Consider the following 112,020-nt stretch of genomic DNA (forward strand, 5'->3'; position numbering starts at 1 on the left):
AGTAACAAAATCATTGCATGACGGGGTCATCACAAATCTTTGACTTTTCCTTCTTGGATCCATGGTAGTGAGAGTCTCGTTCAAATCGCAAAAATACGTTTGTGCTTGACAATGTAGAAAAAAAAGAGTCACAATACATTTGGACTGATTGCACTTATTTTCATTAAATTTCGATAAGCTACGTGTAAATAGGCCTGTATAAATAATAAAAATTAAAAATAAAATATTAACTCACTTAAAATAAAAATAATTACTTAATTTATCTTTATCTTATACCAACAAAATAAAATAATATTACACCTAAATAAATGAAAAATCAAAATTATTCATTCCTATTTTATTTCAATCAAAATAGACCGAAACTAATAAAATAAATCTCAAACAAAATTACTAATAAACTTTTAAAATTTAAGTTTATTCCAACAAAACTCTTCTATAAATTCAACTTTTCATCCTTTCTTCGACTTTCATTGTGCATCATTCCATAACAGGCATGCTTCTTTGATTCGAATTCTTCTTTTTCTTTATAACTCTCTTGTCTTTTACTTTGGTTGACCTATCTAATGTTTTGATTTTCTTCTTGTATACTCACTAAATCGGTTAGCTCTCACGTTTCATTTTTTTTTTCAATTGATTTGATCTCTTCATCCATAACTTTCTTCCATCTTTCATCAAACACAACTTCAAAATTTACATCTTTTACACCTGTTTCCAAACATGTTACATCAATGGAGTTATCCGAGCTTTTACTAGTCATATCTTGCTTCAAGCACCTTTTTTGCAAGATCATTAGGTTCACTTCATATAATCAATTTTTCTCTGCTTTTACCTGGACTTTTAGACGATCATGCTCATCCTTTAAATACAGTACATGGTCCTTCATAAAAACTGAATTACCTTTTTCAATTATTTGATCCATGCTTAAAATATTGCTCTTCAATTCAGGAAGATAGTAAACGCCCCTAATCTCTCCAACTCGTCCATCCTCCAGCATATGTCGGATTGTTCCACGCCCTTTCACGACCACCTTAGAGTAATCTCCGAAAGACACTCCACCTTGATGAGTTTATCAAAGAAGTTCTCATTTCCACACATATGATTGCTTGTTCCGGTATTTAGATACCATATCGAGTTGGTAGAAATCTCTTCAATATTTGATTTCAAACATGGTCCAACATTTGAGTTCTTCACCTTCAACTCTAAGATCTTTGACGACAATAGAATTCTCATCTCTTCATCTTTTTTTCGTAAAAAGGTTTCTCTCACTTTTCTTCTCAGCTTGACAAAATTTAGCAATGTGACCGGGCTTGCCACAATTGTAGCACTTCCTGCACTTGTTTGCACAGTGGTCATGTTTGCCATACTTAAAAGACTCTACTCTTGACCGATTTTCTCGATCTTTCCCTTGTCCTCGACCATACCAATTATGTTGACTGGTTTGTTCTTCATTGTCATCCTTAAAATTACCTCGACCACGTCCACCTCGTCCTCGGCCTCTTCGTCCTCGGCCTCCATGACCTCGACTCCAAGTAATCCGAGTTTCATTCGAGTCAAACTGTGTATGATGTGTTTGGTCGACAAATTCAACTCCAACATCCCAACACTTTCTCCTCTGTTTGTGGGCTTCTAATGACCCAACAAGTTTATCCACGGTGAATATTAACATGTCCTTCGATTCTTCGATGGCGCACACAAAACTTTCAAACTCTTTTGTGAGGGATCTCAAAATTTTCCCCACAACTTGGTTAGATGACATTTGTTCTCCATTCCTGCCAAGTTTGTTGGTCGCCTTCTCCACCCGAGTTATGTACTCGATTACTTGCTCTTTGGACCCCATCTTCAACTGTTCAAACTCTCTTATGAAATTTTGTATTTGGACTTTGTTTGACGTGGTTGTCACCTTTATACACAACCTTCAAAATTTCCCAGGCTTCTTTTGTAGATTTTGCATTAGCTATTTTCTCACCCCGATTCATCAATAACATTGTACAGAAAGTACAGAGCCAATTTGTCTTTCACCTGTGTCTTTTTTAATGCAGAAATCCAGGTCAGTGTCGGATGTTCATCCTTCGCAGGTTTACTGTACCCGTTCTTCATTATAGCCCATACATTTTGGAATCTAAGAAGAACTGACACACTCATTCTGTTGACTACCTTTGTCATCTTTCTCACAAAACACTCAACCACTCACTATTTTTCCTTGCGTTGTTTGACTCTTTCTCTCTCTTTTTTTCTCTCTTGGTACACTAAAAACATAATGCTCTCATACCACTTCATAGAAAAAGAAAAAAAAAAAAAATCACAGATACAAAGAATTAGACTCTACAATTCAATGTGGTTATTTTCATTAAATCAACAACCTTTAAATAGATGCAAATAGACGCTTGAGTACAAATAATAAAAACTAAAAACAAAATATTAACTTATTCAAAATAAAAATAACTACTTAATATATCTTTATCTTTATCTTATATCAATAAAATAAAATAATATTATACCTAAATAAATAAAAAAATCAAAACTATCTATCTCTATTTTATCTCGGTAAAAATCAAAATAAATATTAGGAGATCTAAACTAATAAAATAAAACTAAAACAAAAATACTAATATATAATATATATATATATATATATATATATATATATATATATATATATATTTCTCAAAATCGTGAATTATAAAAATACGTTTGTGCGTAATGTCGTGATCTAAACATTAAATAACTTACAGACCAGGACTTTATTATAACTTAGTTCAATTTTCACAAATAAGTGTATATTTCTTTTTGCTTTTCTTGGAGCATTCATCAGAAACCAATTCACTTAGCACATTAATTTTCTGATAACTTCATGAGAAGAAGTATAAGGTAATACGATTTTATGACAGACTTTTTTAAATTAAAATCATATTAAGGTGATACCAATTTAGTTTAGTCTCCTTTTTAAATTGAAATCATATGATTAAGATTATACGATTTTAATTTAAAATGCTTTTATTTAATCACTTTCACACTAACTTAAAACTGTTTTGAATAAAAATTGTGTCTTCTTAACACGATTTTGATACATTATTTTATACAATCAAATTTTATTCAATGTCTTACTTTATATATATATATATATATATATATATATATATATATATATATATATATATATATATAAATTATCATATGTTATAAAGGTTGAACTCCAATCATTATTTACATATAAAATTATGAATATAAAAAGCAATATATTATAAAGATTGAATTAATAATTTGTTTTGTAAATCGATATAAAAAGGTTTTTAAAAGTTATAAAAATGTAATTTTATGTTATTATTTAATAAAAGAATTATATATTTGTACATTTATAATTTTTTAAAATTTTATAAATGTTACCATAAAAGACAATTTTAATTTATTGGCATTATAAAAGAGAATTTATAATAATTTAGTTCATCTTATTAGTGTAATTATTGAATATTTTTCTGAGAAAAAAAAAACATTAAATATTTTTTTACAGTAACTATCAATCTTTTGTCAATTGATGATCTTATTCCTTCACTTAACATGAGAACAATGCCTTAAATTTGTTATAAGAAAAGAATGTTTTGATATCAAAAGACATTGATATATGGTAAACAATAAATATTAGATATATTTTTCTCAAAAGGTTTTTGCTTCCACTCTGAGAATATTCATTACTTCCAAAATTACAGTTTTCATTTAATTGATAGTAATTTATTTCAGCTTTAGTATCATATTAGTTGCTTAAAGGGTGTTATCTCATGGGTAATGTTCAACTTTTTTAAATTTTCCTTACATTATTCATTTGTCAAAATTCAAATATTACTTATGATGGTGTGGTGTCCTTTAGTTTGGTGGATGTTATTCAAATATGATGATGTGGGTTAGTTAATTCAAATATTATATATTAATGAAAACACTTGTTTTTAATGGTGCATGATTAATTTATATTAAAAAGATTATTAATTTAAATAAACAATAATTTAAGAAAGTAAAATATTAAAATAATTATTTTAATTTTAAAAAAAAGTTAAATGTAAATTGAGAATTATTTAAAGATAAAACAAGATAATTATTTTTAATTTAAAAAATAGTTATTTAAAAAATAAAAGTAAAAGAAAAATTATATACGTAAAAAAATTATATAATGATAGATGAAGTAATTTTATGAAAAAATTACTGTGCAGATATTTTTGTTAAAAGGTAATATGAACTGTGTTTTGAAATGAAAATTAACTCAGTTTAGGCTGTTTTAGTATATATTCTGCGAGTGTTTGTTTATTGACCTGCTCAACCATGGTTTTCTTAAGTTTTGATAATAAAATAAAAAATAATATTATTATATTAAATAATTAATAATTACATATAATATCATTATTCTTTTAAACTTTACTTTAAAATAGATTTTGAGTATAATTTAACTTTTCTTTAATATATATACCCTTTTTCTATTGAGAGTTATAATATTATATGTTTCAATCACATCAATTTAAACACATTTTTTATCTTTAAGTATCTATCCCGGAATCTAGTTAAACATATTTTAAAGAAAAAAATCATAATTTTTTAAATAAAATAATTGACAATAAGAAAGTTCTTCATATATTTATCACAAATTTTGAACTTAACAATGACATCTAGATATCTTCTAGCATTAAATAATGCTCCTTTGAATATATTACCGAACAAAGGAAACAACCCAAAATTGAGACCTGATAACGAGGACATAAGAGACCATAAGCAAGTTTTATCCACCCAATCACAAAGAATAGCATCGAAATAAAAAAAAAAATGATTGTATATACACTGTTGTATATACACTGTTCGGGAAGCAAATTCTCATTTATTTCAGATCACAGATGCGTCTGCAATTTTCATGGTGTGGAACATAAAACAAGGTTAACAGCTTAAACACCAATAAGAATACCGTTTCAATAAATTTATGGAATCAACCAAACAAAACTTGGCCCAGAAAATAGTTATCAATATGAAGGAGCAGGCAGAAAGGGAAATGGAGCAACAGAGGCATATGCTACAGGAGGACGTGATTCAGTCCAATATGGACGCTTGGCCTTGATATTCTGATTATCATTATTATCATCCAATTCTAATGCTTCCCTAGAAGGTGCAGATTTCACAAAACCCTTTGCATTGTCTTCTAAGAATTGTTCGCTATTGGAGCGACGGTGAATCAGAAGCCCAGTCATAAACACGGGGAGATAAAGGAGACTAGCGTGGAACATTCTCCTTGCTTTTTCTCTGGTACGGTCTCTATAGAATGAAAATGCTGCAGCGCCTATTGCAAGTGTAAGTACCGTGGACTCCAGACAAAACCATTCAGAAGTCACGCCCCCTGTTCAAGGTGCACAAACATGAGTGTCAACATTCTCCTTACGACAAAAAAATTTCATATTAAAGGGAAAGTGAAAACATTTTACTATTTCAATTGTCTTTTTAACTAAAATCTACCATAAATTATCATTGTATATCTTCATTCTAATAGATTCTTGACATAGGATTAAGGTTTTCAGCTTTTTGGCCAAGTCAGTGACACAGGCATCAAAAGTTATTTAACAGAACAGGACACTGAATATTTGTCTGTTTTTTCTGTCTGACCCCACGTCCACATACGAAAAAGGCTTAAAATGCTTAGATTGAAAGCTATATTCTTGATTGGCTTAAAATTATACTCTTTTTTTTTTTATTTTGTAAATTACAAAATATTCAATAATACATATAACTTTGTAAACTACAAAGCGCAGAACTTTATTTAAAGATTTCTTGAGAAGTTTTTTAGTACAAATTAGATTTACAAGGCATCCGTATCCTATCAAAGCATTCAATCAAACCAGAATTAAGATTAAAAATCTCCAAAAAAAAAACAAAATCAATCAAGTGTTTCTAGAGAAAGGAAACATTTAACTCACAATCATAAGCCAAGAACCCCAAAGGGATTAGATATATAGAGTTCCTTAAGGCCACCAATGCTGTTCTCCGCCCAGATGCATCGGCAAGAGAATACATCTTAAACCTAAACTTGCAACACAAAACGCACACATGACAATATGTAAAGAATAGTGTACATAGTTTAGAAATAAGTAACTGGGAGAGAAATATATTAAGAGTGTGGTTATTTCACCACCACATGCAGCAATCAATGTACCAAGGTCCATATTTAATGAGGCACAAAAAGCAGTAATTTGTAAGCTAAATGCTAATATAAATTTGGAAAAATTAACTTGTGATTCCCTATACTTTTTTTTAAAAACTGTCTTGGTCCTTGTACTTCAATTTGTGATTGGGTCCCCATAACTTCCGAAAAAAAGAAAAAGTTGTTGTCTTGAATCGGATTTGATATCAGAGTCATTCAGTTCTTTTTGTTTACATCAGCAAGAACTTTAGGTTGATATTAACTAGACAAACAATACGAACACCTACGACTTTAACAAATATATTATTGGGGGACACCAAAATAGTTGCATGAATCAAAATTCCACAAGAGCATACCCTCCAGCAGCATAGTCACTGCGACACATATAAGCTAGGGCCATAAAATGTGGTATCTGCCAAAAATACAAAGCAGCTGGAAGAATCATTGCATTTAGTGAAATGTCATTAGAAGCAGCAGCCCATCTGAAAATAAACAACAAAGAGGTGATGAAGGGCAGAAAATAAACCTGTACATGCCTATGCACATGGTGAATGAAGTGAGATAACACTAATAAAGAAACAATAACTGACTAATTCCAATTCCAAAAATTCGAAGCTCGTTTTCCAGTAGTTTGGTATTGAATTGCAACATATCACTCATCAACACCATTTGACTAACAATTTTCTATTCCTTCAAGCAAATAAGTAGAAGACAGCAAACACAGGGGGTTAAGCTTTACAATTAATCTGTGCTAATTAAACTAGTAATACTTCAACGAATAGAAAATCAATAAATTGATCAGATAAAATTCTTCTTTGGCAATGGAATTGAGTCTCGCCATATCAGTCTTGTGTGGAACACCTTAACTTCAAATGGATTTATTTTACACGAAGTAAAAAAAAAAAATAATAGTAACATATTCCTCGAGCATTGTGAAGTTCACAATACATAGGAAGGTATATAAACAGTACATAATTTACCCCAAAAGTGGTGGAATAGCGCCAACAACAGCTCCCACCCATGTATTTACATGATGAATCTGCTTCAAGGGAGTATACACAAATGCATACAGGACTAGGTTGGAAGCAGCGAGCCCAGCAGCTAACATATTAGTCTGGAATAACCTTGTCATAAATTTTCAATGTAAGTCCCTCCACTCAAAGCATATCAAACATTTGATAAGAAAGCCATTCATAGTTTTACAAGTTACACAAGAAAAGCATACAACGAACAATGTAAGCAAAGTTTGTTTCAAAACCTGTGTTGCTAGCAGAGCTGTACCCGCTAATCCAACAGAGGACGCCCAGCCAATTGCATGAGGCTTTGTGATTCGTCCTGAGGGTAGTGGCCTTCCACTCGTTCTCTTCATTTTAGCATCATTATTGATCTCAAACACCTAAAACAGACACAACTAATAATAGATCTTGTGTTGACAAAATATCTAAGAGACTGTAGAATATTCTCTTGTATTCTCCTACACTCTAAAACAGAAGTACTAAAAAACAGAAAACAAATTAATTACAATAGACAATTTAGATGAGGATAATCTCTTCTCTTCCAGGAACCAACCTGATTCAAAGAGTTAGCAGATGCAGCAACCATCATGGTACCCAAGCAAGTCCAAGAAAGTGCTGAAAAATCAACAGCACTACCGCTCCCCAAGACAAATCCAGTCCCAGATGTTGCAACCACAAGCATGCTAGAATTGAGTTAAAATGATTAGTTAGAAAGGTTGTTTGTTAAAAGAATAGAGTCATACCAGTGAGGATTTATTGTGATAATTTTACAGTTGTTTTCTTTTTAAAGAATGATAAATAGTCGAAAGGAACAAAACACATGGATTTGAAGTATTCATCAATAAAAGAGGAACTACAGAAATAGAGTGTCAATTGAATATATTGTTACAAACTTAATGATAGCAGATCCATTAACTAAAGGTTTACCACCCACGACATTCATTGGCCATGTTGAAAGAATGGATATAATGGATAAGTCCTTGTTAACAATTTAGTTTGGTGTATATACATCATGGTTGTAATGCTTAGTGTTTGACACTTGTGATTTCTATTAGAGATGTTTCTGTTTATTCTATCATTCACATTACCTGGTATACATTATTGTTTTATTTAGTGAAGTGACAAAATGTATCTTTGAAAGGAGATTAAAGATATTTATTACAGTTTCATTAAAGTTAAGTTAGATGATTTGTGATACATGGAAGGAATCTTGTTATTGGAAAACTTGCAACTGCTATGATCCAATCTTCTAGCTTAAGTCAATGAATGATAATGACTTGATAAGTTCAATGTATAGTGTACACTTAAAGTTTAATGTTAAATCTTCAAGTCATTACATGAACCAAGTGGGAGAATGTTAAATTATTTTAATCTAATATTGGTTCATGTAATTTATTGAATAACTTTAATGTGAAGTTTTTTAATGTGATTATTATTAGATTTATCAATGTATTAAAGTAATGGGAATTGTTGTAGAGTTATTAAAATCATTTCCCTCTCTTCTCACTTAAACCTCGCATCCATAGTACTAAGTCCAAGTATGATTACTTTCGTTATAGGGTTCTCATAGGTACTTAATCCCAGGAGAGTTATGTTTGGTTCGTGAGACTGGTTTTCCATGAGAATCCGACTTTTATGGAATATTGTTTCCCACTTACGTATACTAGTAGACTTAAGACCTCCAAAACCCCTACCTTGTTGGAACTAGACATCTTGAGCATAGAGTTTTACAAGAGTGGACATCTATAGGTCTATGATAGTTCAACAGGCCAAGAAAGAGTTAGGATATCTTAGAGGGAATTCTTGCACTTTCAAGACAAAAGTTGGCCCGATTTCCGGGAACTTCTATCGAGGGAGTTAAAAAGGGTGGCTACACCATTTCACACAACTCATCAGGTAACAAGCCTGATGTTATCTTGATTGGAACTCGTTCTGGGTTGGAAATTGCTGCTGCTGCTGGTAAAGTGAGGATCTCCAATACAGGGAACGAGGCTGATTCATATCCTCTACAAACAAAACGATTCCAGTTCACAAAATCTTCTTCTAATGTTCTTGGAGATTGAGATCGTAATTCTATATCCTAAATCTAAATAGTAATTTGTTTGCACAGATACATACAATTAAAAGAAAACAACGGGTGAGAACGCAAAGAAAGCATGAATAGGGGTTGAAGTGGTGGAAAAGAGACCTGAGACGAGCCTTGGAGAGCTCCCAATAGCACCTTCCATAGTGGCGGCTCAACGACGCAAAATCGGTGTTAGCTTTGGAAGAGATATGAATTGCAGTTGCAGAAGAAGTGATGAGATGCGGATTCGAAGAGGAAGATAAAGATGAAGATGAACGCGCATAATTAAGGTTGTGAGAATAAGAAGATTTGAGGAATTGGGAACACAAGGAGGATATAGAACTCCTCCTCAACATCATTGGTTGCACCAAATTGAAACCAAAACACCAGAAACACTCTCACACGTTCATAGCACAAGCATTTGTTTTTTCTAGCTTTAATAATTGGGCTCGCCCGGAAGTAACACAAATCAATAATTTGGGCTTCGTCATCATAATGGGCCAATGGGGCTTACTTAAGGCTTTAGACCCCATTTCTTCCTGCACCTCTATAATTTCAATACGTTCTCCCATCCATTTTTGTATTCCGATACAGTACAGAATTCAATGTTTTGTATTTTTGTTTGTATTTCAGAATATAAAAGTTTTTATTCTAAAATAAAAAATTAAAAATATATTATAAATTGTATATTTTAAAATATAAAATTTAGATTTTAAATTGTATAATCAAAATCCAAGAATTAAGGAAAGTGCAAGAAGAAAATTATGAAAATAAGAAAGAAAATATTGGCTTTAGAATAATTATATTTCTATTTAATATACAGATTATATTTAGTATAATTTAGAATAATTATATTTAATATACAAATTATAATACTTATTACATTGAATATTTAGCTTCCTTTTTAAAGGAAGAATATTTTTATGTTAAAAAAAATATTTTTTTCGATGTATATTTTAATAAATATGTGATTTTGAAATTGAATTAAAAAAATTATCAATATTTAAAATTATTATTCTTTTAATATAAAAACCGGTCATCATGATTTAAAATGTAATTTATGTGTTTAAAATATTTTTGTGTTAAAAAATTATGATTATATTATAATTTATATATGTTAAAATGTTATAATGGTTAATTATGTTATACTATCCACCACGTACAATTAATTTATTCCTACATATATATTAATAATATAAACTAAAATTATATAAACATTAAATTCGAATTCAGTAAAGTAAGTTAAAAACATGGTTAAAAATAAGTATGAGAAGACATGTATCTTGATTATTATTATTAATAATAATAATAATAATAATAATAATAAAGGTCTTCATCTGACGTTAAAATAAATGAGTTGCATCTTTTCTTTTACAGAATAAATTGATTAATTATTATTTTTCCGTTATCTTTGAAAAGTATATTTGCCACTCATAGGTGGTGAAGATTTGTGGTTCTCCTTATCTAAATATCTAAACAAAGAGGATAAACACACTCTGTTTTTCGTTTTTTTTCTAATTCCTTCAACATACCTATCATTCATTCAATATGTAAAATTTAATCAATCTAACGCTTAAATTCATTGGCTCAAAACTTTCACTTAGCTGTTAGACTAATTAATTTCATATTTTATACAAATTATTAAGTGGCATAATGATAAAATTTTGTATCCTTTTGGTGAATTTAATTTACTTTGAAAATTAAATAAATTTCAGAAATTAAAAAGAACTATACAAAATATCATGTAATTTTGAAAAATATAAATTTTATTAAGATAAATTCTAATGGGTTTAATTTATGTTAAGAAATCAATTTTTAAATGTAATTTAATTTTATAACTCTAATTTGTAACATCTTACATTATTTATTATTTATATATTATAGACTTACATTGTTTATATAATTTTCTCAAAATAAAATTGTTGTAATAATGTTTTGATATTTATAAAATGCTGTAACAATGTTTTAATGTTTATAATTGTTGATTTGATATATGATATATGGATCGGTTTTATGTCATCTTTGAAAAAGTTTTTTTTAGGAAATCCTCTCAAATGGAGGTAAAATAAATAATTCAATTTCCAAAAACTTCTTTCAAGTAGGTCAGTGTTAGAGTTTTAAAATGAGTTTATTCTATTACAAGACTTAATTAATTAACAATATTATTTATATACACGTATAAAATTATATATTTTATTATATTAATATTTTATGATTTTATTATGTTTAAATTAGTTTTATATCATATTTATTAATATGTTATTAAATAAAATATATAATATATAATTTAATATAATTATTGACTATAATCTATTTATTAATTTTTAAAAAATTATAGTATTTTGTGATAAAATCTCAATTCATAGAAAAAAAATAAAATATAATAAAAATGTGAGAATATTGAATTAGTAATAAAATTCACACTTTTTTTTATAATTACTAAGTTTATATATATATATATATATATATATATATATTATATATATATATATATATATATATAAAGAAAAATAAATAATTAGTATAATTTAAATATAAATTTAAGTCATATATTAAAAAGATAAACATATAATAAAATAGCCATGATTATTCATAAATTTATTATTTTAAAATTTTAAATTGAGATGTTTTATTTAATTTTGATTTAAATTTATAAATTTTTCATACAACAAAATTAAATAAAATTTTATATATTTTAACGTTCTGTATTTTCTATATAACCAAACGATAAAATTTATTTAAATCTCTTACCAAGTTTATGTTGTGTATATTTTTTTAACAAATTAAAATCATTTAGATTTATGATAGATTAAGATTTATGATTTCATGAGTTTTTGAATGAATTATCCTGTGAATTTTTCATGTGTCAAACCCAAAGCACGTAACGGACCAGTATATTAATAATGTTGGAAAATAATTTTAGATGCATGGACGCAGACATCAATTATTATGGAGAGGAAGAATAAGATGGGAATATACTGTTAAAAAAATTAGAAAAGATGGAATAAAGTATAATATGACAGTATAAATTGTTATCCTCGAAATTATGAAGAAAATATGAGAGGCAGAGAAGTGGGAAGAAGATAGCCAGAAGCATAGGCTAAGATTGTCCATAACATGTGGACCGCAAGAACAAGGACTCTATAGATCATCAACACTTTCTTCTTCTTCTTCTTCTTCTTCTCCTTCTTTTTCATCACTTCAACTACTACACTCAACAGCCACTCACCTAAGTGGCTCATTTTGACTTTCATTTTTCTTCCATTTTTGAACCTTAAAAGCTATGGCATCCTCATCCTCTCTGCATCTTTCTCAGGCCCTTTTGGCCCCTGCTGTCTACCTTCATGCCTCTTCTTCTGATCGTCTCTCACTCTCCTTCCCATCATTCTCTGGCCTTAAGTCTCATCCCCCATGCAAAGCAGCCACTTTCTCTGCAGCTTCACGTAGAAGGGGTGCTTCCACCACTCTTGTTCGAGCCACTGCTGTTGAGACACTGGACCAGACCACTGAGGTTTCTCTCGTCGAGAAATCCGTCAACACCATTCGCTTTCTGGCCATTGATGCAGTTGAGAAGGCCAACTCTGGCCACCCTGGTCTCCCCATGGGCTGTGCTCCAATGGGTCACATTCTCTACGATGAAGTCATGAGGTACAATCCTAAGAACCCCACTTGGTTCAACCGTGACCGTTTCATTCTGTCTGCTGGACATGGCTGCATGCTCCAATATGCTCTTCTTCACCTTGCAGGCTATGACAGTGTTCAGGTTGGTTCCTTCGTTTTCATTTCTTCACTAGTTTTTTTAGTCTGTTTGCTGTCCACAGTGAGTTGATTTTGTGACTGAGAATTTTGATCCTCCTGCAATCTGCATTTGTACATTGTGTTGCCGCACTCTGCTCTTGCAATTTAATTTAGATGAATGATCACATTTTATCATATATGCTAAGTTCGCGAACTTTTATGTTAGATATTAAAATGTCATATCTGATATGATTTTTTCATTGATTGATGATAATGTGAAAATCGTTGGACTCAGTGCAAGAAAATTGAAGTAATGATGTATGTTGTTATCTGTATCTAAACATAATGATGAATTGATCGGTGGAACAGTTTTGAGTACTTTGGAATTGGCATAGCATTTGTTGTTAACTCTTTAGGTAAGTTGTGAGGTGGTGTATGTATCTTAGTATTCCCAAGAATAAATGACTTTTGATGGAAAGATAATTTTAAAGCTTTTGAAGTTATGTGATCTTCAATGGCTGAATGTATTGTTTTTGGGTTACGCAATAGGAAGAAGACCTGAAGAATTTCCGACAATGGGAAAGCAGGACTCCCGGACATCCTGAGAACTTTGAGACACTTGGTGTTGAAGTGACCACAGGTTTGATGTTTCTTTAGTTTGTTATCATAGTGAGCCTTTTTTGCTGAGTTGTGTTGCTTATCCTCGTAATTTGCTTAGGTCCTCTGGGTCAGGGAATTGCCAATGCTGTTGGATTAGCACTGGCTGAGAAACACTTGGCAGCAAGATTTAACAAGCCTGACAATGAGATTGTTGACCATTACACGTGAGAAAACTACATCTTGTTCAGTGCACACCCTTCTCTCTACACTGTGATTTATGCACTTTGCAAGGCCTGTTGTGTTTCCAATGAGATTTGTTTTCACTTTATTTACTCTTGCAGGTATGTTATATTGGGTGATGGTTGTCAGATGGAGGGAATTTCGAATGAAGCATGTTCACTTGCTGGTCACTGGGGTCTAGGGAAGCTTATTGCATTTTATGATGACAACCACATTTCCATTGATGGTGACACTGAGATTGCATTCACTGAGAATGTTGATCAACGTTTTGAAGCACTTGGATGGCATGTGATTTGGGTGAAGAATGGAAATACAGGGTATGATGAAATCCGTGCAGCCATCAAGGAAGCAAAGGCTGTCAAAGACAAACCAACTTTGATTAAGGTTAGTTACATGACATGATTGAAGCAAAAGAAAAAAAAAAGCATTTTGATATGTTTTTCTTTGGGGTATTTTATCAGTTTTCTTCTCATCTGTGATTACTGTTTCACAGGTAACCACTACCATTGGATATGGTTCTCCAAACAAAGCTAACTCCTACAGTGTTCACGGAAGTGCATTAGGTGCTAAAGAAGTGGATGCTACAAGGAAGAATCTTGGATGGCCATACGAACCTTTCCATGTGCCAGAAGACGTTAAAAAGTGTGGATGAGGAGTTAGAGATGTGTTGTTTCCTTTTAGTATGATGAGATTTCAGATCTAGAATGTAACTTTCTTTACTTTTTTTTCCTTAGACATTGGAGTCGCCATGTCGCTGATGGTCCCAAACTTGAAGCTGAGTGGAATGCCAAGTTTGCTGAATATGAGAAGAAATACAGTGAGGAAGCTGCAGAGCTGAAGGCTATTTTCACTGGTGAATTACCAGCTGGTTGGGAGAAAGCACTTCCTGTGAGTAAACTAACAAACTTCTATTGCGGTATACACATCAGTATAGTTGCATTGCATGATGCTGGTGTCCTCATAACTAGGAAAAATCTGTTTTTTTCCATGATTTGTTAAATCATTACTCTTTCAAGCTGCATCTTCATTCATGCATAGCCTTCAAAGTGTTAACATAAAATAAAACTTGACTTGTATCAATTGTTTGTGATTACTGACAACCCTTCTGATTTGATTTCAACTTGCAGACATACACTCCTGAAAGCCCAGGTGATGCTACAAGAAATCTGTCTCAGCAAAATCTAAATGCACTTGTTAAGGTTCTTCCTGGTCTGATTGGTGGAAGTGCGGATCTGGCCTCTTCCAACATGACCTTGTTGAAATCATATGGAGACTTCCAAAAGGGTACTCCTGAAGAGCGAAATGTTAGATTCGGTGTTAGAGAACACGGAATGGGAGCAATCTGTAATGGCATTGCTCTCCATAGCCCGGGATTCATTCCATACTGTGCAACTTTCTTTGTCTTCACGGACTACATGAGAGCTGCCATAAGGATTTCTGCACTGAGTGAAGCTGGAGTGATTTACGTGATGACTCATGATTCCATTGGACTGGGAGAGGATGGACCAACTCATCAGCCAATAGAGCACTTGGCAAGTTTCAGGGCAATGCCAAATATCTTGATGCTTCGTCCAGCTGATGGCAATGAAACTGCTGGATCATACAAAGTTGCGGTGGTTAACAGGAAGAGACCCTCAATTCTTGCACTTTCAAGGCAAAAGTTGGCCCAACTTCCGGGAACTTCTATAGAGGGAGTTGAAAAGGGTGGCTACACCATTTCAGACAACTCATCAGGTAACAAGCCTGATGTTATCCTGATTGGAACTGGTTCTGAGTTGGAAATTGCTGCTGCTGCTGCTGAGGATCTAAGAAAGGAAGGGAAAGCTGTGAGAGTTGTTTCTTTTGTTAGCTGGGAACTTTTTGATGAGCAGTCAGAGGAATACAAGGAGAGTGTTCTTCCTGCTGCTGTAACAGCTAGAGTTAGCATTGAGGCAGGATCAACATTTGGATGGGGAAAGATTGTTGGAAGCAAAGGCAAGGCTATTGGCATTGATCGATTTGGAGCAAGTGCTCCTGCAGGAAAAATATACAAGGAGTTTGGACTCACCAAGGAAGCTGTTATTGCTGCTGCCAAAGAACTTTCCTAGATCTATTTCTTGAGTTTCTTTGATCTCATCTAAAACTTGTGGTTTTCACTGGTGGCTTTTGGTTACTTTTACATTATTTCTTTTTTCAGATGCCACTTTACCCACAGTAAGGAAGATTAGATTGCTCTTGCATGTCACTGTCTGTCCGAGGAGCCACTTACATTAAAGGATCAGTTGAATTAATGAACTTGTATGAATTTTTAACAACTATTTTGGCTTGTGAGTTTTGTCTGTCAAGTAGTTCAATAAGTGATCCTCACTCTAGCTCTTTCTCTATTTTTCTTTAAATCAAGAGAATCGGATTCAAGACATTTATAAATCTTGTCTCTTCAAACCAGATTTATGCAATGTTCTCAAAGCCAACTCGATTAACGATTCTATTAATGATCAAACTATTTCTTACTACTTCAACGGCTTGATCTAACATATGATTGTATATGTATATGCAAGATTATCAAATTCGATAATTTACCTCAACTCGTGAGAGTCAACTCAACTCGTAAATTCAATTCGTAAAAGTTTATTTCAGATAAAAAAAATATATATATAAATAATATCTTAAAATAAATAAGTTTACAAAATTATATAACTTTAAATAAATAAAATTTATAGTTATATTGTTTATAAATATAAATATTGTAAAACATAAATACTTGAATTATTATCATTAATTTTGATGCATTTCAATATATAACTTTCAAGCTCGCAGAATAGATCCAAACTTACAATTTTACACAATCCTATCAATTTCATAGTCGATTCTACCGAGTTTATGCAGAAAACGAGTTTATTTCCGAGTTAACTCGGAAGTCATGTCTCACAACGTACGAGTTTATGAGTTAACTTGATAATTTGATAACCATGTCGGATTAACATTTAATTTATGTTTAACATAGTTCTCTCTTCTTAATCCCTTTCTAAATATAAACTAAACATAGATTAACTGTGTCCAGTCACATATTTGATGAAACTCAAGCTAAATCTACGCATAAACACTCCTAATTTATTTTGTTTTAATACTAATGTGTAGGTTCCATTAACAAAACAAAAAAACTGGAGAAAGTTTATGTATGAATATCTTATCATATTTTGTTCCGATACCAAATCCATAACATCATTAAAGTAAATCATCGAAATACGAAAGGAATATTTAAAGTGTATTTAATCTTGATTCCTGAAATTATTAAATATAATAAGAACGTATTTGAATTCGCATATTTCTTTAAAAGCTGACAACCCTGTAAAAAAATACCAAGAAATTGGTCACGCAAAAGTGTAAAATCTAGAGAATAAAACATTTCTTTGACGAAATGTGGATTTATATAGAAATCATAGTGAACTGTGAGCAAACAATATCAATAAAACCGTATTTCATTAATGCTGCTTTGGTAACGTGAAAAAAAAATAGCCGAGGAAGTGGAAGAAAAAAAAGAAGAAAAACTTGTAGTAAAAGAAGAAAAAATAGATGAAAAATAAGTGAAAAAAAAATACCATTGAAGTTAATTAAAAACTGATACCTCAGGAGTTTTACAGTAACACTTCTCTTAACAATTTCTATTAATATAATTGTTGGTTTCATCTAACCCCATTCCACATAATCATACAATCTACTCTACTCAAATAATTCTAGTGACCTTATTCCAAACCATCTTAACAGAAGTTTTTCAATCTTTTCACCGATCAGTGCCACACTTGTATAGTTTTATCTCCTCCATTTATACCCACATTCTCCAAATGATGAAACTTAAACTTCTCCATTTGCAGTGTGCATGACAAGTATCAGTCACCAGGAATTTACATCAATTCAGTTGCATATCAGAAAAAGATACAAGAAAACAGATATAAAATTCTCTCCTTAAATTATTTATCTCATTCATACAGACCCCCAACAATGCAAAAAAACACGAAGAAAACATCAAGGAGGAATGCTACTGCGACATGACATTGATGAACATCACAAAGAGATATATGTAAATGATGCAGAAAGCTTTTGGTATGCCATAGGGTGAATGACTTGAGGTTTATGAGAGACCAGTGACTTTTCCAGTTGTTGTATCAATATCGATGTCATAGAAGCATGGCCTCGTTGGAAGCCCTGGCATTGTACTCATTGTTCCAACTAAAGGATAAATAAACCCAGCACCTATACTAGCTCTTACATCTCTTATGGGTAAGACAAACCCACTTGGAGCTCCTTTTGCTGCAGCATTGTCTGAGAAAGAATACTGAGTCTTAGCCATGCAGATTGGAAGACCAGAAAATCCTTGCTTGCTATACATCTCAATCTGCTTCTCAGCCTAGTTTGATAAAAAGAATGTCACACATTAAAAGGTAAAAAGAGAAGTCTTTTTCGTGAACAAATAAACAATTATAGGTACATGTAATAAGGATTAGGTAAGAACAAGAAGACTAAAACATAGTGGAGTTGTAGTTTGTGTAGTCCCTTGATGTGTAAGGTTTGTCGCCCCTGTCTTTAAGGTTGTTTCTTTTCCCCCAAACAAACTTGCACCAGGATAGAATTATGTCCATGGTTTCTATTTAGTGTTTTATTTGGTCATGCCTACTTCAACTTAGTTTCTATATCTAATATGTAAAGAGATGAGATCACCTGCTCAGAGTACTCAACGCCACTGGCTCCATATGACTTTGCTATTGCCTCTATTTTCTCTTTTATACTCAGATCCAATGGATACAGGAACTTCAATGGCTGTGTCACATTCTCACAAGCTTTTTGAACTGCAATGCCCAGGTCAACCTGAATCACGACAAGTCATACCTTAGCAAATAGAGGAAGGACACCATTACTGAATGATACCATGACTTGTATTATGTACCGTGACAAGCATGTATAGAAACTAAATTGTGCTGCTAATTGTATCCATGAAATGGTTCCATTTACTTTAAATCTGAAATCTAGGCATGGGGTGGATATAAGTATGTGCTGCCACAAGCACTACTTGGATATTTGATCCAACAAAAAGTTAAAAATCATGAGGGTAACAATGCTCAATTGTTTCAAAAGACCACGGAAGCAACTCAGAAAACAGTTCGTCTAGCAGGTGAAAAACTAAAGACAGCTCAAAGCTAAATTTTACATTAAAATATGCTACGCCACAAACAACTTAATCAAAAAGTGATCTATTGTTACTTTCATCTATATGCTCAAATGTAAGACAGAGGAAGTTGATGCACTTACAGCTCCTTTGCCACCATGTGCGTGATGGGAACAAATTACAGCATCATAAGCTCCAGCAGCTAAAGCAGCACTCCTAACTGCATTTAGCTCGGCTTCAGTGTCAGTTGAAAACTTGTTGATAGCAACAACAACATTTACACCGTAGGATTTTGTATTTGATATATGTCGTGCCATATTCACACAACCAGCCTCAACCAGGGCAACATTTTCAGTCAAATATGCATGATCAAGAGGTTTTCCAGCAACAACAGCTGGCCCTCCACCATGCATTTTTAGTGCCCTTACTGTTGCCACAATAATTGCACATTGAGGTGTCAAACCACTATAACGACACTTAATGTTCATAAACTTTTCGGCTCCAATATCAGCACCAAAACCAGCTTCAGTAACTACAAATCCACCCGGTCCAACCAACTTCAGTGCAATCTTATCAGCAACAATGGAAGAATTCCCATGAGCAATATTTGCAAATGGACCTGCATGAACAAGAACAGGAGTTCCTTCCAGGGTCTGCATAAGAGTAGGGTGGATGGCATCCTTCATTAAAACTGTCAAGGCACCTCCAACACCTAGATCATCAGCAGTGACAGGGTCACCACTCTTGCTATTTCCAATAACCATTTTCCCAAGTCGCTCTCTCATATCAGCTAAGGATGTTGTCAGTGCCAAAACAGCCATTATCTCACTAGCAACTGAAATATCAAATGCTGTTTCTCTTACCATTCCTTTCTCATCAGGTCCCTGCCCAATAGTAATTTTTCTCAAGAATCGGTCATTGATGTCCATCACTCTCCTCCACGTAATAGAATTCGGGTCAATATCAAGCCTTGCAAATTTATTTACTTCTTCTGGTGTAAGATCATCTGGATTGGTCTTTGAAATGCCAAGCTTCTTAAGACGCCTGAACATGACATCACTGAAGCTCCTTTTCCCTTCTTTGTTTGGAGGGCACAGTCGGTTAAAAAGAGCCTTATCCGACTGTGTTGACTCGTGGAAAATCCGTGTATCAATTGCAGCAGCTAGAAGATTGTTTGCTGCAGTTATTGCATGAATATCTCCTGTTAGATGGAGATTGAATTCATCCATGGGTATAACTTGGCTATAGCCACCACCAGCTGCACCTCCTTTAATGCCAAAAGTAGGTCCTTGTGATGGTTGACGAACGCAGGTGACTACCTAACAAAAGGAGATCAGATGTGATTACATATCCAGCATAACCTTGACATGCAATAAAACAATTATAGCTTTTTCCAATATTGTTATCTTGGACCCTCACAACCACTGAAGTTCTAAATGGTGAATGAACAATAAAGTTTTTGTACCAGTAGAAACAATAGTCCTACATAATTGAGGTCAAGAAAAGTTTAAATATTTTTTCTTCCTTGAAACTTTTCTTGACCTCGACTCCTAATTAATGTGAAACTTCCCGGAACAGTTTCGAATAAGCAAGGTTTCAGACCAGATACTCAAAGTAAAAATTAAAAAATAAAAAAAAACATCAATCTGATCCAAAGATTGTATTTGCAAGCATAACTTCTGGGAACAAAAGCAATAACATCGGAAGATATCCTAATGATAGAGTTAAGAGACTATAAAACATCCAGATTCAGATCGGTATAAAATCAATAGGTAGCATGGCACACTGTAAATAGAGAAAGAGAAAAAAGTTACCTTTTTATCAAGAAAAGCACCTAAAGCTTGACAGAGCCCCACTGTGGTAGTAGATTTCCCTTCCCCGAGAGGAGTTGGAGTAATGCCTCCGACCACAACATAATACCCATCTTGCGATCCTTGAAGCTCGTCAAGAACTGACAACAAAACCTGTGCATCCAAATCACTCTTCAGCCAAACTATAAGACTAAGATCATCACATCAATGCATTCAACGAAATTATCCACACAAAAAGAACTAAGGCATACACTGAAGACCTTTTCTAGTGTACCTGAAACTGAAATCTAACAGAAAAACATGATCGGACACATACCATCATAAAGAAACTAATTGAATCGTATTCCTGTCACTCAAATCTGAATGGTGAATTACCTTGGCCTTATATTTTCCGTAAAGATCATAGTGATTGGGACTGAGGTTGAGGTCTTTGGCAATCTCGGATATGTGAACAGGTTCAACAGAGTTAGCAATGTCTATGTCCGCAGGAACAGGGGACACAACCTCTAGCTTCCTCACTGTGGTTGAGGAACTCATGGTATTGAATTGAGTTTCAGTTTTGGGCAGAAACAAGGATTCAGAATCCGGAAACTAATGATGTTTGACTATGATAGAGAAAAACCAACGTTGATTTATTATGTATGTTTTTATTATTCCTTAAATCTTATCTCTCTCTCACACTCTGTTAGACTTATTTGTTTGTTTGGTTTTTATTCATTTGTTTGTTTGGTATTTATTCATTCTCTACCAGTCATTCTATGGAACAGACAAATAAGCGTTCTATACGAAAAATTCCCCACTTATTCACTCTCTGCGTACTCGTCAAAAAAATCCACCATACATGGTGTGTGATCGGGAAAAAATCAATTTAAATTAAAACTGAGTTAATAAAAATGGAGATTTAACTTTTTTTCTAAAAGATATTTTTACTTATTTCTCTCTAACTAAATAAAAAATATTATTTGTTTTCTTTGCTGTTTATTTTCTCTCTCACTCTCTTAATCTTCCCACTTGCAAAGTAGTAACAACTTTTTTTAGTTTTTGAAAAAGGATTTATAGAAAATAAAAAAAATTCTCAGATAATTATAAATTTCATATTGTACTTTTTTTCCATTGCACTCTACATTAAATCCATAGAGATATTTTAATTTTAATGCTTTCACAAGAGATCAAATTTAAACATATGTTCTTATGAAATCATCAAACTCTCTGTCACTAATTAACTGTCATTTCATTTCTACTGTCTTTATAAATATGTAAAATTAATTAAAAATAGCCGAGAAGTAAAGATATAATTAAAACATTATTAATCTAATTTAAAATTTGAACATAATAAATAAATAAATAACAGCTTTTTTAAAAGCAAGTATCTAAAAAAAATAAGTTATTTTCAAAATAACATTATTATAAAATATAATATGCAATATTGTATCATTATTTTAGTAAATAAACTTTTTTATTAGTAATCTTAACTCATTCATTAATATTATTGAACTATGCAGTGGTGTTGTTAACAAAAAATATTCACCAACAATTATATTTTTTAGGTTCAGTGAGAGCCGAAAACAGTATATTTTATATAAGTCCAATTTATTCTGACTATTCGTTTGTTTGTTTTTTTTTTTTTTTCTTATCAGCATTCTGACTGTTCGTGACATACTCATTAATTTTTTTAAAGTACTACAATAAATTTGAAAAAAGTTATAATCTACATATTAGTAATGAGTCATAATATTTAAGGTCTTTAAGAATTTATTACCTTAAGTGTACACTATTTGCATAAACATTTACAGATTTACTTGGGAGCTGAATAGGAACCTAAATAGCTAGTGTTGCTGGAAGTATTTGCTCGATGTTTACATAATATACGGGTCTTGCAACTCAATACAGTCCACACGAACATGACGATGGACATGGACATTTTTCTTACAGAACCATGTAAATTATAAGGTTGATAACCAAGCCGATGATGGTTAGAGTTCTGTAATGCATCCAGACCAAAAATAGAAGCAAAAAACCCTCAGCAACATGTTCTGTGCTAGAAGTTGATTAGCAATGCAGTCACTAGCTTTGTTAACTGGTGAAGAACATCCTAATCATTGCGCCAAAAAGCAGCACTAGCTGGCCTCAGTTTTGCTCAAATTTACGTCTGAAAGGGATGTAGTGCAGTGAACAACGGCAACAGAAGATTAGTATTGAAGACACCAGTGACTTTACAAAGAAGCATGACGCAGAAAGTTTACCTTCTAAGAGTTTGGAATTAGCCGTCCGTTATACATCTTATCAAGCAGTTTCCGTGCATCGGGCCTCCTCAGGAGACCTTTATTGTTTGGCAAACCGGTTCCTAAACAAACAGGGCAGACAAGCTTTCCTCGACCTGTAGTTTATACATCCTATGTTAATGATCAATCCTACAAGTGAACTCTGCTGATGGCAATACTAGAAAAACAGTGTTATGTTTGGATAAGGTAAAGAAAGGGCAGGGAAGAGATGAGAAAAATGACCCGACCAACCCTAGCTTGAAAGATTTTCTCGGAGGGTAAGGTCATTCCCTCTGCTTTAAATCAAACAACAGGATAATAGTTCCCTTATTTTGATTGTATCCAAATAGAGGTAACTTCCCCTCTTTCTATTCCCTCCCCTTCCTTGTCCTTTCCCTCCACTCAACAACTTCCATATATAGCATAAAAGCAATAAGTACAAAGTGTGCAGAAGAACATGAATAAAATTGTGAATACTTGAATAAGAATACAAAATTTTGTGATCTGGCAAAAGGAAAAAAAAAAAAACCATGTGCTTCACGAGTGCAGTAGAAAATGATAGAACTAGATCGGGATGCAAGATAGAGAAGTGAACAGACGAAGAAAAGGGACCGAAATAAAAAAAAAAAAATGGGTATTATTCTCTCACACAGTTCTGGTAACTTGTCCAAAAGAAGGAATTGCACTGATGCTCAAGATATTTGAGAGAGTAACCTCTCCTCACTCTCTAGGTGTTCAAACCTTTCTCAAATGATAAGATCTCCTTCTCTCCTTTACTTTGAATTTACAAGAGATAATGGTAAAGGTGAGAGGAGACAAACATGAGAAACAAATGATGTTGGTAAGATTCCAGCCGTAAGCTTACGAATATCATTTATTTTTTTACCTAAAAAGCTAACGTAACTAGAATCTCCCCTACTCCTAGCTTGTTAATAAACTCCAAAACAAAAAATGGTTTAAAATCTTTAAAAAAAAATGTGGGACCCGTCATTTAGGAATGGATTAAACAAAAAGCTCCAGACATTGTGCTAGCTTGATTACTAATGCAAAACCATAGATGATTTATAAAGGTCTCCAAACATAAAAACAAACCAGGTGGTACTCAATTATAAATTCAATAAAAATCACAATAGACGTTGGATATAATAAACTTCCAACAACAAACTTACAAATTTCATTAACTTCTGAAGTGATCGAGTTAGGCTCTCTAAACTCTCTACTAGCTTGTTACAAGCTTTGAACAAAACAATGATTAATAAAGGCTTGCAAACATGCAAAGCAAAGCAATGAAGAGATTTAAACAAAAAGTTATTTATAAAGGCTAGTAAACACACAAAAGAAAACAATATGGGAAAATGGGGTTAGAGAAGGGAATCTTTTCATTTTGGACACTAAGCTTACAAAAATAGCAAGGCAATATATTTCATGCAAATTAACAGTTGATGTTTGCAAACTTCCTATACAAATCTTAGGAATATGATCATCATATGTACTTTACGTGAGCTAATTAACATATCCAAACATTTTACTAGTTAATTAACATCTCCAAGATATTGCATGCAAATTAAAAGTTGATGTTTGCAAACTTCCTATTACAAATCTTAGGAATACAATCATCATGTGTATTTTGCATGAGCTAATTAACATCTCCAAACACTTTACTAGCTCGTTAAACAAATTATTTATACACACTAAGAAACAACACCAAGCAATGGGGGACTCGCTTATATATAGAACAAGAATAAAAAAGAGTTGTTAAGAGAGAGAGATCACAAATGAGTTTTGTGCACTTCCAATTCCAAGCTTACATATATCATTTGAATATCATGTTTGCAACTTAACATGTGCAGACATTTTGCTAGCTCAGATCAAACAGATGATTTATAAACAGTTGAAAACGTCAAGCCAAGCAAAGTGGTACTCAATTACATGTACAACATAAACTGAGAAAAGGATTAAGAGAGGGACATCTCATCTATCATTCTGGAAAAGCTTAGACATCAAGCTTAACTTGGTAAAGACTATAAGACGCAATGACATGCTTTAAAAAGCGATGATTCTTTTAAACTTCCAAGCCTACAATTATCATTTGTCTACTAGATGAGCAGCTAACATCTCTACACATTTTACTGGCTCAAATCAAAAGATCATCATCTGAGCATATCTAAAACCAAACAATGTGGGATACTCATATAAATACAAAATAAATAAGAAAAGGGATTGAGAAAGGGGAATCTTATCATTTTCCAAACTCACAACATTAGTAAAGGTGAGATATTATTACATTACATGCATGAAAAACAAATGATGTTTGTAAATCCAAGCGAACACCAGCACAAAATAAAAGATGATTTATAAAGACATGAAATTGTGTAAAACCAAGTAATGTGGGAGTTGTGAGAGAGGGATCTAATAATTCTGTAATGATTTGGGATCGAGCTTACAAAACAGGTTAGTAAAAGTGTGACATTATATCCATGAGGAACAAATGAATTCTATAAATTTCAAATTACAAGCTTCTGAATATAATTTGTACATGAGCAAGTTACAAACCAAGATATTTTTTCATGTACTTTCTTCCTGCAAGTCTGGGAGGAGTATGTTTAATCCTTAGAACAAAAATGTCCCTGAGAACAACGTGGTGCATATCATGCTTTTGGCTGTTGATCATGGTTCCAGGTCCGTTTATGGTTCATTATTTGGTTTTCGTTGACAACCATTCATAGGCAACACCCCTTATTTCTTTAGTTATCCCATCCCCTGCAAACTATCTCTCTAATAAAACTAAAAAATGGCTAACTAGTTACTGATAGGATTCCTAGCAGCAAATCATGTCAACAAAAGCAATTCTGAACACCAACTTCAAAAATGATTGGAGGTAAAACATGCCATTGATATCACCTCTAGAAGCTAATATAAATGGGGTCAAGTAGAAAATCAATTTCATACCATAACAATTTGGACACTCAGTAAATTCGTAAACATCTTTAGCTCGCTTCCTGTTTAGAGCTTTCCATTTTCCTGTACCACCACACATGTCACCTAAATGAAAAGGTAAACATCATATGTATTAAGAAACATCCACTGATCTCACGTTGATAAAATTGCAACATATACATCAGGAATAACATGGAAACAATCTTCAACAACAACTAATCACGTTCTATTTACGAACTTGTTTTAGTTAGCAATTATTTAACTGATATAATGCCTAGTTACCGAATTTTTGAAATGGGAAGCATAAAGATACACAGCCAAAGTCCTATAAAGATCAAATTGTCTCAGTATTTCTATTTGTTTATGGTCACGCGACTCATCCTCAGCATCTTCCAGAAACAATGTTCAACTCCACCAAGATATATAATTGCAGAAAATTTTATTTCTCTTATCAGCAGTGGGAACTACTAAATAAGCTTATAACATGGAGACATGCTATCATGGATTATGTCCTATTAGTAAATCCAGATAATGCAATCAAGAGGAATGAAACATAGAAAAAGCAATTTTATCACAACTTACAAAGCACAGCACCACTTCCCAAACAATTTCTGCACACAGGTTTTTCCATCATTCCATCCACAGCATTTGCCTTAGAAACAAAAATAGGTGCGGCATAATCACTGATCAACACTAGAGTTGAACACAAACCCGAAAGACAATGACGTCTGGAAACTGGTACTTGAAGTTCCTGCATGAGAGGAAGAACTTTCGATTGGCATGACTTATGAGATGATTCGAGGGAAACTAAGCTACCAAACTACACTTACAGCAAAGTCTTTGCACAACTTTGAGGTTTATGGCATTTCTATTGAAATAATGTTGCAACTTATGCAACATGCTCCATAAAATTTCGCAATTACCATGCGTTCATGATCACAGTCAATCTCCATGTGAAGCAAAATTCTTAACCACAATTAAGAATTAATCAAATTCAACTAAGCATTGTGCGGAGAATGGTTATGACCATGGTGGTGGCAGACATAGTATAATTTCTCCAGGCTCACTAATCAAATAATCATGGCTATGCTTCACTGATGGCTTAATATCTCATGTTGCATAAAGAGAAACTTATTACTCAAAGTTTCGACCCATAATGCAATGCAGACGTACAGAATATACGAGTAATTAGTTAGCAAGAGTTATTCTTATTACGATTCATCAGTTAGCCTCGAATAATAAAAACAAATCTGTTTGTTTCACCTTTGAGGAGTGGTCTGTGTGAGAAGCAGAGCTATCATCTTTATGGCTAAGGTTTGATTTAACCACATGAGCTTTTCCTGAAAACAACACAACTTCAATTGAGAATTCAAAGAACGAAAGAAAATTTCATTCAAAAACGCTAACTAACTTGATTTTGCAATCCCAAATTCGAATCAACACATATATAGAAGAAAAAACTGACTTCGGTATTGTGTTCGAGATGAGATTGAAAATGGAGGAAGGCATCGAGGAATAACAGACTCCATGAGGCACACACCTGCAACTGCAACTTCTTGCTAGAAATGGATTGATTGCTATGAAAGAAGACGAAGAGATAAAGATTTCGTTTGGCGCGAGTAGGGCAGAGAGGACCCAATTGATAGGTCAAAATATCCTCCACGTACTCCTCCATCTCAAATCTCTAATCTAAAATCATCATCGCGTTTTTAAGAACAATCTTAATTAATTAAGTTTAATACCAACTTCCTAAATTACCTATTTCATACTAGAAAACACACAAGGGTATATGTGTTTAGTTTTTCTAATGATAAAAATATATATAATTATTAAAATAAATATAAATATTTTTTATAATTTTATTATACACAGTTTTTATTTAATCCTGATCGATGAACATTTTAGAATCTGTAAACATGTGATATAATTAAATGAAATAAGTAAGTGTAAGAATGAGAAAAAGATACATGAATAAATAAATAAACAGTGGTGCATATAAATATGTGACGGATATTAAATAAATATTAATAATAAATAAATATAAGTAATAGGTGAATAATTTTAGTTACCAAATTATCCATTTAATGATGGATAGGTAATTATTGTTAGTATATTTATAAAGAATTAAATGATAAAAAAAATTACTAGTAAAACATATTAATTATAGGAAAATTATTTAGAATTTCATTTTTCTATTTATATTTTTTTATGTTTATATTTATATTTCATTTCTTAAGTTAAAATTCATTATCTTCGTCATCCTCATATTCACGGGTAATAGATATACTTATATTTATCTCCCATATTCATCTAAATATTACTTAAAAAATTTATAAAAATGAAAGTCACAAAAAATGGCATTATGTACACAAGGTTAAAACGATACACATACTATTGAAATAAATTACAATTAAATAAACATCAAATAAAAATATCAAATACATGACAATTGAATAAAAGTTAAATAATTATAAAGAACGATAAAAATATCAAATGTTCATTCTAAATAAGTTATGAATGTGGATTAAAAAAATAATGTAAATTTAAGGAAAAAAATGTATTACACGTAGAAATTCTCTAGCAAAATTGGAATGTCTTAAGACAATACTCATAAAAACAGCTTAGTCTATCATCCTAATCAATGTGATTATTATAAGAAAATTTTAAAATAAGATAGTGTGATGAAAAATAAAAACATATAAATACGTTATAATATCTACAATTTTACTTATTTAAATGTATAAAAAAACGACTAAATCTTTATATAAGGATTATAAAGTTTTGCATTGATCATAACTCTAAACTTTGAATTTAAATCCAAAGAAAATTTGAAAAAAAAATTGGATTCCGGATAAATCTCATCATGGCAAAACATTTCTTTAGCATTTCTTTTAGTTTGAATTAGATTAAAATGCAATAACCAAAAACTTCATATTGCAATAACAAAAATCTTTGCACTTCTGCTCTCCCTTTTGCAGAAATTTATAAGCCCTCCTCGATTGAGTTTTCTTTTGAACCCAAATAGTTTGTTTCAATCTCCATTCCTATAGGAAGCATTGAATTCATATCAAAACCTCTATCTGCAGCTTTATAATCATCTTCCAAGTCTTCTCCACTCGAATTGCCTTTGTTAGTCTCAACTTCATCCAACATGTCTGTGTCCTGTTTGGGCGGCCATTGTCGAAGTGGCACAGCATCAGTGATAACTGCATCCATTTTCAGTTTCTCCAAATAATCCTCCATTTCTTCCATGTACCTTTCTTTATCCTTCATAGCCATCTCTTGATAAATCTTTCGGACAAACAAAATATTGCATTAATACCAACTTTCAAGATGTTTTTATCTAGATGGTGATTCTTCTGACACTTGTTTTGTTTATCATAAATGAATATAAGAAGATTCACATTATTATTAGAAATGGGTTTTAAGCCTAACTCAACTCTAAGAATTCGTTACGATAGACTCTGATATCATATTAAAAGTGGATTTTAGGCCTAACTTAATTCTACAAAACCGATTTGTAAGATAAGGTTTGCACCTCACTTATATATTATAAATTGATCTTATATTTAATCGATGTGAAACTTCTATGAATATATACATGGTACACAAAAGATAATAATGTATATAGATATTGATATTATGATAAAATGTGTGATAAAATGTACAATCCTTTTATGCATTAATGTGTTGAACATATGTCATACCATCTTTTGGGATAGTTTTAACTTTGACCAGAGTTGAGCGATCATCCTAGGAATGTCTCCCTCCTTTCCATGATGAAGTGGCTTGAGTGTTGCATGCTGTTCAGCATAGAAGAAATTGTAGCCACTTCTGCTATGTTTTGGATGAACAAGAACTCTCTTTTTGGTGTCTGATTTCTTTCTTCGATGGGATGTTGGCAATGGAGTTTGCTGTGGTACTTCATAAAGTATACCTTTCAGTATCTCTGAACCCATTCTCACTGTTACTATGTACCCGCTTTCAAATTTCCCATCAATGACTCCGATCACTGAACATGCTGCCATTGCTGACACCAAAACATAATATATTAAACAACATTACTCATCAAATAATCATAACAATTAAATACACTCACTTAATCATAAGTTCTCTAAAATTCACACAAAAATAAATATACAAATTCTTGCCCTTCTGGTAAAGATAAAGCAGTTAAAAAGAAAGAACACCCGTATTTTCTACATTTTTATATATACATATATATATATATATATATATATATATATATATGTAAAATTGATTAAATGATTATATTAGTAGTAGTTAACTGACAATTAACATTAGTCAAAATATTTACAATATCTGACTGTGTGGTTGACTGCAAGTCATAATTGCGAGTACATTTTAATTAAATTTATTAAAAAATGTATAATTATTGTTAATTAAAATAGAGTAATAATTATGATTGAATAATTTAATAAGATATCATTTTCAAAGCAACCGGTCGTATGTTTAATTAAATCGTTTACAAGGTGACAAATCATATTTTTCAAATATTTAAATAAAAGGGATTTTTTTTTTCAAAAGTTGAATGTTATGATTACATTAATTCATATTATAATTAATAGTTAACTATCTATTTTTTTTGTCAAAGACACGTAATATAATAGTAAATAAATAAATAAGACGTTTATATTTGAATTTTGAACCCATAATTTAGTTGCTCAAACCATAATAAAAAAAAAAAAATACTAAGAAAGACTTTGACTTCAGTGCTCAAATGTTAGGATAAAAAAAAAAAAAGGTTGACCACCAGATTTTGGTGGATTTGAGTATAAGATGAGGATATATCTCCATAAACATTTTTAGTATCTCATCAATCACACTTAATAAGACACCATCATGTCTTTAATCTTATTATTTTAAAATGTTAAATTATTTCGTAAGAAAATTTCCAAATGTTTTTATATTGTATATTACTGTCAAATTTGACATCAATTATACTGACACTCTAAAATTTATAAATAATTTGACATCACATAAAAAATTATTAAAATAAAGAATATGAATATAAAACATGTGGGACACATTAAACTCGTGATGGAAATATAAATAAATTATACTTATTCATGAAAAAAAATCACTTTTATGGTTCCATATAAATAAAATTTAAATTAATTAATTTATCAATATAAAGATTTTTGTCACGAATAATATGAAAAATTTGATCTCCATGTGCTTAAAAAAATGAAAACCTTTACATTATTTCTTTAACAACCCAAATTTCTTTTAATATATATCTCAGTAATCATAAGTCATTGTGATAATAATAATAATGGGAGATGAATTGATTTATCTTACAATTCTTAAAACTAAACAATATTGTGCTTCAAACTACATTCAAAATAAATTATAAGTACTTCAAAACATAAAAATATTAACTTAAAATAGTTTTTTTTTTAAGTTAAAGAAATTTCCTAATATATTTCTATGTTAATATTTCAATTCCTTATTTCAGCTCATGTGCTCGTATCATTGTCAACTTTTATTTATGCTCTTATATATAATATATATATACAATCATTGCATAAGAAAAGAAACAAGATACACAATTGTAAAGGTAAGTTAATTTTTCAAAAACATTAACTCAATTTAAAAAATATCATATCTTATTAAAAAGGTTGTCCAAATAAAACTTTGAATAAAAGTAAAAATAAACTAACACATTTAAAAAAGTATGAAAATTAATATACCACAAATAGTAACTAATAAAAAAAATGAAAAATATCAAAGTATATTTGAGAGGAAAAAAAATTACATTATATTGCCTCATTTTTTTTTTCATATATCACAACTTAATTATCCACTCAACAAACAAACGTTTTCTTTAAATGCCAACATAAAAAAAAAAAAATAATAAAAAAAAACTCACCTAATGCATTTATAGAATTTTAATATGAAAACAATAATAACTTATAATAAAAATAATCTTTAATGAAACTCAATCCTTAACTTAATAATTCTTCTTTCTCCTATTTAAACTAATCCATTAGTCTAGTATTATAACTCATTCAACAGAATTTATATATTACTTATTTTAGAAAAGTATGTGATATATTTTTAGTCATAAAAGCTCTATATAACTTTTTTTATAGATTTTTGCCAAGGAAGAAGAAACATGGATGGATGGAGGTTTTAAAGATACATAGAAAGTGGACCAATTAATATTCCTTCTTTATAGTTTTCTTTTCTAATTTTAAATTCATCTCGTGGTTGAGCATGATTCTATTTTGGTGTGTAAAGTCTTATTTTCAAAAAGTAATATTTTTCTGGATTCTCAAATATAGAGGAAAAATGTATAATAATATGAATTTTAAAGTTTCACAAATTTTTAAGATTGAGAATAATTGGTCAATTTATATTTAATAAATAGGAAACCATTTAAATAGTATTTCTTTTATGGTTCCTAAATCAAATCGGAATTTTTTTAATAATAGATATAAAGTTGTTTAACTTCTTTTAAAGCTTATCTTACTATTTTTTTTTCATCATAAACTTGGTTTATTTCCCACACGAATCATATTTTTTTAATAATTTTTTTAGGTGATGTTAAACATGTGAAAAAAAATTACATTTTCATTAAATTGCATATATACTAGTTTAGTAATATATTTGTCAAAATTCATACGTCTACCCTCTTTAAAAGATGTTATTTTCTTTCACTATACTTTATTTTGTTGATTAAAACATTTTCATTTTTTCTTATTAATTTAGTTTATTTTTTTTTTCTTTAGAAGTTTATTTTAAAGGAAACAATTTCAAAAAATAAATAAATGAGTAATAACTATACTTTTAAAACGTGATCAAATATTTGAACCGAAAATCGAAATATTACTTAATAAAGTCAAATGATTCTGTTAATTTCATATTCAATTGATAAAGTGTAGCTATAATATAACAGTTATGCAATCGTGTATTAACACATGTACAGTAATAAACTATTTAACTTTTATTTTATTATTTTTATTGGATTAAATATGATTTTCTATATTAATAATCCATAAAATTAAACTTTGTTATTTTTTAAATACTAAAGATAAGATTTAAGGCAAATAAAATAGAAAATATTATGTGGTGAGCGTTTCACATTCTGCAAGTTGTTACAGATGCGGTTGAGGCCCATTTCATTCCCTTTCAACAATTCTATATATATAAAAAATTATAATTTCAAGAATATGAAGGGATTATTATTGTAATTATTATTATTTGAATACAAAATAAACCATTAACTTCACATGGAGTTAAATATATATAGGAATGTAAAATTGAGTGGGTAAAGACAGAATCACCCTTTGAGTATGTGGATGAATGCAGAAGTGACGAAGGGTAAAAGAGTGATTTGAGAAATGGGTATAAAATTGGTAGGGTTATTATTTTTTCTTCTTCACCATCGAATTCATTCATTCATTGGCACCTCGGAATCTATTTTATAATAACAGTGCCATTATTATTCTCTTTAAAAGAAAGCTTCTTCCTTGCTGTCATTTCATTTGCATGATGAGAAGATGATGATATCTTCTGTTATTGGTAGATTAACCCTCACATTTATAATATCATCAATATATTATTACTATTTTTATTTTCTCTTAGTCTTTTTTATATAAACAAAACCTGTAGTTTAACATTTCTTTTCTGCTTCTGGATTTGCATCTTGTCATATTCTTTTTAATGTAAGTCACGGTTATATATTCTCTTTATTTATTTTTTATTTGTTTTCAACTTCTTTAATGAAATATAATGCAAGAGAGTTGCACACTCACACAAAAGGTGCACACTTTATTGTGATGGATAATGGATAAATGATAATCTTTGCTTTAGGAATTTATATATATATTTTTTTATTAACCTCCATTAGAGGGTGGCGCAATGCAAGAAGGTCAAGAAATCCGATTTGAATTTTCGTTGGAAAATTGAAGTTTGTGATACTTTTTGGTATTGGAGGGATGAATTTGCTGGCATGACGACATCAACCCGAGAATTCCCTTTTATCCTGAAACAGTATCAAATTATAGAGAAAGATCAATTAAAGTAATGACTTGTTTTATGCATTGCGTATTTATGTATGGAAAAAATTGGTTTGTCAGGGTTATGTTTAGACAGAGATATAGATATATACATATTTACAGAGAGAGATATTGGGTAATTGCAATAGAATAGAATACCATCCTATTCTACCGATGTCAGGGTTCAGTTATAGGCTACATAGGTCTGTGAACAGTGCCTGGGGTTTGGGAGAGACTAGAAAGGGACTTTGTAGAGCGTCTTTATTACCAAAGTCTAAAAAGGTTTTTCTTGATTAGCCACTGTTGTTTCAAAGACCAGAGCCCTGAGCTTTGTTTGATGGGTTCTTGCTGTTACATCCTCGGTAATCTGAGGGAATTCATGGCTGTGTCACAGCTTTTCTGTACTATAATACCCTTTTCTTGGGCTTTGTATCCTCCTTCTCACTGCAAGTTATTTCACCACCACCCCTTCAGCCTGTTGTGTGTCCTCCTATCAGGGTTCGTGGCTTGTTTCAGTCCTGAACCTCCTGCTGCACGGTGATTTTATTGGCTTCTTTCTCTTTATTGTTCTAATTTTTTTATTTTTTATTTTTTTATTTTCATGGGACAATTTCTTTCTGCTTCTTCTTATCCTGTGAACTTGTCTGTTTCTTTTCACTTTTTTGTCTCCATTCTTTTTTCTTTGTTGTTGTCTGCATGTAAGCAAATTCATTTATCATTTATGTTTTTCCTTTTCGTATCTGTAAATGCTGCTGGGTGATTTTCAACGTACCAATGCTTTTGTTCCTTCTTTTTCTTATTCCCCTCACCCCCTTCCGCCGTGCTATCAAATATTAAACTTGCTGTGTTGTTGATGGTGGGGCAGGAAATTACTGAAGACTGAAATTACCAAGTAGTTAATGGCATCAACATCTGGCGTTGGTAACAGCTCAATACTCATCAAAGATGTAGCTTCGAACTTTCGTGCATATCCTCTTCCTCTAGCAAAATATGAGGAAGTTGTAGACAATTCCCAGCTTTTCATGTTTACCTTGGAGAAGCTTCACGCATCTATGGGTACCAAATACATGTAAGCTCCCTGGATATCATTTGGTTGTTACCTGTATATAAGTATTTTCTTTATTTGCTTTATAAGTGTTCTTACGTGCCAAAACTTTGAGGCCTCCATAACTGTAAGAGAGGGTGAGTTGGCTGGAAAATCTGCAGAGGTGAATTAGTAGAGCTTGTTCTTGGTTCTTTCTGAAGATTGGAATGCAAACTTGTCGTGCCATATTCCTGGCATCGTGATCTATAGTTATCTGTATTGATTTTGGGATTGATATATCTGATGATATTTTATGGTTCTACCTAAGAAATCTTAGCGGCATTTTTTGTTTTGTCAACGAGTTTATAATAATGATGGTGCTACAATGTCTGCAGCGGGGTCTCGGCATATAGTTTGTAGTTTCTGGAAGAATTTTGCCGTCCTAATTAATGTCTTTTAATTGCACAAGTTTGAAGATTCAGAAGGCCTGGGGCCCCTCCCTCAAATACCATTTTTAGTTACTTTTATTGCGTTTGAAATTTGTTGCAGGATTCCTACTGTTGGAGGAAGAGAACTAGATTTGCATCGCCTCTTTGTTGAAGTGACTTCCCGGGGAGGGATTGCAAAAGTAAGATGTGATTATAACTCCCTTTATGTTGCTTTGTTTTTCCATGTCTTACAATTGCCGTGCGTGTCTAATGTCCGTGACTGGTGAATTGGAACAAGACAAATTTTCTGGTAATAACTTTATAGGTAGGTAGCTATTGAATATGCACGAAAGCTGGCTGAAATGTTTCCGTTCTCAATGTGTCAGTGAATCTGGTGAACTTCCCTTTTCATTATATTGATGTTTATCAAGGAGTCTCAAGTTTCTTTAATGTTCAAGATCATTGTATTGCTCGTGTGAATAACGGTTTCTATGCTTTTGTAAATTTTGATTATAACCTAGTTCAATTTATCTTGTATTTAATATTTTTTCTGGAGTCTTCTCAGTTCAAGATTATGATAGAATAACGTCGTGAGAAGTTTTTGGGTATCTATTGTCCTCCATACTTCTATAGCTAATATTATGGTTTGAATGGAGAAAACGCTTGCATTTTTGTATGATATTCTAGCAGAAAACTGTGAATTATTTTCACCATTGTGGTTGTAGTGCTAAAATTTATAACCCGTTCATCTGTCTTGCAGATAATTAGAGAGAGGAAATGGAAAGACGTAACCTCAGTCTTCAATTTTCCATCAACAGCCACAAATGCTTCTTTTGTGTTGAGGAAGTACTATGCTTCACTGCTTTACCATTATGAACAAATCTACTATTTTAAATCCCGGGAATGGGACCCTACTGCTCCTGGTAATTTCATTTAAACCACATTGTTGGTTTGAACTAATGTTAAGGGTGGGTCCGTTCTAATGTAAAGTCTTCATTTCTCTTTGACAGATGTTTTGCAGAACCAATCAACCCTGGCAGTTCCTCCTCCAAAAATTCAGTTTCCACAGTCTTTGCCAGAAATTCAACCAGCCGTCTTTCAACAGTCAAATGTTAATGCTGCTAAATTGCCTGAAGGTCTTTACACTTTCTTTTCGTTTTCCCAAAACAATATTAACTGCTGATTACAGTTTACTAAGCAAAAGAAAAAAAGGTTTATCATGGTCATGGTAATTTTAGTCTTGTAGCACTTTTTAAGACTACACTTGGAATGATAGAAAATGGTGGACTGGAATAGAATGAGACGACACCGGTAGCCATTTTTGGATTGCCTAGAGCAAAGTAGAATGGAACTTAAGGGGATATTCCCTCAATTTGGGGATATGGGATAGACCAATTCTAATTCTCCCCATTTCGTCCAACTTTTAAACAATAGGAAGCAAAATTTACTACCTTTCATTGTCCACCATAAAATATCTAATTAATGGTATAGTAATTCTGTTCTTTTTACCCTCACTTTCCTCAACTAAGTACTCGATATCCAAACATGACCTTTTTTTTTTTTTTTCATGAAATAGTCATACTTGAGAGCAGGCTTAGAGTTGGTGTGAGCATGATTAAGTACCTAACGTTTTATATGCATGCCAGGTGCCACGACGTGGTTTACCAGAAGCAGGTCTAGTCTTTTATCTACCTTTTGAGATTTATGTTCCATGACATAAAGCATTGTATCAAATCACAATGCCCATTTTGTGCAAACTGGAAATTGTTTTCTATATATTTTGAAATTTTGTGGCATATTTTTATATATGAGTTTGCGTTATTTGGCTCACTTGTATTGATTAGCTATAATATTAATTTGTATGAAATATCATTTGCAAAAGGGAGATCTCTTATAAAAGTCTCAGGTTTACGGGAAGTTAACCACTTATTTTATTACTAACAGTTGAACTTGTCTTTTTGATTTGGCCATGGTATTAATTTGTACTAAAGTTCATCTGCAAAATTGTAATCTCTTGCAAACTAATGGTTACAAGAAGTTGACCAATTTTTATATTACTAAAAGACTTGAAGTTGCACTTGTTTTTTTTTTGTTTTTTGTATGGTTTTTTAATGATCATCAGCGACTCCATGTCTTTAACTAGACTGTTTGATTATTTGATTAGTAGTAGTAATGCTTATTCTCTTGTGGTCTTCAGCAATGACAACATCTTCGGCTGGATCTCCGGTCATTGGCGTCATTGACGGGAAATTTGAAAGTGGCTATCTAGTTACTGTCACGATTGGTTCAGAGAAACTCAAAGGAGTACTTTATCAAGCTCCACAGAATCCTATATTGCACGCATCCCATCATAGTGCCCCAGCTAATAATACCAACGCTTCTTCTTCAGTGGGTGTTCATCGTCGGAGACGCAGGAAGAAATCAGAAATAAAAAGAAGAGATCCTGCTCATCCAAAACCTAACAGAAGTGGGTACAATTTCTTCTTTGCTGAACAGCATGCAAGACTAAAGGCACTTCACCATGGAAAAGACAGAGAGATTAGTAGGATGATTGGTGAACTTTGGAACAAGTTAAAAGAATCAGAAAAGACGGTAAGTAATTTCTTTAATGTATCTTTTCATGCATGATATAAGCTCATCATGCATGCATCTTCCTTTTGTTTTTTTTTTTCTTGTGTATTGTGTAATGTTATATTAATGCACTGAGTTTAACTGTCCTAAAGGTTTATCAAGAGAAGGCCATGAAAGATAAAGAGAGGTACAGAGCAGAAATGGAGGATTATAGAGAGAAACTGAAGATGGGTCAAGTTATCAGTGACGCTGTGCCCCTTCAGCAACGACTTCCTGAAGCAGATGCAGACATGTTGGATGTTGACTTAAAAACGGATGAAGCTGAGGCAGATTCGCTTCAAACTCCAGAGGAGAGTAGTTCCGGTGGAAGTGATTATGAAGATTATAGTAAAACTGCAGAAAGAGGTTTTGATATGGATTCATTACCTGTAATAGGAATGGGTGCAGAAACAAGCTATTTGGGTTCGGAAGATAAGTCATCCAAAGGGGGTTTGTGAGCTTGTTTATGGGTGAGAGGGATTAGCAGGCACTGACTTTTAGCAGAGACTTTCTTACATTATAAAGTAGAAGCCGAGATATGATATGCAGTGGAGGTTTGAGTTAGGATTAAGTTGCAGTGATTAACTGTGAGTGAGTTTTGTCATTTTCATGTTTTAACTTCAAGTGGTTCATGTTGGCATCATGCTATATGCTATATTGCTAGTGTACATTTGGCATGTTGACATAGATCTTGTAGCTAATGATAGAATCCAGAAGTCCGCTCAGTCACTCTGTTATTAAATTGAGCCTGACCAATGAATAAAATGTTGCCTACTTAATTTTTACTTATTCTTTTGGTCACCGATTCTCTGGATGGAAAGCTTAGTTAGTTCTCGGATTATTGAACTTATTTAGTGGTTAAGATTTCAGAAAACATGCCTGGAAAGTTATATAATATGGTGCAAATTGCTCAAGTATGCCATTAGTTTCAGAGGAAAGATAGTTGCCCTCTTTTTGTACCTACTTTAGCAATAATTACACATTAAACAATCACCACTAAAACAATTGTTTCGTTCCATATCAGCCTTTTTTCTTCAACTAGTATGATAATTTGTAATTTTGTGTGATAATTTTTTTATTTTAAAGTATGTTAACAAGTGTAATTATATCTAAAAGATCGTCCACCATCTAATGTTTAAATAGAAGTGAATTATGGAGAAACATCTCACTGAATCATGTAGACTAGTCAGTTGGAAAATTAATATTTGTTATTTCAAATTTTTAATTAATTATCATAAATTAAAAAATTAAGGTAATGTGAAAAAAGCCTCATCAATTCATTCACCCTTTTATAAATCAAAATTGAAATTGAAATTCATATAAATGCATTAATTTTGAAGAAAAAAAAAGAGATTACATTGTCAACTAAGGAAAGATGATGTATGATAAATTCTTTTAAGTCTTATTAACTAAATAGTTATTTGTAAAATATCAAACACAACTACTTATATTCCTAAAAAAAGGTGATTTTAAGAAGTAAAATTAAAAATACTCCGACGAATAATCCCTTTCCCTCCTAAGATATCCTAAGATAGACAAAAAATCCTCAATATAATGAAAATTCTTTAATCTTCCTTAATATATAAAAATCTTACAGGAGAAATCTCCATCACTAATTTTTATGTACTCTTTTTCCTCTCCACATAACCCTATACCAATGGCTGAAATGCTTCAAGAAGAAGAATTATGAAAGAAATTCTCCTTGCAGTAGTTGTTAAAGTGTCAGAATGAAGATAAACCTTATTTATTGTAAAGGAGCACAGAAAAAGACAACATGCAAACGTCCAAATACATTAAACAATCTGAGAATTATTCCTTCTACAGATTCTTGGAAAGTATGGCGTCAACTACACCTTGAGCAATCGGATGGTAACCCTCACGGGCTTCTGAAAATACTGTTTTGGCAAATACTTTATCATCTTCTTTCCCACTCACAAGAGCAGTATAAAGTGGACGAAGATACTTCCCCCTCCCAACTTCTTTTAAGGTTTTCTCCACTTCATTGTAGTAAGTTTTGCATCCGCATGAAATAGCCCTTTTGAGAAATGCCACCTTTACCTCGTAATCTTTCGACTCAGCTAGTTTGTAGCGTGAGTCCAAGTCTACAAGCTGCATGATGACATGTATTATACAAAGAATTATGATGAATAACACAGATAACATATGGGAAATCAAGAATATGGTTGTTTTGAACAAACCACTATGTTCCATATTACAGAATAAGATGTTTATCCAAAGGATGTTACCAATAAAGTGAAGAAAAAGACCACTAGGAATCTGAGAAAACAGTATTAACCTGAGAAGCTTCAATCGGTTCCGGCAAGTTTTCCAAGTAGAGCTCCCACTCCTGACTATGCCAATCGGCGACTTCATCTTCCTTTGCCATCCTCCCATTTATGAACTCATTTGCCAGTGAAACAATCTGTTTATAAATAGTTGAATCAGGTTCATAAGCATCAGGAGGAATGCCAGTACCTTCCGTCCAGCGCACCAAGTCAATCTGGTTCTCTATGCCAGGTATGTTAGCTTTAAGGAAGTCAAGGAATGTTTCAGTATCAATTGATTGGAACTTGAAGGTAGCAATATATTTCTTCAGAAACTCATCGAATGCAGGTCTCCCAACCTGTCCCAACCACACCAAAATTAACCACAAAAAAGTCAGTTCCAACAAATTAGGTTAAGTTTAGCCCCAGAATGACAAACAGACCATGCACACATGTTACAACCAAACATGAGAAGAGAAAAAGAAACAGTTGCAAAGTATGAACATAGCTTAAAAATTAATACTTTTAGTTAATGCAGAATCTCTGCAAAACAAAAACAAATATCAGGAGGAATATGATGCAAAATGGGTATGTCACATCAGAACAAGAAAAAACAAATTCAGATACCTGTCGTTCAATGCGCCATAAGAACTGGAAACCTTTCTCATATGGAACCTGAGAATACACATCATCTGGGTCAATTCCTTCCTGATTATTTTTTAGCTTTGTAAATTCCAAGTTGTCCTCGAACCTCTCAACATCCCCGATCAAACCCCTCCAACCAATTCCAGTGTTCAATGCGGCTATTTGTTCTCCTTGTACAGCCTCCACAATCCTTCTCTCCGCATAAGTAGTGAAGCCCTGGAATCACAATCAGGTATTATGTCACCATCACAAATTCAACTTTGCTTAGAGAAACCACAAAACAATTATGTTTATGGATTAAAAATCCAACATCTAGCACCAGAACACTATTTGTTTCTCCGTGGCAACTTGCCAAATACGGAAACTAGAAACAGAAAAACATAATACTGTCTTTACACGATTTTTATTATTTTAGAAGGATGAACTCAACGAATTGCTCTCTAATTAGGCAGGACTTGAAAGCATAAGCACAACAACAAAAGTACTGATGTATAATTAACCCATTGTAGGATTGACTCTAATTAGAATGGATTCATGTTCTGATGTTGTTTACTCTAAAAACAATTTAGCAGTACATATATAAATTTTTTACCCACCTAGATTTGCTTTAATCAAAAGTCAATCCTGGACCCAGAAGAGCTATTCAATGTCTGAATGTCCACTTATATAATTACGTTTAGCCAATATGTCTGCTATTTTTTGGTGAACAAAAGTCAATTGGATCCACTAAACAAGCTGATATATTAGACATCTCAACACGATTTTTTCGATGACATGACATGAAACCAAAAACCCAGCAAAATACCTCGTTCAACCAGAAATGTTCGTTGTTCTTGTTGGTAATCAAATTCCCAGTCCAACTATGAGCAAGCTCATGAGCCACAACCTGCGCCCCGGTCGCATCCCCCTTAACAACAGTGGGCGTCAAGAACACCATCCTTGGATTCTCCATCCCCCCATAGGGAAAACTAGGCGGCAAAACCAACAAATCAAACCTCTCCCACTCGTACGGTCCGAACAGCCTCTCCCCTTCCCTGATCATCTCCTCCGTCCCGGCGAACTCCGCCGCCGCCGAGTCCAACACAGAGGCCACATCCTCCGCGTACACCCTCGTCCTGGGCCCCACCTCCCTATTCCCAAGCGCCCCGACAGCGAACGCGAAGAGGTAAGGCGGCACGGACTGCTCCATCTCGAACTCCTCCACCACCCTCCCTTCCGCGCACCATGGAGAGGGTGTAGCGACGTCCAAAGCGTCGTCTTTTTCGGGCGAACGACGCTGCACGTGGCGCGCCGCCATGACAGCGGAGAGCTCCGACGGGATGTTGAGGCGCGCGGAGTAGCGTATCCGGACGGCGGGGGTGTCCTGGCAGGGGAAGACGGAGCGGGCGTGGATGGCCTGGCATTGGGTGTAGACGAAAGGGTGGGACTTGGCGAAGGTTTGGGGTGGTAGGAGCCATTGGAGTGCGGAGGAGGAGGGGGAGGTGGAGTAGATGATGAGAAAAGAGGAGTGATCGGAGAGGGTGATGGAGAGCTTCGACCCTTTTATGGGGTCCGGCGAGGAGAGAGTGAAGGGGAGAGAGGCTCTGCTTGTGGGGTCGATGATGCCATGGATGGTGAGGGACCTCGTGTCCAGGGAGAATGGCCCCCGGTGTGGCCTTTCCAGAAGGAAGAGCCCGGAGGCGTGAATGATGGAGGTCGAGAAGTCCAGGTACAGACTCAGGGACACGTGCTTCGTCCGTGGCTGCGATGCCTCCGTGAACGAGTGAGGGTCAACCGCTGCCATTGCAGTAACTTCAAACTCTCTGTTTCTCTGTTTCTCTGTTTCTTAAAGTAAAAATAGAAGCACCAACAACAATTTCCTTCTGCTTTATTACCTGTATAAAGTAGCACCGAGAACAATTCGATTATGCTTTAAGCTTAATTAATTAATTAATTAAACTTTAACTGAAAGGGTTTTAAAGAAAGCGCCTGGTCAAGCCCAATGAAGAAGTGGGACTGGGCCTGGGCCGTGGTAGTAAAGAAGCGAGAGGGCCCATAGTTAATCCACACTGACTTGACCAACGAAATCGTGAAGTCCAAAAAAGGCCGTATAAATAATAGGAGTAAGTTAGGTGAAGTCTAAAAAATGAAAAAAATGAAAAATCTGTTCAATACATTTTTATACCAAATAATCTGATTTCATAATGCATTGTTTGAGTCCAATTTTCTAAATCAATGAATATCAAATGTTTCAACAACTAACAAACGTTAAGACCTCAGATGACAGTTATATATGCAAAGGAAATTTAAGTAAATTAGAATCCTACATTGTTGCGTGGACAGCTTTGGACAATGTCAACTGCTCAGATGCTCCCATAACCCATCTGATGCAAATATGAGAAACTGATCTTGAGGACACAATTTCTGTACCAGTATTGCTGGTTCAGCTTTAAGGATTTTTATATAACGAAGATGTAGAAAACATGCCTGGAAAGTTATATAATATGGTGCAAATTAATCTTCGAAAGATGTAATAACTCTCTTACCACTAACGTGATTTTGTTTCAGAGGAAAGATTGTTGCCCTCTTTTTGTACCTATTTTAGCAATAATCACACATTAAACAATCACCACTTAAACAGTTGTTTCATTCCATCTCAGCCTTTTTTTCTTCAACTAGTATGATAATATGCAATTCAATTTTGTGTTTTAAATTTTTATTTAAAAGTATGTTAACAAGTGTAATTATATCTAAAAGATCGTCCACTATCTATTGTTTAAATAGAAGTGAATTATGGAGAAACATCTCATTAAATTAAATCGTGTAGACTTGTCAGTTAGAAAATTAATATTTGTTATTTCAATTTTTTAATTAATTTTTATAAATTAAAAAAATTAAGGTAATGTCAAAAAAAGTCTAATCAATTCATTCGCTCTTTCATAATTAAAATTAAAATTAATATAAATGCATTAATTTTGAAGATAAAAAAGACAAAAAATCCTCAATATAATGAAAATTCTTAGTATATAAAAATCTTACAGGAGAAATCTCCATCACCAATTCTTATGTACTCTTTTTCCTCTCCACATAACCCTATACCAATGGCTGAAATGCTTCAAGAAGAATTATTATGAAAGAGATTCTCGTTGCAGTAGTTGTTAAAGAGATAAACCTCATTTATTGTAAAGGAGTACAGAAAAAGACAACATGCAAACGTCCAAATACTTATTGTAAAGGAGTACGGACACAGACAACATGCATACGTAAAAGTACAGACAAAGACAACATGCAAACGTCCAAATACATTAAACAATCCGATAATTATTCCTTCTACGGATTACCGGAAAGTATGCCCTCAATAACACCTTGAGCAATCGGATGGTAAGACTCACGGGCTTCTGAAAATACTTTATTGGCAAATTCTTTGTCATCTTCGCTCCCACTCACAAGAGCAGTATAAAGTGGTTGAATAAACTTAAGCCTCCCAACTTCTTTTAAGGTTTTCTCCACTTCATCGTAGTACGTTTTGATTCCGCATGAAATAGCCCATTTCAGAAATGCCGTCTTTACCTCGTAATCTTTCGACTCAGCTAGCTTGTAGCGTGAGTCCAATTCTACAAGCTGCATGATGACATGATGAATAACACAGATAACATATGTGAAAATCAAGAATATGGTTGTTTTGAATAAACCACTATGTTCCATATTACAGAAGCAAGTAGGAATCTGAGAAAACAGTATTAACCTGAGAAGCATCAACCGGTTCCGTGAAGCTTTCCAAGTAGAGCTCCCACTGCAGACCTTGCCAATCAGCAACTTCATCTTCCTTTGGAATCTTGCCATTTTTGAACTCATTTGCCAGTGAAACAATCTGTTTATAAATAGCTGAATCAGGTTCATAAGCATCAGGAGGAATGCCAGTACCTTCCGTCCAGCGCACCAAGTCAATCTGGTTCTCTATGCCAGGTATGTTAGCTTTAAGGAAGTCAAGGAATGTTTCAGTATCAATTGATTGGAACTTGAAGGTAGCAATATATTTCTTCAGAAACTCATCGAATGCAGGTCTCCCAACCTGTCGTTCAATGCGCCATAAGAACTGGAAACCTTTCTCGTATGGAATCTGAGAAAACACATCATCTGGGTCAATTCCTTCCTCATTATTTTTTAGCTTTGTAAATTCCAAGTTGTCCTTGAACCTCTCGACATCCTCAATCAAACCCTTCCAACCAATTCCATTGTACAATGCTGCTATTTCTTCTCCTTGTACAGCCTCCACAATCCTTCTCTCCGCATAAGTAGTGAAGCCCTGGTATGATTTCACCATCACATATTCAACTTTGTTCATACAAACCACAAAATTAATAATTATGTTTGTGAATTAAAGATTTTAATCAAAAGTCCTGCACCCATAATAGCTATTCAACGTCTGAATGTTCACTTATATTATTACGTTAGCCAATATGTCTGATGTTTTTGGGGAACACAAGTCAATTGGAGCCACTAAACAAGCTGATATTCTAGACATCTGTAACACGATTTTTCTAATTACATGTCATGAAACTAAACACCCAGCACAGTTAGAACTGGAGAAATCAAACTAAGCTATAACTAATTATATTATAATAAACTAAAAAAAACTAAACTAGTTAAAGATAATAATTTAACTGAAATATTTTAGAGTTCAATTTTAAAAAACTGAAGTTAATTAATAATTGTACTAAATTTGATATTCAACATAAGAACTTTTAAATAAAACATGTAATTATGTACTTTTATTTATTTAAATTTAAAAATTATGTCTCTAAAAAATACTTTTATTTTAGCATGATTTGAAATATTTTTTTATTTTGACACTTATCCCAATTTTATATAAAGACTATAAATATCTTTAAAAAAAAATTATTTATTTTAAAGAGAAAAAAGTCACCATAAAATTTTATATACACTTATATATATATATATATATATATATATATATATATATATATATATATAATAGTATTATATTTTATAATTGTTTTCTCATACAGACATTTTTATCTTTTTATTTTTACAAATATAATTAATTTTATTAATTTACAAAATAATTACCGGTTCTTGTAATATAATAAATATATAATCAATTTTAGTATAAATTCAATAATATTATTTTATTTTAATAATTATTATAGTTAACTTTTTAAAAACTTTAAGAAAACATTTATTTATCCTTATGTTATATAATATATATATATATATATATATATATATATATATATAATCTAAAAATAACTCTGTAGTAAAAGAATTTAAAATACAGTTCAGATATTGAAACAATTAACTAAACTCTTCATGAAAAGAATTTAGTTTTTTTAATCTTTCTGTTTTTATAGAAATAATTTAGTTTTTATAATACGAAATAGTATAGATTTTTCATACTTTAGTATAAGTTAATTATGGTCAGCCCTACCTCGTTTAACCAGAAATGTTCATTGTTCTTGTTGGTAATCAAATTTCCAGTCCAACTATGAGCAAGCTCATGAGCCACAACCTCAGCCCCAGACTCATTGCCCTTAATTACAGTGGGAGTCAAGAACACCATCCTTGGATTCTCCATCCCCCCATAGGGAAAACTAGGCGGCAAAACCAACAAATCAAACCTCTCCCACTCGTACGCTCCGAACAGACTCTCCCCTTCCCTCACCAAATCCTCCGTATTGGCGAACTCCGCCGCCGCCGAGTCCAACACCGAGGCCACATCCTCCGCGTACACAATCGTCCTGGGCCCCACCTCCCTATTTCCAAGCGCCCCGACAGCGAGCGCGAAGAGATAAGGTGGCACGGTTTGCTCCATCTCGAACTCCTCCACCACCCTCCCTTCCGCGAACCATGGAGACGGCGTAATGACGTCCAAAGCGTCGTCTTTTTTGGGCGAACGACGCTGGACGTGGCGCGCCGACATGACAGCGGAGAGCTCCGAAGGGATGTTGAGGAGCGCGGAGTAGCGTATCCGGACGGCCGGGGTGTCCTGGCAGGGGAAGACGGAGCGGGCGTGGATGGCCTGGCATTGGGTGTAGACGAAAGGGTGGGTCTTGGCGGAGGTTTGGGGTGGTTGGAGCCATTGGAGTGCGGTGGAGGAGGGGGAGGTGGAGTAGGTGATGAGAAAAGAGGAGTGATCGGAGAGGGTGACGGAGAGCTCCGACCCTTTTATGGGGTCCGGCGAGGAGAGAGTAAAGGGGAGAGAGGCTCTGCTTGTGGGGTCGATGACGCCATGGATGGTGAGGGACCTCGTGTCCAGGGAGAATGGCCCCCGGTGTGGCCTTTCCAGAAGGAGGAGCGCGGAGCCGTGAATGATGGAGGTCGAGAAGTCCAGGTACAGACTCAGGGACACGTGCTTCGTCCGTGGCTGCGATGCATCGGTGAACGAGTGAGGGTCAAGTGCTGCCATTGCAGTAACTTTAAACTCTCTGTTTCTCTGTTTCTTATCTTAGAGTAAATATGAAGCACCATAACCATATCCTTCTGCCTTCTTAAAGGAAAAATAGAAGCACATTATCCTCGTGCTTTATTACCTGTGTAAAGTAGCATCTACAACAATACGCTCGTGCTTACCTACCACAACTCAAGATTTTTTTTTCTTCTCACATCACAATGGTCCCATTTTTAAATTATGAAGATAGCTCGTGCTTTAAATTTATACAATTATTACGATTTTTGTTTAGCATGAGCAATGATGATCCTATTATTCATTTGGAAAATGATATTTTGATACCAATTTTTAATACTATTTTGATAGTGTACACGTGTCAAAATGTGGTTGGACGATTTTAAATTAAAAAAAAAAACTTTGGTTTTTTTCTTCTAAATATGTATTTGTCTCAGTTTTTTTTAATTTAAAATCGTCCAATCACGTTTTGACACGTGAGCAGTGTAAAAATAGTCTCAAAAATTGATGTCAAAATATCATTTTCCTATTATTTTTTCCTTTTTTTTGTCTTTTTGTACTTTACCTATCTTACTTCTATTATTCACATGGCCTTTTCTTTTCATATTGAAATGAAATAAGATGTTATTTATGCATTTAAAATTAATGTTGTTTTTACATGAAATTGAATAGAGAAAAACAAGAGCTTCAATAAGAAAAAAAAGATACCTTTAACCTTGAACAAGAGAAAAGATAGAGCTTGAACTCGACACATAGAGTATAGAGAGAATGTCAAATTATAAATAAAGGAAAAAACAAACTAAGAATTATTTTAGGTTCAGGAGAAAGAAAGGCAAGAGAGAGTAGAGTGGAGAAAACAGAGTAGATTGAGAATGATTTTAGGTTCAATAAAATAAAAATTAAATAATAAATTATTTATGAAATCGATTATGCAGAATCAATTTCCTTTAGTAAATAATCATTATTAACAAAAGTCAAAATTTGATTTCTTGATAACTAAATTCAGACCTCCCTTTTCATAAAACTCACTCAAAACAAAAATTATATTTCGATTTACTCAATTACAACCTACATTTCACAAAAATATAACAAAAATAAACATAGAATACCAATATACTTTTTCGTAAAAATGTTTAAAAACTAAAAGTCAGAATTCAATTTTTCGAATCGAATTCTAATCCACATTTTTAAAAATAAAATTGAAATATAAATCAGAATTGAGTTTCTTAAAAGTCGAATTCCAACTTAGACTTTTGCAAAAATTAATACATAATAAAATTAGAATTCAGTTTTTGATAAACCAAATTGTGAAAAAAAAAATGTGTAAATTTAAAGCACATTATCCTATCCTTGTAATTTAAAACATGACTTGTGCTATATAGGAAAAAAAAATAATGATATTTAGACAACATTTTTTTGACAACATTTAAACATTGATTAGGTGTCAATCTGTTATTAGTCAAAAATTACTTAATAATCAATAATAATAATCATAAACATTATTGTGAAGTAATTTTTGATTAATAACATATTGATACGTAATTAATGTTCAAATGTTGTTAAAACAATGTTGTCTAAATATCATTATCCGAAAAAGAAATCACAATTCGATTATGCTTTAAACTTAATTAATTATTTAACTTGAACTGAAAGGGTTTTAAAGAAAGCGGCTGGTCAAGCCCAATAAAGAAGTGGGCCTGGGCCTGAGACTGGGCCGTAGTAGTAAAGAAGCGAGAGGGCCCATAAGTAATCCACACTAACGTGATCAACGAAATCGTGAATATTTGCAATCGCGGACGCGCAGCACAGAAAGAGGGAAAAGAAGAAGAAAGGAAGGAAAGCAAGAGTTGGGTGTGGTAATTGGTTGAACGAAGAAGAGAAATGGACGACTACACGAGGGAAATGATGGACCTGAAGACACTGGTCACTCGCACTCTCGAGAAGAAAGGCGTTCTCGCCAGGATCCGTGTACGTAGATACATGCACACATTCACTCTCCTTCGCTTAGGGTTTCTTCTTTCTTATTTTCCACCGTCGAGATCCATTCAATTTTTCCGCAACGGGACTTAGGGTTTTTGTTGCATTTTTCTTTTTTGTCTCAGGCCGAGCTCAGAGCGAGTGTGTTCGAGGCCATCGAAGAGGAAGATCGTGTGATTGAGAAGGACCAAGGTCTACCTCCTGCATTGCTTGGTAGCTGCAACGATCGAGCTAAACAGCTTCACGCTTCTCCTCCAGGTTCCTTTCTTCCCGCCTTTTTCTCGATCCCTAACCCTACTTTCTTGCTCCTCTTTATGCATTGCAATCTTCTAAGATTCCTTCGCCGTGTTGTTACTTTACATGACCTGAATGTTTAACCAACATCCGTTACTTTACTAGTTGTTCCTCTGCTCTTAATACTACCGATCCGATTTGCCAATTTTGCGTGAAAATTGGCTTCCTATGGTTAGTTATATGTGGCCATAAATGAATTTTTAGGTTAACGTGCAATGAAAATGAATGCACCGCATTAGTAGCTATGTTTTGTTTAAGTTTGGTATTCGCTGTGCAGGTAGGCTCCTTACGGCCATGATATGTGAGTACCTTGACTGGGCGCAGCTCAATCACACACTAAAAGTTTACCTTCCGGAATGTAATTTGGTAATTAACTGTTTTTATTTTTCCATCTAGTTTGTGTTTTAATTTAATTTCCGTTATAAGGCTTTTGGCTGTTTGTTCTTATTTGCAGGAAAAAGATTTTTGGAAGACGGAGCTTAAGGAGTTTAGTACCAAAAATGGTTATGATCTCAACAGAAACAGAGATAGTCCTCTACTCTTGGATGTGCTTGAAGGATTTTTGAAGCTTGAGGTTTTTCAATCAGTTGCCCTCATTATTTTTTTTTTTCCATCCGCGCTTTCGTTTTGTGCTGATCTATCTAGAAAATGGTTCTTCTTCTAGATTGTGCTTAGAGGGATTTTGGGTCCTGAAATAGTATAGGAATCAAGGCCCGGTTAGATTGAACATTTGCAGGGAGCCTTTATTGGAAATATTTGGCTCTTTTCAAGCTAGCAGGCAGTTTCCATGTTTTATGCCTCGTTTTGTAGTACTTCTGCTGGGCTATCTCCAACCCTTGTTGCAATAGGAGCTATGTAGAAATGTTGCAGGGTCTTCTGGTTAGATTAATTTTGATTTTTCGAATTGTAAACTTTATATATTGAAATTTTTGTGAATTCAACGTTGTAGATTTGGAAAGGAGATTGTTCATTGCAGTTAAGGTTGAAGAGTAATGATACATAGGCTAAAGTCGTGATATTCCTTCCTAACTATTATTATTAATTATAGCTTGGAATTTCTTAGTATAGGTTGCATCAGTATAAAAGTAGCCTTGATTGAGTTATTACCCTTCTTCTATAATCTAATTTTCTGGGTGACTCTTAGATTGAGTTTTGCTGTGCTCGTGCAAATATGTGATTATGAGGACAAGTTAATGCGTTGAAAGAAAAAACATGGCAGATTTTTGCTTAAAATGGTGTAGGTAGTGTTGGCTACTTTATGTTGATGATGCATGATAGTATAGTGGGGAAATTGTCCTTTGTCATGTGCAGTGTTTGAAGTTAATGATACGAAACCCTTGGCATGATAGGCCATTTTTTGTGCATAGCACAGTTAATACATCATAGAATGCTGCAAATGTATACTGGTTTTTGATTAATGGTGTGGTGAATATGCTTCTGTAGAATTTATCCCAAGCAAGGGCTAGTGGTAGGAGATATACCGCTTCAGAAACCGAGTCTTTACCAAACTCGGAATCACGGAATTCCCGTAGGCATTCTTCCTCATCTGTTGCTGGTGGCTTACCTCCACTAGGAAGGTGCATAACTGACCTTATTTCTCTACAAGTTGGTCTTGTATTACTTTATTGTTTTACTTATTTATTTTTGTAGATGTTCTCAACTTCATTTCTGGTAGACATTTTTTTATAACTCACCTATTTGTTACAGGGCTGTTCCTTCATCCCAGGCATCATCTGGTGGGTATTTTCTGTAATTGACTTTTTTACCTTAAGTTATTTGCGTGCTTGAAATTTCCCTTAATTTACACTCTAGCATTCAGATAGAAGAGGTGGATCTTCCATGTCTGCCTATAGGAAGGATGAGTACAATTGGCGATATGACAGTGATGAACTTGCCGAGGACATAATTCAAACATCAGGTGCATTGGAAAATCTTCAATTAGACAGAAAAGCTCGGAATCTAACATCTTCTTGGCGGTTGGTCTTGATGCAACTTTGATTTTATTCATTTGTTACCAAGCACAAAGCATTTAATATTTTAGATTTTATCACCCTCTGAATGGTTTGTCTAGATATTAAGAAACATTAATGTTTTGTGATTGTCTTTTTTTGCAGACACGCTGGAGATGGAATCAATGAGGACGATGGCAGGGTTGATCACGCGTAGGGACAGACATTGCTTGCCTAATTGCAATCTGCTCCTGTATTTTATTGTGTATTCTTAGTTTTCTGCCTCTGATGATGATTGAATGAGCCTAATTTGGTGTAAGATCATTTAATTGTGATGTGCTTTAGTGTTTTTTATGAGCTATTTTTTCTCTAAAATTTCCCTTTTCGGCTTATATTTGAGAATTTTATTTAGTTTCCATGATTTGGGCTTAATGCTTTAAGGGCCATATATTTTCAGCATCTAGTAAAAAATATTTGCTGGAGCTAGATTCCAAGTCCATTGCTTCGGCGATACAAAAGTATGTCCCTCTTTTCTCTTTATTGAATACATGGACTTTGAATTTTATTTTTTCATGAGAAATGTGTCACTTTTTTCGTACCCGAAAATCTTAATCGTGAAAAAAGGAATAACTTTATTTTATTTAATTGGTGAAAGCATGGAAATGTTTTTTTTTTTTTTTCAAATTAAAGTTTAACGCGTTATATTTTTATTGCAATTTTAAACTTGTTATCATGTTAAATTATTCAATAAAAGTAAAGTAATATATTTTCGATTAAAAAGTTCTTTTAATTCGGGATATTTGATTGAAAGTCATTTTTAAAAACTATACATGAAAAATTACCTTTTAAAGTTTCACATAAGTTTTATCCTACTACCTTTATTAACCCTTCCCTAATGTTTAACTTTGATAGTGTCTGATCTGGTGCCTCTTGTGTAACTGTTAGCAGCTTATCTCACGAAATTTCTTAGTGGTAAGGTAACTCGATCACTAACCAAACACTCGACTGTAAGACTGTATTGCTTCAGTTTATATTAAAACTCAGAATATTGTATTACTTTAGTTTTGAACTATTGCTAATCCTCTAAAAGTTGCTCGTGAAAAGGACTTTTTATTTTACATACAAAAACCTAAAAGTATAACTTACCAGGAATTCGTACATTCTTCACACTTTATTCCAAAATGAACAATTCAACATAACGCAGTCATGTTCTGTGGCGATCTTACGTTACAGCGTGATGGCTCTAATTGTGTTCAGTAGGTAAAATTAGTTAATATGCTGGGAAGTAAGTTCAACAACCAATAACTAAGGGTTAATTAATTGTAAGTCTCTCTTTCAGTTTTTTCGAACAGGGCAGGCAAATGATGTTTAAATTTCTTGAAGTTTAATATTTTATTTTATATAAATTTCTCTTGATTTATATAACAATGTAATCAAGGTTGTTCAGAATTGTGTTTAAAAAGGAAATACAGAATATTATCTCATTAAATTTCTGGAATTTTCCGTAACTCATCATATTTATGATTTATTTGTGTATCCTGGTCATGCATATCCTATATAATTAATCATTCTAAATTAAATTATATAAACATAGATATCTGAATCCTCAGAAAAAAGAAATGCAACGCCATTATTATGCAATAGCAGAAACACGAACTACCGATATGCATTTTTGTTGTATTATTGTATTTTATTGAACTAAACAATCTAAATTTATAGGTGTGGCAACTTAATACTAAAAATTTATGAAATTTCAGCTTTATAATACAATATAAAAAGACTTGTTCCAAATTTTTTGAAACCTTTTTCAATTCAGTGATTAATCAAATGCTGATAATATTATTGAGTTTAGTAAATTCCACTTTAAACAAATTACCACAGACATCTGGCAAACTTAAAAAATAGTCTCGAAAAAAAAAACATACAAAAATTACAAATTCATACGATTGTATATAATTTTAGGACATTTTTTTTTTCAAATAAAAATAGGCTTGAAACTTATAAAAAATAAAGGATTAGAGACTTGTAAAAAAAAGGAGATACAACTGTATAAAATGAGAAAAAAAACAAAACTATTGCGGGAGAAAATTAGAAGAGAGTTTGAATTGGAGATCATAGTGTATTTTAATGACAAAAATGTAAACCAAAATAAATTATCAATTTTAAGTTTTCTTATACCGTAGATTCTTTTAGTTTTATATTATTTATGTTTTCTTACTATTTTAATTTTATTTTTATTATTACTATCCAAAAATTATTTTAACTAAAAGCTAAAAACAAAAATGAACATCGTGTTTATGTTGTATCATGATCAAGCTCTTTTAAAATAATTCCTTATATATATTATTATTGTTATTATTATATCGGTAAAAAATACATAATATCTGTGAAATTTATATGATACAATTACTTACTGTTCCAGATAACATAACTTGTTCCAAAGAGAAGAAGATAACTTATCAGATGCATGAATATATTTAGAAAGAAATTACAAAAATATTTGTTATAAGCAGTACCGAATATATTCTATAAATAGTGTTGTACTTTTTTAATAGAAGAACTTGACCCTGATGGAGGTATTGTGTTTAAGTCAAAGATATTTTCAAAAATAGAAAGTGTATTAGAGAGTGAGGGTCTGGGAAACGCTGGGTTCGTTAGATTGTCTGAAGAAATGGTTGCAATGTACTAAGTTAAGAAAATGAAAGAGAGGTGGAAAAGTTTGTTAGTTGGCGGTCAAAGTCTAAACCCCACCAAGGCAATAAAATTTAGAAAACAAAAACTGCCAACCAACCCCAAAAGCCAAAAGCCAAAGCCCTTTGGAAATTCCTTCCACCACCAAACCAAACTCACTCATTTTGTTCTTCTTTTCTAATTCCTTTTTTATGGCTACAAACTTCATGGAATAAGGAAAGGAGAAGCATAAAACAAACCAACCAAACCATTTCCCCCCTCAAAGCCCTGTCTCCCTTCCAAAACTACACTTAAAGCTTCAACCTTTTCATCACAACTAATTCCAATCCTTAAAATTCTCACTGGGGTTTTTTAATGCATAGGGAATTATCAAGATACTAAATTTCCCGACATATCTATCCAAGGTACGATGAAAAAAAATTCTGTTACCCTTTTGTGTTTGTGTGAGTGCATACATATGTTTGTTCTTGTGTTCTGCAATTGATGATCAGATAGAATCTTGTAAGTGCAATTTTACGAGCTGCCCATGTTATAATTTGGTTGTTTCTTTCTAGCAATGAATGTTGATGGCGCTTGGTTATTGTTCAGTTTCTTAGTGTGGTTGATGAAAACTCTTTTTCTCATTCTGGGTTTGTTTGATAGATAGTTAATGAATGGGGTCTCTGAATTGATTATGATCTCAAATCCTGGTGCAGGTTGTGGACACTGCAATTTACGTCTTTGATGGTTTCGAGTTTTATGTATTATGGTGTCAGTGTTTCTTAATTGGCATTTGATTTGTGGAGGTTGTGAGTTGGGGTCGGTTACGTAGATGGTGTAGATAGGAAAGTAGGCGTTTTGATATTGTCATTGACTTTGATTTGATGAATTATTTGTTGGTCAGTTGTGTGTGTGAGACTATGTAAGGGATGGTATCAGCTACAATTAGGCGAATTGTGTCACCCTGTTGGAGACCATCTGATACGGGTGAAATTTCTGGTAGGCATGGAGATTCAAGTGGGCGTGTTGATGGTTTGTTGTGGTACAAAGATTCTGGAAGACATGCGCATGGTGAATTCTCAATGGCAGTTATTCAAGCAAACAAATTGTTGGAGGATCAAAGCCAACTTGAATCTGGCCCCTTGAGCTTAACTGAGGGAACTCCTGTTGCAACTTTTGTTGGTATATACGATGGTCATGGAGGTCCAGAAGCTTCCCGGTTTGTCAATGACAGTCTCTTTAAAAATATCAAGAGTGAGTTTTTCTTCACTCTGCATCATAAAAATATCATCAATTTTGTCTTTAAAATTGCAATGATCATCATTTTGATCCCCAAAATTGTAAAATGCTCTTTGGAGTTTGTAAACTGTCGATTAACGTAGTCTGTGTTCTGATGTCATGTAATGCTGCCTGAGCTGGCATGTTAAACATCTTTGTGACATCTACTTTGGCTCATTTTGATGAAATTTACCCTTCCTCCCTTTGTCTTGGCCATTTTAAAACCATTTTTTTCACCTTCACCTCCAAAGTTCACACCATTCTTGCCTTCCCATGTAGTGACAGTTTTGAAGAAACAATTTGTTGTGCTCTCGTTGTTGATAAAGATGAGAATGCTGTGAATGGGGAGATTAAGGTTAAAAAAATGTTTCTTGAATGGAGAAGGCAAAGAGGGTTCAAATTCTTCAAAATGGTTCATCCAATTTTTGGTCAATTTAGTCCCTCTTATGTGGTGAATCTGTGCCTAGTAAGATCTTCCATGGACACTTAATATGTCAATTCAGTCCTTCTAACAACAATACATGACTCCACTATAAGAAAAACTAAATTAACTGACAGTTTATAATTTCTAAGACCATTTCATTCGTGTAAGAGAACAAATTGACCAAGAATACAGTTTCAAGACCAAATTCGTGACTCACTTCGAAATTTTATGTATGTGCAACATGTACAGTTTGCTGCTGTTGGATTTTCTTTGCACAAGTTCAAGCCCAGAAATATTGATTTAAACAACTGTGTTACTCTCTGTTCTGATAAACATATATTTAATAAAGAGGGTTTCTGCCCTTTTTTCCCCACTTGTAGGAACTTGTTTTCCGTTGTCCACTGAAAAGGCCTTGCTGTAAATGGTACAAGGCCTCATAGGATCTTTGATTGAGTGTTTTAATCCATGTAACTGAACTGACTGAAATAAGGCTTGGTTGTTGCTTTTTGTTAGATTGGTAAGAACCATGTTATGTGCATTTCTTCAAATGATTTTTTTTTTCAAGATGTGACATATAAGGGTAATTTATTTCAATAGGAATGAATCTAGTATATATCCATCTGATCATCGCTAATTAAATTTGTTTTCAAACTATGTCTTTGGATACTGCATGCCTTTTAAAGGAAATGTGCCCTGAATTGATGGAATTTTTTTCTGCTAACCTGGCTCAAATGGAAGTCAGAGTATATTATGATAGTTTGAGATTATAGTTAACTCCACTCGAATGAGGAAATCCTGGTTCATTCCTGATACTGCATAAGCATATGAACCATCTCATAAACTTCAACCATTGATGGATCTACGAATCCCTTTTATTCCTGAACTTTGCCTGTTAGTTATTGACTTAAAACATTTATTGTTAGCATAAAAGGCGGTGCATTGTTGTCTTCATTCACTGTGAGTTTTATCTGGTTAATCTGTATTACTGACTTAATGGGTTGATCTTAAAGCAGAATTTTCTTCTGAAAATGATGGAATGTCAGCTGATGTTGTCCATAAAGCATTCATGGCAACTGAAGAAGAATTTCTTTCTCTGGTAGAGAAGCAATGGCTGCATAAGCCCCCTCTAGCGTCAGTTGGATCTTGCTGCTTGATAGGCATAATATGCTGTGGGGAGCTCTATATTGGAAATGCAGGAGATTCTCGAGCAGTACTAGGTAGAACGGATGAGGCTACAAAAGAGATTAAAGCTATTCAACTATCCGAGGAGCACAATGCTAGCATAGTATCTGTCAGAGAAGAGTTGCGCTCATTGCATCCTGATGATCCGCAGATAGTGGTTATGAAGCACCAGGTCTGGCGCGTGAAGGGTCTGATTCAGGTGACTACTTTCAAATTTTATCGCTGGTTTCACTGTGCCTTATCAATGTTTGTGTTAATGTCTTCTGCAAATTATCCAATTCATGCAGTCTTCTATCTATGTTTTGGTTGGTTTTGTTTGGATCACAATTGATCTTTTTCTAATTTCACTTATCCCTGGCCTTACGTCTAATTTCATAATGCAACTCAATAAAAATCATCATTCTCTGACTTCTTTGCATGTAATGGTAGCAGGATTTGATATCAGATATATGTCTAGTTTCGGATTTTAGAATATCAGGAACCTGAATTAAGTTTGACCATCAGATTCAGGGAACAACGATTGGTTCAATTCATTGTTGGTTACATAAGTCAGACTATTGTTGAAAGTCTCAGTCTGTCTTATTTGCTAGTACTTTTATGTCCTGAGATAATCTGGCATATGTGGATGGATGTGGCAGGTTGAGGATCGAATTTAAACATACTGATGAAGTTTGTTTTCATCTTCCCACTGTGCAAATTGAAACATGGTGTTCACTATAGGTTTATTAAGTTTCTTGTTAATACTCCAACCACATTCGAGGCTTCCAATCATGATTATTTGATGGCACAGCCAACATGGAATGCAGATTGTGTTAATCTGTTGTTTATTTATATTGTAGATTTCAAGATCCATTGGTGATGCCTACCTAAAGAAGGTAGAGTTTAATAGAGCACCATTATTGCCAAAATTTCGACTCCCGGAACCCTTTGAGCAGCCAATCCTTAAAGCTGAACCAGCAATACTGGTACAGAAATTGTGTCCTCAAGATCAGTTTCTCATATTCGCATCAGATGGGTTATGGGAGCATCTGAGCAGTCAAGAAGCAGTCGACATTGTCCAAAACTGTCCACGCAATGTAGGATTCTAATTTACTTAAGTTTTCTTTGCATATATAACTGTCATCTTTGGTATAAAAATGTATTGAACAGATTATTTTGATACAGGGAGTGGCAAAGAAACTTGTGAAAACAGCACTTTGTGAAGCTGCGAAGAAAAGAGAAACGAGATACTCAGACTTGAAAAAGATTGACAGAGGGGTGAGGAGACATTTCCATGATGACATCACTGTTATAGTTTTGTATCTTGATTCAAATTTTTTGGCCCGTGCCAATTCTCGTGTACCCTTGGTTTCTATCAAAGGAGGTGGTGAAAGTGGTTATGGTATTGGAATTATAGATGCCTAGTTCAGGAGTTTTGGCACCATTCCTCTCTTAAATTTATTTTCCCAATGTATGTGTATATTTCCCCTCTGCAGCTGGGATCATACTAATACAATTATCTCTCACAAACACACTCTACTCTCTCAATTACCTGCAACTTATTTTACCACTTGAGACTCACTGGGTCCAACAATAACACATGCGTCATGTTTTTCTAATTATTCAAAATAATTTATCTATGCATCACCAGTTTCATTGTTGTAACTACTGTTGCCACATCCAAACAACTTTTATCTGTCAGGAGAATTCAGAAACTAAAATGAGCTGAACATTTCACATCAATTATTGATGAATAATACGTAAGTAACGACTAATCTGTGTCGAAGTCTCTCGGAAAAATCTTACACGAGTTGTGAAGCTTCTTCTTTATGGAAGATGGGAAACCCACAAAAATCAAATTCCTGCATATTACTATGATAAAATAATCCCAAATGATAGAGAATTTGGATGAAGAAAAATTATGTAGACGTAGACAAATAGTTTAACTTGAAACTGTAAATGAAATTATTTGAAACTGCTGTTGCAACTCTAGAAGTGCTTCACTGTTTTAATGTTTATGCAAGTAAAAGCACAAAGTGTCTTTCCCCTATCCTGAGAGTATAACATCCTGATAGTATAGAAAACCCGATTCAAATTAAGGTAAGAACAACTATATTGTCAACCACAATCACATAAACATAAGAATCCCAATTAGAAGGTACCAACGCACATCAAAGTAACAAAGCAACCTAATAAGGTAATATCAGAATGCTGATTAAGACCAGAAAGTAACAACACAAGCAACCTAATAAGCTAATATCAGATAGCTGATGCTCTGAATAAAACCACAAAGTAACAACACAGAAGAATCCTATTAAGCTAATATCAGATTGCTAATGCTGAATGAAACCAGAAAGTAAGAAATCATCTAATAAGCTAATACCAGAATGCTGATGCTGAATAAAACAGAAGTTTGGACTGAAATGTAGGGGCCGCGCGGACGCAGGCCCCCTCTACCACAAATTATGACGTAGATTCTGCCACTTGGACAGACCTTAGAACAGCACCCTTCTCAAGTGCAATAGAACGTCACTGTCCTAGATTATGGGCCTTCTTGGTCACCCATTAATCCCGTCCAGGTAAGTATGTTTCAAAATCATAGACACTTTTCTTTTGTAGCAAAAGGTTTGTACCGCTCATTGCTCTTTCAGCGATGTGGGACTTAGAACGCTACTTTTGCATCTTCGAAAACGCATCTCTCAAAACTTAGCCTCCTCTGCTACCTACCAGATACCTTGTTTTCTACACAGATTATGGAGAAAAAGGCAAATTATGGAGAAAATTAACTATAATGGTTCACTTGGTTTCACGGAATGATTGTTCATTTAGGCACATCAGCTGCAAAGTGCAATCTTATTGTGGGATTTGGAAGATTACTTTATAATTCATGTAATTCCTAATTTTACAATAAAACTGTTGATTCCATAAAACGATTTTATAATATATAGAATGGATATAAATTTCGTCTTACACACTTATATTATAAAATTAATTCAATTTAAAAACTTGCATTTAACAAGCACAATTGCAACTTCAATTTAAAAAATATTTTAAACTAATTTATTTCGGTGTATTACAAAATGTATTTTAACTTATCTTTCTATTTTCTTGTATTGAAGGAAAAATACAAGATTGATACACCAATTTGTGTCTAGTAACTTCTCTACAGGTCTATTATTAAATGTTTGACATTTGTTTGTTAACAATTGAGCATGCTTAACTCCACTTTTAAGGTCTTAAGTATCCCTAATTGAACATTAAATGTCTTAACACTAATAGTTTGGTTTTGAACCTTCCACATTTTTAACTTTACCTCGTGGCTCAAGTAATTCTTATAAAAAAAATACATAAAATGTATTTAACTCAGCTGGAAAAATAAAAATCTTTAACTTATATTTGTGTATTTGAGAAAATATTTATCAAAAAAAGAATTGTAATTCATTCCACACCTTAAAAATTCTAGCTTCACCTAAATAAAGAAGCTAAAAGCACTCTATTAGTAGTAAAGATTTCGTATTACCTATATATATATATATATATTCAAATTATAATATATAGACTCAGAGTACAAACACTAATTTAAAAAATTATATGTAGGATCAAATTAGACTTTAACCTTCTTTCTATCTCCGTAGCATAGTTTATAAATTTTTATGTGCAAACACTAAATATTTTGTTTCAATCTTTACAAATAAAAACATCAATATCATTCTTCCTAATTTAGGCATAAAAAGTGTTTCTGACAACATTTTTCATAATTGATGGTTAGAATAAAAGGTAAAAACTAAAAAAAAAATAACTTTTTCTATGAAATAAAATCAAATTAAATTTATTGATAAATTGCTTTTAAAAATATTTTCTTGTATTAATTCTTCTTCTTAACCTATCAACAAAATCTGATTCATTTGATTTTTTATATATAAAATAGAACTAAAAGCTCATGTGTCAAATCGTCCGTGTGTTGTAAGGATTGAATTCTTAATAAAAAGTGTACACAACTAACAAACAGTTAAAAAAGTTGATATCATCTTTATATTCTTGTAAAGATAAGAAAAACTAAGAAAAACTTATGAAGCCTTAAATTGTCTGAATTTTCAATGCCGCTCAATTGGTAAGGTGTTCTTGATTCCATCTTTCAGTGAATCCAATAATTCTTGTTGTCAAACATTCAAAATGATTATAAAATCGCCGAGCCAGATGCTTCAATGAACCAATGATGCGGATATTTGAGATGGCAGTGGCAGCTTGCATGTTCAATCTTTTCTATGCATGCCCACTATCCATTATCTTGAACATTAATCTTGAGGCATAATTTCCAGCTGAATTTCCCCTTAAGCTTACAATGACTCTAAACTGTATTTAGCACCTATAACAAAATCATGCTGTAACGTTTAAGCATACCCAGTGGCTATGCAGAAAAATATAAGGGAGTAGGAGAAATGGCACTGTATGGGGATAGAAATTGCTTAGAAAAAAAAAATTACATTTACATGGGACTAAAAATGCAAAATACCCTTTAGTGAAAATGTTAAATGTTTGCTAGTATCAAAGCCAAAAGAGAAGTACGTGGACGTACTTGAATACATGGAGCAGCAGGCATGCTACCTCAACAACACCCTCCAAATTTTCTTCATATATACAATTAAAGACCATAAGGCAAGCCCTGCTGAAGTATAAAGCAAAGCAACACCAGAGCCAACTAAAATGACAGCTCCTCCTCCATGGCTGAAAAGAAAAATGAGAACAGACATTCAAACTCAACCAGTTCATAACAGCTTGGAATAAAAAATTTTGGGGGACAAAAATGATAGTTTATTACATAACCTGACAATGACATGCAAACTTATAACAAATTAACACCTGAAGAAACTTTTCAAAAACATGTAATATTAAGCATTACTACATATAGAAAGCTTAGAGATAAATATTAGTAAAAGGTTAGTAGAAAATCAAGTCGTTTGGAGATGAGTTTTTCAGCATAAAAGAATCTAATGATAATTGGGTATCCACAGAATATAAAAAATTCAATGACCTCAAGTCCCGGGTTGCAAGAAGGATTGTTAATGCTGTCATCTGTGAGGCTGTTTTCCACTTCCCCAAGTTATTTACAGCAACAGCCTATCATTTAGAGTTTCATGATATAAGCTCAAGATGTTGTGCTAATATAATAAGGCACTTGATTCTAGTGTTCAGGAAGTAAAACAAACCTCTAAAAGCTTGCTATCCTGGGAAGCAGCCCATTCCCTGACTGCAGACATGGTTATCTACATAGCAAGTTATGAGAGAAAATTATAGTTGAAAACAAAAACAAGGCCAGTAAAATAGACATGATGTTATGCTTTAAACACAAAAGGAAAGACAAGTGAAAATATGACTAATTATGAATCTTGATCAAATAAGTTTTTGAGGTTTCCTTGACATTTAGTAACAACATGCTATGGAATTTGCCAATGTTTTACACACAACTATGACAGAATGATGGACATAATCTCGATCTCAATTCTCCTTGCACACATACATCGTGAGTTTTACAATAGTCCTGTGTTAAAGATTAGATCTACACGATTTCCAAGAAAACAAATAATTTAACCAACCTTAGGCCCGATAGCTTCATTCTATAATGTGAAAAATATGGTACTGATAGTTCAGATTCAATTAGAAATACAAGAAACTTGTGCTTCATACACATGTTACAAAACAGCATAGAACAAATGACAGCCAAGATAAGGAAAACGATATTCAACTGCTATGAGTTTGGACTTTGGTAAAATGCAAAGGGCCCTCGTTAAGCACCCTTAACCAAAACCTTTTAAGTAAGGCATGCCTTAGAAATCACGGTAGGCCTTACCTCTCTACCAATTATGGCAATTGCAGGTATAGTCAGCAGCCACGGTGCTTGTCCAAACACACCAGCATCCAGAGGTCTAGTGCACAATAAGACCAGTGTGGCAGCAACCATGAGCTGCATTCAATTCAATCGACATTATTTTACGTTCAGACAATCAGAAAAGAACTTGAGCTGCACTCGCCTCACATGTACTAACCCAAATAGACTTTAATTCATGAAGTGTGTTTGTGTGAAATAAGAGAGGAAAAAAATACCTTGTCAGCTACCGGATCTAAGAATGCCCCGAACGAAGATTTCAACTTCATCTGCATGGCAAAATGATGATAGTTAATAAAATACTAATGAACTGATTATAACTTGAAACGCTGAAAACAGAAGAATGTGGCGGTGTTTGGATTCAATTGGCACGGAATGAGTAAAGAGTACCTTGCGAGCAAGATAGCCATCAAGCCAATCTGTGATTGATGCAGCGACGAAAATACTCGTAGTAGCAGCAGTTCCGAGCCAACCATCCATATAGAAAGCTACACACAAAAAAAACATCACATTCACGTCAGGTTACAACACAGGTGATGAGATATACATATGCAAAAGGGGGCAACCTATAACGAAACCCACTAGCAACAAGAAGTGGCACTGCGGCGACACGACCCAGAGTAAGAATTGTGGGCAGAGTGAGCAATTTGGAAGGTTCTGGTTCTGGCTCAGGCTTAGACTGAGCTTGAAGTTGAGGTTGAGGTTGAGGCTGTGGTGATGGCACCGGCGAACCTAAATCCGTGACAAGACCAGCTCTTCCCAAACATGGCAATTTGTGTGAACGTGTAAACCCTAGGATTTGGTTTTTGGAAATGGAATGAGAAGGAATGTACCTGCGGCGGTGTTGGGTTGGGGTTGTTCTTGTGTTAGGGGTCCATGAGAGGGGTTTGGTTTTGGTGGCTGTGCGAACGTAGATGAAAGCACTGGTGCTGAGTTTAAAGCCCGACATCATCGATCACCAATCACTTTGTTCTTTCTGACGAATGTTTGGTCCGAATTTCTGTTATGGTTGGATCACACAGAAGAGGGAATTCAGAATTCGGAGGGATTTGGAGTTTCTAGTTGATGTTTTTTAGAATGGAAAAAAGTATTTAAAAATACCTTTTTATACATTTTCGTAATTTATTATTTACTTATTATAAGCTTTATTACATCATTCGGTCCCTCTTTTTTATGTTTGGTTCAAAATGGTCCTACTTTTTTATGTTTGGTTCAAAATGGTCCTACTTTTTTAAAAAGTTTATCAAGGTTTCATATTTAGTTAAAAACGGTTCAATAAGGTCCTTTTCAGTAATGCAGTTAAAATCACGATGCATATGCCAGCGTGGAAAACCAGAGTGAGTTGTGCAATTTAATGAATATGTGACACTACGAAGAGGTTGCACTGTGTAAATATTTTAAAAAAATTAAAATGACATAAGGTTGGTGATATGTTTAAGTTTGGATTAAAGAAAATTACCTTATTTAAGAGTGATTTCACTATTTATCGGTTCAACATTGTGGTAAAAGTGGTGTTCTAATCAGTGTTGTCATCGTTGCTGCAGAACGAAACACGTCACCACCAAACCCTTGGGTCACCGTGCCGCCGTCACCATCACCAACACGAACCTACAATTCGAAGCAAAGAAAAACAACAGAAAACCCAAAAGTCAAACGACAACCACCATGAAACCTTAAACTGTGTCGCCAGTAAAAGGCAAAATCTCCACCATGTGTTGCGCCTCACCACGTTAAGCAAGAACCGAATTGAAATCCTTAACCTGCAAATCGGAAATTTCAACCCAAATATGAACAAGAAAATTGCATTTGCGACACCTAAAAACCCAATTCACACCTGCATCAAATCATAAACATGCATAATCACTACCCAAATAGCATAAACCCTAGTTCACAAGCAGTATCCGTGGGTACCAACCTGCAAATTATACATGCCAAAAACGCATAAACAATGTAAAGGTGAAGCTTGATGTTAATGTTCAGGTGTTTATATGTAATGTTAAATTTAGTTTCCCTTTGGTCAAAAAATGTGCAATGTGGTCCTATTTTCAATTTAAAGTTGTGTACTTTGGTTCCAAATGGATATCAACAAAAAACACACGATAAATATCTGACTTAGTTTTCACCATTAGTTTCCACCTCCAGTCCACCATCCACTTTCTCTCCACCATTAGTTTCCACTTCCAGTCCATCATCTCTGTCCACCTCCACTCCACCATCCACTTCCTCTCCGCCATCACTTTCCACCTCCACTCCACCCTCTATTTCCACCTCAAACCTTAACCCCCAAATCCAATAACAAGAACATCAAGTAAGTAGTTCAGGGTTAGCAACACTTACCTCATGTACGTACGCTCCTCAAATTTGACCTTCAATGAATCACCACGCCATGGTGATTACAAGACCAGTTTCATCAGATTGTTAAACCCAGAAATTGCAATATGATTCTTAGATAAAGATAATTTGATTTAACCCATTTTGTTAAACTTAGCTGACATCATTATATATTTTTTAAAAATATTTACACAATGCCACATATTCATCAAATTGCACAGCTTACTCAGGTTTACCCACATTGGCATCTGCACTATAATGATTTTTAACTAAATATGTGATCTTAATGAATTATTTTTTTTCAAAAATAAGACCATTTTGAGCTAAACCCCCCAAAAGAGGGACCAAATGATATATTAAATCTTATCATAATAACATACTTTAAATTCAATAATAAAAAAATAGACAATGTGTTATGTTAAAAAAAAATTATTAATATATTATTACTCTTTATTATGTTAAAATTTAATCAAGGTTTGGAGTCATCAAATCTTATTTCAATTGACATTAAATTTATTTGGATTAGTAAGTATTTGAAATTATATATATATATATATATATATATATATATATATATATATATATATATATATATATATATATATATATATATGTTGGGTATTTATAACTTAAATTTTTTATTTATTTATTTTCGTGTGGTGAAACATGTAAAATTTAATAACTAGTATAAAAACATATTACAATAATATAAAACAATGAATACTTTTAATTTTTCTATAACACGGATTGATTTTTTATTGATATAGCTTTAGACAAATACGAAAAAATATAGAATAACTAAAAAATAATTAAACTTTTTTAAATATTTATTGGAATTACCAATAAATAGTCTAATTCAAAATAAATAAATTTTTTAGCAATTAATTTAACTTATTTTTACAAACTATTTAAATAGATTTATTTGGATTGAACTATTATTTTGGGCCCGTTTTAATAGTCATATTGTGCAAGTTGTAAGCATGTGAAAAAAAAACTTTAATTATTGATATTATCATTGTTATTATTAAATATGTTGGATGTTTGGTGATTATATGTATATAACTATAATAATAATAATAGTAACGATGATTTAAGTCAGTGTTTGTATGTCTATCATACATATTTTTGTGGTCGATAACTTAACAAAAAAAATAGGTGTAGTTTCTTACAATTAAAATTATTACTAAGTCTTTGAGTTAATGAACCTATAATTGAGGGCTAATCAGGTGAGACTCAGTTAATAAACATTTTTATAAATATTTTCTTAATTTCACTTTTTTCATCAATTCAAATTTTGACGAAAATATCTAATACATATCCTTATATAATAAAAAATGAAGGAAGCTTGCTGAAAAATTAAAATATAAGAGAACTTTACGTAATGAGTCTAGTTCCACGAAAACAAAATTAATTATCATATTCAATATATTATTTATTTTAAAAAAAGTATAAGTGCATGTATTTAAATTTATTTATTTTTAAACTATATTTAACCATTAAATATATATATAAAAAAAATCCCAAATCAACTACTACATATGAATATATAGGAACAACCTTGAAAAAAAAATTAGAAAAATATTAATATACTAAAATAAATCCTTATTAAAGTCAAGAATAACCATGATTAATCTTTTAAAAAATTAAATTTTAGAATAAAATTCTATAAAACTAAAAACTAAATTTTGTCGAAAACAAATTGAAAAAAAAGCTAAATAAATTTAACCATACATTTAAAAAGCAACACATCAAATAACTACAAAATAGTTTTAGATAGTGAAATGTTATTTCATCTCAAGACGTTAAACAGAAATTTAAAAATCCTTGACTTTTTACGGGTGCATTTTTATTTTTTTATTCTAGCATTAATATGCATTAATCATTGCCAAACTAATATTTGAGCACACATATAATATTATTTTAATATAATATAATTTAAGTTATTATTTGTTTAATGACACTTTTTTATTATTATTTAACTGTTATTTTACATGAAAAATCAAACCAAACAACTATAGCCATAACTTTAAGAAATCTTGAGATAAGTTAGAAAAGAAACATACCTAGGGATCCGAGAATAATAATTGTGATCATGTGGCATTTTAAACGTCTGACGTGACCTATCCACGTTTTTTTTTCCTTGTTTACTTGTAATTAATGTAGTACAAGTTTTGCTTGTCACAATAATATCTATATTTAAATTTTAAAAATAATTAGTTAATAATTTTAAAATTTCTATATTTCTTTTACTATATACATATATTAGTATAAAATTGTTTTCAACTGTATATAAAATCAATTTATAACATATAAATAAACACATATTTCAATTTAATAGTAAGTTTAAGTTAAACTTAAAATTTATAATATTATCTTAAGATCTTAAATAAAAAAAATAATCCCTTGATTGAACTAAGATTTCATTCATAATATTATATCTCCTAATAAACCTTCTTAACTGATAAAAAAGTATATAAAATTTATTTATTTAATAGTAATACTTAATAAAAACAATAATAAAGTGAAATATATTTACAATTGTATATATTATAAGGATAAAATATTATAAAAGAATGAGTTTTCTATTTTTAAAGAAAAATAACAATAATATTAAATTAATGTAAAAAGTATTGTAAAATAAATGTTACACTTTTTCCCAAATTTAAGCAAGGTGAACAATATATAAAGTAATGTGTGGTGGAGGTGCATACATTGGTGCATCACACACATCACGGCATGGCCAGTGGCGTGCCGACAGCCAAGGAGGGGTGAAACGGTAAATTGACAATGTAAATGTTTCATTTTTTATAAATATAAGGTTTAATAGCTAATTTAGTCCTTTGAAAAATCTCAATTTAGTCCTTTCTTATAAAAGTGTTTTAAATTAGTCCTCACTTTTAAAATAGTGGGTCAGATTGATCTCTTCTCTTAAATATAAGTTAACGAAATTAATAGATGATGATGTGACACAACTTAAAGCTAACCAGGGACTAATCTAACATATCAGCTTTAAGCTGTGTCACATCATCATCATTAATTTCGTTAACTTATATTTAACGAAAGGGACCAATCTAACCCACTATTTTAAAAGTTAGGACCAATGTAAAACACTTTTATAAGAGGGACTAAATTGAGATTTTTCAACCAAAGTGGGGAATAAATTGACTATTAAACCTAAATATAAATATTAGACAAAAACAATATTAGAAATGAGTTTTTTTAACAGAAGAAAGAAGTATCATAGAACAGTAAATTCAAAATTATCTTTTACAAGTTCATTAGAACACGCAAGTTTGACTGTTTTATTTTAAAAAAAAAAAACTAAAACAATGGGAAGATGACTGGAAAAGTTCGTTTGCTTGTTAAACATTATGTGGTTTTATATATTAAACATTTCTTTCCTTAAACATAATTTCAAAATTAATATTTCCTTTATTACAAATTTACTCAAAATTCAAAAATTAAAAGTACTTAGGACAAACACAAACATTTTACGCCAAAATTAATTACATTATATATATATATATATATATATATATATATATATATATATATATATATAGTTTGTTAGTTAGAAAATATATATGCGATGACTATAATTGAAATAAACTTATTTATTTGATTAAATGTATGATGTAAGGCTTTCTATAATTGAATTTGAGTTTTCTTATAATTAAAATTAGCTTAGATATTTGAATTTTTATATAAAGGTAAGGATATCAATATGAGTCCAACTCATATTAAGTCATCATGGATAGTTAAACGTGGTTCAATTCAATAACATAATTCTGTGTAAGTTAAAAGTTTTGTTATCCAGTATTAAAAATTGATGAATATGTTGACTAACTTAAATTATATATGTATAATATTATAATTATACATGATCAAAATATTCATTTATTTTACTAAGCTCGTTATAGAGATATTAATTAAAAACTATAATGCCTATATAAATATTTGAGCAAAAGAATAGATTGAGTACCAGACTTATTTAAAATATTAACTTAAAAACAGTAAACAATTATGATAAAAATATAATTAAAATTTAATAAATTATTATTGTTGGTAAATTATAAATTAATCTACTTCTAATGGACTCAAACTTGTTTTACTTACAAGTGAACAAAATTTAATATGACTCATTTAGAAAAAAAAAAATTATTCTTCTAAATCCAACCTAACTTAGCTCGGGATCTTGATTAGTTAACATATTTGAATACATTTAAACATCTTTATAAAAATATATATAATTCTTAAAAGTAATTTTACTAATAAAAAAGAGTAAATTCATACTATATCATCTTCATAAGTACTTCTAATTTATGATCTGAATAAAATTATATAGGATTAAATATGTTTTTAATTCTTATATTTTGAAACGATTTTGGTTTTAGTCCATTGTCAAATTATGGTACAATTTAGTCATTTAAGTTTAGAAAACTCTGGTTTTAGTCCTTTTTACCAATTTTTTTAACTTTATTTGTTGTTTCAAGCACGTGTTATTATAGCATTTGAATTGTTTACACTGTTTGACACATTTTTACTTCAATGTTAACTGAGAAACGTATTTGAAACAAAAAATAAAGTTAAAAAAATTTGATAAAAAGAACTAAAACCAGAGTTTTCTAAAGTTTGAGGACTAAATTCTACCATAGTTTGAAAATGGACTAAAACCAAAATCGCCTCATAGTATAGAAATTAAACACATATTTAACCCAATTATATAATATCCAAAACAACGTTATCGCAATACTAAAAACAGGGTTTCTTCTAATTTGGAGTGGTTTTCTAGCCAAAATTTTATTCTCTAAAAATTTTCAGTAGTACAATAAATTACTGAATACTTGATAATTTGATTTGATTTGAAATTTTAATGATTTCTTACGTGGCATTGCATTAATTAGTTTAATTTAGTTTGAAAAGATTTTTGACGATTTTGCATTCAAGAAAATATTCTTGAACATCTCAAATGAAGGAAAAAGAAACCATGCTCGGAAAGATTTAAAAACAAAACGAGTTTTGGTATATAAATTAAATCGATTAAACTTACTTTAATGCACGTATATTCTTAGGAAATGTAACTCGTCAATTCCTTTTAAAAAATTCTCAACTTAACGAATACTATTTTTGCTAACACGATGCTATATTTATATTAATATTACTTATTTTTTAAACCATGTTGTTAAAAGATGTCTCATAGTTATATGCATTTTAATTAAAAAAAAAAAAACAAACTGGTTTGTAAATTGTGAAACGGTTTACGAAATAGTTTTCTCAAATTTTAACACTTTATAACGGTGTTATACTATTTATTAGGCTGTCTTTTTATGCTTTATTGTAACGATGTTAGTTAAATCTTTCGGTATTCAACAGCCTCAAGGGACGAGGATTTGGAAATCGTATTCTCGGCATTCAATAACCTCAAAAGACGAGGGATTAAGGAATCGATATTTTAACGTATTTTATAAACTTGTCATATAAATACAATTTCTATCTTCACACCACACGTTACAAACAGTCCATTGATGAAAAATTAAAGCCTGGACAAATCACGTCTCATTTGATAATTGATCCAAAATTATTTTACAGTTAATAATAATAATTATAGACAGTAATATGAATTAATAACGTATTAAAATATTGTAAAAAAAATTATCAAATATTATTATCCTATTTTATAATATAAAAAATATCTCCATTACGAGGACGGCTTTAAAAATTTTTGTTGGCGATTCCACAACCCAATCGTATTCTTGAAAAGAAAAATATATCGCAAATGTTATATTATATGGTTTGGTGTCGGTGTTGAAATTATGGCAGGCGGTCCACCCGAACCGCACCACATTTTAGGTTAATGAGTATATTAAATGAATTATTATTATTATTATTATTATTATTATTATTATTATTATTATTATTAGAAAGGTGAAGTTGATTAGGAAGAATTAGAAGCTGGTCAAAAAACTGGAACAGCAGTTTGATTGTTGATGGATGAGGAAAGAAAAGTGAAAATGTGAGGAAGCGAACTGAAGGATACCACACCGAACCTTTTTAGCTTTTGGAGCGCTGCGTGAGTGTATCACGCAGCACATGTAATTATAACGTGACGCCATTTTCGCTCTCTTCTCGCTGAGTGTGCATGTGCTCTCTCTCTCTCTCTCTATATCTCAATTGTTTCTCTCTCTTATTTTCTACTCTGCTTGTATTTTGTAGCTTACTGATACTAGCTTGAACAAACTAACTGCACAAATACGCATTCGCTTGCTCGAATTCGAGGCGAAGGAGTCTTGTTCTCACCTTCGCCGATCCAATCTGCAGATGAAGCCTAACAAAATCGTAAACCCTCTCATAACCTTCGAACACAAGAGGTATTTTCCTCCTTCATTCTCGTTTTATGTTAGATCCGTCAATTAACGCTTCATTTCACTCTTTCATTTGCTTTCTAAATTGGCTTGGACCACCACGCGACTTACCGTTGAATTAGTGTTTTTTTTTTCTTTTTTTTAATCGAATTAGTGGATTGTGAAAATCGATCTTGGTCCTTTGAGTTTGAGTTGACGCCTGTTGCGTCTTGTTTTTCTTCTTTCTTCGTTTGTTAGTTAGTAGTGAGTAGTGAATAGTGATAATCGTTTGAGGTAATCAATGCGGACTGGTATGGAAGTGTGTTGTGTGCGGAAATGTGTCGTCGTGTTAACTTCGGGTTGTTTTTTGCTTAAATTTGTCGTTAGAGTCGTACTTATTGTATGTTTGTTTTTGAAAATTAACGCGTGTTTGGTGTGAACAGGGATGCCTATGGGTTTACTGTGCGGCCTCAGCACCTGCAAAGATACCGTGAATATGCTAACATATACAAGGTCTTGTTATGCTTTGGATTTATGATTCCAGTTTAAGCGTTTTAAGGAAGGATTAGGAGAATGTTGTGAAGTAAATTTTTCTTCCAGTAAAACTGAAGAATCCAACTAAAAAGTATTTAGATGTCAGTTGTGCGCTACCTGTGGGTGGGAATTCTTGCTACCTTGATGTTGTTCCAAGTGTAACACTTTTTTACCCCAATTTCAGGAGGAAGAAGAGGAAAGGTCAGATCGGTGGAGCTTGTTTCTTGAAAGACAGACAGAGTCTACTAAATTGGCCACAGACAGATTAGTTGTTGGGGATGGTGAGAAAGTTTTGGGTGATGAAGTTGCAGAGCCAGAAGCTGATCCTAGCTCGGAGAAGGGTGTTCATGAAGCAAGCAACCGGATACCGGATGATTCTGAGAATGCAGCTGAAAATGATAGTCCAAAGGAGGTGGCAGCGACTGAGGAGGCAAAAGTTCACAGAGTCCAGTTGTGGACTGAGATAAGATCAACTCTACGAACTATCGAGGATATGATGAGTGTTCGAGTAAAGAAGAAAGCCGGGTCAGTAAAAGATGAAAGGATCAAGAAATACATGTTAAAAGATGACAAGATTATTGAAACTGAAAAGTCACCATTGCATTCTGATGATGTTAAATCACCAAAAGGACTATTAGAGGAAGACTCTGAGGAGGAGTACTATGATGTTGAGAGGTCTGATCCTAGTCCAGATATGCCTCTTGCTGATGGCACAAATGCCTCTGCAAATGGTATTACTGCTGATGCTGCACCGCCAGAGGCTTCGTTTCCTTGGAGAGAAGAGTTGGAAGTTCTGGTTCGTGGGGGGGTACCAATGGCCTTGCGGGGAGAGGTATTCATTATATATTTGAGATTTGCGTTTCTTGCAAGGCTTATCTTATTTTTGGTTTGTTATCATACCCTCTTGTTTGTTATTGCATTTCAGCTTTGGCAAGCTTTTGTTGGTGTAAAAGCAAGGAGGGTGGAGAAGTATTATCAGGATCTGCTAGCCTCGGAGAGTGATTCTGAAATTAAAACTGATCAGCAAAGCTTGCAGTCAATTGACAGTAATGGGAAAACAGGTGGAGATTTTGTACGTATGCCAGAAAAGTGGAAAGGGCAGATTGAGAAGGTATTTGCATTTGATATTTCGACCTCGCTGTTCTAAATACCGTGACATTAAGTATAAGTTTCTTGTTAGAAGTCTATGATTATTTCTTGTGTGTGCAGGATCTGCCTCGAACATTTCCTGGTCACCCTGCTCTGGATGAGGATGGTAGAAACGCTTTGAGACGATTACTTACAGCATATGCTCGACATAACCCCTCAGTTGGTTACTGCCAGGTCCTTGCTTCTTTAAATAGTTATACTATTTCTCCCCCTTTTTTGTTATAAAATCTGTTTTCCCTTCCAGTCAATATAACGAGTGTTTATATTAAACATATGTACGGCTGACAAGACATAGATAATTGATTCAAGTAACTTGTAAGTTAATGAGATACCACGGTCCAATGAATCAACAACAACAGGCATCTAGGTTACCTTATTTACACCATTTAAAAAAAAATACAAATTGCCTGCTTGAATTTCATCACTTTTAAATGATGAGTCAAGGATTCCAGTGGCAACTTTAAGAAAATTTCGAAGTCTTGCAAAGCCAAATTTGCCACTGATTTATCCTGCACTACTATCTGATGTACCGTTGGTCTTTGTGTCGTTTTTGACTTTCAACCTTTCACGCTTTCACTTCCACAAAATGTACTGTTGGTCTTTGTGTAGTTTTTTACTTTCAACCAACGTGTTTCTCAAGGCTTGTACTTGATAATATGAATTGAAGATAATCTGTGTAACTGGGTACAGTATTGAATCAACTATAAGAATGATTTATTACTTTGAGAGAAAGTACAAAAGCTATTCATTGTTACTAACTACAAAGGAATGCTGTTCATTTGTAACTAATAACTGAATCTGTAACTACCATCTGAAAAAGAACAAACTAGATATTACACAGTTGGAAAAAGTACATCTCTCACGTACTACTTGATAATAATATCCAAAACACAATGTCTATTGAGAAAGAAAGACCTTTTGTTCTTGACATATGTACAAAACACAGCAGGACTGGTTAATACATGTGTATATTCTCTTACTGAAACCTTTTATTGAAATTGTAAATTTATTTGAAGAATTGGGAACTATTTTGTGCGTAACCTCTGGCAATAGCTGTTTAGAGGTGGCATGCCTGACTACAGTTGTAAATTGTCCCAATGCCTTGCAGGCAACTTTCACATGTATCAGTGAAGTGATGTGCATGATTCATTAATAATAGTGAGCTGTCCTGTCACATAGATACTTAAATAGTTTATGCTCATCAGTTACTATATGCACACTCACATGTACATTTCGTGTATTCTCATGACATGTATAGCCCACTGATTTAGCTTGTTGAAATAATTTATATTGCAGGCCATGAACTTTTTTGCTGGCTTATTGCTACTTTTGATGCCTGAAGAAAATGCCTTTTGGTATGTCCCTAAATGACTGCATGAGTAGATTTCAATTGTAAATGGTAAACTTTTCAAAGTAAATTATGAATAGAGCGTCATTGTTATAACTGTTGAATGTTTGGTGAGCACTGCCTTCAAGGAATGCCTGACCGATTGCTTTTTGGTTGCAAAGCATCTTTAGCCACTATTCATACGCAAATTGAATAGATTTATGTTTAACCAATGATTGTGGTTTTCCTCAGGACCTTAATGGGCATTTTAGATGATTATTTTGATGGCTATTATTCAGAGGAAATGATAGAATCTCAAGTATTATTTCTTTACTTTATATACTCTTGATTAAATTAAATAATGTATATAGCTGTTATTAAACATTAACATATATTCCTTAAAATATATTATCATTTTATCAGGTGGATCAACTTGTTTTTGAGGAGTTGGTGAGGGAGAGGTTTCCCAAATTGGGTCTGTATACTATCTTATTTCATTGTCTTTGAACTCACCAAGTGAGTTTTGTTTTTCAGTGTTTCCTTTCTTAATTGATATTTTCTTGTGTACCTAATTCGCAGCCAATCATCTAGATTATCTGGGAGTGCAGGTGGCATGGGTTACCGGTCCTTGGTTCCTGTCCATTTTTGTGAACATGCTTCCTTGGGAAAGTGGTCAGGTTTAATGTTCTATCTATTGAGTAGTGTAGCTTAGTCTTATTTGACAACGTTGTCATTGTCAAATGAGCATTTCCATGCATTTGTTTGACCTTCCTTCTCATCTATTGTTATTATTTGGACTTCAGTTCTTCGAGTGTGGGATGTGCTTCTTTTTGAAGGAAACCGAGTCATGCTCTTTAGAACTGCAGTTGCTTTAATGGAGCTATATGGTACTGGCTGAAAAATGTTTGTTGTTTCAGACTATATAGAGTATTATTGGAAAAAGTAAACTAGCAGTGCTTAAGCCATACATATATTAGCAGATCTTAAATTTATCGTGTCTTGTAGGTCCTGCCTTGGTAACAACAAAGGATGCTGGAGATGCAGTTACTTTACTTCAGTCATTGGCTGGCTCCACATTTGACAGCAGTCAGCTTGTATTGACCGCTTGCATGGGTTACCAAAATATAAACGAAACTCGGTTGCAGCAACTGAGGAATAAACATCGGCCTGCTGTAATAGCTTCCATTGAAGAAAGATCAAAAGGGCTTAAAGCTTGGAGGGATTCCCAGGGACTGGCTTCAAAGCTATTTGGTTATAAACATGACTCTAAAACCGAACAATCGACTGATATGCAAGTGCTTGACAGCTTATCTCGTACAGAATCTGGTTCCACTAATGCAGATGAAATTCTAATTAGTCTGACTGGAGAGGGTGAGATAGATTCTGTTCCAGATCTTCAAGAGCAGGTCATTTTTGTATTCCCTTTTACCCTTCTCACTTTGTATTAGACTGTGATACGGTTAATGGTGCATTTACTGCTATATATATATGGTTCTCAAATTACCAATACTGAAGTTAAAAAATCAAAGTTTGATAAAGTGATAATATTACTTTTGCGTACCCATTAATGACTGCATTTATCTTAAATGACCCCTTAAAATTCAGTGCGGTTAACAGGTTATTGAGGATAACTTTGGTTGTCCTAAATGGTGTCTAGTTCAATGTCTATACATCTCTTATCAGAGTTGCACAGGGTTTGGTATAACATTGTTAATGCTACATGTTTAGATATGGTTGTGGGTTTTGTTTTACTTTACAACACCGCTTATTTATTATCACACAACTCATTTTGAAAAATTTAATTTTAGGAAAACAGTAAAGGGATTAACATCCTGCAAAACTAGGACAGTGTGATTGTGAGACTTGCTGTATGAATTTCTCCATTCCCCTCTCCTCCCTCTTTTTCTGTAAAATAAAAGTAGGTTGAAACCTTTATTTTCAGTGAATGCTCATCTACCCCAATCAAAAAGGTGAGGAGCTAATTAATTACAGCATAGCATTATTCTCACGTTGTGAACTCCATGCAGGTTGTCTGGTTGAAGGTTGAACTTTGTCGACTGCTAGAGGAGAAAAGATCATCCATTCTTAGGTACTTGAAATCTGAGTTTTCTTGCAGTCTTACAGCTGTTTTTATTTTTTCCCTAACTAGCCTACTCTAAATCTTATACCCAGTCCCATAAAGTATTGACTATGATATATAATTATAAAATTAGTACTTCAGTCTATGTTATTACAACTGTTGATTTGATGTGCTGTGAGCGAAGTTTAAATTTATAATTTCAGTTTCAGACATTTTTAATTTATTTAAAATCAATCTCTAAATTTTGGAATTTACATTATCTCATTATAAGGGTTATAGTAAACTCTTCTATTTTTATTTCATATTTCATATCATGTATCTGCACATGTGAATTAATGCAGAGATGAAATAAATCTCTCCATTATAGTTTGTTGTTTGGGAAAATTCATTTTAAGGCTCTATTAGGCATGGACATAGTGATTAATAATGTTAATGGATTTTACGCATATAGCATTTAACCCTTGAAAGTTCATCCTTTTTATCAGGGCAGAGGAGCTGGAAACAGCATTAATGGAAATGGTCAAGCAGGACAATAGGCGGGAACTGAGTGCGAAGGTAAGTCATGACTGCACATGGGATTTTTTGCTTTCTCATCACGCTGTTATTGCCAAAGTTACTCTACAAGGCAACATTTTATTATGAAGTTCTTGGAAATTGTATTATGCAATCACATCTTAAGGCTAATAGGTGAATTTTCTGAGCGAGATCTACATATAGACTTTCTTCACAGCATGATAAAACACAATACCGGTTCCTTGGTTCATGCAACCATTTAATTAAATAGTACTAAACTAATGGGTAATGAGGTGGTAGTATCTTATTGTTTATTGATATCAAAGCTGTAGAGAGTATTTCCTTTCTATCCTTTCCTCTAAAGTTGTTCTGAGTTCTACCCATTGCAGAAGAGGCTTTCCTCTCCCATTTAACAATTAGAAGTTGCTCAGGAAGAGATTTGCACATCCTGAAATTTGCTCTTGCAGCCTGGACTTTTCCAGGCCAAAGGCAAACTGATTTTTCTTAGGTATTGTGGATTTCACTATTGTCAGTTTGCACAGGAATATTAACTGTAGTAGAAGGAGACAAATCAAAAGAAGGACCCTTAAAGTAAAAAGAAGACTTGTTGAAAGTGACATTTGCAGAAATGAAATAGCAATTAAGAGAAGGAAAAAAACACTTATATCCTTTTTGTGATCGAATAAATCCTAAAAAAACACATTTGTGTGATTTAGGAATAACTTATCAAGGCTAGGACTAAAATTATGAATAAAAGATGTAGACTCAAAAACTTTAATAGGTAAGGGATGTAGAGATGCATGAGGAAATAAATATCCTGAAAGAGGAGAAAGGGGTGACTTCAGTGCAATTGATCATTGTCCAGATGATATGATCTTGTACAAGAAAGAGCACATATCATTGTCCAGATGATATGATCTTGTCCAAGAAAGAGTGTGCTCGTTTTTGAATTTAATTCCTCCTGTAATATAAATAAAGAAAATCATTAGAAGAATGCAAAAATAATACAAAGATGATGATGTCACAATCTAACTTATTAATAAGTCAACGAAGATTCGATACAAAAATTTCAATCTTTGATGAGAAACAAGAGAATCCTTTCTCGATGAATTCAAAATTCAAATATTAACTATCAAAAGCTTTAGACTCTAGATACCACATTCAATATAGTAAAACTAGGTATAAGACTAATCTCTCTTATATTTATAGTGAAAAATGATAAAGTATATATGGCAACCAAGCATAAATATGATAAATAGAAGATATGGTTAGAAACAATATCTACCGATATAAAACAATATCAAAAGTCTAAGTTTTCATAATTAACATAAAACACAATATATTTAACAATATAGAATTGAGTGAAAGGGGATTATGTGATTCTAATTTGCGAATTTTAAGCATCTGATAAGTATAGATTAGATGTCCTCTAGGTTGAGATGTAATTTGTTATTGAGAATTTAAAGCACGTAAATTTATATTTTCTTCAGGTAGAGCAACTAGAAGAAGATGTTGCTCAACTTCGGCAGGCACTTTCCGATAAACAAGAACAAGAAACTGCTATGCTTCAGGTATAACTTTTGTCTGTCTATATTCGAGATAAAATATCCTGTCTCTTTCTGTGACTGAGAGTTTGCTGCCTATAGGTGTTGATGCGAGTGGAGCAAGAGCAGAAGGTGACTGAGGATGCACGTAGATTTGCTGAGCAAGATGCAGCCGCACAAAGATATGCTGCCCAAGTCCTTCAGGTTAACCCTTTTCCCTGTTTCATATTGTATCTGTCCAGTAATACAATCTCTCTCTCTCTCTCTCTCTCTCTCTCTCTATATATATATATATATATATATATATATATATATATATATAATATTAAAAAAGCATAATCTTTTTTTTTTCAGTAAGCTGTTTCTGATTTGGACATCATCGTATCATAGTGGCTTTACGATAACAGAATCTCTGATATATATTAATTATTCTGGCATGGCTATACTTGACTGCCTCCAGTTGGAAGAAATTGGTTGTTACACTTTTAGTCAAATATGCTGGATATAGTTGATCATGTTTATTTCAGTATTTTATTTCTTTTTTTTTTTTTTGCTGTGGGGGAGGTGGTGCTGGTGATTGCACTGCACTTTTTAGCATTCTTTGATTCAGCACCATTTCCTTGTATAGGGCCTGTTCTGAAGACACTGATATTTGTAAAATTCTATTATGATCATCTATGTCAAGACTAATGCTTTCATATACTGCTATATTATATTTTGACTAGCAAGTGGTGAATTTTGGTACCGCAACATCTCACGGTGATACATATTATACTGGCAGGAAAAGTATGAAGAAGCAACTGCCGCCCTTACTGAAATGGAGAAGAGAGCAGTTATGGCAGAATCTATGCTAGAGGCTACACTGCAGTACCAGCACGGCCAAGTTAAAGTGCTGCAATCTCCACGGTATATTTAATTTTTAAGTTTTTGAAATATCTCTTTTCCTACAGTATTTTTTTTTTTTTTTTTGTTTCAACGTTGTTTTCTATTTATTATTTTTATTTCAAAGTTTTGTTTCCCCACCCTCCAAAATAAAGCAGCTTTCTTTCCTATTTGAGGAAATGTCAAACGGTGCAGTAAATGTTGGAAAGAGAAATAAATGTTTGATATTACTTATACACTGTATGACGAACTTGATTTGATGTCATGTTGATTTATAGATCACAGTCTGAATCCCCAGTATCAAGAAACAGTCAAGAGCCTACAGCGGAAATCCCTGCTAGGAGGATAAGTTTGCTTTCTCGTCCATTTGGACTTGGATGGCGTGATCGAAATAAGGTTGGCTTCATCAACCATTGTGGAAGACACAATGTTTTATACGTAGGATCACTATTTTGCAGTTGATAACCTGAATTTGTTGTCTGCAACAGGGAAAACCCTCTAACGTAGAAGAACCAACTGAGGGAAAACCCTCTAATAACTTAGAAGAGCCAGCTGAGGGAAAGCCCAGCGTTGAGGAAAAAAATACGATCTACCAACAAGAAGGCATTAAAGTACAGGATGAGAGTAGGAGTGAAGTGATTGCCTAAATTTTCTGTATGTCATTCTCAAAACGGTTTGACGAGCAAGAAGTTAGTTCCTTCTTCCTTGTCTGTAATTTTTGTTTAGGTTGAACATATAATTTCATATTCATTAATTGTTTGTTCTTTATGATGTCATCATAGAATAATAGTAATTGCAAAGTGAACGGGATTATCTATAATAGAAACTTTCTTGTGTGCGTGCGTGTGTTGGACCTTGGATTCCACGGTTTTTCCATAGAGTATATTGTATGTTCGGATAGACGACTGATGGGCCTATTTTTGTATCAAAGAAGATTATATAATTAATTTTTTCTATGAACATTTAATTGAAGTGTGTAAACATGAAGTCCTTATTTGTATTTGGTTTACGATGCCAATAACATTTTAATACACAATTGATTAGTCTTCACTTACAAAACCTCTTGTACTTTTATCCTTGTAGACAATAACATGTTAGTTCATCTTAATGCATCCGTACGANCATGTACGAAAATAATATCATTGTATCCCCGGCTAACTCTCAGCTTTTCGTCACTGTATCTGCAAAGGAATACTCAACTATTAAGGGATAGAAGAGAATAAGCCAAATCTACTCAGTTTTTAGTTTTTAAAAGCTACTTTATAAATCAATTTTCGAAAACTTAAGGGAGCTTTTTGGTTTAAAAATACATACTAGATGCACTAACAAAGAATATGTCATCTTACAGAAGCTCCAATATAAACTTGTTTTTCACTTCTAGGGGATATCCGAATGGACCACCAATTATTGCTGCATCATCCATTGTAACGTCATACAGTCTGGAGCCAGTTTTTCTGTCAAGTTCAGGGAACAATATTTAAGCATTCATTAAACATTCCCTAGTTCTAATATTATTTTTGTTCTCCCAATTCTTGAATCCGAAGGGTCTCCACTATTACTCTACATACCTTCCAATTTTCTTTGTTTTTAGAATCCTCTCACATGAAAAATAGAAACTTACACGAAATTTCCAGTCATGGAAAACTTAAGCCCAAGCAAGATATCAACCAGGACCTTTATTCTTCCATCCTTCCTGATAATCTGCAAGGCCCATCATTATATATGCAATCTGAATATGTGAGAAAGCATATGTGGAGAACAGAGGTAACGTAAAGGTTCAAGATGAATCTGATACCTGCTTACCCATCAGCCCATTGACTGCATTCTCTATCCAACTATCTGTTACAGTCTGCAGATAGTAAATTGTTTAATAGGAAAAGGCACTTTGCAACAAAAATGTACATATTTTAATGAGCTTCAATCAGTATTGACAAAAAAATTACCTGTGAATTCCACATCATCTGCCACTCACCCTCTTCTAGTTCTGGTTCTTCTTGACCACTGTTCTGCTTTAAGGAAATAAGTTCGTCTATTGCCTGTTGGAACTGAGAATGTCAAAACCATTTACAATTGAAATATCCCAGTTGTGTTTATAAAAACTATATAAACAACTAAATCAGCTTTCTGACCTCTTTAACACCCTTCCCTGAGGAAACAGCTGTCAACAACTTTTGCCTTGGTTCAGTTTGCTTCTGTAACACAAATGTTGTTCCCTGCACTAAAGATATGTTGCTAATAATTCTCAGAAATATAAAACAAATATAGAAATACTTCCATGTTATTGACAATTAAGCACTTTACTCAAGGAACGGAATTAAAAGACTTCTAGAACGATGTTTACACTGAAAATGCCTAATCACCTTATTTCCTCTCGAGATACGAAGGTTTCCCGAATTCGACAAATATGTGGTGTCTAACCAACCTTTTGCTTCATCTCCAAGTAGCTTAAATGGAACTGGATACGGAACTTTAAACGGAAGAAATTTAAAAGAAAAAGCAGCTCTGTCAAACCTAAAAAGGATTCTTTTTCCATCTTCAATTGAAGCTGCCGCCTATGTAAATTGAAAGACATAAAAACAAGAACTAAAACAACTAAGGCCCTCTTTAGAACGATTAATTTACTAATATGAACTATAGGCAAAGCCTCTTAAGCTAAAGCGCCTCAATGGGTGTAAAAATGTGTATTAAATTTGTTATAAAAATTTACTCAGAAATGTGTATTAAATTTGTAACTTCACTTTAAGTTATTTCGTATTACCTCCACTTTGAGCTCACCGATAGCATCAGAAAACGACACAATATTGGATACGCGTGGATCATTTGTTCGAAGATAAACCTCTTGAAATACACTAAAAAAGTCAACCCCTACGAAGGTTCTCTGAAAGCAATATAGAATACCACATTGAGACACATCATCAAGCAATTTACAGAGTATATCTTGAACAGGTCATGTCACACTTTTACTGGTGGTAGCTATTATCAAGACGAAGTGAATTTCAGTTACATGCTGCCTTCCCGTTAGGGATTTAACAAAATGTCTATCAATATCTATGAAGAGTGTTGGATAATTACCTAATGACATGGTCGTTCTAAGAATCAAAGATAAATCCATGTATTCCAAGGTGAGGAGGAAGCTTTACATAAGGTTTGTCTTTCAAAATAATAACATAATGTTTAAACGATGAAACGGTGAAAAATACTCAAATTGTTGTTGTCTGTCATCATAATAATAATAGTATAATAGTTTTAAATGAGACACCAAAAGACTTGAATTTTTTTTAGTACGATCTAAATCACACAATCAACAATAGATTCACTTTAGAAAAAGGCTGAGTGAGCCAACAATTGGCTGAAATGGCAGACAGTTACGAGGCCTCGACTTGTGTATTTTTTTTGTTCAAAAACCCAAGTTACCATAATAAAAGCATTAGGCGATAATGAAAACATAAGTCGACGCCAATAAACCCTTATTGCGATATCCAAGAAGCAAAGGCGTGTCAGAACCTGAATCGGCGATGCTGTTCCCGGTCTTGTGGTGAAAATTAGCTGCCAGCGACCCTCGATCAAACTGGAGTTTGTCTGCATAATTTAATTTCATGGATCGACGGAGAAATATACGATAACGGAGAGATTGTTTACAGATATTTATAGAAAGAAAAAATAACGATGAGGAGAAAAGTACTGAAGTGAAGAAGACGAACCGGATCGGGTACACCTCCCAAACGTTCAAGGACTTGAACAGCACGGTCAACAGCCTGATAGCGAAAAAGAAAAAGAAAGAAAAAATGAATGGTGAATTGTGAATTGCGAAAGGAATTGAAGAGAGGTTGAAGAGAGTGCGACATTGAGCTGCTGAGGAGAAGAAGAACGTCCGCGTCCCTGGATGCCAAGAAGCGCTTCAATAAGTGAATTCTCAGATTCAGTAAACGATATCTGTTCAACACGAGAACACCCGAGCACGAAGCGATCCTTCAATGGCTTCGGAGAAACAAAAGATGAAGGAGAAGATGGATGAAACCCTAGATTTACGACATTTAGAGCCATTATTAAAGTTGCTGTATTCATAAGAGAGCAAGATCGAGCTTCCCCTTTTTCTGTTACGTGCCCAATAGCTTGGCGCCAAGAGCAACTTGCATACGTGGCAAACCAGCAAGGAAGATATAGATAAAATATCGCTTCGCTGCACCACTTCCACCATCCATACATCCACTTCATGTTTCTTACAAAGCCATTCATTTTTATTACACATTATCTCTATGGATATTCCAACTACAAAAAATATTTACGACTAATTTATTTAATCTTAAAATGTTAAATGTTATAATCTACGTATATAATATAGTAACTCGTTTACGTTTGATGTTGATCAAAGGGATTATATATGAATGATTAAATAAATCGTCTTTTAAAAATCGTTTTCAAATAAAATATTTATTTCGTTCCATATATGAACTATGTTTATTCTTTCTTGGGCTACTCGACCCTTTTATTTCACAACCAAAATTGAATGAAAACAGCGTAGCAAAAAAAAAAAAAAAACAATGTTTTATCATCTGAAACTACAGTAAAACACCATTCTTAATCAAGCAGCAAACCAAAAAATTAGTCAACGCTTTAAACACGGAGACGGAATCGAATGCGACAGGGCTTAAAGAACGCTTAAAAGAAACACTACTAGCGTGCAGGGTAAAGAGTAGAAAAACAACATCAACATTAACAACAGCATGAAAAGGCAGGTCAACCATGGATTCAACATAATTGAGTCTTGGATCGCGTTAACAAATATTTGGAAAATTTGCAGAGGTCAAACCAAAACACACGAAATCAAGTCCTTCGCCGTACAAGCATCTCCTGGACACGTGACATGAAAAGTCCAACTGGTGGATCGGAATCTGCAGACAGCTGTTACGTTTATCCAATTCATAACTAGGAAGAGATGGCTTTAACTCTTACTGCCATGTAACTACAAAGTTAGCCACATACACCTATTTTCCACCTTTTGTCTTGTATGGCCTTGCAGCAAACACTATTTACCTGTAAACACAAGAAACAGTGGTTAAATTTATATATATAAACGACAAAAATGATTGAGTAAACAGCTGGTCATTGTATTTAATTGAGAATTAAGAACATGAAGTTCAAGGAGAATAGGAAAAACAGATTTATTAAGAGAAATTACCGGCAAAAAAAACTTCCATTTTCGCTTTTGAAGTAGAACCCCTGATTCCTTTTTCCATCTGAACCCTTATAATACTAAACCCCTTCATCATCATCAATCATCAGCCATCCAATTCCTTGGGAAAGTCCAGCGCAGTAGCAATTCGAACACCAAAATGCGAAACTCCCGTCGTAGTAAAATCTGGCAGAAATACTGCTTTCTATCAAACTCAAGTCCAAAGCCACCAAAAAATTTAAGTGCATTACCACCTAGTTTCACACCAGACTCGATAAAGTAGTTCTCACATTTGCCACATACTTATGCTAAAGCAATCACTCACATGTGTAACAGAAACTTAGGGATTACAAGAATCTATCCAAAATCTCATACTTATTTTATAATTACACGACAATGTGTTGTAACAGAAGGCTATAAACATTCCATTATGAAAAACTTCCCTCGTTAAACGGATTGATTCTATTCAGCATTGTCCGATGAAGTTCACCGTGATAAAATATTTTTGATGAAAAAAAAAGAAGAAATTCATCAAAAGAAAGTGGGATAAACTAATCCACCTAAGAAAGAGGAAACGGAAAAACCAACAAAATACACAAAATCAATTGCATGAAATTAACTAAAAATAGAATCAGTACACACTAATCATTAGTTCTCCTACAAAATTCACAGGTTCTTTACATGCTTATAAGAACGCTTTGGAATATACTTTAATCCCTCGTGTACATTAAATAAACCTGCAAACTTAAGGATCTCTCTTACTATTTTACGAAAAACCTACCCTACTCTGAAAGGAAAAGGAAAGAGAAGGAAACTCAGGTTCTAGTCCTTATGCTCCTCATTAATGTCCACGAGATATGACAACGAAGAACAAAACCAGTAGTCCTCCCAGTCTTTCATTTTACCAAACCATACAAATTATAAAAAAATAACGACAAAATAAAAGCAAACTGCTAAACTACGATCTACAAATTCCAACATTTATGCATTAAAAAGTTGTAGAGTTCATTTTACTCTAGCCTTCCCCTCAAAAGCATTTAGATGAACAAGTCATGCTAACATGAGACAGGTAAGTCATCATCTCTGGCAGTCTCTGAACTTGTTCCAACTACTGGACTCTTGCTTTCATCCTTCTCATTTAAGACTAAGTCGTTTGTATTTTCATCCGTTGCTCCTTGACTTTTTGATTCATCATTTCTGTCCTGCATTTCAAAATCACCACTTTCTTTGTTATCCATTACGTTATTTTCTTTTGCCAAAATTTTATCAGACGAACACTGTTGTGTCACTCCTTCATCCTGCAGCTCGTCCTTTTCCTTCGCATCATCAAACACACAGTCATTCCCCAATTCATTACCTCTGACCCCATCCTTCTCCGCAATAGCCTCGTTTGAAACAGACCCTTCCATAAAAACATTATCTACACCTTCAGCCTCTGATACTCCATCATTGTTCAACTTAGCATTGGCCTCAATACTTCCATCTCTTACACTGTCCATCACTGAGTCGACCATCACCACATTGTTCTCAATTCCCATAACCGGAACATCAGATCCACCCTCACTCTCATTATCAGACCCATTTTCCACCACTTCCTCATTGACATCTTCCACAGCCTGGTTCTGCCTCTCAAGATACATCAACCTCCTTCGCAGGTCGCCCAACTCTCTCTCCATCAGGAAAAGACGCTCCTTCAACGTCAAGTTCTCCTCCTCCAACTGAGCTATATGGGAATCCTGATCATCAACCCTATTCTCTAACACATTATTGTAATCCACTCCGTAATTAGGGTATATCATCTCAAACCGACTCAAATCGTGATCCAGCCTCCTCTCCACCTCCACATGCTCCTCCACATCACTCTCACTCGAGCCACCGTCATCATCATCCTCGTAATCATGAACATCAGCCTCATTCCCCGGTGATCGAAGTCTAATCAGACCCTTCATTGACCCATATCCATCAACACCCCACTCCTCCTTCGCCATATCACCCAACACCTCCCTCGAGGGAGACAATATAGGCGTGGGAAGCACTGCGGGGGTCACAGGGCAAGGTGAAACAAGAGATGCTATGCCACCGGACTTCTTTGCTCGAATGATAAAAGAGGTAGTATTCCTAGGGGCGTAGGGAGCAAACCTATTATTAAACTTCTTCTTAGGATAGAACTTACGCGCTTTTAAGCGATTTTGCGATTGCAACTCGTTCAGCGTTGGGGGCTGGTAACCGACGACACCGGTGTTCGGAACACTAAGAGTCGGGATTCCACTGGGATTGGGTTTTTCCATTCTCCTAGGGTCCTTGCGTTTGTCAGTGACCTTCTTCCCCTTCCAGTTACTCCGGTAATTCGGTTTCATAGGGTTCTGGAACTTCATGCTAGGGTCCAGAGGAGGTTGCTGAGACCAAACCTTGTACCCGCGATTCATCATCGGAGGCTGAGACTGGTTCATCATAATCTGTGATGTCTTCATCTGAGACTGCGCTTGTTGATTCATTCCTTGATTGTGCGAGTGCATCTGAGGCTGCGACTGACCTATTATCTGCACCTGATTCATCATCTGAGGCTGGCTCATCTGGTTCAAATTCATCATCATCTGCGATTGGTCGTTCATCGCAACGAAAGTACGAAACCCTAGGCTTAACGTCGAAATTACAAACGTAACGGTCAGGAACAAAAATACAATCGCCGATCGCGAAAACAGACAGCGGAAAAGGAGAGACCGAAACCCTAAATTCCTTTTATCTCAAATTCGAAAAGGAGAATATTAGGGTTTGATCTTTAAGGGAATCGACCTAAGGCTGAAATCGTATTCCTCTTTCGAGATTTTCACGAATCTGAAAGAAAACCCTGATTCCGAGTTCTTGATTTTCTTTTTCTCGAAAATTCTTCTATTATCGCAGAAAATTTTGCTTCTGTGAGGTATTTGTTCCAACCGATGAATATTATATAGTAGGACAGGAACGTTTCGACGGCTGGATGTTGATTCCAGTAGTGAACGGTTTAGATTATATATTCGTGATGAACACGTGTCACTCGTCTCCGAAAAGGTCGATTCTTGATTTCCCGTTTCAAGGTACGACTACTAAGGGAATTTCAACCTTGCCCTTTTATGTCATTTTCATCCTCATGCATTATGTGTACTTACTGTAATATTTAATTTTACAACATTAATTATGTAAAACTATTAATTAGTTACATATTTATTGTACTGTTAGTTGTTACTAAATTCAAATTTCAAAAAATGCCTAAAATTAACTATAAATGTGTTTCGTTAAGGCTTTTAAGCGCTAAAATAATTTATTTATTGATGTTTAGAAATATTTAATATCATAAAAATTGAAATACCGTATCAATACCAAATATTAATAAGAAGATCAAATTAGATGCCTGATAACTGAAATGAACCAGTCAGTTAATTTTCAGCCACCATTTAATGATTAAGGTAAATTAGAATAAATATCTTATCGTTTTTCGTTATTTGTTTGTAAAATTCTTAAGTATAATTTCCTCTAAAATAAATTAAGAAAAAAATCATTATTTTTTAGGTTGATCACTAAAGTTAGTTAATACTATTTAATGTTATTTATCGTATTTAAAAAAACCTTATAAAATATTTTCCGTTAAAAATGATATAGAAATAGAAGATCAATTAATTAACAAATATTTTTGAAACAGTGTCGTCAGATAAGATTAAAAGTAGTAGAAATTTGTTTTTGTATTCGTGTATTTTTTTTTTATTATTGAACTAGTCCAATGCAAATCTATATTGATCCAGTGCAAGTGTTTTTATAGGAAAAATTAGTTGTGTCAAAATTTATTTTCTTATTATGCAATTATATTTAGATAAAAGAAAAAAGTATTTATAGCAGTATTATCCAAATCCAAATCCAGTAAAATTGAATTCAATTTCTAAAAAGTAAATAATGATAAAGGTGTGTTAAAAATAATAACTATATATATATATATAACAATATTAAAAAAAACAATCCGATTTAATAGCTATTATTATTAATTTTATGTTCATAAAAATATAAAATTACCTATTATCTCCATCCCAATTTTATATTTGTAAGATTTTTAGTCATGAATTCATTCATGTGGAAACACATTTATTGGAAAATAAAACTGGTCTCTCAAATCTTTAGATATAAAATTCATACAAAAGAATTACTCGGTGCAGTTTATTTAAATAAAAATCACCATAAATAAATAATACTTTAATATATATCCTATTTAATATTACACTACACAATTTACATCATGGCATAAAACCATTTTTAATCGTCTGATAAATTATTTTAAAATATTAAAAAGGCAATCACAAGAAAATAAAATATAGCTAACGATTAAATTAAGTCAGACTAAAACTATGACTATGAGATATATTTGATAGGAGTAAAATTATATAGAAAAATAGGGAGTTAAGTATTTTTTATATCTGAAAATATACGATTATGAAATGATTGGGATTTTTATGTGTTAATTTAATTTATATATGTATTATAAATTAAATAATTGTTATATATCATGATAAATGGGTTTAAGGAGGTGGTGTAATTAGTGTAAATGTTTGGAAAAAATTAGCTTGACCTTAAAGATGAGTTAGAAATAAAGGGTTGGAATTAGCATAAAAAGGACTGTATTTAGAAAGTGGAATGAAAAACACATTCTCTATCTTATGGGTAAGTGTATACTATTGTCGTATTGTTGTCGTGTTGCGTGCTTCCAGTAGTCTTTCTAAACTAATAATTTTGATAGAAGAGTGTAAAAAGGTAACGTGTGTGTTTTAACTGGTATATATAAAAATAATTTCTGTTTTGATATATACATTTTTTTTTTCAATTTTACCATTTTAAGTAATCATTATTTAAACTATAATTATCGTATTTTTATTTTTATCTTTTAAATGATCTATGCTTTAGATTTAACTATTTTATAAACTAAAATGATTATTTATAAAATAATAAATTTATAATTTAATAAAATTTTGTTAGAATAAAAAAAGAAGAAGTGGATTCTTATTTTAGATTTGAAATCTTGTCAAAGTGTTGGTATTCTTATTTTGTGTATTAATTGGTTTTATTCAAAGTAACATTTAAAAAAAAAAAACTTCATCTAATAAACACCAATTTACATTTAATGTTTTTTTAATATTGATTTTCAAGCTTGTATTTGTTTTTCAAGTTTTTGGATAATGAAATTGCATGATTTAAAAGAAAAATAAGGTGAATGTGAGTTTAGATCAAGGAAGAGACGATGAAAATTGAATGAAATGAAAACGAGAGTTGCAAAGTAATGTGATGAATTTGATAGATTAAAAAAAAATGTTATGATTGAATAATTGCTGTATTATCATTTCACAAAAATATTTTAAAATGAAATGAAAAAAAAAATAATTGGTATAAATTAAGTTGAAATAAATTATGGACGATTATTTTAAATAAGATTAAGTGATGAATTTAATTTAAATAATCATTAATAGTCATACATTCAATTTCTAATATAAAATTATTATAATTTTTTACATCTTAAATATATTTATAATTCTTCTTCCTAATTATATTTCGACAGCAAAAAGTACACACCATAATAAAACATTCATATAAAAAACTTATTTAAAATTTAAAAAAGCTAAAACTATAATGAAATATGAATTATATATAAAATAAAGGCTTAATACTTCAAATAGTCCTCTGATTTGTCAATTAATCTCATTTTGGTCTCTAGTTTGCAACTATCTCAATTTAGTCACAAATTTTGAAAATTTGAACACATTGTATCACATCCGTTAAGTGGTAGCAGACGACGTTAAGTGTTGATGAGTTGTAATTTTAGTTTTTACCATGTGTCAATGTGAAATAAAATGGAATGTTAGCACCGACCTTGAGAGTTTTCTTGAATCTTTTAGTTTCTTAGAAATCAGGGTTTCCTATTTGGGGTTGCATACAGGGTTTCGTTGGGGATTTTGGGGTTTCTCTTTTCTGTAGCTTTGTGCGAACTTACGGTGTTCTAATGATAGCGGCGCCACGAAGGCTGACGGCCGGTCCCAATTTGAGGGTTGTCTCCGCACTGGATCTGATCCGCAAAGATGAAGGATTCCACATGGGTGTTGAAGGCGTTGGTGGCTGGCTTCGCGGCGTAAGGACAGAGGCTTTAATCTTCTCCTCCTCTTGATTTTGCGATTTAGGGTCTAGGCTGTTTGTCAACTGTGGGGATTTCTGTGTGGATGAACTGATTTTCTTCTGCGATTAGTGCCCTCAAATTTGGGGCTTTTTGTTAGCAAGATTGTATGATGATGGAGAAGAAGGAGACGAACTCGCCGGAGACGCCATTCGGTCTGGTGATGACGGTGGAGATGCACTCGTCACCGAGAAGTGGGTTGGTGAGCCCTTGCGGATGATTCTCCTTCCGGTGAGGGTTTTCCATGTTTGCCGATAATGGAGGCGATGAGGTTGGCCCAAACATCCTGCAAATAAGCACTAGCGCCACCATCTTGAATGCTGAACGAGAGAGTCCTGAAGCCCTTTAATTGAAGAAGGTCTTTTGATGATTTTGTAACTGTGGTTAAACAAGACTGCTTGCAGGAGCGATACTCAATTGGAATCCGTCATATACACCCTCATAAGAAGCTGTAGAAATAGATGAAATTAATTTAAGAGTTCAAAATTTGGAACGCAATCAGCCCATCGGAATCAACCAATTTGAACTGGGGATGCAGCGCCCTGTTGATAAAATGAGATAGCAGCAGTGTAAGGACGAGAGGGGATGCCCTATGGCTTCGTGGTCCACGTAGATAAACCACAAAAAACATTCAATTTTATTTACTATCACACGTGGTAAAAACTAAAATTACAACTCATCAAAACTTAACGTCGTCTGTTATCACTTAACGGATGTGATACAATGTGTTCAAATTTTCAAAAATTGTGACTAAATTGAGACAGTTGCAAACTAGAGGACCAAAAATGAGATTAATTGACAAATCAGCCCATTTGAGATGTTAAGCCTAAAATAAACTATTTAGAATAACATGTGTGTCTCAATTCGACAACACGTAATACCAATAAGGTCAATTAAGAAAAAAAATCCTAAAATTGCTCATATTAATAAATATTCCTTTTAAATGTTTTATTCAGATAACATTTCCCCTGTTATTTTCTCTAATTTAAATACCCACAGGATTAAACTTATTTTGAAAAAAAAAAAGTATTGAAATTTAGTTAACAAACAACACAAAATTACAGCCTTAACTGAGAAAAAAGCATGATAGAATATGATAACAAAATTAATTCCATTATACTTGTTTTTTAAGTTCTAATTTTCACCTTTGACTTAAAAGTTATTTTTGTTAAGGATCCTTTATCCTTTAAAATTATGTTAAATGCTTCAAAAACACTTTGGTAGAAATATTAAAATCCTTCCCATTTAGTTGCGTATTTATTTATTTATTTATTTAATTTACATTTGTTAGAATATTCTCTACATTATCTCTTGTACTTTTTTTTTTTTCTTTCTATCAACTTTAGGTTCCAGCTTGTTTTTCTGCTTTGCAGTTCTGTACAAATTTTACTACTTTTACAGCTTTATACTTTATGTCTTAAATTCCTGAATCTTCTATATTCTATTAAACTTTGTATCAATTTATCTTTCTTATATAAGCAAAACGACTTTTTCTTCTGAACTTTTAATAATTTAGATTTACATTAATTTATTTACTTGTTTTCTATCTAGAACTACATCATACTTGCATCTAATTTTTATAGTATTTACCTTTATACATTTCACACCTTTACAGTACTTGCATCTAAACATAGAGATTTTACTTAAACTTAAAATAAGTCTTTTAAAGCAGCCACTTATTTAAAAGAAAAGATAGAATTTACCTATTAATATAAATTTAAATCTTATCCTATTGTTAATAATCAATAGAAAGAGTTAAACTCCCTTTAATGTATCTATTCTTGTTTATTAAGTACAAAACAAACTCACATCTTAATAAACAAATCATAACTTTTTTATTAGGAAGGACATAATTTCTATCTCGAGTTTGACTAGTGAAATTAAAAGAAAATATTAATATTTCTTGGGTCAAAGTAGAGAACAAAAGGAATAATAAAAATAACGTCTCAGTGCTCAAGTCAATTAATACTTAGAAAGTGAAAAATTATCGAGATAATTTGATTTAATATAAAGATAATAGATTTGAGTAAATGATATTTGAATAGTATACTACTAAACTTGATCTGAGATGTATTTTTTAAATATAAACAGTTGAAAAAATTAAAATAATATTTGAAAAATTTAATTATTTAAAACTGTTATTTATTAAATTTAAAAAGTATTATAAAACTTAAAATTAAAATATTAAATTAATTTATGAAATAATCATCTCAAGACTGCGAGAATTTCATGATTTAAACAATAAAAAGAAACAGAGGCTCATTGTGAATTTGAATAATAATTAAAAATTTTGTTTGATTTATATGTAAATAATAAAAAATTACCGTTGGAGTTTAAAATTTGAACGTGCAGCTGATGGCATAACCGTAAATTTGGGCGGAGAGTTGTGCATTTTGGTTGAACCAAAGTCCAAAATGAAACAAAGGGACCCAGTCTACGACTTGGCTTGACGAAATGTACCATCTCGCTTACTCTACAGGGGTATAAGAAAGCTTCTCTGTCCTCGATAATAACCTCTTTGAACTTCCCAAACAACATTCCTTTCTGTCTTTGCTTTTCTTTGCAAACACTCACACTCTCACTTCATCGGCCATTTCCATCTCTCCTAGGGTTCTTCTTCCTTTCACCGCCAAGATCTTCTCTCCAGCTTTCTTTTATTTACACTCTCTTCCTTCACGCCAACCACGGCTTTGTGCTTCGCGTTTTCGGCTCAGTGCACTGGTTTTGCATGCAAGATTTTCTTTCGCTACAGTGCACATTGCTGTTTTTGGTGAAACGGAAGGGGGAGTTAGATCCCTGGGAGGATGTCTTCGAGGGCGGGGCCGTCGTCGGAGCCGCAGGGACAGCCGCAGAGGCGGATCACGCGGACGCAAACGGCCGGGAACCTTGGCGAGGCAATATTTGACAGTGAGGTCGTTCCGTCGTCTCTTGTCGAGATTGCACCTATTCTTCGAGTTGCTAATGAGGTCGAGAAGACTCACCCCAGAGTTGCTTATCTCTGTAAGTTTGTTTCATACTGGACTTTCTCGACTCTTCGTTTTCCGCGTTGCCGTGCCGAAACTTCCGTCTGTTCTTGTATACCGGAATGCTTCACGTGGAGTTGTTGCTTTTCAGTGTTGTTCTGATTTGTTGCGTTGATTTTATAATTGGAAATGTAGTAATGTGACCTGCAGTATCCTTAGTGTCCTTTATACTTGGAAATGTAGTAATGTGACCTGCAGTATCCTTAGTGTCCACGTGTGTGCTCATGCTTGGACGGAACTCCTTGCTTGCGTAGTGTCCTGCATTATGTTTCCTCGACAGGCATTGGAGGTGACTGGAGCAGCTTGTTTGAACTTATAAAGATAGCTTGCAACTTCCATAAGCCCTTTTTAGCTGATTTCAGCAAGCGTCTCGCTGTAGCTCGTTAGATTGATCTCTTTTTAGCTTATTTCAACAAGGTCGATGGCCAAATTTGTGACATAAGTCCAGTTATATGATAAGTGCTTAGTTAAATTGTTTAACCAAACACACCCTTTGTGAAGTTATGTAAACCTTTTATTGCTATTCCAGTTTTCCAAGCTTCCATTGGTTGTGAAGAGTTTACTACACACCTTTTGACGCTTGAATGTAATTTTGTGTGGGGCATGTGTATTTTTTTATTGTAGGCCGATTTTATGCGTTTGAGAAAGCTCACAGACTGGATCCTACTTCAAGTGGTCGTGGAGTTCGGCAATTCAAAACTGCCCTCCTCCAACGTTTGGAAAGAGTAAGCATTGATAATATTTTGTTTCATTTATACAAGATACTGTTATAAATATATAATTATAATGTGCCTTTTTCAATAGTTAAAAATTTGTCTTGTTTTCTGTTTTCAAATATTTGAACCAGCAATGGTAAAAAGTAAGAACAAGAAAATAGAAAATATATAAATCAGGAAATTAAGTGTCATTTTTGCAATTATTTCTAAAGAGGAGATGGAAACAAAAAAGTGAAACACGTTTTCTAAAACCAAACACATCATCAGTGTTGAAAGAAAAAATGAATCAGCTCTCGGATATTATCTGAGTTATAAGAAACACGATTCTAATCATTGCAGAAAATTAATAATTGGTTCCTCAGCTAGGATTTCAAGTGTTCTTACGTATTTGGACTATAAGCTGTCTTATTTATGAACATTTTTCCTGTTTAGAATGGACAGCCACCTACTAGATTTAAGGATGATAATGCCCTTATATCGATTTAATCAGTGTATCTTTTAACACTTAGTTCCAATTTTAGGAAAATGATCCAACATTGAAAGGAAGAGTAAAGAAAAGTGATGCTCGTGAGATGCAGAGCTTTTATCAGCATTACTACAAAAAATATATCCAAGCCTTACAAAATGCTGCTGATAAAGCTGATCGGTATGTTGTCTACATAGTGTGCAGTGTGATATGTTATTCGTCTATCTTGTACTTATAGTGAGCGTGTCCTCTTACTTTCAGTGCACAGCTTACCAAGGCATATCAGACTGCTAATGTTCTTTTTGAGGTTTTGAAGGCTGTTAACATGACACAATCTATGGAAGTTGATCGAGAGGTTACCTTTTTGTAACTCCTATGATGTTATCAATATTTAAAGAAGATGTTCATTGCAATTTTGTTTTCACCTGTCTTTACACTTATGATTAATGATTGATTTGCTGTTGGAACAGATTTTGGAGACTCAAGATAAAGTTGCTGAGAAAACAGAGATCTTAGTACCTTACAATATTCTTCCTCTTGATCCTGATAGCGCAAATCAGGCAATAATGAGATTTCCTGAGGTATGATCTCTTATACGTACTATTGTTATGTTCATATTCTGTACTTCTAGTTTTAATGAAAATACTTGTTGATCACTTTTCACAGATCCAAGCGGCTGTATACGCTCTTCGTAATACAAGGGGTCTAGTCTGGCCAAAGGACTACAAGAAAAAAAAAGATGAAGACATTCTGGACTGGCTTGGCGTAATGTTTGGATTTCAGGTAAGTTTGAGTCTGCAACTGTTCACTTCTTTATTCAGTTGGGTCTTGTATTAAATTTGAATTAGCTGAACAGAACATGATGTATTTATTACTAACAACAGCAATGCAAATTGCTTCCACTTGTTCAAAATACAGAAGCACAATGTAGCAAATCAGAGAGAGCATTTGATCTTATTGCTTGCAAATGTGCACATCAGGCAATTTCCCAAGCCTGATCAACAGCCAAAGGTAGGGTTTACTTTCAAGTTTTTAGTTGTCATTTAGCTTCTAAAGCTTTTATGTGTTTTAGCTTAATAGTTTCATATAGAAGCTGGGTTCTGTACAGAGTGTGACTCAATTTAATTATAAAGTTCAGTGCTAATTTAGATGTAGATACACTTTTTTTTTTTCTTTTTTTTTTTACCAGGGGAGGGAGGGATGGTACGGTACGGAATAAGTAAATAAACACTTGGTTATTTTTATTTGTATTGAAATTAGCTAAATGAAATTTTATGGAAATTTCAAGATGCTCAGAGGAGACTTTTTCCCCTCCATATGGTTGCTGTTCTGAACAGTTCCAGTTTGCTTATTCCAATATCTTTATTTTCATTATGATCACCTAGAAATATTTTGTTAAAATCTGCTTTTGACATGTATGGATTTTTTCCTTAGTTGGACGAACGTGCACTTACTGAAGTGATGAAGAAACTTTTTAAGAATTACAAAAAGTGGTGCAAGTATTTGGGTCGGAAGAGTAGCCTTTGGTGAGAGTTTCTGTTCTCTTTTAATGTTAAAAGATACTGCAATTGTATTTTATTAACTTGAACTATACATACTTTTGGGGATAAGAAAGCTTTTGAAGGTGTTGTTATGTTATAATTTTTCTATATTTTTAAATCATTATAATGCTATTAACATTTATTTGTGACTTTCAATTTTGAAAGCAGATTTTTTTGCAGCTTGTTTTAATTTTAACTCTTAATTTGTTTCCCATGTAGTGTATGCTTATTTGAGTTTCTGTTGTAACATATATTGCGGAACGTTGCAGGTTGCCAACCATACAACAAGAAGTGCAGCAGCGTAAGCTACTATATATGGGTCTGTATCTTCTGATATGGGGTGAAGCTGCGAACCTAAGATTCATGCCAGAATGTCTTTGCTATATCTATCACCACGTAAGCTTTATGACTTATCCAATCTATGTTGTTTACAAAGATGTGTATTTATATGTAAAAGATGTATTAGTGGGAAGAGAAACTATTAATAGTAATGGAACATAATTTCAATTCAAACTTATTTTCTTGACTTTTTCAGTCACGTTATCCCTGTCATCACCCTTTCTGCCTACTTGCTTGAATCTTCTTGTACGCTTTCATTCCAAATATTATAACAGGATTAACAACAGCGATTGGACTTGGCCCATTATCCGTTTTACCTCTTGTTGGGTAACTATTGTGTGAAATATTCCCCTTCTATAATTACAACAGTTTGAAGTGCAGATTTCTTTATCTGTCAATTCTAAGTCAAAAGCTTTCTTAGAACCCTTGATAAATTTCTTTGTGAAAACTTGATGTCTAGATTTCTTCACTTGTAGTGAGGCATTCGACTGGGTTTGGTTCTGGGTTGCTATAAAAGAGAAGCAATTGTTTTTTCACATTGCATTTAACATGGAAAAAAAAGTAGAAAAAAGCTCATGTTCGTTGGTGTACTATACAGACTAGAACCAAACTGAAAATAAAATTTAAAATAAAGTTCTTGTCTTAAAATAAATCTTGTCATAGTTTTGGTGTTGTTTTATTTCCTAGTAGTTTTATAGTTTTAACATGCATCCTCATGTAAGATGAGCATTTTACTTGTGAGGCCTGGATAATGTACAATTCCCAAAATCATAATGAATGTTCCTATCCCTGACGGATATATGTTCTTTGGTTTTGGCAGCATTCACTTTGTTGGTATTAAGTGAGTTTTTTCAGAAGGAACCAAAAGTTTTGTTGATCTCATTTTATGGTGCTTGTTGTAGATGGCTTTTGAATTGTACGGTATGCTTGCTGGTAATGTTAGTCCAATGACTGGAGAGAATGTCAAACCTGCCTATGGAGGTGAAGAAGAGGCTTTCTTAAGGAAAGTTGTAACTCCAATATATGATGTGATTGCGAAGGTGCTTTCTGCATTTCATTATTTTCTTCTATTTTTTTTTGGTTATCTCTATATGTAGCACACCCATTAGTTATTCATTTTATTGTGTCTCAAAAAATTAATGATTGCTCTGCTCGATAGGAAGCTGAACGGAGCAAAAAAGGGAGGTCAAAGCATTCACAATGGAGGAACTATGATGATTTAAATGAATATTTCTGGTATAATTAATTGATTCTCTCCTTTTATTCGTATCTGTCTTGGTATTAATTTTCAATGACAATTGTAGGTCAGCTGATTGTTTTCGGCTTGGTTGGCCAATGCGTGCTGATGCTGATTTTTTTTGCCTGCCAGTTGAGCAGCTACATTTTGACAAATCTAATGTAAGCATTGATTGCGTTCTCAATTTCTTATTTGTTATAAACATTTATTTTTTTTCTTATATATAACTTTTATAAATTAGTTCTTAACAAATAAAATGTTTCGTAGTTGACAAGGAGATGTATAGTTCATTGAAAATTGATCTATAGATGCATGCATTATACATTTTGTTGATTACTGGTTATGATATATGCCTTTTTTCTGTAAATAATCATTATGTGATAATCAATGACTGGTTGGATTGTTTTTCTTGTTTTTTTGAAAATGGGAAGGAAATTTTCTGCATTTGATTATGATACTGATTTTAAATGTTAAATGGGGTGTTTTTATAACTCATTGTTGTAAGCGAAGTGCATTTGGATAAGCTAATGCTGAAAGCCTAAAACTTGTACCTGCCACTGAATTTTGCGCCTTGTTATATACTTGAATATGCAGGATAGCAAACCAGTTAACAGGGACAAATGGGTTGGAAAAGTCAACTTTGTTGAGATAAGGTCATTTTGGCATATTTTCAGAAGTTTTGATCGCATGTGGGGTTTTTTTATTCTGTGCTTACAGGTAAGAATTTGTCTGTTGTCCTTCACAATTGGCATGAATGATTTTTCCCTTCAATATCTAGCAAAATAAATCCATTTCTGAGAGAACTAATTTATCTTTAGGCTATGATTATTGTTGCTTGGAATGGAACTGGGGATCCAAGTGCAATATTTGACGTGAGTGTTTTCATGAAGGTCCTTAGTGTTTTTATAACTGCAGCTATATTGAAGCTTGGACAAGGTAGGTAATAGCAAATCTTACCAGCCCATATATTGCTTGCGGATACTTCTCAATACTCAGATTTATATTTCTGTATTTAGTAGCTTGTTTCTGCATAAAGTTTTAGCCTGTATTTCCGCTCTGGCTTCTATTCTTGAGCCCTCTGTTCTTCTATTTTAATACTTGTCTGTTTAACATGATACCGTACAACTGACAAACATCAATGGAGGATTTATTTAGTGAATATTTTTTGTTTTTTACTTGCTATTTGACGGCCATTTTAAAAAGTTGAGGTGACATTGCGTAGATAATGCAAGCAGAAAGCCACAGAAAGCACCCATAGGTTTTTTAACAATCTTGGCATTATGAAAGTGTAAGTTACTTATGGTTATTATTTTTACTTTGCGTTTACATGGGCAGCTATTCTGGACGTGATCCTCAGTTGGAAAGCACAATGGAGCATGTCAATGTATGTTAAGTTGAGATACATTCTAAAAGTTGTTTCAGCTGCAGCATGGGTGATTGTTCTATCAGTTAGTTATGCTTATACCTGGGAAAATCCTCCTGGATTTGCTCAGACGATACAAAGTTGGTTTGGAAGCAATTCAAAGTCGCATTCATTCTTTATTATGGCTGTTGTTGTATACCTATCACCAAATATGCTAGCTGCCATGTTGTTTCTGTTCCCACTCATTCGTCGTTTTCTTGAGAGATCAAATTATAGGATTGTGATGCTTATGATGTGGTGGTCACAGGTAGGTGATATTGAATCCCTGTTTTTTTTTTTTTGTATTTTTTTTGGCTGGTACACATAAAAACAGTTGGTTTTTGCTTTTGCACCCGAGATACTGAATTTAAATTGGTGATTTTTATTCTTTGTAATTGGCAGCCACGACTCTATGTTGGTAGGGGAATGCATGAAAGCACATTTTCCCTTTTCAAGTAAGAATCTAGTTTGAGAAGTTCCTTTCAATTGTGAATGGTATTATTTTCCTTGGAATCTAATCTTGATGTATCTTGTATATAACGTCAGGTACACAATGTTTTGGGTTCTCCTTATAATTACGAAGCTAGCTTTCAGTTACTATATAGAGGTGGCGATATCTTTTCATTCATCTGTTTATTTTAAAATATATCAATTTTACTTTTTTTAACTATATGTATCTTTGATTCTTACTATAGATAAAACCTCTGGTAGAACCAACAAAAGCTATAATGAGTGTAAAAATCTCAACTTTTCAGTGGCATGAATTCTTTCCCCGTGGTAGTAAGCTGGAACTCTTTGCTTTTTTGCTATTATATTTTTTTTTTCAAAACGAATTTATAGGTTTTGTGCTTTGCAGCGCGAAAAAATCTTGGTGTTGTAGTTGCACTTTGGTCTCCAATTATTCTGGTATGTGTTTACAAGTACCCGATTTGGTTAGTGTTCAAAATTTCAATATATGTCATGCAGTTATCCAACTTCTCTTTTCTTTTTTAGGTATACTTTATGGATACTCAGATTTGGTATGCCATATTCTCTACGTTATTTGGTGGTATTTATGGGGCATTCCGTCGACTTGGAGAGGTCAGTCAGCACTTTATAAATCCTTCTCTTGAAGGGTTGTTTTGGATTGTGGTGTGTTTATTTATTGCTTGTTTGCTTACATCTACCTCCAATGCACTCTTTTCCCCAATTGTTGGCAGTTCTTCAAGCATAAATTTTATCTATCCATAAATGTCTGGCAATCAGTATTATTTTGTTGGAGTGTGATCGTTATTATTTTGCTTACACCATATTTTTACCGATTTATTTTTCTTTCAAGTTACATCTCTAGCTTACTGAAAGTATGTAAAATCAATTAAGTTTTCTTTACATACATTTATTTTCAAGATGATATAATAGTAATTCATTTTACTCTGATTCCGATTTAGGTAGTTCTTGTAGCTTCCACATTCTGATATTTGCACGACACTTTATATATCAAGTTCCTCGATTATAAAACGGTGCTTAGTTCTATGTTGTCATGCAGGTCAATGACAATGCTTTCTTTTCATTTTCTTTTTCTGCTTATCCTAATATTTTCCAGCAGCTACTTCCATTTATGCCCCACCATCTTTGTTTCTTTTTTTTGTTGATCTAAACTTGATAAGCAAATGATACTCATAATTATTGTATTGCATTCTAAGTTTACTTTATAACTAGAGTTTATTATTTCAGATGTATTGTTTTAGTTATTTATATACTGGGAACTTGGCTATTTGAGTCTAGGGACATTTATATTTGCTTCCATTTCAAGTTTGCTTGTCTTATTTGGTTGAACTGGTAAGGGTGTTGTTTTTTTAGCTAAACTTAGGAAAACATAATGTAAAAAAATGTGTTTGAAATCAAAATGAGGAGATGCACAAGTTGATTAGAAAGCTTTAAATTTTAAAGAAATAAAGTTCAGAATGAAAGATGTCAACTTTTGAAGAAGAATACTATGAGAACAAACGAGTGGAGTGTACAAGCTCTCTCAAACTCTCTAGTATACAGTCCCTTATATTTTTCTCAACTAGTACAATAAGAAACTAAGCCATTTTCAAGTAAAAGTTTTGGGGACTTTAACTTTATGAATGGTTTATTTATATAAGAATTTGTACAGTCTCGAGATTCTTCCCTTATTTATGCTGAACTCATCATATATGGTTTTCTTGTTCTAACCTTGGAACTGATTAATTGTTTACTGATGTTAGATAAGGACACTGGGAATGCTTAGATCTCGTTTTGATTCGTTGCCGGGTGCCTTCAATGCCTGTTTGATCCCAGAGGAAAAGAGTGAACCGAGGAAAAAAGGATTAAAGGCCACTTTATCTCGCAGATTTGATCTGGTTAAATAATTTTTCACCTTTTTAGATGACGGAAAAATTTAAACATCATTTCATCAAATTTACATTGGCTTATTGATACAGATCCCAAATAACAAAGGTAAAGAAGCTGCGAGATTTGCACAACTATGGAATCAAATAATCACTAGTTTTAGAGAGGAAGATCTTATCAGTAATGGGTAATCTGGAGGATACGTTTGCAATTTTGGTTTTTAATCTTTTTTCTCTAGTAGAGTACTGTGCGCTTTTAACAATATTGAACTGAGATGGTTATACTTGTACCACTCAGGGAAATGGATCTTTTGCTTGTGCCATACTGGGCTGATCGTGAGTTGGACCTTATACAGTGGCCACCATTTCTACTTGCTAGCAAGGTTTATTTGTTGATTTTTTAAAAATCATGTAAAATTCTGGTATCTTTTCTGTCCATTTAACAATGATCAGTTTTGTAGATTCCAATTGCATTGGATATGGCTAAGGACAGCAATGGAAAGGATAGAGAGTTGAGAAAAAGAATTAACACTGACCATTATATGTATTCTGCTATTAAGGAGTGCTATGCTTCTTTTAAGAGCATTTTTAAGTACTTGGTTCAAGGGGACCGTGAAAAACAGTAAGTCTCTCAAAGAAGTATTACGCAGTTGCTTTTGTTCTGAGTAATAATACTCGTAGTATTCTTATGTAGATCTGCATAATAACATATCATGGCTTTTGGAAATCAGTCTAATCTAATTGACTAACATATGATTCTTTATTTATGTAAACTTATTTTCCAGTTTGTTGAATCCCTTCATTTCAGGGTCATAGAATACATTTTCTCCGAGGTAGACAAACATATTGAAGCTGATGACCTTACCAGTGAATTCAGACTCAGTGCACTTCCTAGCCTTTATGAGCAATTTGTTAAGCTAATAAATTATTTGGTAATGTTTAGCTCCCTTATCAAATTTGCATTTTAGTTTATAATCTTTAGCTTGTTAAATCTTATCAAGCTTTTTATTGATTACAGTTAGAGAATAAGCATGAAGACAGGGATCAAATTGTGCTTCTATTCCAGGATATGCTGGAGGTAGTGACTAGAGATATAATGATGGAGGATCATATATTCAGGTACTGATAATGAATCCCATGTTTCCAGCATTTTTAAATGGCATTGTCCCACTGAATATTATTTTGTATCATTTTTTTGAGTAGCTTGGTAGATTCAATCCACGGTGGATCTGGACATGAGGGAATGCTTCTTCTTGAGCAACAATATCAGTTATTTGCATCTGAAGGGGCTATCAGGTTTCCAATTGAACCAGTTACTGAAGCTTGGACAGAGAAGGTTTGCCACTCGATAAAGTATTCTACTGAAAATTTGATTAGTGAAGTAAATCTGATGATCTGCTTACATTTTATATTTGTAGATTAAACGGCTTTGCTTATTGCTTACAACTAAAGAATCAGCAATGGATGTGCCATCTAACTTAGAAGCCAAAAGACGCATTTCGTTTTTCTCTAATTCACTGTATATGGATATGCCTACAGCACCCAAAGTTCGCAATATGCTTTCATTCTCGTAAGTTTTAATTTACTTTTGTTCTAAAATGTTATTTACATTGTTTGAGTGAATTCCTTTCAGTACAATATTTCAATTTTATTGACGGAATGAAGATTCAAATATTTCTCAGTACGAGAAGCTATCCCATAAGTTTGTTAGTTTGAAGGATTTAAATATTTAAAGTGCCTATATGACAAGTTTTAGCTCGTCAATTTTATGGATTATTATAATATATCGTGATAGACAATAAAAAACTGTTTATTTGGTTTACGGGAAGCTTTCAGCAATAAATATTTTTGGAAGATGGCCAAAGAAGGAAGCAAAGATTGCACTGCTAAAAAGTTATGTGGTTGAAAGCTTTAATAATTTGTTTCTCTTAGAACCTCAGCTTGAAATTGTGGTGCATGAAATATAAGTTTAAGGGGTATGAATTGAGACTGTCATTCTGTTGAACTCAAAAATTGAACACATAGCTTTTTTTTGTTAGAAAATTCTGCTGTATACACCAGATATAAATTATGCAAGGTTCACTCATTCAAAACACCACAAAGAACAAATTGGCCCCATGACCACCTCTTACTGTTTACAACTGTGGTATGTGTTTGACAAGATGATATGATTTTTCTAAAAATATATGGGATACGATGTGTAAGATACATATCTAGATATGTGTCCTACAGAGTGTCATTACTCTCAATAATACTCTTATAACTGCTTATTAATAAGATTATTTGTATAAAGTTTTTTTTTTTTGTATTGAAAATACAAAATTTATTAGGGGCTTGCCTCTTAGGTAATTTAAATAATTTATAGGGTGTATTTAGTGCTCCATTACTGATGCCCTTGGGACACTTTGTTTTTTTCCCTAATGGACTTTGCAGGGTTTTAACGCCATACTATACTGAAGAGGTTCTCTTTTCCATGTACGATTTGGATTCACCTAATGAAGATGGTGTTTCTATACTCTTCTACTTGCAGAAGATATTTCCAGGTTTTAGCCTTGCCCATAAAGCACTGTTGCATAAATGTGAAAATCCACGGGATGAATATGAATGCATTTCTTGGCATTTTTTTGTTATTGATGCATATAGATGAATGGAACAACTTTCTTCAGCGGGTGGGTTTTTCCAGTGAAGAGGAGCTTAAAGGAAATGAATCTGATGAGTTAGAAGAAGAACTTCGTCGCTGGGCATCATACCGTGGCCAAACTTTGACCAGAACTGGTTCTCTCCTTCTCTTCCTCTCACAAACACAAACAAGCACACATACTGACACATTCTGTACAACTGTATCCTTTCCTCATACTGACAATTTCATATTGCTCGTTGCATTTAATTGAAACATTCTCGTTGATGCAGTCAGAGGTATGATGTACTACAGAAAAGCTTTGGAGCTCCAGTCTTTTCTTGATATGGCCAAAGATGAAGGTGAGATTTCCTTCTAAATTGTTCAGATGATCTTTTATTTGTTGCTTATAATTTGGTTGTGAAATACTAGTTCATGAAAATTGTTTCTAAAATTTATTTTTGTATTTTATTTCTCTGAATGAATGTTATAAACGTGCAGATTTGATGGAAGGATATAAGGCCATAGAAGATTCAGATGATAACTCGAAGGGGGAAAGGTCACTATGGACACAGTGTCAAGCTGTGGCTGATATGAAATTCTCATATGTGGTGTCATGTCAACAATATGGGATTGACAAGCGATCTGGTGCTGCTCGTGCACAGGACATATTGAGACTTATGACAAGGTAAATGTCCAAGGTTAATAGTACTGGCCTTGATGTATAATAATACATATCAAATGGTTCGGTTGTTTTTATTTGGCAGATACCCTTCACTTCGAGTTGCCTATATTGATGAGGTAGAGGAGCCTAGCAAAGAGAGACCAAAAAAGATCAATAAGGTTTATTACTCTTGCTTGGTGAAGGCTATGCCAAAATCCAGTAGTCCTTCAGAGACAGAGCCTGTGCAATATTTAGACCAGGTATGCTAATCGTGATAAAGAAAGGCTGTAAAGAATACTTTCATCTTTTTTACTTCTAATAATTTGTTTTTGATAGAAAATTTAGTTTTTTCATTCATAAAAGAGGTTAAATACAACCCTAGGAGGATGTATAATCCTCCAAAACAGGAAGGTCTATATACAACATGAAATGAAAAAAAACTAAAGATGCAAGCAGACTGTCAGTTTCTCTGCTTGCATATGCAATGGTCACTCTCGGGAAGCATTCACATGTCACATGAAGAGCATACAAACAACTAACTTATTGCATAATTGCATACTGCTTTTCAAAGATGTTTATGACTTAGATGTTTACATGGTGGAATGAAAGCTTGTTTCTTTTTTAACAAAGTATATAATTTTAAATACTGGCCACATAGATGCGGATTACCTCACCTAATCAAATATGACTGTTGTCGTTGCTATTTGACATCTTTTGGATATCTTCTTCATTATTGATTAACTTTAATCAGTTATAAGAGATCAGATGCTTGGACATCCACCATCTCTCTCACTCCCTCCTCTTGAGCAAATGTAGAGCGCTGTTTTTATATACCTGTTCATACCAGGTCAAACTTTTGGCCATCTAACTTCCTTTTATAGCAACTTAGTTCAGTTTATATTCAGATCTGAACATTTTTGTTTTAACTTTTAGTTGTGATTATCAAAAATATTTCCAGTAATTGTTTACACCACAAAACGTATGCAAAAATTATTTAAATTCAACTTAAAGAAACAATGGTTTCTCATTGTATAATCTAAATCTTGTAAGTAAATAGTTATACCATATCCATAGGACCAAATACGATTCATGACTTGAACTGTTGATGAGCCTACTGTCTCTTCTCCATAATATTTCATTCATCATTCTTCTATTACCAGATTGGTTCTTAGTCTCCAGTTATTGTCTTAATCAGGTCATATATAAAATAAAGCTTCCTGGACCAGCCATCTTAGGTGAGGGCAAACCTGAAAATCAAAACCATGCCATAATTTTCACACGTGGGGAAGGCTTGCAAACAATAGATATGAACCAGGTATGATACTTGTGCGAGAAGCTCAAAACTGTTTATCTCATTCTCTTTTACGTAATTAAATTGTCTCTTTTTTTACAGGATAACTACATGGAAGAAGCTTTAAAAATGAGGAATTTGTTGCAAGAATTCCTTAAGAAGCATGATGGAGTGAGATTCCCAAGTATTCTTGGTCTTAGAGAGCACATTTTTACTGGAAGGTGAAATTATTTTGTCCTTGTACTTCTAGGGAAAAAAATTGAACCTAAAGTTTGCAATGTGTCACTGACTATTGTTTTGTTCCGAGATTTCAGTGTTTCTTCTCTTGCATGGTTCATGTCAAATCAGGAGACCAGTTTTGTTACAATTGGTCAGAGATTGTTGGCTAATCCACTGAAGTGAGTTTCGTTCTTTCGCTTTATTGTGTATGTGTTAATTATTAAAATAGGTAAGTGATTTTGGGAGAGAAGTAGGAAATAAGGGGTCTGTGTTAGGGAATGAGAAAAAAGTACATTGCTGGTCTTGGTGATATTTGAATACAGGATCATGCTAAACCTCGTGTCTAATGACACGGGTGATCACTTAAACACAAATGCCTTGATCAATAGCCCTTGACTCAGTAGACAACTCTAATATAATTTGGCAAAGTAGTACACAATAGCCCAATAGTGATGGACGTGACAGGATGTGTTGTTAAAAACTTAGGTCTCACATTTACTAGAGATATTGTGAGAATAAGTATATATATGTGGGGGCAACCCTTACTTGTAAGCTAATTTTGTAGCATCGAGTTAGATTTAAACCATTTTATAAGATCAAGTATGATATACTTTCTTGACCAATCTTTGGTATAAAAGTATAGAACAAGTCCACGTGGAAGCTATGCGTTGACAAAGCAGCTATTAAGTAAAATGAAGATTTATGTAGAGAGAGAGGAAAAGTTGATAATACAGATTAAGTACTCTGAAATTGTTATTAACTTGACATAAAGCAATGTATTACTACAACGTGGTGATAAATCTAAAGTACCGTCTCTTATTTATACTAGTATTATATCATAATAAAAGGGATAAAATTTAATACGTATATGCACAACTAATTTGTACCCTTGAGTTATCGTAGCTGGATAACCCACAAGACACAGGGAAGTTCATTGATGATGCTTGAGTTGATTAGTTTCTGGTTAGGTGATATTCAAGATGAACTACACCAAATAAATAAATAAACTGACCAGTAGGAAACACATGAAATAGGGAAAACTAATGCAAAGAGATAATGCTGTTAAGCTCTAAAGATGTAATCAAAATACTATTGAATAATTTTCATGCATTCCAATATATAAATCTTTGTTTATTTGTGTCGTTTAGATTTCCATTTGTTGGGCTTCATATAAAATATGTTTGTGTAGGGTTCGCTTCCACTATGGTCATCCCGATGTCTTTGATAGGCTTTTTCACCTCACAAGAGGGGGTGTTAGTAAAGCCTCCAAGGTTATCAATTTGAGTGAAGATATTTTTGCTGGTGAAGTGACTTTCAATTCTCCCCTTTATTTTCCTTATTTTTGATTCACATGTTCATTTGATTAAACTATGTTATTTGCAGGCTTCAACTCTACACTCCGTGAAGGAAACGTTACCCATCATGAATACATACAAGTTGGTAAGGGCAGAGATGTGGGTCTCAACCAGATTTCTATGTTTGAAGCAAAGATAGCTAATGGTAATGGAGAACAAACATTGAGTCGAGATGTGTACCGACTTGGCCACCGCTTTGACTTCTTCAGAATGCTGTCCTGTTATTTCACCACGATTGGATTTTACTGTAGCACTCTTGTATGTTACCACCTGAATTAGCTCTTACTTTGTTCTCATTTCACAGGCTTCTGAACATTTTCCTTTTTCTCTTTAAACTTTGGGCAGATAACTGTTCTCACTGTATATGTATTCCTCTATGGTCGCCTTTATCTTGTTCTTAGTGGACTAGAAGAAGGTTTGAGTACACAAAAAGCCATTCGAGACAATAAGCCTCTTCAAGTGGCTCTCGCCTCTCAGTCCTTTGTTCAAATTGGGTTTTTGATGGCCTTGCCCATGTTGATGGAAATTGGCTTGGAAAGAGGCTTCCGAACTGCACTTAGTGAGTTCATATTAATGCAGTTGCAGCTAGCTCCAGTTTTCTTCACATTTTCGCTTGGGACAAGGACTCACTATTATGGAAGGACATTGCTTCATGGAGGTGCAAAATATAGACCTACTGGTCGAGGATTTGTGGTTTTCCATGCTAAATTTGCAGACAACTATAGACTTTACTCACGTAGCCACTTTGTCAAGGGTATTGAGCTAATGATTTTGCTTATTGTATACCAAATATTTAGTCACACGTATAGAAGTGGGGTTGCATATCTAATGATTACTGTACCGATGTGGTTTATGGTTGGCACCTGGCTTTATGCTCCCTTCTTGTTCAATCCTTCTGGGTTTGAGTGGCAAAAGATTGTTGATGATTGGACTGATTGGAATAAATGGATTAGCATCCAAGGTGGTATAGGTGTAACACCTGAAAAAAGTTGGGAATCCTGGTGGGAGGAGGAACAAGAGCATCTTCAATATTCAGGAATGCGTGGAATCATTGCAGAGATATTGTTGTCTTTACGTTTTTTTATATACCAGTATGGTCTTGTTTATCACTTGACCTTTACTAGAAAGACGAAAAGTTTTCTGGCAAGTCTTTTACCTTGTTTTTCCCTTTTTTCTACAACTATTTATGTCGCTTTCATAGTTTGGCCATATTGAATGGATATCCTTTTCTTTGTACAGGTCTATGGCATCTCGTGGCTGGTGATCTTTCTCATATTATTTGTGATTAAGGTTAGTAGCAAGCTACTTTGTATCTTGTAGGGCGAGTTAAAGTTGTTCATGTGATGTATGACTTCTCAATATGAATATTATGGCCCATTCATTACTAGTCTTTGCTTGGTGGACAGTGTGGTTAAGCAAGTTAGAATTCCTATACATGTCAAAAGGATCAGTCTTGGGATAAATTTATGTTTTCTGATTTTCTTTTTTTGTCTCAGACGGTGTCCGTTGGGAGACGGAAATTCAGTGCAGATTTTCAACTTGTCTTCCGACTAATCAAGGGGATGATATTCTTAACTTTTGTCTCAGTTCTAGTCACCCTGATTGCACTTCCTCACATGACTATCCAGGATATTGTTGTTTGCATTCTTGCCTTTATGCCAACTGGTTGGGGAATGCTACAGGTGAATGAATGCTTTATCTTTTCTCCATACTATTGGCGTTGTTTTGAACTGATATATGCTACCCTCGAGCATGAATTTGTCTGATTATGAGCCCGACAGAGAGTCTGAGCTCATTTACCGGTGAAAAAAGATTGGACTTCAGACCTCTCATTGACATGAAAATAATGAACATCAATTCCTTGCAGTAGTATACTATGGTTTTTGAATTCCATTTTTTCTTTTCTTGCAGATTGCGCAAGCACTAAAGCCTCTAGTTCGACGAGCAGGATTCTGGGAATCAGTAAAAACTCTTGCTCGTGGTTATGAGATAGTCATGGGTTTGCTTTTATTCACTCCTGTTGCCTTCCTGGCTTGGTTTCCTTTTGTTTCAGAATTTCAGACGCGAATGTTGTTCAACCAAGCATTCAGTCGAGGATTGCAAATTTCTCGTATTCTTGGAGGTCAAAGGAAGGGTCGCTCTTCTCGCAACAAAGAATAATTTATCTACACAAAAGTTTGATTACATGCTCTTCATTTTCTTGATTGCAGCAGCGACTTCAGCAACGATTTTTGTAGCTAATGTAGGTATAGTGCATGTTGTAACATGATACACCGTAGGCCTTAATTTTGTTTATTCTGAACTTGAACTTCGATGGAAGTTATGTCAATTTGAGAAACTCCACCAAGGAATCCAAAACTCAGTTCCATTTTGTAAAAATAGTTTTTAATATTTTAAGTTTATTGTGTGGCCCTATTAACAAGACCTCATGCCTAATTTTGAGAACAATTTAGGACATTGGAAAAGTCTACATTATAATTGTACATAAACCGTCACCTTATGCATAAGGGTGCATGACAAAATAAATTGGGAACGAATTTGAGAAAGAAACTAGGTGGAAGAGGCAAAGGTATAAAACCGCAATTTGATTTGGTTTAAAGATATTGGATTTAATTATTCAAAAACCAGCTATTTGTAGTAAATGTTTATACTTGGTGTTCGTAATTTTTAAATATTTATATGATATTGTAAGTCAGTAATATATGTAAATTAATTAAGTTAATATTCATGGAAAAAAAGAGTGGGAAGAAGTATCAACATTAAAAACTATTAATAATAAAGGAAAAAAGAAAAAGATACACAACTAAAATCAGAAAGTACAAACCGTTGGTAATGGACGGGCCAATCATCATTTTTTTCCTTGTTTTTTTTTTTAAAAAATCTGGTTACACTTTTTTTTGTTTCTAAACTTGTTTTTTACATTGATTGCATTTCTCACTGTATTAATTGAAATTGAGTAAACCACATTTGGTTTAATTGAGTCAATGTGCCCCTTTTTCCAAAGGTTTGGCACCTCCAAAACGTCTCAAGTCATTTTTTGTGAAAGGTTTAGAACATCATTTACGAGTATCAATCTGTATGTTATGATTTTCTGATGCTTTAATTTGTTTGAGATTAATTTATCATGGTTTTATGTTTTTTGGATTGATAACATGGTTTTGAGTATGTATGGTAAATACTATGAAGAAATTTTAATGAGAAATTTTTTGTGATGATTTTAGTAGTATATGAATTAATATATATATATTGTATTAAGAGTTAAATTTTCGCTCTGATAATTCAAATTTCAATTTGGAGTGTATTGTGAGAGGAGAAGGATGTCCTATTGTAAGAACTTTATCTTCACAAAAAAATGATAACACACTAACTTTATATATGGTAGGATAAAATCCTTTGATAGTGGCTCTTTAATGACCACTACAAATGCATAACTCATCCTAGTCTAATATCAATACATGTATTTAGATAGTTGAGACTAATATGAATAAATACATGTGTTAGGATTCATTGATATTAATGCTTATATATATATATATATATATATATATATTAATATCTTTATATTTATTGTATAATTGTTCTTTTGGTAAATTTTTATTAATTTTTTTTTACAGTAATCACTTAAATTATGGTGAGCAAATAAAGATATCTCAGTTGATTTGATATAAAGAAGGATGAAGTAGCAATATAATTTATAACAAACTCCTATTTTATATAAACTTTTTCTTTTTGACAAAT

The 112,020-nt window shown here is 33.2% G+C and overlaps 15 protein-coding genes across 29 annotated transcripts; 6 read left to right on the forward strand and 9 right to left on the reverse strand.

Annotated features, from left to right (window-relative positions):
• Positions 1-4,792: 4,792 nt before the first annotated feature.
• On the reverse strand, positions 4,793-9,669 carry LOC106769666 (protoheme IX farnesyltransferase, mitochondrial). The gene is made up of 7 exons (XM_014655382.2): positions 9,368-9,669; positions 7,733-7,862; positions 7,422-7,559; positions 7,144-7,277; positions 6,520-6,645; positions 5,940-6,043; positions 4,793-5,365 (listed from the first exon to the last, which is right to left on the reverse strand). The coding sequence occupies exons 1-7, from the start codon at positions 9,601-9,603 to the stop codon at positions 4,995-4,997; spliced, it is 1,239 nt and encodes a 412-aa protein (XP_014510868.1). The 5' UTR covers positions 9,604-9,669; the 3' UTR covers positions 4,793-4,994.
• A 2,624-nt stretch (positions 9,670-12,293) lies between these two features.
• On the forward strand, positions 12,294-16,241 carry LOC106772090 (transketolase, chloroplastic). The gene is made up of 7 exons (XM_014658251.2): positions 12,294-13,007; positions 13,532-13,622; positions 13,701-13,806; positions 13,924-14,206; positions 14,316-14,464; positions 14,557-14,710; positions 14,950-16,241. Exons 1-7 carry the CDS (start codon positions 12,528-12,530, stop codon positions 15,907-15,909), a joined length of 2,223 nt encoding a protein of 740 aa, XP_014513737.1. The 5' UTR covers positions 12,294-12,527; the 3' UTR covers positions 15,910-16,241.
• Positions 16,242-17,644: 1,403 nt separating this feature from the next.
• LOC106772396 (formate--tetrahydrofolate ligase) lies at positions 17,645-21,483 on the reverse strand. Its single transcript, XM_014658786.2, has 5 exons — positions 21,149-21,483; positions 20,777-20,926; positions 19,106-20,281; positions 18,518-18,664; positions 17,645-18,206 (listed from the first exon to the last, which is right to left on the reverse strand). The coding sequence occupies exons 1-5, from the start codon at positions 21,308-21,310 to the stop codon at positions 17,931-17,933; spliced, it is 1,911 nt and encodes a 636-aa protein (XP_014514272.1). The 5' UTR covers positions 21,311-21,483; the 3' UTR covers positions 17,645-17,930.
• A 1,005-nt stretch (positions 21,484-22,488) lies between these two features.
• On the reverse strand, positions 22,489-27,654 carry LOC106772767 (protein PHOTOSYSTEM I ASSEMBLY 2, chloroplastic). 2 transcript variants are annotated; one of them, XM_014659349.2, is made up of 6 exons: positions 27,437-27,647; positions 27,235-27,311; positions 26,554-26,722; positions 25,984-26,076; positions 23,017-23,150; positions 22,489-22,922 (listed from the first exon to the last, which is right to left on the reverse strand). In XM_014659349.2, exons 1-5 carry the CDS (start codon positions 27,498-27,500, stop codon positions 23,020-23,022), a joined length of 534 nt encoding a protein of 177 aa, XP_014514835.1. In that variant the 5' UTR covers positions 27,501-27,647; the 3' UTR covers positions 22,489-22,922; positions 23,017-23,019. The 2 variants fall into 2 exon arrangements, with proteins under 2 accessions (XP_014514835.1, XP_022641558.1); XM_022785837.1 differs by lacking the exon at positions 22,489-22,922 and adding an exon at positions 24,204-24,268 and having other exon boundaries at positions 23,020-23,150; positions 27,437-27,654.
• Positions 27,655-28,953: 1,299 nt separating this feature from the next.
• LOC106770743 (high mobility group B protein 15-like) lies at positions 28,954-29,999 on the reverse strand. Its single transcript, XM_014656536.1, has 2 exons — positions 29,679-29,999; positions 28,954-29,262 (listed from the first exon to the last, which is right to left on the reverse strand). The coding sequence occupies exons 1-2, from the start codon at positions 29,997-29,999 to the stop codon at positions 28,954-28,956; spliced, it is 630 nt and encodes a 209-aa protein (XP_014512022.1).
• Positions 30,000-33,407: 3,408 nt separating this feature from the next.
• Positions 33,408-38,846, forward strand: LOC106769713 (high mobility group B protein 15). Of its 4 annotated transcripts, none has more exons than XM_014655441.2 (7): positions 33,408-33,519; positions 34,861-35,064; positions 35,569-35,647; positions 36,208-36,370; positions 36,458-36,583; positions 37,645-38,039; positions 38,171-38,846. In XM_014655441.2, exons 2-7 carry the CDS (start codon positions 34,895-34,897, stop codon positions 38,513-38,515), a joined length of 1,278 nt encoding a protein of 425 aa, XP_014510927.1. In that variant the 5' UTR covers positions 33,408-33,519; positions 34,861-34,894; the 3' UTR covers positions 38,516-38,846. The 4 variants fall into 4 exon arrangements, with proteins under 4 accessions (XP_014510927.1, XP_014510926.1, XP_014510925.1 ...); XM_014655440.2 differs by lacking the exon at positions 33,408-33,519 and adding an exon at positions 33,785-34,020; XM_014655439.2 differs by lacking the exon at positions 33,408-33,519 and adding an exon at positions 34,049-34,532.
• A 919-nt stretch (positions 38,847-39,765) lies between these two features.
• LOC106769700 (leukotriene A-4 hydrolase homolog) lies at positions 39,766-42,810 on the reverse strand. Its single transcript, XM_014655424.2, has 4 exons — positions 41,772-42,810; positions 40,949-41,182; positions 40,354-40,680; positions 39,766-40,166 (listed from the first exon to the last, which is right to left on the reverse strand). The coding sequence occupies exons 1-4, from the start codon at positions 42,747-42,749 to the stop codon at positions 39,876-39,878; spliced, it is 1,830 nt and encodes a 609-aa protein (XP_014510910.1). The 5' UTR covers positions 42,750-42,810; the 3' UTR covers positions 39,766-39,875.
• Positions 42,811-43,943: 1,133 nt separating this feature from the next.
• On the reverse strand, positions 43,944-47,437 carry LOC106769648 (leukotriene A-4 hydrolase homolog). Its single transcript, XM_014655354.2, has 3 exons — positions 46,395-47,437; positions 44,691-45,251; positions 43,944-44,566 (listed from the first exon to the last, which is right to left on the reverse strand). The coding sequence occupies exons 1-3, from the start codon at positions 47,370-47,372 to the stop codon at positions 44,276-44,278; spliced, it is 1,830 nt and encodes a 609-aa protein (XP_014510840.1). The 5' UTR covers positions 47,373-47,437; the 3' UTR covers positions 43,944-44,275.
• A 1,703-nt stretch (positions 47,438-49,140) lies between these two features.
• Positions 49,141-51,950, forward strand: LOC106769692 (protein TONNEAU 1b). The gene is made up of 8 exons (XM_014655415.2): positions 49,141-49,337; positions 49,472-49,604; positions 49,918-50,006; positions 50,095-50,214; positions 51,084-51,217; positions 51,348-51,376; positions 51,460-51,616; positions 51,755-51,950. The coding sequence occupies exons 1-8, from the start codon at positions 49,251-49,253 to the stop codon at positions 51,804-51,806; spliced, it is 801 nt and encodes a 266-aa protein (XP_014510901.1). The 5' UTR covers positions 49,141-49,250; the 3' UTR covers positions 51,807-51,950.
• A 2,202-nt stretch (positions 51,951-54,152) lies between these two features.
• LOC106772368 (probable protein phosphatase 2C 38) lies at positions 54,153-59,912 on the forward strand. 4 transcript variants are annotated; one of them, XM_022785839.1, is made up of 6 exons: positions 54,153-54,684; positions 54,976-55,065; positions 55,164-55,513; positions 56,972-57,342; positions 57,983-58,219; positions 58,308-59,912. In XM_022785839.1, the coding sequence occupies exons 3-6, from the start codon at positions 55,189-55,191 to the stop codon at positions 58,545-58,547; spliced, it is 1,173 nt and encodes a 390-aa protein (XP_022641560.1). In that variant the 5' UTR covers positions 54,153-54,684; positions 54,976-55,065; positions 55,164-55,188; the 3' UTR covers positions 58,548-59,912. The 4 variants fall into 4 exon arrangements, with proteins under 4 accessions (XP_022641560.1, XP_014514229.1, XP_014514231.1 ...); XM_014658743.2 differs by lacking the exon at positions 54,976-55,065; XM_014658745.2 differs by lacking the exon at positions 54,976-55,065 and having other exon boundaries at positions 55,263-55,513.
• Positions 59,913-61,081: 1,169 nt separating this feature from the next.
• Positions 61,082-64,070, reverse strand: LOC106772369 (CDP-diacylglycerol--glycerol-3-phosphate 3-phosphatidyltransferase 2). Its single transcript, XM_014658746.2, has 8 exons — positions 63,589-64,070; positions 63,397-63,494; positions 63,225-63,275; positions 62,971-63,084; positions 62,330-62,386; positions 62,155-62,240; positions 61,699-61,847; positions 61,082-61,488 (listed from the first exon to the last, which is right to left on the reverse strand). The coding sequence occupies exons 1-7, from the start codon at positions 63,956-63,958 to the stop codon at positions 61,724-61,726; spliced, it is 900 nt and encodes a 299-aa protein (XP_014514232.1). The 5' UTR covers positions 63,959-64,070; the 3' UTR covers positions 61,082-61,488; positions 61,699-61,723.
• A 7,225-nt stretch (positions 64,071-71,295) lies between these two features.
• On the forward strand, positions 71,296-80,545 carry LOC106771885 (TBC1 domain family member 8B). 4 transcript variants are annotated; one of them, XM_014657906.2, is made up of 19 exons: positions 71,296-71,429; positions 71,551-71,705; positions 72,122-72,191; positions 72,397-73,044; positions 73,138-73,323; positions 73,422-73,535; positions 74,658-74,716; positions 74,941-75,007; positions 75,112-75,163; positions 75,268-75,360; positions 75,492-75,575; positions 75,694-76,094; positions 76,716-76,777; positions 77,254-77,323; positions 78,772-78,852; positions 78,928-79,029; positions 79,607-79,731; positions 79,986-80,103; positions 80,196-80,545. In XM_014657906.2, exons 2-19 carry the CDS (start codon positions 71,656-71,658, stop codon positions 80,352-80,354), a joined length of 2,541 nt encoding a protein of 846 aa, XP_014513392.1. In that variant the 5' UTR covers positions 71,296-71,429; positions 71,551-71,655; the 3' UTR covers positions 80,355-80,545. The 4 variants fall into 4 exon arrangements, with proteins under 4 accessions (XP_014513392.1, XP_014513389.1, XP_014513390.1 ...); XM_014657903.2 differs by having other exon boundaries at positions 71,297-71,478; XM_014657904.2 differs by having other exon boundaries at positions 71,297-71,470.
• A 102-nt stretch (positions 80,546-80,647) lies between these two features.
• Positions 80,648-83,913, reverse strand: LOC106771886 (probable plastid-lipid-associated protein 12, chloroplastic). 2 transcript variants are annotated; one of them, XM_014657908.2, is made up of 11 exons: positions 83,551-83,913; positions 83,409-83,462; positions 83,212-83,286; positions 82,466-82,585; positions 82,068-82,259; positions 81,837-81,920; positions 81,651-81,743; positions 81,503-81,556; positions 81,329-81,408; positions 81,054-81,161; positions 80,648-80,888 (listed from the first exon to the last, which is right to left on the reverse strand). In XM_014657908.2, exons 1-11 carry the CDS (start codon positions 83,911-83,913, stop codon positions 80,807-80,809), a joined length of 1,305 nt encoding a protein of 434 aa, XP_014513394.2. In that variant the 3' UTR covers positions 80,648-80,806. The 2 variants fall into 2 exon arrangements, with proteins under 2 accessions (XP_014513394.2, XP_014513395.1); XM_014657909.2 differs by lacking the exon at positions 82,466-82,585 and having other exon boundaries at positions 83,551-83,912.
• Positions 83,914-84,394: 481 nt separating this feature from the next.
• LOC106772413 lies at positions 84,395-87,806 on the reverse strand. Of its 4 annotated transcripts, none has more exons than XM_022785841.1 (3): positions 85,941-87,806; positions 84,887-85,066; positions 84,395-84,741 (listed from the first exon to the last, which is right to left on the reverse strand). In XM_022785841.1, the coding sequence occupies exons 1-2, from the start codon at positions 87,490-87,492 to the stop codon at positions 84,987-84,989; spliced, it is 1,632 nt and encodes a 543-aa protein (XP_022641562.1). In that variant the 5' UTR covers positions 87,493-87,806; the 3' UTR covers positions 84,395-84,741; positions 84,887-84,986. The 4 variants fall into 4 exon arrangements, with proteins under 4 accessions (XP_022641562.1, XP_022641561.1, XP_022641563.1 ...); XM_022785840.1 differs by having other exon boundaries at positions 84,887-85,078; XM_022785842.1 differs by lacking the exon at positions 84,395-84,741 and having other exon boundaries at positions 84,927-85,066; positions 85,895-87,805.
• A 5,743-nt stretch (positions 87,807-93,549) lies between these two features.
• LOC106772020 (callose synthase 3) lies at positions 93,550-110,675 on the forward strand. The gene is made up of 42 exons (XM_014658129.2): positions 93,550-94,061; positions 94,709-94,809; positions 95,322-95,446; positions 95,528-95,621; positions 95,737-95,847; positions 95,933-96,049; positions 96,185-96,277; positions 96,701-96,792; positions 97,077-97,203; positions 98,049-98,186; positions 98,306-98,382; positions 98,451-98,544; positions 98,978-99,100; positions 99,202-99,319; positions 99,719-100,053; positions 100,188-100,240; positions 100,332-100,392; positions 100,481-100,562; positions 100,642-100,691; positions 100,779-100,865; positions 102,014-102,148; positions 102,230-102,324; positions 102,435-102,519; positions 102,598-102,758; positions 102,945-103,068; positions 103,155-103,255; positions 103,340-103,472; positions 103,555-103,706; positions 104,570-104,679; positions 104,780-104,911; positions 105,047-105,115; positions 105,255-105,441; positions 105,521-105,677; positions 106,613-106,732; positions 106,811-106,929; positions 107,023-107,106; positions 108,117-108,229; positions 108,311-108,540; positions 108,628-109,425; positions 109,522-109,572; positions 109,779-109,964; positions 110,194-110,675. The coding sequence occupies exons 1-42, from the start codon at positions 93,866-93,868 to the stop codon at positions 110,440-110,442; spliced, it is 5,865 nt and encodes a 1,954-aa protein (XP_014513615.1). The 5' UTR covers positions 93,550-93,865; the 3' UTR covers positions 110,443-110,675.
• Positions 110,676-112,020: the final 1,345 nt, after the last annotated feature.

Source organism: Vigna radiata, chromosome 8 (assembly GCF_000741045.1).
Source record: "Vigna radiata var. radiata cultivar VC1973A chromosome 8, Vradiata_ver6, whole genome shotgun sequence".
In the NCBI taxonomy this organism is placed as follows: domain Eukaryota; kingdom Viridiplantae; phylum Streptophyta; class Magnoliopsida; order Fabales; family Fabaceae; genus Vigna; species Vigna radiata.

What these genes read in the sequence shown, in the direction of transcription:
- LOC106769692 (XM_014655415.2), top strand. Translation starts at nt 49,251, where the DNA reads ATGGACGACTACACGAGGGAAATGATGGACCTGAAGACACTGGTCACT. An exon ending in GCTTCACGCTTCTCCTCCAG is followed by an intron (nt 49,605 to 49,917) that starts GTTCCTTTCTTC and finishes TTCGCTGTGCAG; the next exon opens with GTAGGCTCCTTACGGCCATG. An exon ending in TTCATCCCAGGCATCATCTG is followed by an intron (nt 51,377 to 51,459) that starts GTGGGTATTTTC and finishes TCTAGCATTCAG; the next exon opens with ATAGAAGAGGTGGATCTTCC.
- LOC106772020 (XM_014658129.2), top strand. Translation starts at nt 93,866, where the DNA reads ATGTCTTCGAGGGCGGGGCCGTCGTCGGAGCCGCAGGGACAGCCGCAG. An exon ending in GCGTAATGTTTGGATTTCAG is followed by an intron (nt 96,050 to 96,184) that starts GTAAGTTTGAGT and finishes TTCAAAATACAG; the next exon opens with AAGCACAATGTAGCAAATCA. An exon ending in CGCAATATGCTTTCATTCTC is followed by an intron (nt 103,707 to 104,569) that starts GTAAGTTTTAAT and finishes TGGACTTTGCAG; the next exon opens with GGTTTTAACGCCATACTATA.
- LOC106772413 (XM_022785840.1), bottom strand. Translation starts at nt 87,492, where the DNA reads ATGAACGACCAATCGCAGATGATGATGAATTTGAACCAGATGAGCCAG. An exon ending in TGATGACTTACCTGTCTCAT is followed by an intron (nt 85,079 to 85,940) that starts GTTAGCATGACT and finishes GATAGAAAGCAG; the next exon opens with TATTTCTGCCAGATTTTACT.
- LOC106770743 (XM_014656536.1), bottom strand. Translation starts at nt 29,999, where the DNA reads ATGGCAGCATGTTCAGTGATCGGAGTCATTGATGGGAAATTTGAAAGC. An exon ending in TAAAACTATCCCAAAAGATG is followed by an intron (nt 29,263 to 29,678) that starts GTATGACATATG and finishes TTTGTCCGAAAG; the next exon opens with ATTTATCAAGAGATGGCTAT.
- LOC106772368 (XM_022785839.1), top strand. Translation starts at nt 55,189, where the DNA reads ATGGTATCAGCTACAATTAGGCGAATTGTGTCACCCTGTTGGAGACCA. An exon ending in TCTCTTTAAAAATATCAAGA is followed by an intron (nt 55,514 to 56,971) that starts GTGAGTTTTTCT and finishes TTGATCTTAAAG; the next exon opens with CAGAATTTTCTTCTGAAAAT. An exon ending in TCCAAAACTGTCCACGCAAT is followed by an intron (nt 58,220 to 58,307) that starts GTAGGATTCTAA and finishes ATTTTGATACAG; the next exon opens with GGAGTGGCAAAGAAACTTGT.
- LOC106771885 (XM_014657906.2), top strand. Translation starts at nt 71,656, where the DNA reads ATGAAGCCTAACAAAATCGTAAACCCTCTCATAACCTTCGAACACAAG. An exon ending in AATATGCTAACATATACAAG is followed by an intron (nt 72,192 to 72,396) that starts GTCTTGTTATGC and finishes CCCCAATTTCAG; the next exon opens with GAGGAAGAAGAGGAAAGGTC. An exon ending in TGCTTTAATGGAGCTATATG is followed by an intron (nt 75,576 to 75,693) that starts GTACTGGCTGAA and finishes CGTGTCTTGTAG; the next exon opens with GTCCTGCCTTGGTAACAACA.
- LOC106769700 (XM_014655424.2), bottom strand. Translation starts at nt 42,749, where the DNA reads ATGGCAGCGGTTGACCCTCACTCGTTCACGGAGGCATCGCAGCCACGG. An exon ending in TATGGCGCATTGAACGACAG is followed by an intron (nt 40,681 to 40,948) that starts GTATCTGAATTT and finishes TGGTTGGGACAG; the next exon opens with GTTGGGAGACCTGCATTCGA. An exon ending in AACCGATTGAAGCTTCTCAG is followed by an intron (nt 40,167 to 40,353) that starts GTTAATACTGTT and finishes GTCATCATGCAG; the next exon opens with CTTGTAGACTTGGACTCACG.
- LOC106772369 (XM_014658746.2), bottom strand. Translation starts at nt 63,958, where the DNA reads ATGATGTCGGGCTTTAAACTCAGCACCAGTGCTTTCATCTACGTTCGC. An exon ending in TAGATCCGGTAGCTGACAAG is followed by an intron (nt 63,085 to 63,224) that starts GTATTTTTTTCC and finishes AATTGAATGCAG; the next exon opens with CTCATGGTTGCTGCCACACT. An exon ending in TTGCCATAATTGGTAGAGAG is followed by an intron (nt 62,387 to 62,970) that starts GTAAGGCCTACC and finishes CTTGCTATGTAG; the next exon opens with ATAACCATGTCTGCAGTCAG.
- LOC106772090 (XM_014658251.2), top strand. Translation starts at nt 12,528, where the DNA reads ATGGCATCCTCATCCTCTCTGCATCTTTCTCAGGCCCTTTTGGCCCCT. An exon ending in TGGTGTTGAAGTGACCACAG is followed by an intron (nt 13,623 to 13,700) that starts GTTTGATGTTTC and finishes TAATTTGCTTAG; the next exon opens with GTCCTCTGGGTCAGGGAATT. An exon ending in GTGCCAGAAGACGTTAAAAA is followed by an intron (nt 14,465 to 14,556) that starts GTGTGGATGAGG and finishes TTTTTTCCTTAG; the next exon opens with ACATTGGAGTCGCCATGTCG.
- LOC106769713 (XM_014655441.2), top strand. Translation starts at nt 34,895, where the DNA reads ATGGCATCAACATCTGGCGTTGGTAACAGCTCAATACTCATCAAAGAT. An exon ending in TCTATGGGTACCAAATACAT is followed by an intron (nt 35,065 to 35,568) that starts GTAAGCTCCCTG and finishes AATTTGTTGCAG; the next exon opens with GATTCCTACTGTTGGAGGAA. An exon ending in TGCTGCTAAATTGCCTGAAG is followed by an intron (nt 36,584 to 37,644) that starts GTCTTTACACTT and finishes TGTGGTCTTCAG; the next exon opens with CAATGACAACATCTTCGGCT.
- LOC106769666 (XM_014655382.2), bottom strand. Translation starts at nt 9,603, where the DNA reads ATGATGTTGAGGAGGAGTTCTATATCCTCCTTGTGTTCCCAATTCCTC. An exon ending in CTCTCCAAGGCTCGTCTCAG is followed by an intron (nt 7,863 to 9,367) that starts GTCTCTTTTCCA and finishes ACTCAATTCTAG; the next exon opens with CATGCTTGTGGTTGCAACAT. An exon ending in GGGGTTCTTGGCTTATGATT is followed by an intron (nt 5,366 to 5,939) that starts GTGAGTTAAATG and finishes CACCTTGAACAG; the next exon opens with GGGGCGTGACTTCTGAATGG.
- LOC106772396 (XM_014658786.2), bottom strand. Translation starts at nt 21,310, where the DNA reads ATGAGTTCCTCAACCACAGTGAGGAAGCTAGAGGTTGTGTCCCCTGTT. An exon ending in ACGGAAAATATAAGGCCAAG is followed by an intron (nt 20,927 to 21,148) that starts GTAATTCACCAT and finishes TTGGATGCACAG; the next exon opens with GTTTTGTTGTCAGTTCTTGA. An exon ending in CACATGGTGGCAAAGGAGCT is followed by an intron (nt 18,665 to 19,105) that starts GTAAGTGCATCA and finishes GTCGTGATTCAG; the next exon opens with GTTGACCTGGGCATTGCAGT.
- LOC106769648 (XM_014655354.2), bottom strand. Translation starts at nt 47,372, where the DNA reads ATGGCAGCACTTGACCCTCACTCGTTCACCGATGCATCGCAGCCACGG. An exon ending in AACATTTCTGGTTAAACGAG is followed by an intron (nt 45,252 to 46,394) that starts GTAGGGCTGACC and finishes AAATCATACCAG; the next exon opens with GGCTTCACTACTTATGCGGA. An exon ending in AACCGGTTGATGCTTCTCAG is followed by an intron (nt 44,567 to 44,690) that starts GTTAATACTGTT and finishes GTCATCATGCAG; the next exon opens with CTTGTAGAATTGGACTCACG.
- LOC106772767 (XM_014659349.2), bottom strand. Translation starts at nt 27,500, where the DNA reads ATGGAGTCTGTTATTCCTCGATGCCTTCCTCCATTTTCAATCTCATCT. An exon ending in ATCTCGAACACAATACCGAA is followed by an intron (nt 27,312 to 27,436) that starts GTCAGTTTTTTC and finishes TGTTGTTTTCAG; the next exon opens with GAAAAGCTCATGTGGTTAAA. An exon ending in TGAGTGTCCAAATTGTTATG is followed by an intron (nt 23,151 to 25,983) that starts GTATGAAATTGA and finishes TATAAACTACAG; the next exon opens with GTCGAGGAAAGCTTGTCTGC.